This window comes from Gasterosteus aculeatus, chromosome Y (genome assembly GCF_964276395.1).
Source record: "Gasterosteus aculeatus chromosome Y, fGasAcu3.hap1.1, whole genome shotgun sequence".
Lineage (NCBI taxonomy): Eukaryota > Metazoa > Chordata > Actinopteri > Perciformes > Gasterosteidae > Gasterosteus > Gasterosteus aculeatus.
In genome coordinates, this window is record NC_135709.1 from 20,483,087 (window position 1) to 20,627,265 (window position 144,179).

The 144,179-nt window shown below is 44.2% G+C and overlaps 3 protein-coding genes and 1 long non-coding RNA gene across 19 annotated transcripts in view; 2 read left to right on the plus strand and 2 right to left on the minus strand.

The window, feature by feature from the left end:
- Positions 1 to 102, minus strand: part of LOC120812292 (uncharacterized) — a 2,181-nt gene extending 2,079 nt beyond the window's left edge. Inside the window, exon 1 of the long non-coding RNA XR_005710574.2 lies at positions 1 to 102. This exon is cut by the window's left edge and continues 37 nt beyond it. This is a non-coding gene — a long non-coding RNA (uncharacterized LOC120812292).
- A 7,044-nt stretch (positions 103 to 7,146) lies between these two features.
- Positions 7,147 to 63,363, plus strand: LOC120812282 (myocyte-specific enhancer factor 2A-like). 11 transcript variants are annotated; one of them, XM_078097896.1, is made up of 11 exons: positions 7,147 to 7,373; positions 26,874 to 27,076; positions 33,245 to 33,448; positions 50,019 to 50,150; positions 51,688 to 51,901; positions 53,276 to 53,335; positions 56,561 to 56,745; positions 57,908 to 57,931; positions 59,233 to 59,353; positions 59,512 to 59,635; positions 59,815 to 63,363. In XM_078097896.1, exons 2-11 carry the CDS (start codon positions 27,023 to 27,025, stop codon positions 60,149 to 60,151), a joined length of 1,455 nt encoding a protein of 484 aa, XP_077954022.1. In that variant the 5' UTR covers positions 7,147 to 7,373; positions 26,874 to 27,022; the 3' UTR covers positions 60,152 to 63,363. The 11 variants fall into 11 exon arrangements, with proteins under 11 accessions (XP_077954022.1, XP_040024048.1, XP_077954023.1 ...); XM_040168114.2 differs by lacking the exon at positions 50,019 to 50,150 and adding an exon at positions 50,219 to 50,353; XM_040168115.2 differs by lacking the exon at positions 7,147 to 7,373 and adding an exon at positions 10,408 to 10,611.
- On the minus strand, positions 41,419 to 47,190 carry LOC144391344 (uncharacterized). The gene is made up of 4 exons (XM_078097964.1): positions 47,172 to 47,190; positions 44,694 to 44,870; positions 43,516 to 44,540; positions 41,419 to 41,445 (listed from the first exon to the last, which is right to left on the minus strand). The coding sequence occupies exons 1-4, from the start codon at positions 47,188 to 47,190 to the stop codon at positions 41,419 to 41,421; spliced, it is 1,248 nt and encodes a 415-aa protein (XP_077954090.1).
- Positions 63,364 to 65,312: 1,949 nt separating the features above from the next.
- Positions 65,313 to 94,452, plus strand: LOC120812286 (multiple C2 and transmembrane domain-containing protein 2-like). 6 transcript variants are annotated; one of them, XR_013455197.1, is made up of 24 exons: positions 65,341 to 65,483; positions 65,939 to 66,934; positions 67,757 to 67,813; positions 67,895 to 68,003; positions 69,690 to 69,832; positions 69,917 to 69,993; positions 70,079 to 70,193; positions 70,287 to 70,310; positions 72,574 to 72,741; positions 73,401 to 73,531; positions 73,640 to 73,820; positions 73,999 to 74,092; positions 74,162 to 74,264; positions 74,350 to 74,452; positions 74,561 to 74,662; positions 74,760 to 74,834; positions 75,076 to 75,195; positions 77,792 to 77,897; positions 83,426 to 83,545; positions 84,656 to 84,697; positions 89,069 to 89,178; positions 89,280 to 89,389; positions 90,448 to 90,545; positions 93,582 to 94,452. XR_013455197.1 is itself a non-coding variant. In XM_078097903.1 (23 exons), the coding sequence occupies exons 2-23, from the start codon at positions 65,951 to 65,953 to the stop codon at positions 93,639 to 93,641; spliced, it is 3,126 nt and encodes a 1,041-aa protein (XP_077954029.1). In that variant the 5' UTR covers positions 65,313 to 65,431; positions 65,939 to 65,950; the 3' UTR covers positions 93,642 to 94,452. The 6 variants fall into 6 exon arrangements, 5 of the variants coding, with proteins under 5 accessions (XP_077954029.1, XP_077954027.1, XP_077954030.1 ...); XM_078097903.1 differs by lacking the exon at positions 77,792 to 77,897 and having other exon boundaries at positions 65,313 to 65,431; XM_078097901.1 differs by lacking the exon at positions 77,792 to 77,897 and having other exon boundaries at positions 65,324 to 65,483.
- The last annotated feature ends 49,727 nt before the right edge of the window (positions 94,453 to 144,179 follow it).

A 144,179-nucleotide genomic window follows, 5' to 3' on the forward strand; every position in this document is an offset into this window, starting at 1 on the left:
CTCAACTGGATTGAAAAGCTACCAATACAAACAGCAGTTCTGAGCCATATTCTTCATTGACTTCCTGGTTCCTGTCACCTGACAAATTACATCACATTTCCTTTTGTGACAAAACAGTTTCCTTTGAGGGACGCTGGCTACCAGTTTGGGGCGTTTTGATATGTGTGTTGAGCCGTTAATATGAATTGCTTTAATTGACTATAATATAATGTATTTGTCATGGGAAAAGAAGGCAACACTTGAGCTTTGAGTCATTTTAATGGCTGTTGACGCAATTTTTGTTTTAGGAATGTGTGGTTTTATGAAAGCCTATTTTCTCAGTGTTTTATCGAGACGTAACCCCCACCAGGTGGCTGCTGATATTTAAGTTTTATCTTTATGCTCCTGATGTTACAGGGTCAAATGTTACACGTTCTATGCCGGAAAATGTTTTTTTTTTTGTTAATCTCATTTGATTACCCTTTGCCACTAGGTAGTGGTCAATAATTCCTCCTCCTATAGAGACTGTCAATAATTCCTGCACTTCATCCCGGAGAGCGCACAGCCACCCATCACTTTGTCACCTCTTACAAGGGCCTCAATGGTGTCCATATATCCAGTGGAATAAAAACAATCTGACATGTGTCGAGAACATGTTCCATAAACCAAAGAAAAAAACTCCCCTCAGACCTGTTCAAATAGTTCAAGATAAACTATTAATTACATGTAAAATATCCATTAAATTATTGAAGAAAATGCAAAGATGCAGAAAGTGATGGTAACACTATGGCTTTGCATGGATTCGCAATTTCTTTTTAGGGGGCTTGTAACCGGCTGCTTGATATTTTTTAGCTCAAAGAGGGCTGATACTATCAGACTCCCTATCTCTTCTTCCCCCTTATCCCCCCCCCCCTCCGCCTTCCTTGCTCACATTCACTCTCTGCCACCTGCACATGCTCACATGAGCACACATCAATGACATAAAAACACTGCTTTCTGATGAATAAATTTGTATATTTTAGAACCTATCCTGTTTCGGCAAGTATTCTCCAGACGGCCCTGCTTCTTCTCTCCCGAGTTCCCCTGCAACCCAGCGGAGTCATTAGTCTGCTTGCTGTGTTGAACTCTTTAATCATCTGTGTGTTACATAAAAAGAGGAGTATTCCTTAGCGACACACAACCGGCATGCTCAGCTTGGTTGGGGCTTGCTTTGATGTACATTGTGCTGTTGTGTTGTGTCTGTGCTTTTGGCTTCTTCAGGCTCAGGATTTTTTTTTTCCATTTCTCTGTGGAGGTGAGATAAGATGTCAGTCTTCCGCTTGTTGCATTGAAGATGTGACTGCGAGAGTGTAGCTTGCTGCTAAATGGGAGGGTCGGGCCTTTTTACACATACGTCCTGCTGTACTGGAGTCCCAGGTTTGAATAAAGCCACAGTGAACCACCTGCATGGTTCTGATTGCTAAAAGCCCCTCGATGTGATTAAGTTGTTGACGTTATTTACACTTTTCTTGTGGTTATGTTTATAACCACAAGTGTTTTCTGAGTAAATCCTGAGTCGCACACACCCATGTACACTGAGCATCCCAGAGGGACGGGGGGAGTCGGGCGGCGGCGCCTGCTGCCACCATATCAGGTTGCAGGTCTGTCAGGCACAATGGTGTGGAGTTGCCACGCGGCCCGGCCTGAGAGGGCGGAACAATGGAGCCGCAGTGCAGACGGAGCAGGCGAGGGCACGGCGAGGCGATCTGTCAGCCGGGTGCAGCGCTGCGCGGGCTACTGTGGCCCCGGACCTTCTCTCTCTCTCCTCGCACATACAATGGAGAGTGGGAGGTCAAGAGCTGCGGCAGAAATGCAAGGGGGGAATTCCCAGCGTGCTATAAGAAAATGGATTCCTCTATTTTGGTGACTGAAGGAATAGGACAGGAGTTGTGGGCTACACCCAGAATAGGATTTCGCTGAAGTCATTTTAGCGGGTCAACGTGCAGCTGGAGATTATCAATTCATGGGTCATTGGTTCACTCGACCGCCGCTCGTTACTTAAGCATGAAAATAAATGCCTTGTCTGTCTGCCAGCTGTACCATATAATACATGGTTGTAAATGACATTTTTCTAGGGGGAAAAAAACTTTTTGAATACAAGTCGCTATCTGAATTGTACTGGAATAATGGGATTTTGTGGTGCACATCCAAATGGGTAGTGCAATATGTTGAAAGATAAAATCGAATCACGTCAGGGCATGACATCCAATAAAGCTGAGTGTGTCTGATCTCCTACACCAGTTCAAGGGAAAAAAACATATCACTTCAGACCGTTTCTGCCATGAGTTATTCAGCGGCGCAATAACATCTGCATTGCCGCCTTTTATCTGTCGAGCACACGCACACTGGCCCCAAACCGTTTAGAAGACTCGCCGTTTATTCGGGGCTGCGTACAAACCGAGGTCCTGAAGAAGACGGCTGCCCTCGGACTGGTGGCTGAGTTTGGGGGGGAGGTGGGGTGGGGGTGGTGAAAGCCAGATTTTGTTAAAACTCTTAATAAGGCACAGTGTGATATGTAAGCCTGCAGGCGGCAAAGCTCTGTGTGCAAACACTTCAACAACTCGTGTGATAGGGCAATCTGTGTGCGGAGCAGCGGATGCCCCATCAACTCTGTTATTTCAAACACGACCCTGTTTGGCCTCTCTGATATCCTAATTTGGCAGCTAAATTTGATTTAGTGCTGCAAATATTTGCTAAGGCACACATTAACTCTGTTTGCCCGGTGTGTTACGACAAACAAACCGCAATGGTGTACTGAATGTAATAAATGTTAAACATTGCGCGCAATTATATACTTTTCATACCGGCCCCTCCACACTGAAAGCCCGCTTTGTGGACCTGAGCGCTGTTTTGACAGATCGTTATTCCCTTTCCTGACCTCCTAGTTTTACATTTAGAAATGAACTGTTTATGAGATGACTAGTGCAGAAACGCATATTTGAGCTCATATTTCAGTGTGAGGAAAATATATTATATTTTGAAGTACAAATGTCACAGATTCAGGGAGCAGAGGATACACTGGAAGGCAGAGAAAAAAAAGGGTTCAAGATGCTTGGGATCAGAGTGTACCAGATAATTTGTAGGTTGTTCTTTGATGCTTAACTAAAGTATTTATTTTATCAGGACTTTATTGGCATCACTGTACCCAGTAACAGTTTTATCTCTTTTATGTCTTTACTTCCTGCCACATATCGCTACCACTTCCTACTAACTCCATGAAAACTAGGAATGTTTTTTTGCGTTAGACAAGGACTTGATAGACTTTTGAGTCAAGGCAACAATCTGAGTATCCCGGAGAGACAAAGACAGAGTTGACTGTTTGAAAGGGCTGCACTTCACCATTGCAGGGTTTAACAAAACACGAATAACTTATAGGATGAAATGATGAAGTGATGGCAAACAACCAGGAGTCCATCATTTTATTTTCTGGAGGTTCGCTAGGTATGAGTCCCCCTATCACAGTTGCATACTATCTAATGTAATACTACCGCTTCGGTGAATTACTTCAGACCGGAAGCAGTGTGTGGGATCAGTAGGAAGCGGGGCATCAACGGTCAGCCGTTCTTTCTGGATTATAAATCAACATGCTTTTAGCTGTGCTGCTTGCTGACTCAGCCGTTACTTAGTAAGGGTGGTGAATGATCTTGATCCTGTATATCAAGATAACCTATGAAGGAAGGGTTGGGAAGAGCAAAAGGCAAACATTGGCACTACAGTAAGACAATGTCTAGATAAAGACCAAAGCATACTTGTGCCACTTGTCCTAGTGTAGGATTAGGATCTGTTTTAGCTTTTTCTTTTTCCTCTCTTGACTGCAGACACTATGAGTGGGGCGTCCTCCTTTGTGTTGCAACTTCTCCGTGGGAATACATACACGCCCTGTAGTTTCAGAAAGCCACTAGCGGTTTCTCTTACTCCTTGATAGTTGTTCTGAAGCTTTTTTTCTCAGGATGGTGACAGTGTGTAGCGCTCGTGGGAAGAGCAGGGAGAAGACAAAGCTCTCCGCGCTCTGAGTCTGTGAGTGATTAATGACAGAGGAGTGTGTTGCAGTGGGCACCCTCGGAGCTGCTACAGATCAGTCTTCCTGTAAGTCAAACCTGACACCCACCTTCTACCCCCTCGGAGCCATCGAACCCTCAGCACCTCACAGCCAAGTGCACCTAGCGCAACATCGCACCCATAAATCATCCCACACAAAATAGCCTGTTTAAACTGTGACGAGCAGACCTGACGTGCAAATATATTACCTGTTGGAAGGGAAACTGCAGGTGCCCCACTGAGTCAAGCCTCTGTTTACCTTTTGAGAAAACCAACCACTGGAAAGACAAAGTCTGCTACAATGAAAGCTGATGATGGGCCGTGTCTGGCAGGCTGAAGTCAGGAGACAAAGCCCCACTTTCCTCCGTCCCGCTGCCTTTTCACGGCGGATGACATGCTTGCGCGACTTTCTCGACTGCACTTGCCAAAAAGATTTAGGGATTTTTCTCAAGCACATTTGTAAAACATGAATACCAAATTATCTCTTGTGGATTAGAGTGGGATAGCAGCTCTACGCGCCGCTGTGAGTCATAATGCTTAGTGAGGGAACTGGGTACCTACTACCTATCAATTGTGTGATAGGGTTGCTTGTCCGGGCAGTGACAGAGCTTTGTGAGGGAATATGCATTTTATATTGTGCTCGTCTCTAAAAGCCAGCAGCATAATAGTAATTCGGAGGATTTAATAGTTGTTTGTTTTGAAAATAATTGGAACCACTGTACTTTCTGTTCGGTTTCATCAGTGTGCCAACGATCAGTTAAAAAGGTCAACAGTGGGAAAAAAAAGAAGCATAATTTGGATTACAGTGAAGAACACCTTGCTTCTTCTAAATGCCGCCTACAGGTGAACAGTGACAGTATATTCAAATAGATTTAGCTTTATTGACCCATAGTCTGACAAACTGAATTATGGTAGCATTACCTTAATGTGGAATAGCTGAAGAACTGGCTGAGAAGCAGAAATTATAGAGTGTACTCCCACACATTTCCTTTGGCAGTCTCCCTTGATCCTGCTCGTCTTCAGCATGTCTTTACACTGTAAAGGGTGGGAATGAGAAGTGATGGCACCTGCTAACTGGCTTTGAGGGTTGTCAAAAAATCACACACACACACACACCAACACACACACTCACACACAACGAGGTTTTTGCCTATGATGCAATCATCGTCACAAAATCTGTGAAATTGGCCGACAGTGAAATGCATAATGATCCTTATGGCTCATAGAACATCAACATTTATCCCTAAAAAGCCAGAAAATGCATCATGAATGTTCTATTTGCTGTTGTTAATGAGTGAAAGACATTACCGATGCCACTGTTCCATTCGCTCACAAAAGAAATGTGTGTTTGTAAGTATATGAAAACCTTTAATATCTCCCTGGAACCTTATGACATTTTGAATTATTCGAATACTTGAAATTAGGGACAAAATGAATAATGGTAAGAGCAGTTTCATTCCTGACCTTGTTCAATTTTTAATGAGCTCAGCACGGCGGAGACTACGTTTTATAAATGGAGCTATAGGCTGGTGTGAATATTGGAGATAATTAAAGAGCAGATCTCTGTACATCTGCAGGAGAGAAAGGGTGCTCATCAAGCCATCTTGCAGATGATGAGCATTCAGCATGCGACAAACAGAAGACTACTTTAAGAAACCCAAGAGATTCGTAATCTCAAGAGAGATCATCAACTCATCATAAGGACCCTTTGTGCTGTCTCCTCTGCCTCGGGAAGAGCTCAGGCGCTCAACAAAACGTACTGCGCCGTGTCAAAGTTGTACAGAAGTGAGATATAAACAAGATGAAAGACCTCAAAGAACATTTGAGAAGTCTCGTCCGTCATTAAACCTGAATAACAAATACACCAAAACTGCATTGCCTTGGTTCATAAAGGACATTTTTATAACTGGACACTCTTCTGACCCACATTCACTGGAGATCTCATAGCTCTGTGTCATCTGCGCCACTTTCCTCAGCGAACTGACAACATGAGGGATTTAATTTCATTTCGAGTGTCATTCGCTTACATTAACAGTCGAATGCTATTCTATGCGATTGCTTTTAATTACAGTGGACAAAGGGACGCGAGATCCAAAAGGTGAGACATGGAGTATTTTTAGATGTTGATCGTGATCATCCAACTTATTGCTGTGTTCCCCTCAGACTATGATAACGCATACTTTTGTATTAATTTATTTTGACCACTACTTTGCAGATCTGTTTAATTAACTGGAGCTCTTGTAAGGAACTCACAATGCAAAGTAGTGGGTACTTTATATTTCATAGTCGTTATCTGAAAAGTCCCTGAGACGTCAGATTGGCATTTGTTGGCAGTGTTTATCTCCGGACTGAACGCGTATTGTGTGGCGGACCAGAGATTGGTGAGAAGTGTTGAGGGCTTTTCAGGAAGCCTGTTTTAATGAGCTTCAGATAATGAAATGTTATTTCAGAGCCTGGTGGTCAGACTGCTGTCTCAAGTTGTGTGACTCAGTGATCTGTTTGTGCTTTTCTCATTTACAAAATAAAAAACGATTTCTTTCCCCGCTATCGTATTGTAGATCAAACTCGACTTATATAGCCTAATAAAGCCTGCTGCATGAGACGACTGTTTTAGTTCCTTTTTTTAAATTGGAGAGAAAGAGTGTCTGGGTCTATTTGTGGTCTGGTGCAATGTTGGAAATGCCAGCTGTCAGGCATCAAAGGCCTGCTGGAACAAACCGTTAGTTGGCATGTAACTTGTTGAAATGCATCACTTTTTCTGTCATACAAACTAGATTTTCACCTATAGTTTAAAAAAAGACACTAACTCACATTGATACTTTGATAATGTTTTGAAAACGATGCAATCTACGTCAGATTACTTTGCGTTTCTGAAGGTTTACTTGACTATAAACCAAGATATAAAAATATTTTTCCTCCCACACTTTTGTGTGAGGAACAAAAAAATCTTCAAAACATTCTGGAGTTATGACTGACAGCTGTGGCTGTTCCAGAGAGCGAAGCCCAGCCCCGTCACACAACGCATGCCTGACATGTCTATGTCCATCTGGGGACCTACCTTTCACCCCCCCCCCCTTACTCTCTGCCCTCAGAGAGACCAAGGGACGACCCGAGGAACAGCGTGCAAAGACAGGCCTCTTAAGTCTTCGAAGGAAGCATTCCGAAGTCAGCTAGTCGGGTATTGAGGTAAATCAATGGACAGAGTGAAACAAAGGCCGCCGAAAGAAGAGGAAGTGTTGTAGACAGACGCAGAGGAAGAAAGGAGTGGGGGAGTCAAGATTGAAACAGCAGGTTCTGTGAACAACAAGGTGAAACAGGTGAGACACAGGTGTCAGGACGGGTCTTGACTCCTTGCACATGATGGAACTGTGATGCCAATTAACACTGTTGTTGTTTTTTCTTACATTTTCTTACATTTTCTTACATTTGTGTGATTGTGTGGATTTGATAAATTATTCCACCACATATCCTGTAAGCGTAATGTAGAGGTGAAACTTGATGATCGGATTGTGTAAATCCCCGCTTGATCTTTCTGTTGCTTGTAACTTTTGCTGTGAGCATAATTTGGGGGAAATGGGAGTCAGGGTTGTATGTCAACACAAACTTGCTGCTAAAGGAGATGCTGAGAGCAAATTGGATCCACACTGTCAGTTGGCGTCAGTGTGAACTCCGTAAGAACTACCTCACAGGAGAAACTTCACTGATTGAAAACACTCCAAAAAAACAGCTGGGAGACGGCTTGTGTCTAATTCTTGGTTGTTGTGACTATCGTCGCTCACAATGCAAAGGAGAGTGCAGAATACCACGCATGTGTATGACAATAACATCTCGTTAGAAAAAAAGTTCTTAAATAATAATTCTTAAGCAAATAAGGCCTTCACTTTTGGACCATATACTATAAGATAACGGGAGAACATTTTTAGATTTTGCTTAATTATTAGAATCACACACTCACATGGTGTTGCACCAGAATGAATGGTGTGAACATTGGTTTGAAGGGAAGGTATCAGAGGAGGCTACCAATATCCCTTTAGGCTGTTGCATTTAGTAATCAGTGCTATTTCAGACATCAGGGGAACCTATCTGTCATAATTTTATCATAGGATAATTAGGTGCCTCAATATTCTTAGTTTAAATTTGCTTAAATCTGGATTGGGCAGTTATGGAGACACTGGATAAAAACGTTTTATCTCTGTAATTCTGAGAAAAGTTTTAAAGGAAAAATGTAATGCTCTGCACATTTCTTGGCCTTGGTGGAGCCTACTGAACCCAGGAGGAAATGATTGCCAGCTTCATAGGCTCTGAAGCCAAAATGGGTAAAACAAAAAATTAAACCAGTTTGGGTTTGAGACTTTGGGAGACTCGTGTCTTTGGCTAATACGGTCTTGTTATTGGTCTGTCGACAGGCGCCTCAGAACTTTTCTGTTGTTCAGACATAAAGACCTTTGTTGTTGTTAAGTTGATACAGAATGTTTCAGGGATATAAGGCGATGGACCTGAAAAGCCTCAAAGACTCACGAAAATATATGACAATTGCCCTTCAGCTGCACTCGTGTCATTCATAGATTTATTAGTGCATAGCTACGGTTGGTAATCTTGAGAAATAGCAAGATTATATAATATTTTTTAAATGATCCACCCGGAAAACCCAACTCTTTTGTAGTGAAAGTAGATATCAGCCCTACCTCTGAAAGTAGCTAAATTAAAGAAGAAAGTCGTCAAGTCAGCAACGCTGAAACATGTCCATTCAGGCTTTAGACATCGCTCCAAAGCCACTGGCCGACAATTATCATTATGAACACAAATAACGGAGATGTCTATTGTTGGTACTGACAGCTGTTAAGCTAGCAATTTGTGTGTTTATATATAGTTGTAGGTAATGCAGGAACTTGACAGGTATTAAAATCCATAAAAGACTGTTCTGACTCCTTGTCCCAGAGCCCTGAGGAGTATGAGGAGGACTTTTCCTTTGGGACTTGAACTAACTGGTTAAAAAGCTAGCACAATACACCAGAGACCAGACTGAACCAAATGAGCTACATCCAGCAGGAGCCATGCTTTGTACCAACTCCTTCCCTACTTTAGTGAGCATGCAGCGTAATGTAAAAAGATGCCATTAGAGGAGGAATCCCCAAGTGGAAGTATTCATTTCAAAAGAATAGTTACTGCCTTGTACTTCAAAGCCCTGCTATAAACATTTAACTTGAGTAAACAAAGGAACTGTATGCAAAACGTAGGCAAACCACCAATGGGAAAAAAAGTTATTAGGAATCAGGAATCAGGAATCAGGAAACATTTATTTACCAAAATATGCCAAACATACAAGGAATTTGTCTTGGCGGTTAGTGCGTGACAGTAGACAGACAAGACAGCAGTGCACAAGTAATAAAATTAAGTAAAATGAAATGCTAATGCAATGGGTTAGTAGAATAAATTTAGCCCTTCTGTGTTTGCTATATTAGATTTTTTCTAGATTTGTACAAAAAAACACATTTCATGATCTTTGTGAAACAGGTGGTCCTGTTAACTTGCCACTGAAAGATTTATAAGATTTATAAGATTTATTTATAAAATGTCCCCATGTGCATGTAGTTACTCGATCTAAAACTGGTCACACGTGTCTGCCATTCATATTACCAAAAAAATGAAATAGAGGATGATAATTGTACTTAATTTCTGACGCACCTGCTTCCAATCGCCAGAGTAGACAGTCCCTTCCTATGATCCTTCTCATACACGTGACACGCTCATGCGCAAACCACCCTGGTCCCGCCTCACCCCTTTAATTGGCTGCTCAACAGATGCTGACGATGCTTATTGGCTACGGGAAGTTCCCTTTAAACCAAATTCCATCGCTGTTGTCTTGTGACGTCACACGTGTGTCTAACGTAACGTAACGTAATGACATAATGTAAGTCATTATGGAAAGTAGTTATCCTAATGTTAAGTCAGTCTTGAAGAAAACATATTGTTCTTGTCTATGATTTAGAAGGTTGTATATGTGTGTTTTTGTAGTTCTTCTTGCCATAGTTTAGTCTGTTTTATGCTGGAACTGACTCATCCCCAGGGCTTGTCTGGAAAAAAGTTGTTGTTATAATGATTATGACACGAGTCGAACAGCAGCAGAACAACAACGACAGCAGAACAACAGAACACGTCGCGTAAAAGCTACGAACAGTTAACTATGGCACAACTTAAGTAGCCTCAGATGTATTCTCACTTTATTTGTGTTTTTTACGTTTTTATTTACACGTGTAACACTTATTCTAACGTTCTGACGTGTGTGCGTGCGTGCGTGTGTGAGAGAGACAGAGAGAGCGCAAGAGAGCGAGAGAGAGAGAGACAGCGAGAGAGGACAGTTCGTCATAAAAGGGGAGGAGCCCGTCGCTGACAAGAGGGAGACTGCCCTTTTCTGAGTTTGTCAGCTCCCCCCCCCCCCTCCCTCCCCCTCCCTTAAAATAGCAGTCAGCGCGTAATGGTGAACTGAAATTACGTTTATCCACTGGAGCCACCGATATAGAGTGTCTATACACGGCGACCGAGTTCGGAGTAAAGGTGAGTAACGGAAATAGAAACAATGTTGCGGAGCGCGGCGGCGGCACTGTGGCCCCGGCGCGCGAGAGCAGGAGAGCGCAAAGAGGGAGACGTACAGGGGAGGTGGGTGGGGGGGGATAAGGGAGACCGGAGACGTTATCTTTATATCTCTACGTATCTCTCTTTATCCGGGCTGCGAGGTTGTTGATGAGATAGGGCTACAAATGGCATTTTTCGCGGGTACTTTAACGCCGGTCGCGTGGGACGTGAAACGGACAAGTGTCGTGGAAAAGGGGCGACATCGGTCAACTGTGAGAAACTTTTACGGGAATCGGCGTCAACGGCAACGCGCCGCGGGAGTGGGGGGGGAGTGTGTGGGGGGGATAAGCCCTAAACTGGATTCACAGAGATGGTCCATGTGGGAGTTCTGAGTCTTTAAAACTCGAGTCGTCAAACTGCAACTTTGTTAAACGAGGCGCGTCGTTTTTAGTAAAATGGCAGTTAATGTATTTAATAATAATAATAATAATAATAACAAAGTCGGCCCATCACAACGAGAGCAGGCTACAGTTCACAGGAGCAGAGGTTTACAGCAAAGCGCACGCAGGCACATGATCAAAAGCTTCTGGAAACACGTCAACCTAGCCGGTACTCTTATTCCTAAAAATACAGTAAATGTTCGGTCTTATATTCCCCATCATTTTGTTTCTCGTTGACTTTTGGTAATGGCCCTGAAATCTTAGATGGTGTTGATGCGCCTGCGCGCGCTGTCATCGCTCCGCTCCGCGAATTGCCGTCACATGTTGTTCCCGCTGGTGTCGGTGTATGAGCAACATTCTCAATCCGACCAGAAGAAGAGTTGCCTGCGACTAGTAGCTGCATGTCTCCGAGCCCACGATCATGTTATACCGGCACATGACACGCAGTGAATCAGGCCCTCGTGCTCTTAAAAAGTACACTAAAAGTTTAGTTTTCCCGATTTATAAAGTAAACCAGTCAGTCAGTTCATGGAAGGGGTTTTGACTGCTGGTTTAAAAAACTAAACGAAAAGGCTGAAATGTTTCTCCTCGGGTGAATAAAAGTGACACATGACACGTGGTGTTGTATTGAAGGACTCTGGTCAATTTCGGTCAAGCTTTATGGTCAGTTTGGTAACAGAGAGATTCCTTGCTGTCAGCTGGTTCTTTGAATCTGTGGGACTCTCGTGACCTTAACCCCCTCGCAGAGTGGGCAGTGGACATCGTAACATGACCTCTAATGGTTTCCAGTGGCTGCTTATACGTTGTGCGTATCTCATTATTATTGTACAGAAGAAGACTATATTCAGTTGCAGCAGAAAATACAACCTCCATAACCTAAAATTGCGCTCTATTCACTTCTCTTTTTGATTGCTGTGTGGCAGCCCGTGACGTGCAATTGGTCAAACCAAATCACCGTGCACACAAGCAGTGTATTTGCTGACAAGTTTTAAAAAAAAAGTATTTGCCTTTTTGCCTGTAGTGAATAATGTACTGCTTTTAAGTACATGTATATCCCTCAGTTACGATCCGACGACACATTTCCCTGTTAAGCGAATTCTTCAGGGACACGAGTTTTTACAGCAGTTTCTCTGCATGCTTGTATTTTTCACTGTTCATTGCTCTAACGGCATGTACATTACCACACCAGCTGGTTGCCTTAGATTTCTACAGCGAAGCAGTAAAACACCCTTTAATCTGCAGTCATTAGCTTCTGTGCTGCCTCTGGCCTCGCCAGTAATGGGCCTTGTTGCTCATGATCCGCGTCACGTGAGCTCTTATGTCTGATGTGTGGATGAGGGATTCTTTCTGCGCTGCGGAAAATGAATGTCGTTTCAACAATTTATGTTGTGCATTAGCAAGAAGGAATGAATATGCGGCACGAAGGTCTCTCTCATGCATGCAGTGAACTGTTGCTCTCACCTCAGACACCCCAAATGTTCTCCCTTCTCCACTATGCAAACACACACACACACCTGGAAACATCCATCCCATTCCACCCGGCATCTTTTCATCAACGATGCAGTGATGGAGTTAAATGGATGGACGCATATACACGACGACTGCCACTGTTTAGTAGGTGCTTTAGCCTTGTTACACGCTGTGTTTGCGTGTGTGTGTGTGCGTAGCGTCTCAGCACGAGTTCCCGGTGAAAGGGGAGAAATAAGAGGTGGCGACGGTGTGAGGAACGGGCAGCTGCAGCATCTTTTACTGCACTCCTCATCCCACTTCAATCTCAGTGTCTCAGCTTCTCCTTTCAGGAGAAATGTGGAGTGTGTGTGGGCGAGTCGGATCTGCAATTAACGCTGGTTGTCAGAAGGAGAATGCTGGCGTTTACACGATGTCTCTGAATCACTGAGTGAAAGTCTATCTCCTCCACTCTCCTCCTCTCAGGACATTTTTTTTCCGTGGAGGACAAAAACAGCAGAAAGCTGAAAGCCAAGGATGTATCGAGTGTAAAATAAGAGATAGCCGAACATGCTTGATCCGATGAAAGGGCTAGTGTTTTTTTTGCTGTTTGTTCAACCAAGAGGATCTTTTATACTGCACATTTTTCTCTGAAATTACAAATGACTCATACTGATTTTCTTTTTATTATTTTGAAGCCATTTTTTCAGCATTTGGGCTTTATTTAAAAAATGTGGATTGCAATCTTAATGTTAAAGCCAGCATAACGTGCTGTTAAAATGAAGAATGCAAACATTACATTTTGTTTCTTGGTTGACAATCTACATCTTTTTAAGAAACCTAAACGGTAGAATGGTTGCATAAATATAGACAAATATAAATGTATGTATATATATATATATATATATATATATATATATATATATATATATATATATATACATATATATATATATATATATATATATATATATATATATATATATATATATATGTGTAGGACGTTGGAGACCCTTTCTTTCTCTTAAATTAACAATTGTCTTCCATTTCTCATTGTGCAGTTACTTGAAAAACTGGTGTTTTCTCAAAACGAAAAGAAAAGTAAGATTGCTGAGCATCTTAGTAACATGATTCATTGTTTATTGGCGCGCTATCATCAATATGGAGATTCCATCGTTTTCCTGTTAGACCTGGAGGCTGGATGCAGAATCTTGAGCCTGGCAGATAATTCTTTTGACAGCAGTTAACTGTCGACCGCCCCCCCCGTAAAGCGAAGAGAAAAAAACTCTGTAACACATAGCTGGCGGTTGATGTACAGAAAACTATTAATCAAACCTGAACTGTATTTTGAAAGCAGAAAACTTTAGATCATTGTGGAGTCACGTTTGTATAAAACGTGTTTTTCACTCTTCTGTTTGGTTAATGTTATGTAGGTCACTGTGGGCCTCGGTCCGCACTCACTGCCAACAGGTCCCGAGTTGAGTTCCTGTGTTTGCATGTGCTGCCTGTGTTAAACAATGTCTTCATGCGCTGTAGTCATGAGGGGGGGGGGGGGGGTGTCGGGGGGGGGGGCAACAACTTGATGAATAGGACTTTTCTACCTTAACTTTATTTAAATATGATTAAGTAAATTAATGGATGTCGTTGCGGATGCGTTGTTACTTGTTACTTACAGTGTTTCCTCTAGGTTTACAACTCCGGGGGTGGGGAGAGGGGGTGGGGGAGGAGGGCGGTTTGGCCGATGGGAAGGGGTAGTAGTTGGTCCGCTGGTGCTGTCTGCCCGCCTGTGCGAGCGCCACGTGTGCCCATACATGGACATATTTGTGCACGTGTTTGTGTGGAGCTGCCGTGCGTGAGATAATTTTTTATATTTAATTCAAGACTTTTTCAGGGGTGGAGGGGTAATTTGAAGGAGGGGGCGCTCCCCTGTTATAATGGTAGGGGAAACACTGTCTCTATAAATAAACGCCCCAGATACTGCAATAAAAACCTCGACTAGCTAAATATCGGTGGCTATCAGCAACGTCAGTGATGTCGAAGCCCTCCAGCAGACGGAGGAAAGCTCGGAGGGTGAATGTGTTACTCGCTTCGACCGTGAGAGCACGCAGTGGAGAAAAGGTGCCAACTTTGTCATTCAGCGCCCTTGTTAGATGCCTCATCCTCATTGGTCGTCTCTGGAACCGCAGCATCAACCGTGCATCATCGCAGACGTGAATTGGCCACATTTACAGGGCATGCAAACCAAACGTGTGTGTGTGGCTCCTGAGGTTTGGTTTGTCATGTTTTCCTCAACGTGTTGTTGTATCGTTGGCGTTATTTGGAACATGCGCTTGCCTCCGGGGAGATGCAACGATAGCGAGTGACTATGTTGATACCATGGTGTTTTTAGGTGGAATCTTGTATAAAGCAAAACTGATAGTTGAAAAGGAGGTAAAGAAAGACATCTCTTTGCTGAGTTGCATTTTAAGTGCATTTTAATGAGACTGAAAAAAACATTAATCAAAGGAATAAAATCTAATTTACTAGATCAAAAGATCTTCCATGATTGCTAAAATACCCCACTGTATTGAATTCCTGATGTTCCACGGTAGATCTTAAAAAGCATCTCTCACTGGAGATTTGTCTCCTCTCCCTCTGTATGGAGTTGGAAGTGGCAGCATCGGGAACAAACAATTGAATTATGTGCAAAGTAAACTTTCTTCAAAGTCTGGTGAGCTCTGCGAGATTGTTGTTGTTGTTGTTGTTGTTGTTGTTGAGTGCCAGAATAAGTGATTGTAAGCATTGCACTCAGCTTCCCGCACCAAAGATTAGCGGCTGCAGCTGTGAGACCTCGGGGTCACGTCTCCGCACGGCGAGTCGGGAGTCCAGGAGCCGGTGGAAGGAACAGTCGCCCGCAGCTTGACCCGAGCCACAGGAAGGAGGTCCGGCCTGTGATGTCTTTGTTTTTCTGTCTGTCTGAGGGGCCCGAACCGGGACGCAGAGGTTCCTCCCATTATTCTGCAGCACGCCATGCAATGCGCAACAGTAAGGGGAGTGGAACCACGTCATCTTTATTTTAAGCCAGAGGACGAGATTCAAAAACTATCAAAACATGAGACCAAGGGACGCAGTTTGCTCCTTTATAACCCCGTGTCCACTTTAGGGGTGTAAGTATAAGCTCAAGTGTGCCTTTTTTAACCCATGGTGTCATCCTCAGGTTTGTGCAGTGAAGGCGGCGCCCCAAAGTGCGTGTTTTTCTTTCTAATTTGGCCAAAATGAGACTTTTAAAATGAAGGACGTCTCCTAAAGCGCTGCTTTTGCATCCCCCCTCTGTAAGCGGCAGCCGTCTGCGGTGCGACGGCAAGTGAGGTGTCGGCTCTGCCCATCTGTCCCGGCCCATCTCTCCATCTGCGCGCTGTGGCCCAGCAAATCTAGCGGAAAGCGGCGCGAGCTGTCGGCCGGTGGCGCTCTCTAACGTCGGGCCACGCTGCCCTGGAATTTCTCTTCCCCCTTCGGACGGCACTTCCAACAAACAAACAGAGGCGTTCAGGTCCAGAGGCCACCAGCAGGCCGTTTGACCGGAGAGATTCCTGGAGAGGCGAGCAGCAGCCGGCACTGTGGGGCTCTCTCTCTCTCTCTCTCTCTATCACACTGTTTGCACACAGTGTTCATGTGACAGCTAGCACACATCATTTGATTCGGGAGAAACCGTAGGCTGTAGCTGAAGAGATTTTTCTCTTTTTGTTGTTTTTGCTCAGTGAATGCCGTTTACTAATGTCAATAGAGATAAAAAAAAAAAGACTCTTCACGGTACGCCTAGTACATCAATTGTCCCGCCCGCCCTGTGAAATTAAATTGTTATAATGGCAGGAGAAACACTGGGAATGTGCTTGTTGCTTTATTGGTACATAAAATGTGTGAATACAAGGCCTGTGTGAGATCAACAGCCTAATTCTATCAATTTAAATTTTAAGAAAAAAAAAAATCAATGCTACTTCAGCTAGCGCCGCTCTCTCTCTCTCTCTCACCGTTGTTATGAGTCATGGTCATCCTCACTGCTCAGATTGCATAAACCTTTTACGTAATGGAACCCTGGAAGGAAAGAGGCATCAAGTGAAAGATACAGATGTAGAGAGAAAATCAAACATTTATTCTTCTTAAAATGTTTTAACCCCAATATAATCAGACATTCTCTCAGGGCAGATAGTAAATATAATCCCAAACATATGAACCACATCTACGTGCACCAGGCGTTCCTGCAGCGCTCACTGTTTGTTCAGTGAAATCTGCCCGTTGATTATCAAACACTGGGGGGGAGAGTTGAATATCTCGGTGTCTAATCTGGATCCGTGGTGCTTCCACAAGATGTGTTGAGATCGAGTAAATATCCCGCTGCTAAGACACATTATGCATGATGTCCCTAATACCCTTACAGTGTGGATTCCCCCTGGAGGAAGATCTCAGTTCATCTCTGCTGCTTACCATTTCAGATTTGCGGGTCTGTACAACATCAAAAGGCTGCCATGGCTCTTAACACAGCTCGCGGGGATCCTTGGAGGGAACCAAGGAGGGAACCAAGCTCCATGTGGTGTTGGCATTACTACTGTTCCCTGGTGGGAGGTCCGTCCGATGATAGACAGCCATGCAAATGGACACCTTCGCACCCCCATCGGACCCCGCAGCACCATACATTCACAAACCTCTAGGACAACGCGTGCATACATTCTATTCATCTGTGTGTGTCTGTTTCAAGATATTTGCTCCACCAGTTTACAGCAGAAAATACAGACGTGTGACACTTATGTCAGGACATAAAGAATGTTAGTGATGGAGGGCTTTAGCTCACGGATGGCGTTGATATGAAATGAGTAGGGAGGTATCAGTCAGTCATTACAGAAGGCATACTGTTGGTCAGCTGATTAAAAAGAGTTGGGTTTGTAACGTATGGAGAAAATAGGCTACTGTAGTGAATGTGACTGCATAATTCACCTTTGTTCTTGTTTCGTGGTACACGCAATTGCGACTGTTCCGGGATCACGGTCCCTTTAAATGTTTTATGTTGTGACGTAGAGACCCTTGCTTGTGAGGTTACAGGGCTGCGCCATCTTTAGAGTTTGTTGTTGTGGTAAAATAAACGAGACACACGCTGCTGTTCTCAACTCGCGGAATTGCCTTTCATTACAAACGCAACTTCCACACTGGTGACCCCGACGTTCGTTTGCTTGAAGTATTCGCAAACACGACTCGACCATGACCGCGAAAGCTGTCACCCTCAAGCTCCCCGAGTTCTGGGAATCGTCAGCGCCGGCATGGTTTGCCCAGACTGAAGCGCAGTTCGCGCTGCGGGAGATCACCGCTGATACAACGCGGTACTACTACGTCGTGTCGGCTCTCGGTAACTCAACAGCGGCCCGAGTGGTGAGCCTCCTTAAACGTCCTCCAGAGACGGAGAAATATGCAGCGCTGAAAGCGCACCTGTTAAAGACTTTTGAACTGTCCGACGCCAAGAGAGCTAGCAGGCTTTTCTCCCTCCAAGGACTGGGTGACAGCAAACCGTCTGAGCTCATGGACCGTATGCTGGATCTCCTGGGTGAGCACACACCCGATTTTCTTTTCATTCAGCTTTTCCTGCGTCAGCTGCCTTCCCAAGTCAGAGCTGCATTGGCCAACACCACAATCACTTGACTGCCGAAAACTGGCTGAAGAGGCTGATAAATTTTTCCTGGCAAGCCAAGGACACTGTGTCATGGCCGCGCTTCTTCCCACGCACGTCGCTCCTGTGACAATGGAGGATTCCACCCTTGTCACAGCAACCTCTTCTCGTCGGCAGCCATCTTCAGGTCGTCAGCAAGCTTCAGGCCCCCAGCAGTCTTCTTCAGGCTTGTGCTTCTATCACGAAAAGTTTGGATCGAAGGCCCTTAAATGCCGCTCGCCATGCAGTTTCGGCGGTCTGGGAAACGCCGGGGCCGGCGCTCATTAGTGGCCATGAGTGTCGGCCGCTTAGGCAGGCTGCTTTTTGTCCGTGACAGCATCTCCGGACGACGTTTCCTGTGCGACACGGGTGCACAGAGGAGTGTTCTGCCTGCATCCCGTTTGGACATGGTAACCGACAGCCATGGCCCCCCGATGGAAACTGCTAATGGGACCCCCATCCGCACGTATGGAACAAGGTACATTGAGTTATGCTTCGGAGGACATCGGTTCGGCTGGGATTTTATCACGGCTAAAGTCGCTGTTCCCCTCCTTGGCGCTGATTTTTTGTGTGCGCATGGACTGTTGGTGGATGTTAAGAACCGCCGTTTGATCGACGCTGTCACGTTCTGTTCTTATACGTGCACGCTCAGCGGGGCTGACTCCATACGACTGTCTAGCATGCTCTCCCCATCAGACGACTTCCACCGTCTACTGGCTGGTTTTCCAGAACTCACCCAGCCCACTTTCTCTGCATCTGCCGTGAAGCATGGTGTGGAACACCATATCGCCACTACTGGTCCGCCCATCTACGCCCACCAAGCTTGCCGTTGCTAAGGCCGAGTTTTCTAACATAGAACGCCTTGGAATAGTCCGCCGGTCCGACAGCCCATGGGCATCACCTCTTCACATCGTCCCCAAACCTGGTGGGGGCTTTAGCCGCCAGCTGCGCGCTAGCGAGCGTAAGTACAGCACTTTCGACCGGGAGCTGCTCGGTCTCTACCTCGCCATCAGGCACTTTCGTTTCCTGCTGGAAGGTCGACACTTCACCGCCTTTGTCGACCACAAGCCGCTGGTTTTCGCCATGGCCAAGGTGGCCGTGCCATGGTCCGCCCGCCAGCAACGTCACCTGTCCTACATTTCCGAGTTCACCACGGATTTACAGCACGTGGCCGGTAAGGACAACCAGGTGGCGGACTGCCTGTCACGGGCTGTGGCAGGAGCAGTCCATCTCGGTCTGGATTACGGCCGCATGGCAGCGGACCAGACCACAGAACCGGACATGCACACCCTGAGAACCTCGACTACAGGTTTGAGGCTAGAGGATGTGGTTTTCGATGAAGCCAAAACCACGCTTGTGTGCGACGTCTCCACAGGCAGTCCTCGGCCGATCGTTCCCACGGGGTGGAGACGACGCGTCTTCGATGCCATCCATGGTCTCTCCCACCCCGGTTCGAAAGCGTCACAGAGACTGGTGTCGGCAAAGTTTGTGTGGCACGGCCTCAAAAAGGACGTAAGGGATTGGGCTAACACTTGCCTTTATTGCCAACGGGCCAAAGTACACTGCCACACTAAAGCTCCGTTAGAGTTGTTCCCGGTGCCAGAGAGGCGGTTTGACCATGTTAACGTGGATCTGGTTGGCCCTTTGCCTTCCTCTCATGGTTTCACCTACCTGTTGACCATGGTTGACAGGACCACCCGTTGGCCCGAGGCTGTACCACTGACATCGGTGACCACTGTCGAGTTGACCCGGGCATTTATCGGCACCTGGGTTGCCCGTTTTGGCACCCCTTCGGACATATCCTCTGACCGGGGCACGCAGTTCACATCCGAGCTGTGGAACGCGGTGGCCCAGAGCCTCGGAACGAAACTCCACCGCACGACTGCATACCAACCGCAGGCTAACGGGCTCTGTGAGCGATTTCACAGGTCAATGAAGGCTTCTCTTCGCGCCGGCCTCAAAGACGGCAACTGGGTCGACAAGCTCCCGTGGGTGATGCTTGGCATCAGGACTGCACCGAAGGAAGACCTGCAGTCCTCGTCCGCGGAGCTTGTTTATGGCCAGCCACTGCGGGTTCCAGGGGATTTTGTCCCTACTTCCACTGTTCCCTGGTCTGCGGCCTTACAGCGGGCCGCACTACTGGACAATGCAAAGCTTTTCGCGCCTGTCCCTACTTCCCGTCACGGCCTCCCTCAGTCGCACGTCCCCGCTGGGCTTCAGACGGCTGACTATGTCTTTATTCGCCACGACGCTCAAAGGGGACCGCTACGGCCGCCCTACGAGGGCCCATTCCGGGTTTTGGAGACGGGAGACAAACATTTTGTGGTGGACATGGGTGGTAAACCGGAGCGACTCTCCATCGACCGCCTCAAACCAGCTCATTTGGACGTGGCTAGGCCCGTTGAATCGGCCCAGCCCCCACGACGCGGGCGTCCTCCAGCTCTGCGCCCACCCCCTGTGTCCCTCCCTCCCGGGACTCCCACACTCAACACCCCGCGCCCGTGTCGCGGTGGTACACCTGCCACGGTTGGGGCTCCTCAACCCCCTCTGAAACACAGCCGTTCTGGTCGGTTGATACGGCCACCTCCCAACTGATTATTTTTCTTGTATGGTGAATTCTGGGGGGACGTGTGTAGTGAATGTGACTGCATAATTCACCTTTGTTCTTGGTTTGTTGTACACGCAATTGCGACTGTTCCGGGATCGCGGTCCCTTTAAATGTTTTGTTATGTTGTGACGTAGAGATCCTTGCTTGTGAGGTTACAGGGCCGCGCCATCTTTAGAGTTTGTTGTGGTAAAATAAACAAGACACACACTGCTGTTCTCAACTCGCGGAATTGCCTTTCATTCCAGACGCAACTTCCACACTACTGGAGTTGTGCAGGTACCAGTTATCAAGCACTAATTGTTGCATTGAGGTAGTTCTCATTTTCTTTGTTCAAAAAGGTTTTACACTGGTTTGCATTGAGGGATTTACCTAGAGGAGGAGAGTGGCTTTTCAACATGAAATGGATATAACTGCGAGGAAAGGGTCATCTCTTTACTCTTGAGAAAGCGAGATCCGCTCATTGGCTGCGCTCGAGAACCTGACTGACGCAAATGGATCATTGGGAATAGAAGTGTCCCTGCAGTAATTATGTTACAACGCCGCTGCCGCACACTACCGCTGAGGTGGGATGGGACGGGCGCCGGGTGCTTCTTTTAGTCCTGTTTCCCTTATATCTTTCCACATAGTTAACACAGTCATACCGGCCATTCTCTCTCCCTCTGATCCTCACTCCCTTCCTCCCTTGTTTTCTGTCCGTCTCACACCTGCCAGCGAAGTCCAAACACACTCCCACCCAAGTGCAGCGGAAAGTTTCTGACCAGCGTTCATCCGGCTCTGTTGAGCGAGTGTCTCCTTCCTGTTAAACAAGTGTTGGAGTAAAGAAAAAAAGTCGGTAGTTGATCATGTCACCTATTTGTCTCAGTTGTCTCTCCGCCCTCAGCTTCCGGTGCCTTGAAGCTGAAAATGTCTGTTTCATTTTTCCCTGGTACCGTGGTATCCAGGGCTCTGTGGCGCTAAGTCAGTTAAAAAAGAGACATGAAATTAATGTAATGTCAATGGCGTTTCCTCATAAACCCCAAGGCACTTAGTCAAAGTCACCTTGCGTTGTCCTCCTGACAGCTCTGTGAGAGCGAGATGGAGGATGACTATCTGCTAATGCTGTCACGAGACCCTTTATTTTTCCCATCGCTATTCATATGTATGTATATATATATATATATATATATATATATATATATATACTTTTTTTTTTTTGGTGGGTTGAATAGAGGTATAGTGTTTATCTGGAGGGTGCCGTCGTTTACACCCAGCTGGCCATGTAAACGTGGCCCACAATGAAACATTTTCTCAGCGAGAGCAGGTCAGTCCTGTGGGGCTTTCTTCCGTCTCAATGTCATTTTGGAGGTGATAAATAGCTTTTCGTCTGCAAGTTCCTGTCTTACAGCGGCGTCCTGTTCCCCCAGCCTTGCCAAAGCAAGGTGCTAGCAGCCGGGGGGATTGTTTGAACTTGCATCGATCCAATGTGGGATTACAGCTGGGTCATTGGAGAGTCAGACCGAACCGCCAGTCACCAGGGCAGATTTACCACTCGCTGTCTGCTTGGCTGCCGTTTCAGTGCTGCCTTTTGTGACTGTCCCCGCTGTGCAGGTCGCTGTCTCCTTTTGAACAATTTCAAAAAACGTTTTTTACATCTGCTTCAATTGAATTTAGTTCAGACTGATTTTATATTACGAGGTAACATGTTGCCTAATGAAATAACACAAGAAAGATGTTCGGCAACCTCGTGACTTGGCCGTAAATCTGTCAGCGATTTAAAAAAGAATGTCTCTCGGTTTTAGTGTGCAAACCGGGCGTATGTGTTTGATTTTCTTTCACCACCTTCAGGGTATTCATATTATCGTAATTTTACCTTCCCCTTTAAGTGTTATTAAAATCATCAAATGTCCCCCAGTGCGATGCTTCGCGGAGGAAAGGGGAAGTGTTACGAGTCGACAGCCCCACCTCACCCTTTACATTTTTAATAGCCTCCTTCTTCACTTTCTTCTTTTGCTTGTCCTTTTGGTAGCTGTAATTAATTATATCTCAATAGTCGCAAGAAAGAAATCCTTGAGAAAACGGAAGAAAGAAAGAAAGAAAGAAAAAGAAGGAAGAGGGAGGGTTGAAAAGAGGGGACGGAGAAAGTGTTTGTAGAGGGATCAGCCATGTGTCAGATTAGCATCAGGAGACATCAACCCTAGTGATGCTGCTGGGGCCACAATCCTGATTTTGACTGCTGGAGAGGGAGATAAGCGTGCTCTCATAAAAGGGAAGAGCGAGCGAGAGAAAGCGTGAGAGGGCTGGCTCGCCTCCACTCCCCTCAGGCCTACAGCCCCATTTACAGGTACGCCACCTCCTGATGAAAGCGAGGAACAAAGGGGGGGGGGTGTTCGTTTCCTAGCGTGCCGCTGTCGAAGGCTCCACCGAAACAAATTGGTAGAACTGTGTGTTTTTAAGCCGCTTGCCGTTTTGCGTCTCCCAGTCTGCCAGAAAGCTGCTCAGAGCAGAGCCACGGCGTCGACGGTTTGAGTTGGATACACTTAAGACGGTTCCCGTGGACCATTTTCACGGAAACCCAGTAGCAACGCGTTCCCGATTACAGCGTCAGAAATGTGCTTCTCCCATCATTGTGTTGTTTCAGTGCATACTCACTTGTGTTGCGAGAGCCGTGATTCACTCTGATGTAACCGGTGGGGTGTTTGAACAACAGGGAAAAGGTCTCTGCCTGCTAATTATAAAGTGAGTGGCTTGAGAGCGGCATGTGCACGTCGTCCAGCCTGCGTAATGATCCTTCCAGTAAACATAATAAGCACCCCGAGCGAAGCCACAGGAGATGAGCCTCTGCTGTTGTTTAGTCTCAGGCCCAGTCAGGACTATAACAACGGGAAGGGATCAGAGGGGAAAGGTGTCCCAAAGGTGGGCCCTCCCCTACTTCCTCGTCATCATTTTTAACACCCCCCCACACCTAAATTCCCCCGCAAAGGGGGTCGTGAATAACAGGAAGTGGAGGGGCAGGAAGCTGAGTCTTGTCTGCCACGGCCTGTGGTAGGATACTGAGGGTAACAGTGCCTCGCTCAGGAAGTGCTGTCACGGCTGTGCACACAACGTGGGCTGCTGTCCGTCAAGCTCAAAGAAGCACAGAGCTTCTGCTTCTACTCAAGTCAGAAAGAATGAATCCTTTGATTACCTTTTTAATGTGTTTGTATGAAATGAGTCGACCGCAATACTATAGCCGTGTAGTTAATTCAGTTTTGTTGCAAAAGAAAAAACACAGAATAACACTGGCCTCATTTCTTTGTTCATTAGTAAAAACATAAATCCACTGTTGCTTTATTTTCTCAACGTTGTGTGGAACGAGTGCAGACTTAAACGCGGAGAAGGAGTCAGACGAGCCCGTTCCAGTAATTGCACTGGGAACGGAGCATGTTATATTGATTGTGAAAGGGCCGGGCCTGTCACCCGGCCTGTCTGAAGGGAGGAGCGGGAGGCAGACCGACCTCACCTGTCACTTGACCGGTCTCGCACCTCGTCAAGGAGAATCAAATCGGCTCTGGTCGGAACTGATTGTGATGCCGTGTTACTTCCATGGAAACGGCACCGAAAGTCTAACCCGAGGTACAGCGAGGCCGCGGACTTGCTCCGTTCGACATGTCACGCCGACTCTCTGTCAAGCTTACGTGGCCGTTCCTATGCCGACATGTTCTCTGCACGTTGATATATGTGCTACTTAAAAATGTTTGATAAGAACCTTTCGGGAGCTCTGGACTGGTTTATTCCAGAGCCGACCGGGTAGGAAGCCGTTATTTAGCACCATAACTAACATTGTGGCCATTCTTTTTCATTTAGTAGGATTTTTATTTTTGACACTAAGATTAAGACTAAGGGGAATGTGAAGATGCTCAAAAATGAGAGATTTATCCACATTTGTAGCAGTGCCCGTCATCATGGCTGCAACTTTGTGTTCAATTAGAATCCGCTTCATTGGTTAGTTACTAAGTTCCTTTTTTAAGATCACCGGGTTCATACTTCTCCCCCGATTTCGACCGGGACAGGCGGCCTCCTGTTCCTTTCATAGCTCCATTGGTTCTGGTGATATTGATCTTCAGGTGATTTCTTTTGCACATGTGATTTATACAGGATTCAGCGTGATTTATTCACAAAAATGAATTAGGATATTAAGTCTGTCTTCATTGGTGTATAATGACCCAAAACTACCCTAGCTCAAATCGAGCCTTTCACATCACATATGAAGCGGCTTCTGTTCCACCGCCATGTTTCTACAGTAGCCAGAACAGAGAAACCCTCTCTGGAGAAGGAGGGGCGACAGAATGTGTCCAGTAGGTCTTCGACTTCCCCACTAGATGCCTGTAAGTCTTCCACGCTGCATAAATTAGAGGATTGTGGACGGACGTGGACGTTAACTGCAACCTGACTGGTTTGGCGAGGAGGACGACAACCACGGGGCGGTTATTCTAGTTATGTTCATCTCTTTGTTTGTTTTCCTCGCGCGGAGACACACACACACACACACACACACACACACACACACACACACACACACACACACACACATACACACACACACACACATACACACACAGAGCACATGATTTAGGCCACAAACAGAAACTCTAATGTCAATGGCGTTTCCTCATAAACCCCAAGGCACTTAGTCAAAGTCACCTTGCGTTGTCCTCCTGACAGCTCTGTGAGAGCGAGATGGAGGATGACTATCTGCTAATGCTGTCATGAGACCCTTTATTTTTCCCATCGCTATTCATATGTATGTATATATATATATATATATGTATATATATATATATATATATATATACTTTTTTTTTTTTGGTAGGTTGAATAGAGGTATAGTGTTTATCTGGAGGGTGCCGTCGTTTACACAGACAAATCATTTCTACAAAGGTGAACATCGTTCTGTAAAATGCAATCAACACACAAGGCGTTAATCTGGAGGCAGTACTCATTTATTACATTTATTACCATAATATGCCAAACATACAAGGAATTTGTCTTGGCGGTTGGTGCGCGACGGTAGACAATGTGACAATAGACAAGATAGCAGTGCACAAGTAATAAAATAAATTGGAATGAAATGCTAATGCAATGGGTTAGTAGAATAAGGCTATGGTTTAGTATAAAACAAGGGAATAAAGTTAAAAATTTTAAATATTAAAAAAGTTAAAAAAGAAATATTAAGCATAAAGTGCACTAACGAACAAGTAACAGACAAGTAACAAAGTGACGACAAAGTGATGAATTGCAGTTAAAGTGGCATGTGCAGTGTGAAGGGGAGTGACCGGTGGAGTGTTATAGTCAGGCAGTGGGGGACCGGCTCTGTTGATGAGCCCGACTGCCGGCGGGAAGAAACTGTTGGTGTGGCGGGAGGTCTTAGTCCTGATGGACCTCAGCCTCCTGCCAGATGGAAGGGGCACAAACAGTTTTTGTCCAGGGTGGGAGGGGTCGGCTACCATCTTTTTAGCTGCTTCAGAGACCTGGAAGCGAACAAGTCCTGCAGGGACGGCAGATTGCAGCCGATCACCCTCTCTGCAGAGCGGAGGACACGCTGCAGCCTGCCCTTGTCCTTGGCTGTGGCTGCAGCGTACCAGACGCTGATGGAGGAGCAGAGGATGGACTCCATGATGGCCATGTAGAAGTGGACCATCATCGTCTTTGGCAGGTTGAATTTCTTCAGCTGCCTCAGGAAGAACAACCTCTGCTTACAGCGGAACGTGTCTACGGGGAGAGAGCAGTCCTTTAGCTTATTGCAGTGCAAAGACGCATTTTGTTAGTGTTGGAGAGAGGTCGGCTTTTACTGACAGTTATGAGAGTGGCAACAATCTTTTCATCTAACAGCGCAAGACCCCTTGTTCATTGAGTCTTGTGCAGCTGCTGCGCTGTCAGTGTGAAGTCGTCTTTCGTGGACTTCAGCTGTGGTTTAAGTGCAGCAGCGGAGGAGATAAGGGTACACCAGGTGCTCGAGAACAGAGCGCAGAGCCCTCCGGTTCTTTGAAGTGCATAAGGAGACATTATTGAGCGTCAAGTTAACTTCCCCTCCCTCCCCCTCTCTCTTTCTGTCCCCTTGCAGGTTGTGGTGTTGAAAAGCACATTGCGAAGAAGAAAGACTGTATACAAGAAGAGAGGCTGTTGCACAATGTGCTAGGACAGCGCGGGAACAAAATCCTGTTGTTTGTCTGATATTGTTGAGGTGTCAGAGAGACCAGAAAGGAAGCAGCCATGGGGCGGAAGAAGATACAGATCACCAGGATCATGGATGAGAGGAACAGGCAGGTGAGTGTCAGACCAATCTCCATCAATCTATACACCTATCTTATCTTCACTTTTTTAAAGCTTCAAATACACAATATTATCCATATTGTATCCTTAATAGCTTATTTCTTAGCGGACCCCAAGAGATGCTACAACATCCACCTTTGGTGTCTCCCCTCTGTACCCGTTTGAAGGTTACAGCCTTCTTCTCTTCCCCCTCCTGCCTTGGACCTGACATGGTGTGCAAGGATCTAAACAGACATACCTCCCTCCCCCAAGTCCCAGCGCAGCTGAACGGGGACCGCGACATTTCTTTGTCGGTGTGGTCATATTTACAGACACGACTCCCCTGCCACCCTGCAATTTCAGCCCTGAAAACTTGAGGCAGCAGGAGCGCTGGGCTTCAGCGAGGGCCTCGTGGCGTGGGAGTAAACCGAGAGTTGCGAGGAGCACAACGGACCGCCTGTGGCCTCCCCACACTGTGGGGCTTGTGCCCTGACCGGGCGGCATTGGCTGGGCCCCTTCGCTTTAGCACTATGTGTTTGCAGCTGTTTGGTAGTAATTAGGAGCCGCCGCTGCACCACAGCACCCTCTCATTTCCAGGGTGGGTCAGCAGGACACACAGCAACCTTCTCTGGCTCGGCTACGCTGGTCCCAGCTAGCCGCAGAGAGGGGGAGGGCTGGAATTCTGTCTTGTCTGCTCACGTTAAATATAAACTTCTAAACAGTGCAAAACAGGCTAGACCTGCTTTCATCAAAAATAACAGGCTTCGATATCCATAGCAAGAAGGCCGGGTCCATTTCTTTTCACCCGCTTTATTTAGCCACCCTCTCTAAGTTGAGGAAGTGTGAGCGCAGTTTTTGACAAATTACTCGCAATTAATGAAGATGCATATGTTCCCCATAGCCAAATAGAACAGATCCTGTTAACACCCCCTCAAAATACAATCTGCATTCTTCACAGGTGGAACAACTATTTTGCTGTGCACACAGAAATACACCAGAGCTGTGGTGGTGCTTCGTCTCCCGAGGGTGTCACAGTACCATGATATGATACAGCACTAGCCAATTGGTACCCTCACCGTGTCTGTGTTTGATAACTGTAAGACTAGCAGTGCATCCAAAGAAAAATCCACACTGTGTGGGCCAATTACCAGTGTAACACCTGGCTCCGGGCTGGATCTAAACAGGAGAGGTGGAAGGATTCACAGCTGGTATCTGGTAGCTGTATGCAATGACCTGTGATATCGGGGACTTAAATAGAGTAAAGTGCATGATGGCCTCTTTTGGTTAGTGCATGTATAGAGGGAGCAAGAGGAGACATATAGCTCCATTGTTCCACACAGAAAATGATCTTCGGGGAAAGATGTAGCCTATTATCAAAGTGTCCCCCATAGTCAAGTGTTTGCATCCGATTCTTAAACGTCTCGCTGTACAACGTGTAAGAAAGGTTTATCAGCAGAACACAGGCATTTCGGCCTGCATTTAGTTGGTTTTAGCTGGCTCAGCAGAGAAATCGCCGTGACAATGGGCCGCCCTGCACAGTACAACTTTGATATAAAGTGATGTATGAGTGCATGTCATTCTCCCCTATTCCCCCCCCCCCCCCCTCCTCCCCATGGGCCATGCAGCAGATGCCATCTCCCTGGGACTTGCCCCTAAACAAGGAGGAATTTCATACGGTCCCCATTGTCGTTAGACCATTTTGAACCTTTATCTATGCCACTCTGCTGCGAGCTGACCGCGCTCTTTGCTTTGAAATGAAAGAAGTTCCTAAGTGGGCTAATTAGATTGTGTTGCCATGCAAAGGATGTTGTGTGGGGACAACGAGGTCTCTGCTCCATTATCACTGCAAATTCTCCCAGGCGGGCAGTTAACCTTTCAGGATATATGACACGAACTGTGGCAAAGGCTGAGAAGCTCTGTAATTGCAGAATCTATCAGCAATTGTGGGTGCAGAGTTGAGACGGGCAGCGAGCTTAACTGATATTTTGCTTCAGGTCATTACCTACGGTGTATAATGACAACACATTTTCATAACTCAGAGTAATGAAGTGTATTGTGCACCAGTGACAAGTGAGATAAGATTATTACATTAAGTAAATCTGTTGCATAGGTCCCGTGCAAAGGCGACTCTTCGTGCAGCTCTTCGTGCAGTTGACACGTGGTCGTGTAGCCCTGCAGAGGTGAACAAAGTGAAACGGGAGAGCAGCATACCGTGGGACGACGCGAGACCCAAATGCTGAGGCACACATAAGTACGGGCAAGAGGCTGGTGTGAGCAGTGTCTAGTGACGTCCTATGTATGTCATTAAGCAGGCTCACTGGGGGTAATTGCCCAAGTCATTAAAAGTTTTGATGATTCTCCTGCCGGGTGGAGGTTTGCCCGCCCTTGCTGTGGCTCAGTTTGGATTGTGCTCTGGCACTTCAGATACCCATGGGCATCTCACTTTCTCTCCCAAGGGGTGCAACGCAGCGTTTACCTCCCACTTTTTACCCATTCACGTGGTTTCTGAGCGATCGTCATTATTATTTTGACAGGTAAAGAGCTATGGTTGATGGACCGTGGAAAGAACGGATGAACACTGTCAAATGTGTCAGCCGCAGCTCATATTAACGTTGTTCAAGACGATATGTAGTTTCCATAAAACTGCGCGGAAGAAGCCAAAACAGGAAGTCAGGTCAAGTCAGTCACTTTTACTCCCGAGGTTGCACCTCGCATCTCTAAATCGTTCACAGTTGACTTTAAACTGGGTCGCTCTAGTTATTGATTATGATGTTTCTTAGAAACCCTGTTCAGTTTAGATTATTAGCATGTCACCCTCTCCACTAAACGGTCACGGCTACTCTAAGTTTCAAGGTCAGTCCCGCCCGGTAGAGCAGGCCTTAGCGGGTCTCACTTGTCCACATGGGAGTCCTGGGGCTGTCCTCTCTCACAGCCGGAGCTGATCCATGCAGACAGTCGTGGCGGCTCCGGCCTGTCTGCCAGGCCCGGCACACACTGGCTCTACGTGGCCAGGGCAGCAGTCACAGGGCCCGGGTCACTCTGCCTGCTGGTGCCAGACCTCTCTGACCCCGCAAGCCCTTTCTCATTTCTGCCACGGGGGCCCGTCAGAGGTGACATGAGGCTCTCGTAAAGGCCTCTAGCTCGTCATCCCACTGAAGGTGAAGGGACTCAAGCATTTCCCGCCATGCCCCAGTCACAGCTGCCCCGGATGTCTTGATTGTCATCTTGGCACCTCTGCCCGAGGACGGACATTGATGGACCGTTAGATGGCTGATTTTGACACGTCCAGCGGGTGTAAATGTTTTTTTGATTTTATTTTTAAAATGCAAATAAAAGTAGTGAGAAAAGTAAGTCCAGAAGGCAAATTTGCTCTTGGCCATTTATCTGAATATTCTGAAGTTTCCCCTTAAGATTTGTTTTGTCAGATTTCATTCAGTAAAAGTGTTTTGTCAAATAGTGGTAGTGTCTGCTCACAGCTGCAGCCCCTCTTTGGGATTTTTACTGAAATAAGTACCTTAAAAAACCCATACAGTCTTGAATGTAAAAAAAATACAAAATAGTACCCAAAGTATAGAAAATATACTTATGAGAAATGAATTACAAGCTCAATTAAAGCTCAGTAAAACAGGTCATGGTGGTAGGACACTTGGGAAGAAGTTGGAAATGCATAAAGTGTGAATTGAGAGCAGAATTACCACCTTATCTTGACATTGTGAGAGCTTCTTAAAGTTCAGGGCTTCCGGCCTCACACGGCCTCAATTGAATGCCAGTATAGTTACTGACCCATCTGGTATTGTATCACCCTTTCTAACGGCCCTATCAAATGCAGAGATTTGAAAAACAAGACAAGATTGTGAAAGTTTGAAACACTCCAGTTTGTTAGAAGTTTAAATGTGCCTTCCGTTCTCTTTTGCATTGATATTTCATTCCTCCGAACATCAGTTCACAACACTCGCACTAATGAATTTTTATAACCACATATCGCACAGTGTCATAGTGGGTGTCTTTGACTTGGTGAACCATAGTAGCGCTCTGCCAGTGAACTTGACAACTTGACCTCCTCAAAGATGTCTGTGGCTTTCCACTGTCTCACCAGTCACCCCACAACCATGTGGGTGGATGGAGGTTATATTTGTGTACATTGGTCTCTATGTTTACAGCAGCTTTGGATCATGACTTATAAAAACTGAGCCGGCCATACTCTTAACAACAAAAAAGAGGAACAAAACGGGGTGAAACTGTATAAAATAGTCTCCTTCTTCCACTGTAGAGTAACGTGGCTGCCACCTTTTAACGGCAGTGTGAGCAGCAGCTGGCCTCTTTGTAGCAGTACCAGTTTTAGAGGCTGGGGCTAAAGCACTGAGTCTCCACGCTGCCGCTGCTGAGGTTGAAATGGAGCGGCGCCTGGGTCAGCAGCTCTGCACTCAGCACTCCGCCATGCATCCAGGTGGAACAAAGTCCTCGCTCAGCATCTCGTCCTGGGCTCCCTGCTGAAAGTGACATCTGCCTGGCTTAGCAGCCACATTCATCCACTAAAGAGCACACAATTTGTTTATCATTTTCCCGCATGGCAGTCCTTGATTTCCAGTTGGTTAGGTCGAACAAATCAAATATGCAGGCGGGCAAATGAGCTTGCGGGTCGCCCTGGTGTTCAGGCGGAGAGAAACTAGGATCAGCTGGTTAGAACTGCAGGTGCTGTGGGTGGGTGGTGCTGATTCTAGTTTCACCGTGTCCCCGTGGCCTCCAAACAGTCATCCACCTTGAGAGAACCATCAGAAAAATAAAACCCTCCAATGTTTCATATCGTCCATCACAATCCCTCATGGGCACTCACGTGTCTGCCGTTCGCAATGAAACATCATTCATTAATCAATTGTATTGAAACCTTGTCCTTTTAGAATCTGGATTGTCCCTTTGAGCTTGACTAACATCGGTGCATTGAAAAGAAAAATTAAGAGAGGACAGGCCCCTCCGTGTTTAGATCTGAAATAATAGTCCTATGTGATTACCTGTAGTGTTTGAAGATGTTAAATGAATTTATCGTAGGTGGAGTGACCCCACAGCCTGAGTGCCACATAGGCGCTGTACGACACATAGGATTTATACTGCATAATGGTAGAGCGTCAAGCTGTGTCCAATTAAAGTTGAACAAGGCCAGCTCATCTGTTCAACTCCTCTTAGTAGGTCAGTGAAACTGATGGAGAATGCAGACACATGCACACATCCTCTGGCTCCGAGCACGCCTTTTTAAATTCACAAGCCACATTGTGTGAGACACATTTGACAAGACACCTGCACTGAAGAAAAACATGCAAGACACGATTCGAAATGGACCCATTTTAAAACATTACCCAAACATGAGCGAAAACAGCTGCCTTTCCACCTCGCCAGCGCTGTTTTAAGCTGGAGGAAGGACCGTAGCATACTGTAAAGAGGTGCTGTCCCATAATGACGTGTGTGTGTGTGTGTGCGTCTGAAACGACCACAGAAACAGAGCTGCAGAGATACAGGACATAAAGTCACTTTGCAGAGAGGGGTTGCGTTACCACTGGAGTGATGTATGACCCAAAGTCCCATCCGAGGGCTCCTGTTACAGGGCTTATGCTGCACTACAGAGATAGCTCTCCGTATATGGAGTCAGGGGCTACGCTAATGTATGGACCCCTGTTGTTGCCAAAGCTCTGACTCAGCTCGCCGACAACACTGACCTCTGTTCTGATAACTAGACATTTCAGATGTCATTGCAATCGTTCCTAAAGGAGGAATGATCTTGTTACCTGTCACCTTGGTTACCTTAACATTGTTAACATGTAGTAGTGAGTGTTAATGCTGTTATTTTCCCTGCTTAGCCTGCAGTGCATTTCTTTTAAAAGAGTAAAATGTCCTTCTCAAGTTTTTTTGCTCATGTACAATTGTACAGACTTTTACTATTAATAGATTAATCTGACTCTATGGCATTGTCACTTTTAGTTTTATAAAAATGAGTACTTCTTACTCCACTGATGAGTGTGCCATAAACACCCCCCACCACCCACACCGTCTGTTATAATTAGAATCCTTTAATTGACATTTACACTTGTGAAAATAGTCTACAAATTGATTTTTGGACTTAAATTCCTTCTGTAATTTATAGAAAGAGTGCTCCTCTGTAATGGATGGTTTTGTTTTCTGTGTGCTCCTCAGGTCACTTTCACAAAGAGGAAGTTCGGCCTGATGAAAAAGGCCTATGAGCTGAGCGTTCTGTGCGACTGTGAGATAGCCCTCATCATTTTCAACAGCTCTAACAAACTGTTCCAGTATGCCAGCACAGACATGGACAAAGTGTTGCTGAAATACACAGAGTACAACGAGCCCCACGAGAGCAGAACCAACTCTGACATTGTAGAGGTGAGTGAGCGCCGCCTTCGTGCTCGGTGGGGAAAACCGTCTTTCACATCCATCCTTTTACAATTTCATACTTCTTCATTACAATTTTCTATAGAAAACGTACATCCGCATCAACGAGATTCCTGCTGAATTCATTACTCTAGAACTGGATTCAGAGTGTAGGATAAAGGCTGTAAATGCTCCACGGGGTGTAACGCTGTAGGCAAACAAGAGGGATGGAACGGGTAACAGTTTCCTTCTTGTCTCCAGTCAGATAGGGCACAGGAGGTCTGTGGCCTCTGATAAGTCCTGCTGCTCTTGTGCCCATGAACCGTCGTGGAAAACCTATCTGTGCACACGCATGCCACACTAGCTGCTGCTTCCTATAGATACAGCACCTGTAGGGCTCCGTTCTCTGGCTGCTCCTCATCACAGGCCGTCTGGCTGCAGTGAAAAGACAGCGTTTGGTACATTCCACACTGCTCTACAAAGCTCAACGAGCACTTGGGTTTCCTGGCAGCCCCTTAATGCCCGGCGACTAGCGGAAGAGTAAACCACTTGTTATGCCAGCATACAAAACTGTCAGCCAAAAGTGTGGAAGCCAACGTAAATGAGAATGATTAGAGACGCATCCTGTTCCAAACATCTTTCATCGGCAGACACTTGTGTATGTGGTTTCTCGGCTCCTCCGAGATGTGCTTTAAGAGGCTGTTGTCTTTACTCTGACTGAATGAAAGCATGTACAATGTATGTTAATGCCTATTGATAGCATCCTGATGCTTGTAATATATCATTGCCCATTTGTTTTCATGAAAAAATCATCGTTTGTATTAGACAATGTCGACGGCTGCACTTCCACCTTAAAACATACAGTATTTTTCTTTTTCGGATACTCAATTAAGACACATTAAGGGATTAAGATGGGTCAAGATTGAAACATTTTAAGAATCCTAGCTTCGGAAAAGACTTTCGCTTTGAAGAATTAGCTAAATTACATGCGGCATAAAGGAGTCAGCTGTGGCCCATTATCTTTTATTCATGCTGCTGCTCGTGAATTACCTGCTTGGCAGAGCTGCAGAAGAGTGCTCTGGCATCCAGCAGTCACTCCTCCATCAGGGGCCCTCGGAGCAGAGCAAGGGCTCACCTGCATAAAAAATACATGGATACATTCCTTCCTTACGTAACGGTGACCACACATTTCTTTTGAAAGCCGTCTTTAAAACAGCAATGTCCCATCCGTCGGTGTCCTCATAGGACGACAGCCTGTTATTTGGGTCATTCCCCTTATTTTACATACATCCGTGGTCCACCAATGCATGTTTATGTTGACAGCACGGTATAATTGTACTGTGCATTGTGCATTACGATGATCTACCAGCTAGCCCTTCGGGCTGCTCTGAAGTAAGCTTCCCCCTAGCACAATCGGCATCTTTGCACATATTCAGAAAAATGTCCTCATTGCCCCTCTGGCGACGCGGCCCAGGTTCAGAAGTGAGGAAGCAGAGCAGAAGTAACCCAGAGTCCTGCCCAGCATCAACACGCGCTACGCAGTCGCCCATACAGCAGTTGTCGGGGGTGGTTCATTACCGGTGACATTTTATCATGATATAAAATAAATTGTAATCTGAACTGTTTCCCTGGCTGCCTCGTTTGGCACAGACATTGTTTTCAGCCTCTGCGCTTCTCCTCAGCCGCACAGATCCTCGTGCACTACACGGAGGAGCCAATACCTTATTCAGGGCAAGAATCCAGCCCTCCTCCATTTATCTGGTGAAATGGGTCTCACATGAGGCCACTTATCTACGTTTTTTTAATTGTGTTAAACCCATCTTATGTCATGCAAACAATCATGTGCTCATTTGTCCGGTTTGGGAGTCCAGAAAAAAAAGAAAGAAAAAAAACTCTCCTGCTTTTCATTGCAAAGCTCGTTTGGTGCGAGGAACTGAATCAAAGGTCACATTCTTGCCCAGTAGTACCATCTGTAGATAAAGGCTGAGCTGTGCGGTGTGGGAGAACAGTCTCCATGTTTTCCACAGATGGACGCATGCCCGGGCCGCATTGTGATAACTCAGTGGAGGTCTATGGACTCTCTCTCTCACAAACTTGGCTCGTGGTCCAAAGCGGAGCAGTAGGCTCGTTTTTTCTCCTACGTGTGTGTTGGTGTGTGCCTTTTGTGTGCGTCCGTATGTGTTGACGGTGTTAACCTTACCAACGCTCCAGGCGACAGGTGCACTGTTGTATGAAGTCCCTCCCTTTGTGTCCTTTTTAGTGTGACGGCAAAATGTTATTGTTTTACTTTTTGTGACTGTATTCGTTGTCCTTTTTGTCACATTGTACTGTACACAGCACACACACACACACATAGAAAAACTTGAAGGTAAAAGCACCTGGCTGTATGCTTATTCTTTTGCACCGAGAAATTAGTCTTGTATTAAATATGATTTGTGTTATTGTGAACCAAGCACGAGTACGATATTCATGACAGCAGCTTTGATGGTTTTGTTCCTATTGTGTTGCTTATTGAATTTTCGTGAATGCCACAAATCCAAATGCTGCCGTTGGTCATTAGATTAATCTAATAATATTTACTCTTCCTCCACTCTCTGCTCGTGGAGCTAATGAGATTTTGCTCTCATGCTCCGTAATAACCTCACACTGTTTCCCAGCGCACAAAACCACCACTGTGTCTGCAGAAGTAACCGTGGACTCAGATACCTTCACAGGCATCGCTTACCAAGTATCTGTCCTCCCTTTGAGCAAGTCAACACAATTAGGGTACATGGCATATATTATCAGGTTTGCGAGCCTTAAGTCAACCTTTAATTGTAATCTTATAACACCGGGGCTGTGGATAAGCTTTAACCCGATTTGGGAATGGAATTTTTAGTGAAATACCCATGCCTCGTAATGGTGAATAACCAGGCAGCACCGTATGAAAGGCATTGACTTTTCCCTGCTCTTTTTATGTTTTTCTCCCTGAGGATTCATGAGAGTAAACAACATTCATAGGGAAATTCAGTTTATCTTCTACATAATAAAGAGGGGCAGCCATTGTCAATGTCACTTGGGAAAAATGGACAATTCCCTCTGTATTTATGAAGGAACGGCCTCTCACAAGACTAATACAGTAAGAGGAAATGAGACTGAAATGATCAGGTAATTTCCATTAGATTTTATCTCATGATCTATATCACCTGCTGTTATGAATGGAGCTGTATTAATCGTTCAATCAGGTTTGTAAATTTTGACCATTACTGAATGTCAAACCCTGTTTATTCCTTTGAATCTGTTTTCCTTGTGAATTTCACGACTGCCCTTTGCCAGTTTTACATTGACCAAAGCGACACAATCATTGCTGCTAAGGTTCCAGGTTGTTACCAGGATTCACTTTCCCAATCAATGGTTTATTACAGTCTGCTTCAAAAGTGCATTTTCAGCAACGTAAAGCGTTAACAACCCCCCCCCCCCCCCCAAAAAAAAAAAAAAACCTTTACATTTCCAGTTATGGACACCTTATAGAGCTTTGGGGTAAATGTGCACCATGAGTTTAAGACAGGCGGTGTTTATGTTGTCAATCAAAGTCTGAGCAGTGATTAAGACTCATTTCGATCTTAATGAATGCAAATTGGCACATCTGCTGTGGCAGGCTAGCTGTCCAGACTCCTCAATTAGCATGATTGATCAATTATCCTCCTGCTGGTGGCTCGCTGGAAATGGCGCTGGGGAACTAGAGAGGTGGGGGTTGGGAAGAGAGATAAAATAGCATGGGAGGAAAAAATGAGCAGGAAAAAAAAGAATAAATCAGATGCTTTATTTTGAGTCAAGAATAATTTAATTTAATTTTACCCAGAGGCCTCACTCTTGAACACACAGTTCTTGAAACTAGACAGAGATGAAGAATAAAATCGAAATCTCTATCTGTGTTTTTTTGACGACACGCAGGCACGCAGGTTGGCACATAGGGTAGAAATCAGGTGATGTTACTCATTAAATACTTATATAATAGCTCATGTGCCTTTGAATGTGAAATGATGACGTTGTTCTACTTTTTGCTGTATTGTATTTCCATTGTGATACATCCACTTTACATGAACAAAAACCCCATTTGCATTTCAAATAAAGCGTCTGATTTTCCATCAGGAGATTTTCTGATCAAATATTCCTGTGAGAAATGAGCTTTCAGCCATCCAGTAGTGCAGCACTCTTTCAACTCTGAAATCTGTCGGGGGTAGTGTGGTGCGAAGCTTGTTTGTGTTTGTTTTAACAGTAAGCGTAAATCCTTGAATATCAAAGCACACTGGTGAGACTTATCTGAGTAGCAGCGGCAGATTGTCCTCCGTGTGTATTTATAATTGTGGCACAGAAACATAACCGGGCGGTCAAACGAGGCTCTTGCTGGCAGGCAGAGAAAATGTCACTACCGCCATTCTTGCTTAGAAGCAATATAGAGTATTACAGTAGTAATGTGCTAGCATAGCTGTGGAAGCAGTAGAGCGTTTTCTACATTATATGACAATCTAAGATAGACTATTTTTGTATATATATATAATATATACTGTAAGCGATATTTTTACGTATTCTTCATGAAACTGAAATTCTACAGCATACTTTGGCAAATGGCTAGTAACTATACACACGCTAATATGGAGTTAATGGAATAAAACGTAAATGTTTTATTTCAAAGAGATATCACCAAAAGATAGTTAAACGAGTTTGAAGATGGTTTGAATAATATTAGATTGAATGAGGTAACATTGTACATATTTTCACGATTTGAAGTCCTAACCCTGACCTTTGGAGTTGATGTCCACAAAGTGGGTGTATAAAGGTATTAAACTCAGGCTATTGTTGTTGGGTTTGAGCCGTTTTGCACGGTAAACGCTAAAAGTGTTAATGCAGTTTCATGTATATCAGAATCTCTGATCTCTGATATACTTTGTGTCTTGTTTCCACTTGTTTTTTTTGTTGTTGTTTAGTTTGTTTTTTATCTCTTTTTTTATATCTGCTTCCTTCTTGTGCTCCTGATGCTATTTTTTGACACCTTTTGTCTGTTTATCTTAAACGTTGCTGCTGTTGACCTAAGTGAACGACATCACTTCCTCTGCAACGGTACACATCTCTCTTTGTGTCAATGTTCCTGAGTAGAATCTTCATAATGCTGCTGCTCAATCTACTTGTCCGAGGTATTAAAAGTATTAAAAGGTTGAGAGAAATACGGCACCTGATTTGGTCTTTTTCACATAACAATAAGATATGGACATTAAAATGTTTAACATATTTATTTCTCTCCACTTCACTCCACCTGGAATGAATGTTAAGTAAATGTCTGTTCATCCAGCTTTTACCATACAATACTTGCAGGACTTTTACTGCTTCGGCATTAATAGTTTATCTATTAATATCTACTAGTTTAACATCAGCAAGTCTTTGTGTTGCCTTCTTCTTCTACCACTGCCAGTACCCTCATTCCAGTTGGAAAAAGCATGAAAAGTACAGAAAGACATTGTTTGCATGCGCCCCACTGACCCTGAAACTCACCCCGGTTTTGGTTTCCCACCATCAGAAAGCATCACTAAACCGCAGCGAGCGGCCCGGCCTCGAGTCGGAAAATGGACATTAAGCAGAGTTTGGCTGGTAGGTGAACCACAGTCGATGTGCAATGGTCTGCGACATGCTTACGTCCAGAGGCGCTCCCTTTGGTTTCCAGCAGTACCCACCCACCCCAAAGTGTGAAGAACATCAGATGAGAGGTTCATAACAAGCAAAGAACAAGCAGGCAGACAGAGAGAAGCTACATCAATTAAAAGCATTGTTCAATGATTTATGTCTTGATTACAATCAACATCCAGCCGTCTGCCCGTATTTGTCTACTCTAGTGCTTTGTCAGCATTATGCCTTCATCGTATTGCTTTATTGCTCTTTTTCATATTCCACCGTCAGTTCCACCGAGTTCAGAGCAGCACTGATGAGAAATCCTTTTTAAGCTAAATCAAATGTCATTTCTGTTGACATAGACTTATTGGGTTGATGTTGATTTTTCAGGGCTTTTGAATATATGTGAAATATTCTTCCTGCCAGCCGATTTTTAATATTACAGCACTTTTTTTTGGTCCCTGGTGATTTATTGGAGTGATATTAAAATTATTTTCTATATTTTTATTTTGACTGTAAGTCAAAATACACAGTATTGCAGATTATATCAAGTATGAAGGTATTACTGTAGCTTAAGTGTGAGTATTTTATTTCAATAAAGGGACATGTACGGTCTCTGTGATGCTGCTATATAGGAAAAGAGTTTTTTTTCCTCAAGCACCATCTGTACGTCGCCACATAAATGCTGAACCTGTCAGTAAATCTGCTCTCTCTGGAGAGGACGCTAAAGTAACAGCAGGAGCAGTCATTAATGAGTGATTCTCAAATTCTATTACCTCTTCATTTGGGTCTCCTGCAGACACACGAGCGACTTCCTATTTCCCTGTGCGCGCAGACGGATTTGTATACCTGAGAGCAGTGATTTCACCTCCGAGCCGGAGTTAACTAGTGTTGTTAGTCAAAACAAACGCACTGGTTTTCCACACGGCATCAGCATCTATTTTCAGACGAGTGCAGTGGGACAACTTAAAAATAAATGCCTCCCAAATAATATCAAGAAAACAGAGGGATACGTGGTACAACTTATCCAGCTGATTTCATGTATCATCTCTAATATATAAAGCATTGATGTCTCTTATGGACTAATGTGACTCTGGTGAGACGTCTGGTGAAAGTCTTCTCCTTCCGCGGCGAGTGGAGCAGTATTAATGGTTCTGTTTTGAGCAACACGCCGGGTTTCAAAGTGCCCCTTTTTGTAGGACAAGGACTCCTTTTCCTCTGGGCTTTCAGGGAAAAGGGTCACCAGTCCTCTTTTGTAGTTTTCTGAGTGTAATGAAACAGTTGTGATAATGTTCACGCGAGCATATCACATGGTGTTCTGTAATAGGTGTCCTCTGCTGGAACAGAAATACACAATAATTGCCACCGAATGGCAAAGTAATGGCCTCTGATTTTTTGAAAATGTAGCTTGATTATTGAAAATAAACCTGTCATACTCAGCACTATCCCCCTTTTTCATATGGAATCAGTTATTGTTTGACTTGCTGGATGGTTTCCTCTGCGTTTTAAACCCATTATGGATTATAGCTCACTTTTTATATTGTACCCAGTGTGTGATGCTTGTTACCAGGTTACAGCGGAGAGATTTGAGCTTTTAGCACGTGTTGTACTTCACTCACGTCAGAGCCTTTTTCCCCCCCTCAGCAGGTCTGTTTCAGAGCACATAATAAAAGGAGACAGAACAACACAAGACCACATGCCACGCTGTCTTCTTATATATTAGTTTCCATTGACGCAAACGAGTTAATACTTCAAGGTCAAACAATTGCTATACAAAATCTGAAGTTTATTCACTAAAGAGAAACATGTTTCAGTGTTTCATACTTGTGTTTCCTCTCTGCAGTAACACCGTGTTGGACGGCATGCAACAATGCATTCAATTCTCAAAGTGAGCTCCAACCGCCTACCTGTGGCAAACTGCGATACGTGCATGAAATAGGTAAATGTTCAGACATTAAGCTTGCCTAATTTGGTCTGATCTAGTTACACAGCAACAGTGATGCCAGCCATGTCTTTAGACCCCCCCCCCCCCCCCCCCCCGGCCTTGAGTCCACCCTCTTCGCTCAGCCCGCAACGACCTTGCGGGCTGAGCGTCTGAAATGAGACCTTCATGCACAGCGCCGTCTGTAGGTTAGCCCGCGCAACAATCCGCTTGCCCTTGTGCCCCCTCCCCCTCCCCCCCCACACACACTGTGCGTGCTGTGCGGCCGACCCCTCCTGCCCAGGAGCGAGGACAGAGCCAGGCCTGCTGGGGATTGGGTGTGGGGGTGGAGGAGGGGAGCGAGCTGGCACCGTGCCACCTTCCTCTGGCTGGGGGCAAAGAGGGTGGTCGCTGTGTCTCAGATGGACGAGGACAGGTCTGTGGTCTGGGTATAGAGTGTTGCAGAACAGACGTCATGCTGGCACATCCTGCCGTCTCTGCCGCTTGCTCCCCTGGCCCTCCGTACTCGCCTTATCGGAACTCCTAATTGTCCTTATGAATATTTTAGAGGCAAGCAGGAATGGGAGTTCAGGGTTGGGGGGTATGGTTTCAAGGGCCCTGACAGCTAATGATCCACTCAATGACCAGAGAGAGAGAGAGAGAGAGACAGAGACACGGGAATGGAAACGGTTATAAAGATTTTCAGAAATCTCCATATCAATGTATTTGACTGGAGTGTAATTCAGTCTGATCAGTTATTAATGTGTGCCACCTATTCTCTTTGTGAAGTGGGAACAGAGAGTGTGTTCTCATTCTTTTTAATCTGTAGATAAAGATGACATTGGTTTGCCTTTATCCTCAAGTTGTAGCTGAATTCCCTCTTGTCTATACTGAAAATATGCAGTCTGCTGATTGAGACTGTTCCCTCTGACTATGGCGGCTAATAGCTTTGTCACATCAGTCATTCACCACAGTCTCAGAGCAGAACGCTCCAAAGGGACAGCTCACTGCACAGCAATTTCCTCTTACTCACTAAGATGGATGGGCTATTTTTAATTGCCAATTTAGTTGGTTGAACGCAGGGAATCCTTTGCGGGATATACACTATAGAATATAATTACATTACATTACATTACATGTCATTTAGCGGACGCTTTTATCCAAAGCGACGTACAATAAGTGCATTCAACCATAGGGTACAAACTCAGGAGAACAAGAAACAAGAAAGTGCAATTTCCTCAAATAAGCCAATTTACAATTTGCTATAGATGAGTGACGTTACAAGTACAATTTAAGTGCTACAATTTGTTAGTCTTTAGTCGAGGTAGAGTCTGAAGAGGTTTGTCTTTAGTTTGCGGCGGAAGATGTGAAGGCTCTCTGTGGTCCTGGTGTCTTCAGAGAGCTCGTTCCACCATTTCGGCGCAAGGACAGCGAAGAGTCGAGACCTAGTCGAGTGTTTTGCTCTCAGTGAGGGAGGGACGAGTAGTTTTGCAGATGCAGAGCGGAGAGTGCGGGTTGGGATGTAGGGTTTGACCATGTCCTGGATGTAAGCTGGACCCAATCCATTCACAGCATGGTACGTGAGCACCAATGTTTAGAACTGGATGCGGGCGGCCACCGGTAGCCAGTGAAGAGAGCGGAGGAGTGGAGTAGTGTGGGAGAATTTCGGAAAGTTGAAGACCAGTCGAGCTGCTGCATTCTGAATGAGCTGCAGAGGTCGAATGGCGGTGGCAGGGAGACCAGCCAGGAGGGAGTTGCAGTAGTCCAGGCGGGAGATGACAAGAGCCTGAATCAGTACCTGCGCTGCCTTCTGAGTGAGAAGGGGACGTATTCTCCTGATGTTGTAGAGCGTGTATCTACAGGATCGCGTTGTCGCGGCGATGTTGGGAGTCAGGGAGAGTTGGCTGTCGAGTGTGACGCCGAGGTTCTCAGCGGTCAAAGTGGGCGTTAGTACGGAGTTCCCAAAGTTGACTCTCAGGTCCTGGGTAAGGGAATCTTTTCCGGGAAAGAGAAGTAGTTCAGTCTTGTCGGGGTTGATTTTCAAATGGTGGGCGGACATCCACTGAGAGATGTCAGTTAGACAGGCAGAGATCCGAGCCGCCACCTGGGTGTCCGAGTGAGGGAAGGAGAGAATTAGTTGGGTGTCATCGGCATAGCTGTGGTAAGAGAAGCCATGCGAGCGAATGACAGCGCCAAGAGAGTTGGTGTAAAGCGAAAACAGGAGGGGACCCAGCACGGAACCCTGAGGAACTCCAGTAGTAAGAGGACAAGGTTCCGACACAGATCCTCGCCAGGTTACCCGGTAGGTGCGGCCATCGAGGCAGGACGAGAGAAGGGAGAGAGCAGAGCCTGTGACACCAAGTTCCTGAAGGCAGGAAATAAGGATCTGGTGGTTGACCGTGTCAAATGCAGCAGAGAGGTCCAGAAGGATGAGGACAGAGGAGAGAGAGGCGGCTCTAGCAGTGTGGAGTTGCTCAGAGACAGCAAGGAGAGCAGTCTCTGTAGAGTGGCCTGCCTTGAAACCTGACTGGTGGGGGTCAAGGAGGTTGTTACAGTGTGATGGAATGGGGTCAAGAGGGCAGGTGGTCGGACGGGCAGAGGTTACTAGGGTAAGAATTTGGTTAGGAGAGAGGGCGGTGAAAGAGGAAAGTGAGGGCGAAGGAGGTGAGGTCGGTGGGACGCGAGAAGTAGGAGGTGGGTTTGAGAAGGAGGAGCGTATGTCAGCTATTTTCTTGGTGAAGTAGTTGACAAAGTCTCCCGGAAGAAGGGTGGAGGGGGGAGGAGGGGTAGGGGGTTCGAGGAGATTGGAGAAGATCGAGAAGAGTTTTTTGGGGTTAGAGAATGAGGATTCGATTCTGGATTGGTAGAAAGAGCTTTTGGCAGCAGAGATAGAAGCAGAAAACGAGGAGAGGAGAGATTGAAATTCAAGCAGGTCGTCAGGTCGTTTACATTTACGCCATCTCCTTTCCGGCGCTCGCATGGTGGCTCTCATGGCACGGACCGGTTGAGACAGCCACAGAGCCGGAGGGGATTTGCCAGTCCGTCGTGTCGTAAGAGGGCAGAGAGAGTCTAGAGAGGAGGAAAGAGTTGAGAGGAGAGTCTCTGCAGCAGCGTTCGGATGCAAGAGTGAGAAGGATTCAGTTGAAGGGAGAGCTGATAGAACAGAGGATGCCAGCGAGGAGGGAGAGAGGGAGCGAATATTGCGACGAGCCGGTATAGAGTTAGTCAATGAGGGAGGTTTGTTAGTTATAGAGAGTGGAAGGGAGTAAGAGATGAAGAAGTGATCAGACACATGAAGTGGAGTTACAGAGAGGTTGGTGGTAGAGCAGTTTCTAGTAAAGATGTAGTCAAGGTGATTGCCGGCTTTGTGAGTAGGAGGAGAGGGACTGAGTGACAGAGCGAAGGAAGAAAGTAGGTGTAAGAGGTCAGATGACTTCTCTGTCTGGATGTTGAAGTCACCCAGGAGGATGAGCGGAGGTCCATTTTCGGGGAAATTAGACAGGAGAATGTCCAGTTCTTCCAAGAAATGACCTAAGGAGCCTGGCGGACGGTAGAGGACAATGATGGTTAATTGTACCGGGTGAGTGATTGTTACAGCATGGAATTCAAAGGACAATGGGGTGGATGGTGGTAGAGGGTAGAGAGAAAAGCTCCATTTGGGTGAAATGAGTAGACCTGTGCCACCACCCCTACCAGTGGGCCTGGGAGTGTGGCTGAAGGAGAAGGCGGAGGAGAGAGCGGCTGGGGTGGATGTGTTCTCAGGTGTGATCCAGGTCTCGGTGAGAGCGAGGAAGTCGAGTGACTGCTCGATAGCGAAGCCGGAGATGAAGTCTGCCTTGCGAGTCGCTGACTGGCAGTTCCAGAGACCTCCTGTGACGAGGTGCTGGACATGTGTGGAGCGGGTGGGATAGGTGAGAGAGGAGAGGTTACGATAGAGAGCAGATCGAGCCCGAGGCCTGTAGTATCTGCGGGAAGAGATTCGAACAGGTACGGGTAAAGGGGTCAAACACATTATTAAAAATAGCAGAAGAATGCGCCGCATTCAGCCGCCCCGAAGACTGCCACGAAAACTCCTTTGTCTTTGTTCTGCTCGTCTTCGTGCTGCGAGGATACGCAAACGCTGAAGCTAACGCTTCCCACGATTTCTAGTTAAATACTCCCTCGTTAGTGGAAGTCGGCTGCGGCTGCGCTGGCCGCTCCCCCGTCGGTTAGGAGACAAAAGGTCGATTGGCCTCGACAGAAACTCCTCAATATGCAAAACACCAATAGCTTGACACCCTAATCAGTGAACAATCACCATGTGGTGTTTTGACAAAATGAGAGTTTAAGGATACAAGTCTTATTTGCTTCAGAAAACAAGGCAAAACAGACTTAGATCAGGTCAAAACCTAGCAGAGTTAGGAGGGCACACTGGCAGTTAACTTAATAGTAGAATCTAGAACACAAACTGGCACTAAAAGACTGAAAGAGCTTGAGCAAACTAGCAACCAAGATAACTTCAAACAAAAAGAACTGGCCGTGAGACGACAAAAACTAAAGCAAATCAGCAATCAAATTAACTTAAGACACTAGAATCAACAGCAAATTTAGCAGACTAGCTTGGTTTAAAGAAAGAGATACTTAGTCCGATTTCAGGTCGCCTGGATGTCTGGTGGCCTTGGTGGCCTTGTAGAAGAGATGCACACAGTTTGTTCATGTATTTATCCATCGTTGCTTCCGATTTTGTGAGCATTCCTGTCTTTGGATTAATGTCTCACTGCAGTTCGAGCTCATGGTATGTTGTGCGGTCCTTTCAGGTGGGATTGAATGTCGCCATGTATGTACAGCTACAAAAAAATGATATCAAAATTAAATGCAGACAATTGAGTGGCCCCATCCCGCTGCTCTTCCTGTCCGATGTGTAACAAGACAATGGAGTAAGCCACAGGAAGCACATGAATCCCTCCCCGTATCCTCATATCCGTCAGCATAGGGTAATGTTCCTGAGATTAAACAAGATATGTTTGGGAATTACAGTGGTCGCCTTATCTAATTGCCTCCCCCTCACTTTCAACTCACAATATTGAGGAAGGCACCCTACGGTGACTTAGAGCGGCAGACGGTGCCCCACCGAAGGAGGCTTTTATTCCCCTCAAGTGAAGACTACGGCACCACAGGGAAAAGAGAGCATGGCTGTAGTGAAAGTCTCTTTAAGTTATAAAAAAGCAGGAATATTCCTTTTGCAGATAAAAGCTTTCCTATCAGCCGCCTCCCCGCGCTGATTTGCCAGTGCGCTCACACTCAAAGAAGCCCTTTGATAAGCACATTAGGTGGAACGGCCTGGACACAATGGTGATGTCATGAGGATTAGCATGCTACCTCGCTCCGTGTAGCGGCGGGCGCAAAGGCTAATTCACAGCAACTGACGTGCGAGGAGAGCCGGCTGAAATGAGGGAAGGCGGCGGCACAACAGCCGGGTTAAAAAGTAGCTTCTATTGACTTCAAAGAAGGATTGAATGATGCATTAAACATTGTGGTTGCTTTTGCACCCACGGAACATTCGGTGTCATTTCCGCCCGTTCTGCCATCCCGCCGGTGAGGCGCCTGTTATCAGAGTAGTGGTGCGCCAGTTACAGGTCAGGTGGTGCTCCGCCAACTGTGAAAGCTACTGTGAGTGTGATTCAGGCAGCCATGGAAGAAACAGCCTCCCAACGCCTTCCTTTCAACCATCTCCCCCCCCCACCATTTTCAAGTTCGGCTTTTATACTAAACCACTATCTGTCTCCTTTCACCCTGCTTGTACAGTACATGAATAAGTTAAATGTAGAAAGCTCTCTTGACTCAAGCGAGGGAGAACATTAGAGGGAAATTGTTTTCCAAGACTCACAGCAGCACTGCACGTTGTACTGAAGAAACAGGGGATGTAGGTGGCTTATGCAATGGTTTCAGTCTTATTTTTAATACATGGGATAGTGTTTGCTTCAATTTCGCCATAGGAAAATGTGAGTACGAGCCTTAGAAGTAATTCTAAGGTCTTGAATTGAGCTGTCTTAGATATATACATGTATTCATAGCAGTTATTAAGGTACCGATGGGGCAGATTGTGGTCCTGGTGTCTGGTGATATATCTGTAAAAAGGAAAGTGGTACGCTGATCACATTCAGTACATTTCAAATGTAGAGAGGCATTTACTTTGCTGAGTGTTCCCCATGGTTACAGCCAGTGTAGGTTATTATTCAGGGCTCAGGCGGAGATATGGCGAATGGATGTTTTCTTCAGCATAAGGAAGCCTCAAGGCCTCCAACGACGGAACATGTTTTTTTTAAGAGACATTCAGGTATCACAGGAGGTAAAGTGACGGACACACATACGTGCATGCGCAGACAATGGTGCCCAGTTGGTTTGACGTCAGCCACTCGGAGTCTCATTTTTATTTGAAGAGCAACATTTCTATCAATACAGGTTTGGACTGCTGTGAGAAAATAGCAGCTGGCCTTGTTCCCACTCATCTTTGTGAATCTCTCAGGACGTTGTGAATAGATTACACAAGTTCCCTTGTCCATACTCTCTCCAGCCCCCTTTCCCGCAACAAACGGCCCATATTGTTCATTAGAAAGGCATCTGAAAATCCCAACCTAAGTTGCATTCACATCCAGCCAACTCTGCATACTAAAGCTGAACCCCACAACTTGATTTGGCAATCGAGGGGAGCTTTTGAAAACTGCTTTGCGTCTTAACTATTCATAAAGCAAAACTAAGTTACATATTTAATTGTCCTATGAATTTTTATGGATAGAAGTTTTTGAAATGAGCAGGAATTTTTTTCTTTTCTGTGTAGCGTCTGGAGCAGACTGACATACGAGAGCAATGTCAACGTGGTCCCTTCTACGGCCATACCTCTGCACCACTGCCTCTGATTGGCCAGCGTGGGGAGCCAGGTCCCGACAGGTGTTTGGAAAAGGGACACCTGTTTGGACAGTGCTGATCCAGTGATCCATTTACTGCGAGCTGTGGCCGGGGTCAGCAGGGCATCGGAAACATGCCAAGTCATTTAACAGAATACGAATTACGGCCGTCAAAAGCTGTCCATATACAGTGCATCTTTGTGAAGATAACACACATTTTGTGATGGTCACGTATAGTTTTGTGGAGTCGGATCTGCTATCTGGTTATGCTCACCCCCTCTGCTGCTGCAACCCCTTCATCGTGGTGTGCGTGGGTGCTGGCCAGGCTTGTTGTGAAAGTAGAGCAGCCCGGCCCATCTCACACAGCCATGCGCAGTCCTGACCAAAGTATTCCCATAATGAGTAGGTTGGAAACCTAAATTTGCGGGTTTGAGATTAGATCTTTGGCTCACTGGGGGAGAAAGCGGATCGTTTAACCACAGTAAACACAGGCCTTTCAGGACCAGCAAGGGCGTTTTCTTAGAATGAGAAGAATGCCGCTGCTCTATACCGCACAAACAGTAATGCTTCTGTGTTACAATGCTGGCCATTCATTATCTAGAGTCTCTCTCTCTGTCTGCATTGTCAACACTTCATATCGTTGAAGAGATGTGGGTTTTTCCTCTACATTATTCCTCCACGTTGTCGTTCTTGTTCCCCATAACGTACACTGCTTGGAAAAGGTCTGCACCTGAACGCTTGGAGACGGAGTGAGCAGGCCAGGGATTAAGAGTCGGTTTAAACGAATGACGATATTATCGACTCTCGTAAAGCCATGCTGCAGGTTTTAGGAAATGTAACTGAGGTTGTGGTGAGCATTGCTGGGTTAGCCACATCGTCTGCACAGACCTACACGTACTGTTACGTTGGTGTCAGAGGATGTAGCAGCTGTAGAAATACACCCCTAGCCCCCCTGTCCGTTCCTGCCGCATACACACACACCCCCACACACACCCCCCCCCCCCCACACACACACACACACACACTCACACACACACACACACACACACACACACACACACACACACACTGCACATATGTGCCGCAGACACGCCTGCTCATATATATTGTCTTTATCCTTTTGCACATACACACACACACACACACACACATTCTCCACTTTCTTGGGTTATAGAACAGAGAGTGCGGTCTCATTAGTGCGTGTAGGTTCCTCTCGCCCGGTTCACACCGCCCCCCCCCGCATCCACCAGGGTTGGTGACCTTCCTGTAGCGGCGCGGCCTCCGAGGCAGCCCGCAGACGGGCAGGGTGCTGCTGTGGACCTGCACTAGTCTGATAGAGGGACCTTGGAAGCCACACATAAATCATGTTTTGATGTACACTGCCTTGATATCACTTGCTGTCACATGCTGTCAGCAGGTCTTGTTAACAACCGCTATTCAGAGCTGTAATGAGGAGCAGAGAACAGCCTGTAAGGAAGTGAGCAAAAGAGCACCGCGTTGCATTTAAGTTGTGTGACATATTTTCTTTCTTTTTTTCTTGAATTTTGAAATAGTGCTATTCTTTACACCCTGCTGTATGTACTTATGAGTGCTTTTCTTTTGCAATAACTGTTTAATTTCCTGCTCAAATAATCTTTTATTTATTTATTTTTTGACCACATTTGATTAGCATTTTTATCTTCCTTGTGCAATAACATCGATGATCTGACTATGTACTGGTTTCAAACTGGGACTGTCTTGTAGGATCTTCATATGCAGGGGGTTCTTCCAGCTGGTTGACTTATGATAACTGAAACATAATGAAAAATGCATAAGAAAAAACACCAACGGATGGAGTTCAGAAGGGTGGGGGTGGGGGGTGGAAGGAGGCGGACAATATTTTGTTTCTCTGAACACTTCTGAAGGGTGAAAGGATGTAGAGTCACATTTCGGTTGGTGCAGAGCCTTGTATCGAACTATAACGCAGCCTTGCATCGGTGCAGCAGCTGTTCATACTGTGCTGTAAACAAATATAGAAATTGGAGGACAAATATTGATTCCCCTACATGTTTGATATATGTTTTATACATTGGGTAACAAGCAACAAAACGCAACTGCTACATTGTTTCTCTTCAATTGTGCAATTTCCTTTCAGAAATTGAGAAACAAAGGCCATAATGACTGTGCTAGCCCTGATCCTGAAGACTGTTTTGGGCACAGCCCCCTCATGGACGACCATTACGGCAAACTAAACGAAGAGAGTGATTTAATGTACAAGCGCTGTGGTGTAAGTACTTCCTTTTGTCTCCTGCTGTTTTGTGTTGATTCCTGTCTTTATGTTGATGTTCACTACAGGCGCTAAACAAGAAAGAACACAGAGGTTGTGATAGCCCGGACCCCGATGCCTCATATGTCCTCACTCCTCACACAGAAGAAAAGTATAAAAAAATTAATGAGGAGTTTGATAATATGATGAGAAATCATAAAATCGTAAGTACTGTCAATGCAACGTTTTTGCTTGGCTTTGTGGCACAAAGGATTTTCACTCTTTTTTTTTCATTCAACTTTTTCCTCTTTTTGTTACACCCCAGAACCTCTGTCAACTCCTTTCAGAGCTACTCTAGCTTACGATTAATGCCCCCCTTCACTGGGTCTGCGTTTGTTTCTCATGTTGATTTGTTCTGCGACTGATATTTTGGCACAGCCTGATAAGATCACATTTCATGTGAACAGGTGAGACGTTCCATGCTTCTGCTGGAAAGATTACACCCTAGTATTATGGTCATGTTATCAAAGATCAAACAGCTGTCACTATTTAAACACATCAGGAATGTACAAATATTTGCTCCCGTATCTTAATAGTTTATCCCTAAAGATCTGCGGCGGTCTGTTTATTTTCTGCATCTCAAACCGTGTTTTTATCTCCTTGCATAAAAAATAACAGTCCCTTGGTAAAATTTACAATTTCTCCTTTTAAATCTTTCTATTGCTTCTCTCTCAAAGCATTCCACCGTAAAATATCTGTTACTCCTGAACAGCTCCGGCATCAAAGTGTTCCCAGAGCACACTAACATTACACTGTCATTTAGCATCTTCTCTCTCCTGCACCAAATAATACAATGGCTCACCCTCTAAAATACCACAAATCCTTTGTGATCTTATCATGCGTGACAATATTAGAATTTTGCCAGAACATTTGCTTACTAAGCAGTCGTTTTCTCTGAAGAGAAATGAAGAGCATCACTTTGCCATTAACAAACTAATGATAACACCTGACTGGCTCACTAGATAATGCTATGAATAAACGTTCCCACTGCCACCTGTCATCCTCACTTACGCTTTGCACAGTCAGTGCCTGGTAGGTGAATGCAAAGTGAGTCACGATTCTTGCAGTTGTGAATCCCCTCCACCCGTCTCTGCTGGTCCCAGAAACACAATGTACAACAAGTACACATGTAGTGCTGACTGCTGCAATGCCGAAGTGATCACCTGAATGCATGTCTTTTTGTTTGGCGTGTGTTGCGGTAGCACTGGAGATGTGTGTGCATTCCTTGTGTGTGATGTTAATGAGAATCAACATTTTTTGAAGGTTATATGCCGTCACTCACCACCCCTCGTCTCAGACAGAAATGTCTCATAAAATGTTTTGTTTTTGAAGCAACAGCCAAGTTTAAAATGTCCTTGTTTATTAAAGCGAACCCTCGAGGGATGCTCTCTGTTAATGATGCCATGACAACCACTGACCCATCAGATTCCTCATTAGACCTTGGGTTTTGAGTGTGTTTGTGTGTAAACCTCTGTGTGTGTTTGTCTCCTTCTTCTAGCCCTCAGCATTGCCTCAGCAGAACTTCTCCATGCATGTGGCAGTGCCTGTGTCCAATCCCAATGCCATGTACCAGCCAGGAGGGAGTCTGGGCAGCCAGGCCCTGGCAGCAGCCGCTGCCTCCCTGAGTGACAGTGGGATGCTGTCCCCTCCACAGGCCTCCCTGCACAGAAACGTGAGCTCAAGTGGAGGACCGCAGAGGCCCACCAGTGCAGGTTAGTAGAAAACATCACCTGGTAATTGGTCAAAGTGGTGTACAGAGGATGATCCACTCTGCAGAATTTATGCATTTGATTAGTGTCCTTTTGTGTGTATTTGTATGTGGTAGTATCATCTTTCTAACAATTCTGATAGCATAAATGTTCTTTTTTTTATTGTCGAACAACTTCACAACTGGTGAGAACGGATGCTTAGCGTAGAAGCAGGGGGGCAAGATATAACCTGTTCTCTCCAAAACTTCAAGCCACGTAGTGATCTGACCCCCATTAACACTTTGTTAAATGACAGAACTGAATAATGTGTTGCTTTTAAGGAGTTACAAGCTGTACTACTCTGAATAATATTTCTATATGAAACAATGTTTACCAAAGCATTTCTTTCAGATTCTACTTCACATTGATAATAAAACCGGTTCCTTCATGCAGCCATGTTATAGTTATGGCACATATCCGCACTAATGCCACAGTGCTTTAGCCAAGTTGTTCAGTAGATGTTCAGCCGGGCGCCAGGCTAGCTGTTTCCTTAAACTCTCTGTTTTTATGCTAAGCTAGGCTAATAGCTTTTTGGCTCCAGTTTCATACCTGACCATAGACATGGGATTATTGTCAATCCCATCACCTGACTCTCCGCAAGAAAGTAATCAAGCTGATGTTTTGAGCTATTGCTAAAGTAACTTCAAGGTTTTTTTGGTTGTTTCTGATGCGTGTAGATTCTCATAGAATGTTTGTTCTAGCTGGCTGTGGATGTACACAACCTAAGGACAAGCATGCCACATCACACTTGTTAACACACATATCTCATTGTGAGACTACGTTAGTATTTGTATGACTGTTCTTACTGTCAGTCCAGATGGCTTTTGAAGACTTGAAGATTCAGTTACACTACTAGCAACAAGTAGCGAAATGCTTCATTCAAAATCAACCACATGTAAAAAAAAAAAACTAACACCTCCCAAAGCGCAGGGAGGTCCACTTCATGTCTATTTCTCACACAACAAACTGTCATTGTGCTGTCATTTCAGTGTATTTCTTGAAGAAGTAGCTACTTTCACTGTAGATGATTTCTAAAAAAAGACTAATTTCTTCTTGGAAGTGAGTCCTCATACTGGAGTCCTGCAGTCACCGTCTCTGACTTTATACAGCTAACAAAACACCCTTCTGAACGTGGCTTGATCTAGCTCTCTTTAGTCTCTTTAGTCATACAGTAGAGTACAAATGTTCCCATCATGAGAACAGATGCCTGCCTTACGTGCGCGCTGAACTAAGATCTACATGGCATTTTCATGTCTTGTCTGGCATCTCCACCACATGCTCCGCTAGCTTGCAGGAGCATGCAGATGGTTAATCATATCACTCTGTGCATCTCGTTAGGTGGCATGCTGGATAACACAGACCTTTCACTGCCAAGTGGTGTGGGCTCCAGCCCAGCGGGTAAGTCCTCCCGGAGAGATATATTAGCTCTGTCCCTCTGCCCAATCGGCCTCCTGCTGAGCACGCAAGCCGGATCGTTGCGTATCCATCTGTGATTGGGGGTCGTCGTGGCGCAGGGGTTAGAGAAGGTGTGTTGGGAAGCACAAGGTTGGTGGTTCGATTCCAGGCTGCCCCATGTTCCATGTCGAAGTGTCCCTGAGCAAGACACCTGACCCCTAATTGCTCCCCAGGCCAAAAAAAAAGTCTGTGAAAAGACTTTCCGCTGCATGCAAAGGGAACTCCTGTGTTCCCTGTTCCCAATTGCTCGTCTCCGTTGAACGGATTATGTGATCGTGTGTAGCAGATGGAAAATGGCTCCGCGGCATTCACAAAGTGTGGTGTTTGTGCTTGAAACTGAACCGAGGTGTAACCGGGCAATTGGCTGCCCAACCGACTGATGAATAAACGCAGCGTTTCCTTGCTTCATCCTGTTGCCTTGCCTCTATCGACAGGTGCATCTGTTTCGCCCTCTCACCCCTCACCCCTCCCCTCTGTAGACCAACATAACCCTTTTGGTATTCGGGGCCATGACATCCCCTAAGTCCTCAGCACACACCGTACACATGACCGGACAGTCTGTCATGGCTGCAACGTGCTGTGTGAGAGGTGGAGGCAGGTGGAGTTTAACTCTTTCTGTGTCCCTTGGCCCGCTGCACTACATATAGTGAGGTGTTGTCAAACGCTACGGTATCTAATGCTTGTATCTTGTTTGGTGACCATAAGAATGTAGGCTTATAGTGAGATATCTGGCCAGGTATTAGAGAGTATGAAGAGCACCTCGGCTCGGTTTACAACAATTAAAGAGCGCTGGGTACGTTTTAAGTTGAGGGTGTGGTACCGAGTCGGGATCCTCTGCCAGGGGCCGTCAGCATTTGGCACCGTGTGAGCATGCTGCAGCTGTTGTTTGTACCAAGTGTGTAGAACAGCAGAAAGGGTGGAGGGACCTTTCCAGCCCTGCAGTCACATGACCATTCCTGACATAGTATGTTTCACCAGTGGCAGCTTTGACCGCAGCAGAAGTCTTTGAAAGTGGCTAGATGCAAGACGTGCTGTGTGACATCTTTACTCCTGTTTAATGGTGTCAGCAAGTTCTATATTATATATTATTTATTGAATGGCAAATAGAAGATTATTTTCCACACAGCTGTTGGGTCCTTGTCGATATGGGCAGCTGTTTAAATTGTGGGATCTGGATAAGTTATTATTTGCTAATTAGGTCATTTATAACTAATTATTAATTTTTTTAATTTTCCAGCACATGTTCTGTGTGATCATGGCGTAGTGAACATTACCGGCACGATTTGCCAGGCAAACACATTTCAGACAGTCCTTTTTTAAAATAAGCCATCTGTTATTGTTCTTGTCTAGTCGACTAATTTGATGCTGCTACTGTGGTCTGCATTTCTATAATAGATATTTTCTTCCAACAGCCCATACAATTAAACCTAATTACATGCTGGTCCATGACTGGTGAACATTTGGAATTTCAGTTGGAGAAGATTTATTGGCAACTACCGAGCCGTTGGTGAAGTCTGAATATGGAACGAGGGCAGATATCCGAAAACGTTCCCGCTGAAAGGCTGGGTCTTAACTTGTGGCTCTTACCGTGGCTCAAAATTAACTTTGTGGTCCGAGTATTTGTGCAGACATGTGTTCCCATCTTGGCAAGTGTTTGAAAGAAGTGGGATTTATGTATCATCAGACATCTGAGGACATAATCAGAGGCAGATTCCAAAGATATGCGAGTCAGGTGGGTTAATCCACCGCTAAATGAGCTAGCGAACAGAGCGGTGCTTTCTGTCTGTCCTCAGACCGCAGCCAAGGCCCCTTCAGAATAAAACAACAGCGCTGACCGACTTTTATCGAAACTGCCAAGCTTTAACCAATTCCTTTACATGCACCAACGTCGCATTCCCACTGAATGACATCTTCGCTGCTTTTAATCAGTTTTTCTATTTTTAGGGACTCAGACATTTTACTCTGCCAATTGTGTAAACAGTCTTTTTCTTCTCGCAGCAGCCGGGTCTCGTATGATCAAAGCGTCAAGCGAAGGCCATCGCTGCTTGTATATACTGTTTATTCATCTGCAAGATACTTTTGTCAGCTCCATAACTGTTTATTTGACCGTGAATTGTTGCTGTCCTTATCAGTAGTCTGAGGGGCTATTGTTCCATTATGTTCCTATGCACGAGGCTGCTCATTGTGCAAACTGGGATACACCAAACAAAATGGAGAAGACCGCAACTTGTCGAAGTGTTAGTGATTTGTTGATGCAGGGCTAGGCGCCGGTCATTCTTTCTTCACTTTGTTTTAAGGGTTTCGTAATGTATGTGTTGGTAAGGTGTAGTTTTACGTAGGCTTACACAACTTGAATTCAATTTTAAATTCATGCAGATTTGAAATATTGCTGTTTTTTTAGATAACAAATTCACAGCTCTGTTTTCATAACAGTGGATTTGTTTGGAATTTGCGGCATCTCGCCTTGAATATCTTGCAGGTCTGTTTGTTGAAAACGAAACTACTGTGGGCCAACAAAAACACAAAGAATTAATTTCTTCGTTTCGGTAAAGAAATACTAAGTGAAGACAGTTTCTAGTGACAATTTGCGTTTTTTGGTACTGGTATGATTTATTATTTTTATTATGGACAAGTTGTGTGCGAGGGAGGTGGATGTGACTCCTAAAATGAATTGGACGCGGCTCAGGAAATGACTAAAGACTAGTAATGATGACGATTAACTATAAGCATCAAGGTGTGAATTTGTAGTGTCTTGCACTTTGCTATTGTTCGTGGGAACGGTGTTAAAACAGCACCAAGACCATCAACAACACCATCTGTCAGTGTTTTTTATCCAACTGTAATGGCAGCTTTTTTTCTTTTTAAGCAGTCACGGTACATTTGTCGGTGAACTGCTGCTCATCTCAAGATGCAGAGAATTGACTGATGTAATCATTCACAATAAAAAATAAAAGGCTCATCAATTTTGAAATGGACATTTATTTTTGTAAATGTGCAGGATAATTATCCAAGTCTATTAAAAACTTCCCAGAGGGTTGTAAACACTTAACACTGGAGCAAGCTGGAAAAAAACAACGCTGTGTGAGGTGGTTTGCATGGTGACTGCGAGTGTTGTTAGTCACGGTACGTGGTTTGATGATGTGTTGCTGTCGCTGTGTACCTCTGCAGGGAACGGTTTTGTTAACCCCAGGGGCTCCCCGGGCGTCCTCAGCACCCCCAGTGGCAACGGCCTGGGTAAAGTCATGCCCACCAAGTCTCCACCACCACCTGGAGGGAACATGGGGATGGGAGGCCGCAAGCCAGACCTGAGGGTCGTTATCCCTGCATCTAGCAAAGGGATGATGCCCCCGCTGGTGAGTACGGAGCACACCAGCCAAAGGACCTTTTAAGTACTGCTGCAGGGCTGACCACAGCTCTGTTTAGGTTCATCCAGACTCCCACAGCGGAATGTTTCGATACGCTGAACATTTGTTCTTCTTGTGCTGTGTTCTTCTTCCACGTGGGCAGAGACAAGAATTTGCAGCCCAGGTATCACAAGTCGCACTAAATAGTTCACATTTAAATGAGGGGATTTCTCACACTGCGACAATGAAAGTGCGGAGCGCTCCGACCACAACGAACACCTGAGGCTAAACTATGCTCTTCATCATCATAAATTGACATTCGGGCCAAAAAAAACTATTCGCCTGGGATTTCTTTAGCCAGCAAAAACATACTGTTGCGTGTTCCTGATGTTGTCGGGAACAGGAGCCACTCCAGGAAAACGATTGTGTTTGGTAAATAAACCCGGGGTTACTGTGGCCGCTCCTCCTTCGCAGAGCTTCGAGTAGCCCGGGGCCCTTTGCAGGCATTGTGTGGGAACAGTTGGGCATGTGGAAACGGTAGACCTGAAACAGGTTCTTCAGAGAGGTACAGGAGTACTCTGATAGAGGCCGCAGAGGGGCGCTGGCTGTGGCAGGTTTGCAGACAGCCAGTCATTAGGCCATAATGGTATTAAATTAATCACATCTCAGTGTGACAGAGTGTAGATGAAGACTTAATCAGGGGCCCAGGGTGTGAGCCAGATAATATCTTGTCGCCCTTGTCATGTCTTCCTGCCGCTATTGATTGAGTGTGGGTATTAAGAAAGCCCTGGCCTGGTCGCCGTATGTCCCACAGCACCGAAAAGATGGAAGATGGGCTGTGGTTCCTCTTTCAGCACAGAGAGGATTTGAAATCCTCTCCTCTACTTAGTACTCTGCGGCCATTGTTGGTACCAGGGAAGAAATCTATCCGATACCCACAACTAATCTATACACTCGGATCCCTTTTCCCTGGCATTGGTCCAGGATTTGGATCTTTTACATGATAGGGACAAGGTAACGCAGTGCCTGTGCTTTGGAAAAGTTGTTGATTAATACAAGCGGGCTATAAAATGTGTGTGTAGATAGCTGGCACGACTTTCCAGAGCGATTTGCAGTCGCAGTCGTTCTTTTCTGTAACCCTGCCTTTCTTCTTCTTTTCCTTTGGGGGCAGTCGGAGGAGGAGGAAATGGATTTGGTGAGTTTTGATAAATGCCTTCGGCAAATGGCCACCATGTGAACATACTTCCGGTAATCACATATGCTAGATTAAAGGCAGTGCTCAAATCGGAGCGTGGCTAAGAAATGCCAATGATAATACTTTTTTTTGTCACTGCGTGTTTTGGGTTTGGCCTGTGAAAAGATTGGGTTGCGTTTCCGACACGTCCATGTTAGTTTTATACCAACAGGAGTGTGCGTGTGTGTGTGTGTGTGAAAACCTCATGTGAAAAGTTTGAGAATTAAAAAACAGTTGGGTAATATTCCAAATGATTTACAGCTTTTCCTTAGGAAATGGAGATGACTTCATCCTAAATGACATCATGCTGTGAGATACTTGGGGTTTGGTGAAGTCATCTGGCTGGAGAACAAAGCAAGGAAGCTATCCACTAGATTATGATGCAATGCTGCTTCAAATGTACCCGTTGGCAGCTGCACATAGGTTTATTACATTGTATTCCGAGGATTTGTCACAGCATTGTTGTAAACTATGACTGCATTTAATTAGTGGGGTTGGAGTTAACCACACCGTGCCGTGTATGTGTGCGTTTGTGTGGACTGCATGCCGGCCACTGCACTGAAAACTGGGGGATTATCCTCCTGCTACGCTAAGTTAAGAGTTGTTGATTTGATTCGTAAAACTGATCACTAGACTGGCTGTTATCTTCGAATGAGATGGAGATTGATGCTGTGGCATGAGGCTTGCCCATCATGTGCGTTCCTCTCCCTCACTATCTCTAGCGTTCTTTTTTATGTATTGCTAAGCAAAACCTGATTAACTGTGTGTCCCTGTTGTTGCATGTCGGTTTTTCTGATGACCACATCTGCCTGTTGTCTACTTACAATGTATATTTCTAATGATTACTGAAATAAATTAGTTACTTTAAAGGCTTGTGGAAGTTATTTGGGGGATTTACAAGTATGTATGCAGGTTGATTTTTACAAACACATTAATTTAGTGAAAAATATCTGGTTGACATCCCAATAAAAAGCACATAATGAATATCTCTTCCTGTGTTGTTATCCTTGTTTTAATATATCTGTAAACACACAAACACCGTCATTAGAATATTGACTTCCATGAAGCTACACTACCACCTAGTGGCTGCCTTTGTTATTACATCAATAACCTCCACTACCAGAATATGTCCTGCATAGTATATGCCAAATGTTGTCTCTAAATTCGACGATCTGTATATTGCTTATTATTAGAGTGAAGTAGTTTTTCAAGTTGTATTTTGGCCTTATGCCTTTTCGTTATGGTTTCTTTGTGATTTGCAGAACACCCAGAGGATAAGCGGCTCCCAGCCACTGGCTACTCCGGTGGTGTCTGTCACCACCCCGAGCCTGCCCCCACAGGGCCTGCTCTACTCCGGCATGCCCACCTCCTACAACCCAGCTGGTGAGCCTGCCCCCCCCCCCCCCCCCCCCCCCCCCTCAGACTGATAACAAGCGCCTTGACCGCACTACACACTGTTGTTTCTCGCTCTTTTCTCAGTGGCACGTGGTGTTGTAGCCAAAACAAGTTCTCACTGCGTTTGACTGTTTTTGTTTTTACAGAGTTCTCCCTGAGCAGCGCCGAGATCTCTTCCCTACAGGGCTTCGGCTCTCCTGGGCTCTCATTGGGCTCCATGGCGGCATGGCAACAGCATCAACTGGGCCAGGCAGCTCTTAATTCTTTGGTGTGAGTAACACACTTTCAAACAAAGGCACACTCTCCAGACGCCCTCACATCAACGCAACACCCACCGTGCTCTGTGATATCATGCTGAATCGAGATAATCCAGGGATCTCACGTTGTCGCGCTTCACATTTGATGTTTTACGGACTTAGCACAAAATGTCCTGCTTATGTTGTCTTCAGTGGTGGAGGTCACCTACCTCAGGGCTCCAACCTCTCCATCAACACCAGCCAGAGCATCAACATCAAGTCCGAGCCCATTTCGCCGCCACGGGAGTTCGTCGCCGCCTCTGGCTTCCCGCCCCAGCAGCCGCAGCAAGGCTCCAGCCGGCAGGAAGTCCTGGGACGTTCGCCCGCTGACAGCCTCAGCTCCTCCTGTAGCTCTTACGACGGCAGCGATCGCGAGGACCACCGGCCGGACTTCCACTCCCCGCACGGGCTGGGCAGGCCCCCCGCTGGCTCCGAGGACCGGGAGAGCCCCTCGGTCAAGCGCTTGCGCATTGACACCTGGGTGACATAAAGAGCCCCGCCGAAGCCTCCAGTCACCAGCCAGTCGGAGAGGGGGGGGAGGGGTTAGACGTGGAGATAAAATAAAGAGCGAGGGTCCTTAAAGCTATTAGTATGATACTATTATTCAAGTCTATTTCAATTTGTAAGATGGCCGAGTGGCAAATATTATGAGACGTGTCAGGACATATCTAAAGTAAATCCTCAAACTGATACAGAGAGAATAAAGGAATCTCAGTTCGCTGGACTGAAGAATATGCACAAGCAGGTGGTGTCAGGTACTTGGTGCAATTCAGATGAGAGATGTTCAAAGCAAAATGGTTAAACAATAAGGCGGTAGATTATTGTAGTCACTGGTCTAGTCAGACACTTACATGTAGTTGCTGTATTGCTGTTGTGCTCGCAAGTTGCAATCAATCAGAGAAAGTTGTGTTGCTTTCCGGCTGAGGACCCGTACATATGACGTTCACTGCAGAACTATCTTCTAAATCCTGCTGTAACCACACAAGAGCTTTATCTCAAGTGGCCTCTTGTAAAGTTAGTGATTCAGGAGACGCAGAACACCAAGTTAATTAAGTCTATAAAAAATTTGGATGGCAGTAAGACTACTTTAGTGGACAAATAAGGAAATACACTTTTTTACTGCAGGTAAAAAACTAAATAGCAGCAATTATTATTATTATTAATTATTGCAATAATGACATACTATTCATTTTATGATTGAAAAGAGTAGGATATATAAATGTGTAATTGAGATAATGCGAACCTGTCCAGTTGAGCTGGTGAGAAAATCAACAGTTCATCAGTAATATAAGCCAAAGCTGTTCTTTTGTGTTGTTTTGTACAGTTGCTACGGTTTCCTAAAAAGTCACTCAAAGCACCATTTCTGTCATCGGTTTTATTTTTTATTGTGCTTTATTGCAAACCGTGTAGTTGTATGAACCAGATCTTGAATCAATATCTACAGCCATGAACATTTGCTGTTCTGTCTGTATAATTAATAATTTGAGCCAAACATTTTTTGTTGTTGTGTATATAGCGACTTAAATATATATCACCGGGGTGTGAGTACTTGTGAGTACTGAATGTACTGTACCAACACCGTTTTCAAGAAAAGTATATTTTTGTGGATTTCAGCCAAGTTTACAAGAGTAGACCCTTAAAAAGTAGATCATTCACTGGTCAATATTTGCTATTTCGTTCATTTTACTGTAATCTCCTCTAAATTGAATTATCAACATAATTTCCCATGTGGTCAATTATTTTTTTCCTCTCTTTATTAGTGATGACTGTTTGTCCTGAATACATTGTACCAGCAGTGCTTTTAGGTTGAAGTTACACTATTTTCTAACGGGTGATCACGAGGCCGGAGGGGGAGAAAGAGGGTTTCCTCCCTCTTATTGTAGTTGAATACTAGCAGCTGCTGAAGAATGCACTGCCAACATTCAAACCCACGGGTCCCCGCCCCACACTGAAGAATAATCCATTGTTATTGCATGCAGCTCAACTGAAAGACATTTCATCTCTCAAGCCCCTTTCTACTGTCCTGTTGTTGGTTCGCTGAATTAAGGCAGAAGACAAACGGTGGCAGCGGTGGCCGCTGACCTGCGCTCCAAACCGATCATGCCCGTGCTAACACGCGTACGTGGTTGTAAATATTGCAGTCAGTCATTATGTGCAAAATTACTTGTGTGTTTCCTTAATTGGCCCCACCCGGAAATTGTATCTCATATCAATGCCCTACCAATAAGACGACTCTAGGCCTTCGGAGCTGGAAAAGTGACAACTGGGTGGCGCCGAAGTCACGTGCGCAAGTGTTGCAACGTTTTTTGGCACACCGTGCAGAGACTCTTCTTCTTCACCGTCACAGGAGCAGATAATCCAGCGGCTAAATCGAAAAAAACTCCCAATGTCATTGACCCCAATCTCACTGCTCGATTGCACACATTTGTATGTGAAGTTTGCTGTACGCGAAAGGTATCGCTCTGCATTCACCGTGACGTCTCTTGGGCGTGTGTTTCTGAGGTTTCTCCGCCTCATCGTCAGCTCCACGGTAGTCCTCGATATACAACCACAAGGATCTATGCAGTTTTAGCCCCAATTCATAACAGATATGCATACGCTATGATGTCATTACAGGCCATATTTAGGCCACAACATCGTCAGGAAGAAGAGCATTTTAGGATTGACTGTTATCTGCCTCTTATCCTGAAGTGCCACAGGTGGCTGGACTACAAGTTACATCTAAAACATTAGATTAAATGATTTATTTGGATACCCCGGGGCAATATCTTCATGTTCATATACATCGGTAGACATACTTTACATAATATGTAGTGATCCATAATGTAAACCCAGTTTAACAAAGCAGGTGAAAATAGCAATAATAAATGACTACAACAAAATGAGTCTGCCCGTCTTGGCAGCACCACCTCGTAGTTGAGCACACACTTTAGCACTTGATGACATATCAGGGAGTTTTGTAGTTTGTTGATCTATATGCACAGTTAGGAAATGCCTTATCCCAAAGAAAAACTATTCACCATTTTTATTTCATTTTTTAGACAATACAAATATCCCGCAAACTTAACCGGGCCTGCCTCTCCTCAGAACCGACCCGCCTAAGAAAACGCACGGTGATTGTACGGCGATACATTTCCCATTGCACTTTTGGTCCACGTCCAAACTGTGCACAACTGATGAATGTGAAAGGAAAGGGTAATCAATGAGGACTTTCTTCACTTTGCTGTGTAAAAGTACACTGCTTTGCTTCATGGCTTTTATAAACAGAACTATGTGTTTGGTAAGTGTTTGTAGTTGATCACTTAAGTTCACTTAATTAAAGAAGCTGTTTTCGGTTTGATTGCTCAGACCGTTTGGCAGCACAAGCTGGACTTTGTTGCCAATATTGAAATAATTTGTTTCAAAATTGAAAGAAATTTAAAAGTTCTAAACATTTTCTTTCCCTTGAATGTGTTTTATTTTCATCATACAATAAATATTCAAGTGAACTTTTTATTAAACAAAAAAAATGATGCTAGATATTGTTGTACAAAAGTTGTATTCTTCACAAAAGTACAAATATTGTCTTTTAATGTGTAATTTAGGTTGTCTCTCATTCTGTATAAAATTAAGTAAACAACTCTTGCATAGAATTTGTTCTTCTGTAAAGTCCCAAACAGTAGAAAACTGTCAACTTTATTAAACACCTCAGTGTATGCTCAATCTGAACTCCGTGCCTATCTTTTAATTTCGCCTCGCAATTGAGTTTCTGTTCATCGCTTGTTTCAAATAGAGCACTGTAGCCGCTGCCAGTGTGACGGTAAAGATCTCCATCTCACTGACTTCATGCATCAACATTCTTTGACATACTCTTTTAACGAAATTCAATGAAACAGCAGCACTTGCCTCAACCTAGTAATAATAAAAACTTACTGTGACGGGTGTCAAGGGGTCGGGCTGACGCCATCAATGAGCGCCCTATTTCACGAGCCGTCTCCCGTTCTCTAGCAGTCCGCTGAGAGGAGAGTAACAGGTAGGTTGCTAACGGGTAGGTTGTTTGTGTTTACTGCTGTGCTAATAAATAATTGTTTTGTACCACAATATGATCTCTGTTCCTTGAGTAAACCGAACCTGTATTGTTCAGTCCGCCTCAAGGACTTCCCCCTCTTATGATAAAGAAAAGACCCCGGTGTTATTCCAGTAGTAGGAAGTAAAACAAACCTCCCCCCCGTGTATCGTGTATGATTTGACACGAGTTCTGCAGGACAAGCTGGTGTAATGCCGCAGTGCAGCCAGCAGTAGCACAATACATCACACACGGCTGCAGCACGTTGGCCTGCCGGTCCGTCACATGAGCTGATCTCATCATGCGTAGTTCAAGTTATCTGAATCAGTTAAGTCTAAAGCACTTTTACTTTTGGTGTAAACGTACATATGCTTGACTTAATTAACATTATGTCCAGTTCTGTCATTGCTACTCATAATCAGCCTGAAAATAACCACTTTCAATTAACCGGAAAAACAGGGGGTCATCTGTGTAATTGACAACCTCGCTCATACACGGTACTTTTCCGCGTGAAGGCTGTGTGTGTGTGTGTGTGTGTGTGCATCATTCACTGAACGTGTCCCCAAGTGCATGTACTTGGCTCCCTGTCAATCAAACCAGCTGCGCTGCAGTCTGGAGCAGCTCCCGTGCGCACGCGCAGAGGGTTTGCGGCTGTTTGAGTAGTGTGAGGAGGAGGGTGACAGGCCACCTGCCACAGGGGGCTTGCCCCGTTCAGAGCCACAGCCCTGCCTTTCAACTGGGAGCCAAGTGCGGGTTCTCTCACGCGGGCCTGATCTCCTTAAGACGTCGGCAAATATTGAACAAGACTCAGTCCAGACTCCCAACACATCTGTTGTCATATAGCCTACGCCGATAGGCACAGACAAGGAGAGCGAGGGATGAACACCAGTGGCTCTGTTGCTTTAGCTTCGATGTGTGGACTGAAAGCTATAGTTTATACTCTGCAAACACCAATGCTCACTTCTGACGAGCTTAGGCAAAACCACGTTCCTCTGAACAAATACGGGGCTGTGCGAAAGAATTCGGTGTGACAAGTCAACCTCTGACTGCCAGATCCGTGCTGGAGATCAGAGATGCGATCAGACGAACAGATAGCCAACATTTCACTTGCCTCAGTCATGTTGTAGAATCCATCAGCAGTATTTTGGGACCGTTTTGGACAGATAAGAAGGACAGTTGTATTGTAGAATTAGGGTAGATTATGGAATTAGTATTTTTCTGAAATACTTTGAGCTATAAGAGAACACGTATTGGAGGACGTGTAATGCATGCAGATCTTAAAACAGACAAATAGCCTCATAAATGCAAACACGTGATAAAGTCAACAGTAAACAGGCAGACAATGAGCAGATTGTGAGCTGAATGATTTCATCATGGTGTTGGTGCTTCGCTGTGCCTTTTCCAGCCACCGTCTTTTTATATATTTAACGTTTGTTGTCGGATTCACAACTGGATTCACAAGTCGGCTGGTATGCAACTCAATCCATCACACAAAAAAACAAACTCTGCACATAACTGAGCCGTTCCTGTTGAAACTCACCTTGTGTGACTGGTACGACCAGTTTGGCCTCGCCACCAATCACGGGCCTTCATAGTCATCATGAAGCAGGAAAGAGCACAGACGGCATGCGATGCTGCCTGGAACACCTTCATTCAACCCGATAGTCAAGATGCTTGAGCTGCCTCTCAGGAGGGGTTCTGTCGCTCTGGTTGGCGGCTGATTCGGTGTGTGTGCCTTTTGTCGGGATTTTTGTATTGGAAAAGGTTGACTCGACAGGTATTGTATCGTGCTTTCGTCGTCTGATTCATTCTGGAATAGTTTGGGGGATGGGGAGGTTTACTTAGACTGGTTTTGTGGATTGAGATATCCTGCCGATGGTAAAAGTGTTCCATGATTATTTTATGAAAATGTAGCCTCCCGCTCACTTTTTGGTTATGCTAAGTTTGTATTTAAGGGCAGAAAATGTGGTGCCGATTCAAATTGCAGAAAAAAACCCAGTTGTCTTTACCATTGTCTGCGTATGGTGACAAATCCTAGGAAGTGCTTAGAATATTTATTGAGCTACGTACAATAGTAGCGTGCCTTTTATGAAATTATCTTAAATGAGTCAGGCAGGAAAACATGCTGTTGAAGATGCTGTTGTGTTTATAATTAGTGGTCACCTCTCGTACATCTGATGTGTGGCGTGTTTGTTTGACTCATAGGACACCGATTTCTTTCCCATCTGACAGTTAACGGTCAAGATGGATGTCAAGAAAAAGAACTTCTTGGAGAACTTTCGTCTGCCTAAGCTCATCAACCTGAAGAAGCCAAGGAAGAAGGACCCTGCCAAGCAGGGCAGGAAGCCGGCCAGGAAGCTGGCCTATCGGCGCAGCATTTCTGTACCCGACCTCAGGCTGGTGCCTGTTGACGCGCTCCCCTCAGACGGCACCGCGTGGCCCTCTCGTTCCGAAGGCGTCTCCCTCGGCCCCTCTGCCGGTCAGAGCGATTCTGACTCCGTGGCGAGCGGCTCGATCGCCGATGGAAAGCTTTACACAGACAGACTGAACGATTCCTTCTCGGACAGTCGACTCAAAGTCCCCTCCGGTCACAGGGATGCTGCTTTGAACCGAGTCAGTGCACCGGTGGGATCGCACTGTTACGAGGAAATCGATGGTATGATGGGTCCACGCCCGCAGAGGACTGAGACTGAAGATCTGTTTGCACAATTAGATCCCCCCAAAAAACTGCAGAGGTTTGTTTTTGACCCAATTCCTGCTCCGAGATCTGCTTGTCCCAAAGCGATGTCCCCAAGATCAGACATCGCAGACAGACGCAGCGTCTCCGGCGAAGACGCCCCAGGGGACAGAGTGGGTCCAGGTGCCGTTGCTGCATTACTGGCGAGAGCGAGCTCAATGGGGGAACAAATTAAACCGTACACGGAAAAGAGGGGCACGCCGTTTGAGTATAAAACGTCCTCCTCTGAGAAGGGAACCCCGCCGGCCATCAGGCTGAACACGCCTTCCAGGTCTGTGGCGCCGGAGGCCTTTGGTCCTCCTGCGGAGAATGCAGACGGCAACTCTTGGGACTCTGACTGTGGCAGCGCCACCGAGGAGCGGGTCAACCTGTCCTGGAACACGGACTCGGAGGGCCGGGAGATCTCCTGGCGCTCTGCGATGCAAGACTTTACGAGCGAAGCGGCTCTGCTGAATCAGGCCGAGGCCGAGGCCCAGGAGGAAACGGCGGAGGTCAGTTTTTACTACAAGTGTATTTACAGCACACAGGTAATAAGATGATCCTAATCTCAAAAGACATCTGCATGTAACGTAGACTGTGCTATTTCAAATTTGTGATTTCCTTCTACAGTGACAAATCATATCCCTTTTAGAGCCCCTACTGTTACAGAAACAGGATCTCATAAGCGCATTTAATGTATGCTGACACGGGTCGTATAGGCACACTTTAATTTCACTTTCAAATGGGTGGGGTTTGCTTTGTCACACACTCCAGCTGTCAGCCCAAGCGTTGGCCTCGGCCTCTTAATACGGCGAATGGCGTGAAATCCACATTCCTCTTCTGAACCTAAGCTCGGGCTTGTGGGTTTATTACACTTTATCCCTGTAGCACCGACATAGAGACCGTTTATAAACCTGCTGTGACCGTCACCATTCAGCTTGCAGAAGCAACGTATGCAGACGCTTGGTGTTAAATGTGAAGTGACCACGTGGGATTTGATTTTATGCAGAGCGCCGGGTACAGCTGGAACTGCGACGTCTCTGTCCTCTGTTGTGTAGATGCCTATTACATAACAGTTACGAACCTGAATTACTTGTTCGAGACACAATGGGCAGGGAGTGCTCTACAAAATATACTGAAAGAGTTTGAGAATCTTTACGTTTTGTACATTTGCATTGGTCGTCTCCCTAAAATACATTTTCCATAATAATGACACATACTTTTTAAGAGTGAAGCTGTACACATAGCTACTTTAGGCTCTTATCTCAGCTGGACGAGTTTATTAGATGTTTGCAGTCTGATAAAAATGTCATTACATTCTTTTTTCCATTTAGATGTCCAGTGAAACGTGTGATGTCTTTGATGAAAACCAAGATCTTCTGGAAAACCCTGTTAGTACGCACTGCACACCAAAGTGAAGACCAGCACCTGATTTAGCACAAGTACATAACTGAATTGTTCTTAAAAAACAGGCTTTCACAACCGGGCTTGACGTCCAGACCCCCGACCCGTGGCAGAGATACCTCCTGAACATCAACCTGAATCAGGGAAAGAACCTGGTCATCCGAGGCAAGCGCTCCGGTAGGTCACGAGGTCCGTAGGTGCTCGTCTGTCACAGCCTCTAAAGAGTGAGACGCTGCCGTATCCAGTAAGACCGGTATGACAGACTGGGCTGAGGCATTTCACCTGCGTCATGATCTGAACAAGGAACTACTGCAAATGATCTAAACCGGTGGGAAAGTGAATGGTATTTGCTGCCTATTACTGTATTCTTTGCTTGATTTAATTGGCAGTAAAACGGCCATAGTTCCTCCTTTATGGCTTAAGGGCTTTCTCAAAAAAGAACATCTGACTCATAGATTTGAAAAAGAAAAAGTTGTCCTACAAGTAAAAAATGTAAAGTGTATTTGAGAGACGGAGTGTCAGTGTGAAATTCAAAATGCAAACCTTTCTGAGGCTCACAGCGTCCTCCGGTGGTGAAAAGTTGCGACAACAGAAGATAATTAACTGATGGATAGATGTATTTTAACAATCCCAAAATAGGAAATGATTGTGTTACAGTAGCAGTTAATAGACAATGAGTATATAAAGCAGCACTAGAGATTATTACTATTTTGTAATTCTACCTCACTACACCAAATATTCTAAATATTATTCTTTGGTCTATCTCCTGTAGCTTTGGCATACCACCGCACAGCCAAACTCTGAAGAGACCTTCCTTGGAATGCCCCTTAATTTGATTTTTATTTATTTTTTTAGACCCTCCATGCGCGGCGCCCTACTCCCCGCTAGTTGAGACCTTACTTTACCTGACAAGATGGCACCACGATGATGCAATCCCCACACTCCCCCTGTCTCTGCACTGTTTGCCCAACAATCCACACCGTGCCAAAGGCTCACCAGTGGCACTCATTGTCATTACATATTCTGAAAAGACCCACGGCACCGCCCCCCCCCCCACCTCCTCCCCTCCACCCCACTCCTTGGTTTTTGTTTCCCCCCTTTTTTCCCATTAATTTCCATCGTCACCGTTCTCAGTCATGCCAGAGCTTTTCTCCTTGCTAGCTGCCACATTCTCCTCCCGTCAAGTTGCCTGGAGGTTTTCCCGTCAGGCTGGCAGGGTGGAGCTGCTGTGGGTCCTGCCTGCCTTTGCGAGATGTTCATTTGGAGTGGGGAGCTGACAGGCCTGACAGCCCATCCCCACAGGGCCTTTGTCATGTGATTCAAGCCTCCCTGCAGGCTCTCTCAAGCACCCCCTTTATTCCCCTACACAAATGAAGGCATGGGACCGGATTTCCCTTTTTTTTTCGGCCAATGTGCATGCAATTGCAGAAACAAAGAAGTCCCCACCCCCCTCCGCCCCCCCCCACCACCCACCACCCCGCTCGCAGACAGACTTTCTTAACAGGCTTGAGAGATTAACACTGGTTGCTTCTAGATTTTAGTTTCTGGTCGCCTCATGCTGGCGAGTGTTTCTACTCCTTCAAAATTAAACAGTTACATCCCTATGCTTTTGCCATGTGCGGGGTGCACCTTCTCCACACACATTTCAGTCTCTCACACAGTCATCATAGGGGAAGGGTGTGTTTTTGTATAGAGTGTACATTTTTAAAGTGGCAATGTCTTCTACACAGTAGATTGAGTAGATATGTTTTTATTAATCCACTATATATTTCTATGTAAATCAGTTATACACTGTGGTTATGGTAATGACCACCTGTCCCACACAACATCATCTAATTTATCGTTCTTATTTCTAATTTGAAGGTAACAGTGATCCTTACGTGAAGTTCAAACTTGAAGGAAAACAGTTCTATAAAAGCAAAGTGATTTATAAAACCCTGAATCCACGATGGAACGAGTCCTTCTCCCATCCTCTTCGAGACAGAGAGCATGCTGTGGACGTTCGGGTAGGCGTCATCTTACAATCCCAGCGTGTTCTTCTGCAGAAGCATACAATTTCTGTTGCTCACTAAATGTGAATATTGTTGCAGGTCTACAATAAAAACCGGACCGCTGATGAGTTCATGGGTTCCAGCAGTATCATTCTGAACAATCTTGAATTATACAAGTTAGGAAGATATCCTGATTATTATATTTTTAAGTAATGGATCATTGTGAGGATGTCCATAAGTGTCCTTTCGGCCTCTCCACAGGACCTATGAAATGGAGCTGCAGCTCGACAATCCGAAAAGTAAAGAGGATGACATGGGAGTTATCGTGGTTGACATCTGCCTAATGTTCAGAGATGCCACCATCAAGAGAAGCCCTGTGAGACCGGTTCCAATCTGTTGATGCAGTTCTGTGACCCCAGTCTTACCTGAATTGTTTGTACTGATATTTTGTATTTTGCCCCCCCCATAGAGATGGCCACCAAAGAAGAACAAGGTATGGCTTTGTTTATCATTACTTTTTTTTTTCTTCTAAAACTACTTTCATAATTTCCAAAATGTGGACGGAATGTCTCTGTTATCCTGATCTGAAGCACTAGGGGGCAGTAGCTCACTGTACTATGGTGCAACAAAGAACGAGGTGTATGCTCAGGACACGGGCTTTTGTGTGTAACCTTGGTTTCACGCAAAGCCTATTTCTTTTGTGGTTTCATAGTGAACCTTTTTTTTTTTTTGCTGTGCATATTATTTTCAGGGTTATCATTTGCTGTGACAAAAAGCGTTACAATATTACATTCTGATCAAAACCGAAATAATAATATTGACTGAATACGTACATGCAAGGGCCTCAGATGAATATCACAGCACAGTATTTGGTTTTGTAGTAAACAAAGTTCCATATCCTCTCAAGTGGTTTTCAATATCTGGCAGCTGTAATTAGATTCAGAGCGAAACAGGAGGGTTGCTGTTTGGGAGTCGCTCTGCAGCGAGGGTTTGTATTCACACCTATGCAGTCAATACATCTGCCACTGTTCAGTCTCTTGATGGTCCAGTAGACATTCTCAATTTGAAATTAGATGACAAAGGAACGAAGCCATTTTCGTACACGTTGCGAGTTATCCACTGCAGATGCTTAAAGATACTCAAAGGAGACGGAAATGTGTGATGGGACTCTTCACAATGTTCGGCTGCCTAAATCGCAGTGCTAATTTAACAATGTAACAATGCCATTTTTTTCTCCCATTTCATTTTTGACAAACGTACAATATCTCATTGCATTTAACACCTATCCTGCAAGTGCTGAACACCCAGCTCTTACAGCTCCACGCCCCCTCTCTCATCGTTTTCTCATTCTGTGTTACCACCACCACAGGGACAGTGATAGTGTTTCAAACAGGAGGGGGGGTGGTGGGGTGGCAGGCGGGGAGGCTCTGCTGTTCGAGGCACGATGCCAGTGTGGGATGCCCAAGATCGGCTCTGCTGATAATTCCCAGGCATAGCGGGGCAATAACCCAGATGTTGGGATGTAATATCACAGCTGTGGATGGACAGTGCCGAGGTACTAGCCAAATGGACCTGGGTCTGAGCTCATCGTGCTGGTCCCCATGCTGTCCCACCATATGGAAGCAATCGCACAGCCCTTTTAGGACCAGGAATAGATTCTCTTTAAGGGCCACTTACAGTTGAGTGGAATTGTTTTATTGGCCGCTGAGATAGAAATGCGTCCAAGATAAACACTTGGGATGACTTGGCTGAGGCCTGTTTTATATCGCCGCTCCACCCCTTGTGTTCCTCTTCTTTTGAAGGGGCCGATATTTATAGGGCCGTGCCTGTGGCATTCCATGTGAATTCAGGTCCCTGAGACGTGCTTTGATCCCCCTCCGGATTGCAATGTGGGTTGTGACCCCGCCGCGAGGAGGAGGGGCCGGAGTGGCAGGAGAGTTGTTGGCGGGGGCCGTTTGAAGCGGCGTCGCCAGGGCAGTCGGAGGAGCCGGGGGGCAATCAAAGAGGCGAGAGCAGATTACGGTCCTGCTTTTTAATTACAGTCGGCCTCTCTGCTGTTTGTTTTTACATCCCTGGCCTATCACCGCATGGCCTCATGGGAACTCTAACAGGGAAACATATCAAGGCCTCGCTTTCTCACTCCCCCTGTGACACACGGCGGGAGAAGTGGAGGATTTGCCGGGCTTGTCCATGATTACCAAAGAGTCCTCAACACCTTTTTTTTCCTTCGGAGATTCACGACAGATTTAGTTGCAACTGTTTTGTTATTTTGCTGGTTAGATAAATATTGGAAGAATTTGTCAACACGCAGTAAACTCTGATGCCGGCCATACATACGGCATGTATGCATAATTTTCTGACGGGAGAGATGTGCGGTTTGCATCATTACTCACTGCTGCCTGCTGTCTCTTGTGCAGTATGCCAAGTGTCCTGCCTCCCCACACTCAGTCTGGGAGCCAGTGATGAGTGGGACTGTCACAGCCAGGAACATCTGGCTGCTTGCTGACGTTCCTCTCTGCCTCGCTCTCCAGGAGCCTCCGTGGTGTGGCTTACCTGTCAGTAGAGATGTGCTAATGCGCTCCAACACAGACGCGCTGCACGGTGTGGACCTTTTGTCCTACTTTCACGCACTCTGTGAACATTACGAGGTGACAGGCCGGGGGAGAGCCCGGAGCGTCCGCAAACATTGAGCTTTTTAACCCACCCCATCCCCCAAAAATAAAACTGTTTCTCCTGTGTGCACCTTAATGGACCAGGCCTTATCATCCTCGCGATCGGCTGAGATGCAGAAAAACTCGCCGAAGAACCAGATGTGGACTGGGGTGCTCGGAATTACCTTGGTAGAGGGACAGGACCTGCCCCAGTACGGCCAAGGGGACATTTACGTCCGCTTCCGCCTCGGCGATCAGAAGTACAAGAGCAAGGTTGGACCCCGTTTCTTTTTCTTCCCCTACTTCTCCCACGCTCCCGTTTCTTCACACTTCAAGTCTTTTACTACGTCGTACTTCTCCGCTCTTCTCGCTCAGCAGGTGCCTGTCAGTGGCTCACCTCCACCTTGGCTCACTGGGCCATGGCAGAGGCAGCTCATTAGACTGGGCGAGGCTGCCACTCACGTCTCTCTGCGCCACCGGTTCCTGGGCTTCATTGCCTTCATTTGCATACCCAGCATGCCCTGTTCATCTATCTGTACTTGTTGGCCTTCCTCCCGACGGTCCTACAGCGCACGTGTCTTGTGTTGTCGCGTAATTTCTGTGTAAACCTCTCTGCTTTCTTCTCTGCTTGTTGTTTGTTGGACAAAGCTGATTCTAATTGGAAGCTGTCAGTGTTTTACAGTCCCAGAGTGGCCACTGAGGTGTACACATACAAGCGCGCACATGCACATAGAGACACACACACACAACACACCTCTCTTTCTCCTCTCCTACCTTGTTCTGGTTGGACTGAATGAGGACTTAATTCAGCTGTCATGCAGGAGCCGCCCAGTCAGATAATGCATTGAACCTGATGTTGCGTCAAAGTGTGCGTGTGTGTGTGTGTTCCTTGTTAGTGCGTGTGCTGAATCTGTGTCTTAACTGCCTTTCAGAACATGTGCATTCAGGACAATCCACAGTGGAGGGAGCAGTTTCACTTCAACCATTTTGGAGATAACCAGGAACCTCTGCAGGTGGAGGTATACTCCAAGAGGGGGAGGAAGTGTGAGGAATCATGGGGGATGTGAGTGGTTCCTGGTGGGACGTTCACATTTTGTCTCCCATTTGCTCCTCCACAGACCCAGTTTTTCTCACGTGTTTGAATGGAACTATTTTCTTTTTTGTGTCTCAGGGTTGAGGTCGACCTTATGAGACTTAATGAGATGCAGCTCTTCACTAAAGTGCTGGACCCTGGAAAGGGCAAGCTGGTGTTTCTGGTCACCCGGAGACCCTGCTGGGGAGTCTCCATCTCTGACATTGAAACAGGTGCCTTGGAAAAACCTGATGAGAAACAAGCCATATTGGAGAGATTTGTAAGCCCTTTTTTTGTTTTATTTTCATATATTGTCAAATATTGGTATCACAACCCAGTCCCGTTGGGGGGAGGTGGGGTCAATGTCAACGTTTTAAATTAAGAAATACAACAGATTTCATAAAATATACATTCACAAAGAGACCAATAATGTTTTTATTGATTTTCTTTTTTTTCAGAGCTTAAAGAACTCACACAAGTGTGTGGGAGAGGTTGGCTTCCTTCAGGTCAAAGTTGTAAAGGCAAATGATATTCCTGCCACAGACCTCAATGGTAATCATCAGAACTACTCACTTTGGTCTTCTATCATAATGGTTATTTTAAAAAACATGTCATTTGCAGGAAAAAGCAACCCTTTCTGTGTCGTGGAGCTCGGTAACAGCAAACTTCAATCTCACACGATCTACAAGACCCTCAATCCGGAGTGGAACAAAGCCTTCACATTGTAAGTAGAACATCTGGAAAAAGGCATCCTTCTCATTTCGTGTGGTTTATGTTAACAATAATGTTTATTAACTCTTATGTTACAGCCCGATAAAGGACATTCATGATGTGATAGAGTTGACTCTTCTTGATGAAAACGGAGACAAAGCCCCAAACTTTTTAGGAAAAGTGGCAATTCCGTTACTGGCTGTAAGTTTACTTCTTTACATCAGCCACGACATTACTATTGTGACATGATTTATTTGGCAGTGCATATTAATATCTGATTTAAAAATATGTATTTGTTTATTGTAAAAGGTAAAGAATGGGAAGCAGGTATGCTTATCCTTGAAGAAAGAAAACTTGGGGGCTTTCTCAAAAGGAACCATCACACTGGTGCTGGACGTGATCTTTAACAAAGTAAGGATCAAACTAAATAAGCTTGTTAAAAAGGTGATAGTATAGGTTAATTTTTTCGAGGGGTGAAAAGTGTTATTATTTCCTTTTTTTGTCCCAGGTCAGAGCTGGTATCAGAACCTTCCAACCAAAGGAGTCCAAATTAGTGGAGGAAAACCAGAAGTTCTCCAAAAAGGTCACTTCTATTGATGATTTTAGCATTATTTAGCAGAACAAAACAAATAACAAAACTACACACGGTCACAGTTTGGATCGGCCACCGTCCAGCTAATTTCTTTAATGTGCTTTGAACATCTAATTTCACAAGTAGCCAATACGAGATTGTAAAGCTCATTGAACCTCATTGCAAAGTGAGAATCAATATGTCCAGTATCAAATGATACTAACCGGTGTTTTTTCCGATTATTTCCCCTTAGGTTCTTGCCAGGAATATATACCGGGTTCGAAATATCAGCACGGCAGTTCTGTACACGTTACAGTACATTAAAAGCTGTTTCCAATGGGAGAGCAGGCAACGGAGTCTAATAGCCTTTCTGGTAAGTCATTGTCTCACGTTAATGAACTCCCTTTCAAGCCTCGGGGCAAACAAGTTTTGTCCCATCGCACCGAAGTCCAGTTTATAACTCTTTCATTTCACGTGACTTAGATTTTGGGGGAAAATCTTTGGTTTAGTCATTTTCTCTCTCACGTCTTTTTCCCATCAATCACCATGTCTGCCGTCTGTTTTCATCCCGTCCGCGTGTGATGGATGTGCTCTATCCTTTAAATCAAACCCCACTTAGCTTTGCTTCACTTCAGATGACATTAGAGCGTATTTGAAGGGATGGGGTTTGCACGTTTGTACATCTGACTTCTTAGCAAAGCCTCCCAGCCTTGCAGGATGGTGTAAGGAGGATCACAGTCTCAGCTTCCTTGGGTGGAAAAGTGACAGTCTGCCTCTGAGATTTGAACCTTGTTTAAATGTCTCTGTTTAGCTGTTTTTAATGAGTGTATATGATCTAAGGTCCTAAGCTTAAATAATCTTAAATTACCCCTGTGAATCCCCCTCAGTACAGCATATGTAATGTCACGATTAAGAGCGTACACTTTGCCATGAAAGCCCTGCCAGCGCCGCGTCAGGGTGAGGAAGCGGTCACAGACAGGGTGTGTGAAGAGCTCTCCTTTCACCGCCTTTCTTCTGTCTGCTCCATCTCAGAGTGACATGCAATTCATACCTGCCGTATTCTGTGAGCTCTCCTCACTGATCCTGAGGTGCAAATCCCCCCCCTCCGCCCCCCAGGCAATGGCCAGGCTCAATGTATCACAGCCTTTAGAACAGCAAAGGAACACAGACGGCCAGGCGGACACACGAAGACAGGAAGGCCGAGAACAATGCAGGCGATTGTATGAGGACACAGTGGCAGGCAGGCTGCTTCTTTCGGAGAAAGAAAGTTGGAGAAGAGAAAGCGGAAGACAGTCAGGCGAGGGCGCGGCCTACAGAGGCAGACAGCGAGAGGCTCGGGGGCGGGGCTACGGGCGGGCTGACGGGCGACAAGTTCAGCGGGACGGGGCCATCTTCTCCCACCTATAATTAGATCCTCCGCAGGCGACGGGAGTCTGTGGTGGCACACTCTAATCTTTCATTTCCACCTCGACTCCACCTGCTGTTTAGGAGTGCAGCACACAAATAGAGGTCTTAGAATGAAGGGAAAAGACTCGCACGCCCACTGTTTTCATCAGGATCATTGTTGGATCATCGTTAAGATCATTGAGTGGAAAAAGTAGCCACGTGTTTTGTCAGTGTCTCGCACACGGAGACACGTCGCATGTAAATATTGCATATTCCCGAACCTCAGTCTGTGAGAGCAACATCGAGGTCTTGATTGACTGTTATTGGACGCCTTGTGCCGCGCCGCGATCCGCACAAGAGCCCCGGCCCGTTCCGATGGTAGCCAGTGTACAGCCACTCCTCCTCCTCCTCCAAGTCATCACTCGCAATTAAGTTAGTGTTGGGAGCTGTCTAAAGCAGCATGGCACCATGTGCCTTAATGATAGCAGCTCCCACTCCTATCTTTATATCTTTAGGCCGTGGTAATAAGATAACTGATTCAGACAATGACAGATGGCCTCTGCTTGCCTCTCTGATATGCATAATTATGCCACTAGTGTCTGCTCTCTTCCACAGTGGCAGGCAGTGCAGGGTATGCAGGTAGGAAACGCCGCAGCGGTGTGGGGTCTAGCTTTAATATACATTACAATACATTATTTATAAAGAAAGCAGACCAGTCCCACCCTTTTACACCATGCACATCCTATAATGCATTACCGCTGCTGTGGTGTCTACTGGGACTGCGGGATGCTCGCGTAGTGCTTTACCAGGAATACTCAGCCATTATTTCACTCAGTCCCACAGGCACATTTTTTCTGACCTCCACACAGCATGCAGTCCACATTTGTATCCTGTTTATGTAGATTTGTGTCTGCATTACAAGGTGGTTGTTGGTGGTATTCAAATTTTGCATGAGGGATCACTTCTCTGTTACATGTTAACTACGTTAATGGGAAGTTGTTTTTTTGGGGGGAAGGGGGGCCCGTGGGGGAGAAGTCTTCTTTGTCAGAACAACTTTTTTTTTTTCCATGAGTGAAAGAAAGCCGTCTGTTCAGGAAGATATACTTTACAGATTGATGGTTTATTTAGTTTTCTGCTGCAGATGTAAATTATTGTGTGAGGGGATACTTGCAGTATCGTCACTGTTTGCGAGTGCAGGAGGTCACTCATCAGCGCTGTACATGCCGTTAGAAGTCCCCTTCGATTTCCCACCAAAGTGCAGCAGTTTTAAAATAGATCTCCCTAATTAGGTAATGGAACAAAACAACAAAAAAATCTCTCAGGCATTTAAACAAAGTTCTGGCAAATCCTCATAAACATTTTCATCAGTGAAGGGAAATACAAACAAGAAATTTGTATTTTTTTCTCCTCCTCTTGTTTATGCTACAGTAATGAGCCTGGGATCCGCGCTTTTCAAGAGTTTGATGACAGTATGTTCCTTTCTGCGAGAGGGAGGAAATGTGACAGCTAAAATCTTCATAAAATAACAGCCTTTAGATGTGCTTTTCGCCAAGACTGAGCGAGATGAATGTGCTATACATCAGCAGTGACTGCAGAAGGGTCACCCAGAGTTCTTGGCTGCACACAAGGACGGGACCTGTAGATGGAGCTACAGCACTGCTGGAAACACCAGCGGAGGCGCTAAGGAAGGTGAGCGGTTACCCTTCTCCACATTGGTGGGAACGGACGTGGAGTGAAGTCCTCTACTGTGTGCGTTACACCAAGAGACGCCAGTTCCTTCCACCAAAAAAAGAAAGAGGCTAAATGAGTGTGTATTAGACAACCAAACTAATCTGTTTCAGAAGTCGAACGCTGAGAACAATTTAGATTAAATGGATGAAAGTAAAAGAAAATAAGGGATCATTTACATCTGAAAGCTGGTTTTGAGCATCGCTGTCATCAGATCGTTTTAAGTATTTAAGTAGAATTAATATTTTAATATATGAGGTACCTCATCTGTCAGGAGTTGGACTAGAAAGAAACCTGTATACTTTATGTGAGTATTTGAACTGCTTTTTCTTTTTGTCATTGCCAGGTAGTAACCACTTTAGACATCATTTGACAGCCTGTGAAATGCTGATTGCTTCACATCACACACTGTAAAGATGGCATTTGATGAATGTTTGATGCGATGCAGCTGTAAACACACTTGGCAGCTGCGACGGGCACTTTTTGGGGGCCGATAGAATCACCGTCTCCCCAGATGAGGGTAGGACGGGGTCAGATCTGTCTCCAGAGGTCTCTGGAGACAGATCTGTGCCGAGCCGCCGCGGCCCGGGGGCCATTACAGCGCACCAGCCTGGCTAAGCCACAATCAGGCTTTCCATAATTGTTCTGGTCGACGCTGTCCCTGAGTCTCGCATCTGCGGCTTTGCGGTTTTACTGCATTGCGGTGTGGCCGAGCTCTTGTGAGAACGGCGAGACTGTGCGCGCCTATGAATCGTCTCCCCGTTTCTGCTCTGCATCTGTTTCCTCTCCGTTTTTGAAAAAAACACACTTGGCAGCTGCGACGGGCACTTTTTGGGGGCCGATAGAATCACCGTCTCCCCAGATGAGGGTAGGACGGGGTCAGATCTGTCTCCAGAGGTCTCTGGAGACAGATCTGTGCCGAGCCGCCGCGGCCCGGGGGCCATTACAGCGCACCAGCCTGGCTAAGCCACAATCAGGCTTTCCATAATTGTTCTGGTCGACGCTGTCCCTGAGTCTCGCATCTGCGGCTTTGCGGTTTTACTGCATTGCGGTGTGGCCGAGCTCTTGTGAGAACGGCGAGACTGTGCGCGCCTATGAATCGTCTCCCCGTTTCTGCTCTGCATCTGTTTCCTCTCCGTTTTTGAAAAAAATGTTCCAGGAGTGTGTTTCTTCAGTCATGAGGGTTGTGAGGGGCCGTATCATAATGACTGCCTTTAGCATACTCGCCACCTTCCTGGTCACAGAGGACACCTCTCCCCAGGCAGCTGAGGCGGCGACCTGTCCGCCCCGCAGCGCCGGTGTTTGGGGGCCCGGTCTTGGCCCCCGACGCGTTAACGCGCACGTGAGCTGAGCCGACACACACAGAGAGGGGTGGCTCGCATGGCAGATCTGTCACCCAGGAGGTCGCTCAGTGTTAACGCTCCCGACACGGATTAAATACTGGTGGCCAGTGCTGAAGTGCAGGGTCAGTGTAGCCAGCACTGACAGGCACCACGCCCCCCCACCATGGCTGCCCACACGCTACCTGCCCCGGAGAGTAATCTTAATCTTATCTGTGCTTCCTGTGCCTCCGACACCCCCCTCCACCCTGAAAGCCCGTCCCCCGCACTGGCCCGAGCTCAACACATATTACATGTCTCATTGCTCTGCGTTTACTGCTACTTTAAAGCCTGCCGCTCTGGTCCTCAACATAAGCCCTCAGCCAGACTCTGTTTCAGCCGGGCGACCTGCATGAGCTGATCTGCTACTTTGATCCATTATTAATCTCCTTTTTTTGTATTTCAATTGAGGAAGTAATGCAGATGAATTATTGCTGCCCTCGATTTCACCCCAAAACAACGTCCAAGACAATTCATGATTTTTTAGAGGTTTCCATTTGTTCTTAATTTTAACCAAACTATTTATTATAAAGTGCATATATAGCCCATATTAACACATTGTCATGTCCACAGATCCTGCTTCTTTTTTTGTCCCTTACACTAACCAAAAAAGGCAGAGACAACCGCATACAGACACAAATCCTGCAGCTTCTTGTTGAATTCTTTCAGTATATGTTCATGCAATCTGGCATCAGTCCACAGCCCCATGACTGACCCTCATGATGCTGGCTGGCGCTCTCCTCGCTTTGTTTAGCTCTCCAAATGGAGGGAAACCAGCAGACAGCGATGAAGATACAGCCAAGATTACACCTTCCCTGTTCTCGGATAGTACACTGTGTTAAGAACAAGGGCGTTTTGAAATGTACAGACATTTTTGTAGTGATATTGCATGTCCTCATGCTAACAGCAACGTGCGTCACACTGATGCCAGTTACCTGCTGCGGCATATAAGGAGAGCATTTGGCATCCTGATGGCATACTTCTGCCAGTCAGTAGTTTAGGTTGGTGGACTGAGCAAACCCCCTCCGCTGTTAATCAATTTGCAGGATGGTAGAAACTCTTATGGAGGATGTCTTTGTCCCTTTTGTTCCTGCTACGATCTCTTCTCCCGCTCTCCCCCCCGGGAGAGTGTGGGTGGCAGGAGCTGTCATGCTTGCTCAGCTTTAAGTTATTTTATTCGCACTTTTAATAGCTGAGTGCTTTATTATTAGGTGCTGGATTCTGCTGGTCAGGGGATCTGCATGAGAGGGCGCGGAATGCATTTAGAGGAGTCGTATTAATGGCACTATAAAACAAAACTGTCAGGCTGTTCTTAACCCTACTGGCAGAATCTCACTGCCCAGGGTTGCCCCCTTCTCGAAGCGCTTACAGGTGGCTAAGGAGAGTGCATCTCCATCATCTACTCCCCCGTGTGCTAATAGTATTATTAATTCGTTCTTTTATTTTTCTTTCTTTTTTTCCTTGTCCCCGGGAACCTTGTGAATAATCATAGAGACATTTTTCAGCTAAATGGTGTTTGTCAAGGGAGTTTTCCTACATTAGAGAAACTTCTCCCAGACATGCACGCTAACACACTTGTTCAATTACAAGTCATTTGTTATCCACTTCTGCTGTGTGTGTGAACCTAAATGCTCAGGTGGATCAGTAATTAATTCATCCCTCGCTTTTGCTTGTCGCTTTATGCTCTTCTTGGTTAAATAAATTACTTCTACCCCGCTCTTGCTGCGACATATTAGCATTACCGTGTTTAAAAAGTACACGGTTTTACTTGTCACGTGTAATTTTTTGACGGATGAAAAAATATGCAGTTGGGCCCTTAAGACTGAAACGGAGAGCCTCTTTGGTGGCAATTAAAATGTGGATTCTTTTTTTATACGAATTTACACTTACGCCTGAGAGGTTGCACTTTGTCCAACGTGTCCTTTAATCACTCAAGCTGCTCGCTAATAAAACATAAACCACTTAGTGGGGAATTAGCTCCGTCTCCATTTCACAGAAACTCAGGAGAATGTGGGGAGACGGGGGATAGGTTTAGTCCTGCCTCTGCTCATTACTGTGGGATGTCTCACGGCAAAGTCTCAGTCTGTGCACCTGAGTGAAGGAATCCGAGAGGATTTTCCCAGATGTTTCTCTCCATCTTTTTTTATTAGTGTTAAAAAAAAGCATGTAAATCCTGAACACATGGGCTGACATACCATGAGGGAGGAATTCAGAAGATATTTCTGACAGTCTTGGTTTATACCCTCATTTAAGCACTCAGTTTAGACACAAGGCATTGTATTTCTGTAGGCTTTTATCTTGTCCACTGAGCCGGAACGCGGAGAGTAGAAATTTGCATTAGTGGGCGATTATGAATACCTGTGACAGATTCTCCCTGCCGGCTCCCTGGGCGGAAATGAATTGGCTCTCTCTGTTGACTTGCACAGGAAGACAGAGACCAAGCAATTAGACTTTAGTGGTTAATGTAGCAGCTTTTGCAGGGAGGGCAAGGAGGTTCAACATTCCTGCTGGGCTCGTGTCAGTTTCCAGGCAAATCCCCCCCCCTCCCCCTATTTCTTTTTCCTTTTTTTACGAGGATACTGTGAATATGACAGGCTACCTGTCTACCAGCCAGCTGAATTCCTCTGGGGTGAGGGCAGCGTCGCTTTCGCGTCGCCTCATGGGAACCGAGGTAACAACACATGACGTAGGTTATTCATAACAGAGATGAGATGTGCTGCAGCCACCTCTGCACATCATGCATATTCATTGTTTACCTTTTCTCTTCTCATCTACAACCAGCTAGTTTGTTGCCGCATGCGTAATTCAAATGAGCTCTTTAAAAAAAAACAACAACATATTGTTCCTAATGGTACCGGCGTCCTGCTGCGTTGTGCCTCACCAACTATCTCCCAGGTTGCATTAAGAGACAATAGGCAGTACAGCAGTGAGGCCTTGGGCAGTCGGACCACAGTGTTGTCTGCATTAGTCACGGTTCACGTTTCCCTGGTGGCTGTTTGAACCGAGGCCCCGTGTGGCGGTAGGTAGACCGGCCCCCAGAGCGGTGTACGGTTGCTTTGACAGGAGCAGTCTGCTGTTTACAGACCTGCTATTGAGGCCTGAAGGCCCCAGTGGTTCACATCCTGTCCTGGGCTTAACTCGAACATATTGTTCATAGTCTAAGTGGCCTCAAGCACTTGAGCCCAGACTGCACAGTGCAATCATCGTGTGGGTTCAGCGTAGCAGTGTTAACTAATTATTTAAAATAAACTTATAGAAAAAACAAAGTAGAAGTGCAAAATTATCCATTCATTAGAGAGCATTTTATATAAGGCATCAGGGAAAATATGTATGCTGTAAATGGAACTGGACCATATGTTGGCTGTATTGGTACACAATCACACTTATAATAGATTTTAAGACTCAACTTGCTGTGGGGGGGCTTTTTATTTCATCCCTGTCAACCAGCTGGTGTGATCCCCCCCCCCCCCTCACACATTCCCGATCGCTTCAGTTAGAGACGGACTAATTAGGCTGTCACTAAATGGGTTTAAATGCAGGCGTCCAATTAGTCCTCTGCTGTGAAATGCAGTGGGTGTTGTGCAACGTGTTTAGCACCACTCCTTTACAGAATTATGAGGGATTACTCATTCAGTGTGATCCATCTTATTTCTACCAGGGGTCTTGGCTTTTCTCAGTATCATCGCCATGGAGGGGGTAAATGTTGCAAATGCTTCTCCAGTTGCCATATGCGCCTCGTCAGAGAGCCTTGCTGCTTCCGCATCTAAGAGGATTTGATGTGCTAGTTAAAAGACAGCATAGCATGCCTATCCATGTCAAACTTTCTGTTTCGCCGCAAGGCACTCTGCCAGCACACTGATATTGGTGCATATAAGTAGGATTTCACGATATTAAAAGTTGGCACTGAATGTCTGTTACTTTTAAACCACTAAGAGTCAAATCTGTCATCACTGGCTGTAAATCTCAGCGGCTTTATAATCTGCAGTGCTCAGTGCAGATTCAGGACGTGGTTAAATTTGTTTTGGGAACAGGCTTGCTGAGATTTGAAAGCAAGGTCCCTGCTATAGCGTGATGGGATTTGCGTCACACTGTCATGTCCTGTCTCCTCAGATCTTCCTTGTGACGGTGTGGCACTGGGAGCTCTTCATGCTGCCTCTGTTCCTGCTTCTGCTCATTGGTTGGCACTACTTCCAGCTCACCGGGGGGAAGATCAGTTCCAACCAGGACCTGGTGAGAGACGACGACTCCGGACTCTGGCAGCATTTATCCGCACACATCTTTTGATGCATTTCAACTCTGGTCGAACCCTGTTGGAGTGATGGAATACTTTTTGCACACATTGGAAAAATAATGTCAATCAACAACTCTGTTGGCTGTAGAAAACCAGACACGGTCTATAAAATGCTCCTCACACTACAGCCGTTTTTTAGCAGCATTCCACGTTTTATAGCCGGTTAAATGTTTCTATGTTTTCCAGAGGTCCAGTCCAACGCCAAGAACAAAGAAGCGACTAAAGTCAAATCCCCTGTAAATGTGCATATAAGTTATAGTCTGTTGATTTTAGTATTGTCACCTCTGTGAATGCAGGGCTGTAGTTCTCTCCACAACATGCCACCATCTCCCCTCTTTCTACTGTTATGAAAATGATGTTTGCCCTGCCCGTGTCTGTGAAGGTTAACAGACACAGCGTTCATTTCACTGCATTGTGAAGCCTTCTCACCGGCCAGCCGAGGGCCGGGCCTTCTCGCACGCCCTCCCCGAAGCAACATCCCTGGCCCCGGTGCTTGTGTTTTAACGGCTGCTGGCAAAGATGCCGTCCCTGGGCAATGTTAAGTCCCGGGCTCGCCCTCGTATCCAGTGTTGAGACACTGCCACCCCTCTGTGACCCGCTGGCTGGCAGTGACACCGCTCTGTTCCCAGGGAATGTCATAGTGTGCAACACATTGGGGTCAGGAATGACTTGATATAAAGTGATCTAGGCAACAGCATCCAAATTAAATGTGTTTTTTCTCTCTCTCTCTCTCTCTCTCTCTCTCTCTCTCTCTCTCTCTCTCTCTCTCTCTCTCTCTCTCTCTCTCTCTTTCTGTTTTTCTGTGTGCTTATGTTGTGGAGAAATGAGATTGCTTTGGTGTGACAGTGCTGTTGTGAGGAAGGCCCTCTTTCACCTCTCCCTTTTGTGTGAGGTCACCCCTGTGATGCAGTCTCTATGGAAACAAGCCTCTCCCAATAGGGGTGAATGTACTCAAAGAAAATTTCATTACTAGGTGTTTGTTAAAAATGCTCCAGTGCCCACATGTCCCGTTCGTTTGAAATTACCCTCTACCCTTTATTTTCTCTCAGGTGAACATTAGCATGGGTGACGACGAAGACGAAGACGAGAAGGTATTTTATCTTGTCTCTTTCTAACATTTTATCTGATAATATGTTTTGGTGGAATGTTATTGCTCCTCTGTTTTCACAGTACACATGAAAACATCTTTTTGGATGAACCATAAAAACAAACACTTTTAGCATTTCACAGGGACACAAAACAACTTATCAGAAGCTTGAACCCTGCTAATATTTCTTACTGAATTAAATCATTCACACAACAATTTCTGCATTGCCTTGGATAGTTACAAATTGTCTTCTTATACGAACGAATACTTGCTTTTTGTAAAATAGATTATATTTTTGAAAATGTATAAATCACATTTAAACAGCCAGAGGTAAGCCGTTAGATTTCTTTTATGTTCCATAATTTTCTTAATGGGTTAGTTGTGTAGAGAATGACCCTTTGCTATCAGAACAAAAGAAAAAAGTAGCACAACACAGCAGTAAACTTTACTTTGCCCTAAAGGTTATCAGTCATTTTCACTTGTTCGTCTATGAGAAATCATAAATGATCATTTTTATTAATGCGCCCCTCTCGTGTCTCTTGACAAACAAAACCAAAGGAAATGTTTAAGTAGCCTGAAAATTATACTTCGCCACAGCACACAATATTCAATTATGCTCATCTCACTGTTTTCTGTAAAGAAGGAAGAGCTAACAGGGAAGTGTATTATTGCTTTATGGCAATGAAGTGTGGAGCTAACGCAAAGCCTCCAAGCGATGACCCTTGTGCTGCGCGTCTAGGCCCAGGATTCATATCCATAATGCGCTCAATATATTCTGCTGTGATGACCCGGGGCTATAAAAAAAAAAAAAGCCAGCTTCTCTTAAAAAAAAACACAGGCACATCCACCAAATCCTGTCTGGAAGGATGGGCTAATTCCCAGATGAAACTCGCATGATACGTCCGCACACACAAAGTGGGAAAGCCGCACTTGCTTTCATTGCTCGGAACAGGCGAACTGGTGCTTGAACAAACAGCAGTGACACCGACATTTCTGTGTGTTTATGAATATTGAATACAGACAGGATTACCACTGAATTGGAGATCACAGCGATATAGAATGATTATTGCGTTTGTCTTTACCTTGAAACCTCCGTATACGGTATAGTAGAAGAACGTTTACCATTTACTTTAGGAGAAAAGCTGTGTCTTTAGAAAGGTTCGAGATCCTCTCAATAAGCTGCATGCGTTTCCATAAGCCCTATGGCCCATAAGCCCTTTTACACTCGCAGGAAATGAAATATCTCCTTTCATTTACTAATTAAGCAGTCACCCATGTTTGTTTTAAGCTGTCAGCTTTAATTTAAAGTGGCTTTTTTGAAAGTCTTGTTGTGGTCTTGCTGTCGCTTGAGTGTGATATCACGCAGCTTGATCAAGCAGTGCAGCTTTACCCCTCCTATCAAAGTCTTCTTTAAAAATGTTTGGGGTTAAAGAGTGATCAGTGTTAAATTTGATGACTTCAAAGTCTTCCTCCCCCCACCCCCCACCCTAACATGTTAATAAAGGCTTTTCCCTCTGAGAAGGTTATGATTACCACTCAAATATGTTTTTTTCCCCCCCATGAGGAAGGAAATATTCAGACCTCAGACAGCAGCAAGAAGGCCTGACGTTAAGAAGAGACGAAAGGCAGGGCGGTGTTACAGTAGGATAATACAGAACAGATTCTCTGACTGTGAACAAATCTGTCCTCAGGGAAGGAGACGGCTTACAAATTATCTGTGGGCAAAGTGACTTCCCTCTGGCCTCAGGTATCAATTGTGCAGATAGGCGGTATTTAATTATAACATAAAGATACAGAGAGGCAAAACAAGAGCATAGATCTCCAATAGAAACGCAAAGGAAAGATGAAACGGCCCTTTCATTGGCCCCCCAGCTGGTTTGACTTGCTCCCAGTGCCTCGCCAAGGGGACTTCGAGGGGGGTGGAGGGGAGCAGGTGATTGTGGGGGGGCCCTAGACACTGGGCCAGGGGGGTTACTCCATCTCTCACCCGATAGTCCAGCAGCCAGCGCTGGGTCTCGTCGGGCGCAGCGGCCTGACAGGCTGCTTGTGTCGTGATCACGAGCGCTACCTCACTCACACCCGCCGCACATTAAAGCCTTCTTTCCGTTTTATCACAGCAAATTGTTGTTGGCTTTCTTCATCTCCATGTTATATCATTTCCCTGAAACACAGGTGTTTTTCATTTAGATGCACTTCTTATCTTTCTCGAAAAAAGAAATTCCGTCTTAGAAATTAAATTTGGCATAGTTTGTTCTAATTAGAATAATGCAAAATGAGCCTTTTTAATCCTTTGAAAGTAGACTCCTCATCTGTGAGAGTATGTTTTTCCTTTGTGCAAAAGATCAAATTGGTTCTCCATTACTGCACCTTATAAGCAAGCTTTTTACAATTTTATCTGAAATGAGAATATGATTTCACACAGGTTCTCTAATCAGCAGACATTTAGGATTGATTTAGTCCATCCCCACTTTACCCATTCTTTCCATTTCAGAAGGAGATTTTTTTTCTTCTAATTTTTGTTTTCTCTGCACTCATGTGCATGCTGAAAGAAACATGAACAAAGAATAAAGAATATTATCAAATGATTAATGTAGGACTACACATTCGGTCGCTACGGAGATGGCGGACTTCAAGAATCTTAAAACACATGAATAATGATAATCACGAGAGCATTCTTTGCCGGTCGATGCATACTTCAGAGAACATCTATTTGTATCTTCTTCCTTAAGAAATGAAAGCCAATATGGTGCCTCTTTTTTTTCTCTAGCTGGAGCTGTATTTCTGACTAAAAGTACTTTGCTGGTGTCTCCAGTGGAGTTAAATAATGCTTCATATCTCTCATTAAGTAGGAATTCTAAATTACATAATTTGTTCGCTTAGACAACTTTAAAAGGAAAAAATAGAAAGGAATGTGAGCCCAACTGATGAGGCTTAATATCTAGAGAGATATCATCTGTCAATGCGAGGCTCTCTGCATCCATCAAGTGCTCACTGCCCACATTGTTATGGCTTTTAGCAGACTCCACCACTGCTCCACGCTTTTAAAATAAACCGTTAATAGACAGCCCAATTAACACCTGATGTGGAGTAAAGGACACGCATGATGGTTTGCTCGCCCCCCCCCCCACCACCACCACCACCACCACCTCCCAGTGGAGGGGAGGAGGATAATGCATGAACATGAACACAGATATCCTCTTTCCCCACGACGAGACTGTGAGATGTTAATCTCAAAGAAAGCATATTTGTGTATAGTTTTTCCTTTTATGGACAGTGGCGAGCCCCCAGTGTCTCACCAGACCCGGGCCTAGTGTGTGTGTGTGGGGGGGGTGGGGGTGGGGGGGAACTATGCTAGTGTGGGAATTGCTCTTTTCCTGCGCCTTTCGTGCAGAAGAGCAAGCCCGACAGTGGGAAGTCCCTACGTGCTGGCAGACCGCATGCTCCCGGGGGCTCGCTCATGAAGCTCTGATGGAGGCATCTTGTCTGTCAGTGCACACGGGCCGTGGCTTGTAACGTAAACATATAGACATCCTGCTATGGTCCATCGGAGCGCCCACCCGCACCCCCACCCACTACAACACTCTCATCCCTTCTTCCTCTCCCGCCCTCTGTCATCATTCCTGTCATTATTTCCTTCTTTTGATGTGAGGCTTCTCCGCTCTCTTTAGCTTGTGTTATCTCCAGTTGCTTCACACCAGTTCTTATTTCTATCCCCGATGGGATGACATTTCATTTTTTTTTTAATTTTGAGACCACTCCAACCCCCTCACATGTTGATTCCTCTGCTAGAACCAGTCAATATTATATCAGTGCATTAAAAAGCAAATCGTACTTTATGTGCAGTGTTAGTTGACGCGTAGACAATAGATAAGAATTGCGCTAGTGAAAGGAGTGAAACGAGTGCTTTTCTCAAGCGGAGAACGTGTTGGAGTGGGTCACCAAGCCGAACCTGACAGATTTGCAAAAACATATTCAAACTTGTCCCTTTCCTAAGTCACGAAGCCCCTGCACTTGTGGTTGTTCACTCCGGCTGATTGCGGAAGGCCATTTTGTGCATTTTGTGTACTTTTCATCTACCGGCATCTTGATTGTAGCGCACTTGTGCAACAGCTCTATTGTGTGTGTGTGTGTGGCGGACAAAAGCTGAAATCTCTCAGCCATCCACACAACCGTTTCAGAGCAGCGAGTCTGTCTCATCTCCTAAAGCATATTCTGAAGCTGTGCAGTGTTTGCTCATTATGGGTCATTCAATAGATAAATAACACATAATCGCACGGTAGAGATAAACTGCTCTTTGTCTACACTGGGCAACAATTGACATGCAGCGTACCTCATCAGTGTCTGTGCATTTCTTTGTTGTTTTTTCTTTTTTTAGGAACCCGGGAAAAAGGGTTTGATGGATAAGATACATATGGTGCAGGAAGTAGTGCTGGTTGTCCAGAACGTTTTGGAGGAAATTGCAAACATCGGAGAGCGGATCAAGAAGTAATTTGACCATTTTACGTTCATCCCCACAGAATATATTAACTATCATCATTTTTTTTTATAGCGCTTCAAATTAATCTGACACAATATTTCTTTTATAGCATCTTTAACTGGTCCGTCCCTTTTTTGTCGTGCCTCTGCTGCTTGGTGCTGTTTGTGACAACTGCACTGCTGTATTTCATCCCACTGCGATACATTGTGCTGATATGGGGTAAGTTCTCCATCTAACAAACACACAACAATGCCATTGTTGTGTAAAACACAATGGTTCTATCCACAGCGGAATATCCACGATTTAAACGTGCACAGTAGTTTAAGAGCCCTGCCGTGCCTGCACCTCTGCAGAAGCATAGAGCTCAGACAGCGGCCAAGGTTTTGCTCCGCTCAGTGTGGGCTGCTGCAGAGGCGAGGCCCAAGGTTTGTGTGAAAACAAAGCAGAGATAGAGTAGCAAGCCGTATATAATACATGATGTCCTTGGGCAGTCTGTGGGCTTCTGGTCTAGCCTCTCATTATCCGCTGTAGTCGTACAGAACAGACAGTCATCTCAGTGGTCAGGGAGATGTGCTGCCCTTAATAGGCTCTCCTCCTCCAGCTGGAAGCCCACAACCACTGTACTTCCACGCTGCCTTCAACACAATCAATACCCAAAAAACATCATATCAAACAAAAAACACACAGTCTTAGACATTCCTCTGCCTCCCCAGTTAACCCCCATCTCTGTGGTTGCAAGGCAAGCCTTTCAAGTTGCACGCACATATTTAAGTCCTTAGGTCCTTTGTCTGCATGTTGAGGTACAGGCAGTACCAAGCTGAGAATATAATGGTCCCATTACAGGCCCCCAGATGTATTGTTGTTTTTTTCTTTTGTTTTTTCCCCCCGTGGTATGCAGCCATGTGCAAAGTAAATATAGATATGCTGGAAAGGATCAAGTTTAAGCAAGTTAGAACAAAAGTGAGGAAAAGTTTTTTTTCAATAGATGACCGGGACTTATTTTCAATTCATTCACCTATCGTTATTCATCTGCTTTAATTGATTATGTATTGCTTCAGCTTCTTCATCTCCTCGGCCTGGCTTGAATTCATTCCGGCTAAAGGGAATCAATTGAAACCGCATCATATAATGAAGTTACCGATATACCGGTGGGCACTCTATACTGTAGAGCCCCCAGATGGGGTTAGACAACTCTTTCTATTATTTCACATTGTGCCCTGTAAAGTATGCTGGTTGGTATGACACCTTTATTTATTAATGTCTTCTTGTTTTCACAGGCTTTAACAAATTTACCAAGAAGCTGCGCAACCCATACACTATCGACAATAATGAAATCCTGGATTTCCTCAAGAGGGTGCCTTCTGATGTTCAAAAGGTAAGGGTCCAATTTTACATACAGATAGGAAAAGAATTCCCCGAAGACGTCTGCATTATTTGCTGTACCAGAATTCCCAAGTGTTGCAGAAATGTATCCTCTGGCTTTGTTTGATTATTAATGAACTCTCACCTTTAAAGAAGCCCCGGCCCAATTATTCCTCAGTACGGTGCCATAGTTGCCATATTGCCCTCGTGAGGAGATGCTCAGATCCGTCCTCAGCAATATCGCAGCAGCCTCATCCGTTATTAGCAATTTTGTCCGACCGATTGAAGCGGCGTGACATTAAAGTTGGTGACTGGCCGAGGGCTGGCAGACGACTCCTGACGAGTCAGCCCCCGAAACTCTGACGCGGCCTCTGTCACTTCAGGGTGGCGGAGTCAATTAATGTAGTCGCGAGCCCCAGTCGTCTTGCTGGGTGCCATATGTGATTACATATTAGCCGTGGCTGATGTGCCGTTTTGCATTTTACATCACAGAGCTGAGCAGAGCTGTCAGGCTGTCAGGGCAAGTGGCGGCGGGCGAGAGCTCGGCGCTCTGACTCGGAGTTCTGCTCAGCCAGGAAATGAAGTGCCACAACGGTACCTTCATCTCCCAGGTACCTCGCCAGACTGAGTTTAGCAAGAAATCCTGACAGTCTGGATCTGGAAAGACACTCTCACCCCGGTCTGTTCCTCTGCTGCATCCTTGATGTCGTCCCGCAGCAAGCCGTTGCACACGCGGGCGTCCCTGTGATGTTGGAGGGAGCCTGTGTTGTTTGAGATTTGGCTGACTGAGTTGGCAAAACAAGGTGCTGAATACATTTTGATTCACGATCCTTTGTATGTCTTCTTTCCCATTGGGATACAATGTTTGAGCTTTGAAAATGACTCACTTTTAAATCTCACGAAAACAATACTTTTTAGCCTCGTTTAAAGGAGAAACTACATCTCAAAAATAGCTCCAAATCATAAAAAACAAAACACCCGTAAGATTCATCATAAGCATGTTTCATTATGTCCTGTGAAAAATAACCTTAACATCATATACACAGGAGAACCACACATTTTGTTTTTGTTGACTTCAATCCTCAGATAGGTGTGGCAACAAAAACACCACAAAAGGCTGAAAATTTACTCCTGTCTTTCTTGCAAATGTGACTTGGCAATTAGTGCCTGTGCACATCTACAAAGTCGGCCTCAAACGGGGACTTCTGACAACAATGTGTCTGTCCCGAAATAAGAAGCATCTGTCAGTTCTGAGGACAGTTTCATGTTCTGATGCATGAGGCAGTCACTTTGTTCCCACATTCCATCTCCCTTTCTAATAATGGAGACCAACTAATTAGCATATACTTCTTACCTGTATTTAACAGATTCACCGTATTGTTGCAGCTCAGCTAGCATGCTTCAAAAGCAACTTTTCAAACTCCAGTTCTTCTCATTTTCAGTTTTAACCCGTAATGAGTGCTGTTTGGATTATGGGGGGTGGAAATGGACAATGAATAAAAAAAGTTTCATGTCAAAGAGAATCTGTTTTTTGTTAAGGTTTCGGAAGCTCTCGAGGGAGGCCTCACTCCTGGTTCTCGTCCCGGCCGGAAACGAGGACACGAATGAGTCAATTCGTTTAAATTCAAAAATCAAAAAGTATTTAATGACTGAACAACGTAAAAGGGATTACAATTACAAAGTGAAATACTAAGCGAACAGTGGAATATTTCGCGAAATAGAGAATCCTCTGAGCAAGTCTAAAGGGACTTATCAACGCGGCTGCAGGAGAAGTTCTAACAGTCTTTCCCCCGCCATGGTCCTTTGAAACCTCTTGAGGTGTGTCTTCCTTGGTGCATTTGAATGTCATTGGCCTCTTCTCCAAAGGGTCACCTCCTCCATTGTCCCCTTCACGTCGAGGTGTGAAGCTGCAGCTGTAACCTGAAACCTCTCTGTCCATCTGTCCCTCACACTCCAATGCATTCAATGTAGATACATTCGGCTTTATGCCCCAATGAGTGAATTTAACAAAGCATACATCGTTTAAGTCTTCATCTTATAACTAGTATACTTTCATTACAACAACCCATCATTAATGATCCCCGTTCATCACACTTCATCATAAGATTTAAGACAGTTCATGTGGTTCAATTCTCAAGACATTTGCCTCAGTCGGCTGCCTCGCATTAAGTTGTTCATTTATTACCTGACAGGAGAAAAAACTCCCAAAAAACCCTCTTTGGGGATAAAATTGGGAGAAATCCATAAAGAACGGCAATTGGCATCCGTCCCCAGGTTTTAACATCACATTGTGACAGAATGTTAATGTGTACAGTGTTTATATGATTTAAATGACTATGAATTGTGTTTGATTGAAATTGCATTCACTTAATCTAACATGTTAATGTAATAACTAATATCTAATAACACACAAACTATAATTCTAACACTAAACATTATTACACATACTATAATGTCCTGACTAGGGGTGCACTTCTGGCTTAAATCCCTAACAATTTACAACATACATTCATTTTGTTTGTCCATTTAAACATCAAGGCATTCCCAGGAAAATACACATTTATAGATTAGCAAAGTTCAGATGTCATATTTCAAGGTCAAGAAAATCCAAGTCATACCAAGGGGCTGAAGAGCCGCGGAGAAATTTACACGTCAACTGATGTTGGTTTTCTTAAACAGCAGTGGCTTTACGCAGCACTGTTCTCAGGCATTAAAGTTTTCTTTCACTCGAAGTGAATGATTATGCAGTTTGCAACTCTCTCACTGGCCTGGCAGGTCATGCCAGCAGTTGATTTCTGTTTCTAATATTGTGACTGTGGTGCAGAATGGGGGGAGGGAGGGGGGGGGGTACACTGGTACGGAACCCTTGACTCTTCAAATCCCTCCCTGTGATTAATCCCCCTCTGCTCCTGTGTTTAAAAAATGATTCATTACAGCCGAGCCCGCCTGGCTTTCCCCTTGCACCGGCCCTCCTCCAGGGAGCCATTACCGTGCGCTCCGCTGAGCTCGGATTACCTGCCTCCGACCAAACTCCTGTTTGTTTTTACAGGTGCAGCGCAGCGCTCTCAGGGCACCCGCCAGCCAGACCCAGCCGCGGAGGAGAAAGTAAGCGTCGGTGGATGAAAGGCTGGTCTCCTTTTTTTTTTTTTTTTTGAATACTCCACCACGCAGTCCACCTGACAACAATGCTCCGCTGCCAGCATGGCCCCATGACCCGCCCCATCCTCGCTCTCGGCCCCCCTGCTGCTGAGGGGCGGCCAGCCGCTCTGTGGCCTGTGTGTTTGCGCTCCACTCCCTCCTGACAGAGGCTGTGAACTGCAGCAGCAAGGAGGGCAGCACATGGCGCTGTCAATCAAAAGCCTGGAGGTAAAGAAAAGACAGCGCTCGCCGCAAGACTCAGCCTTCATCTTTGGATATCACTGAGAAAAGGAATGGAAATTGTCGGGTCTGACTTACCTTAAACTTCCAGTTTTGATTCTTTCACATTTTTCTTTTTTTACTTTCAGATGTCCAGTTAAGTTAATACAGGCTCAGGCATTTATGGAAATCAAATCACGGAAATAGTTTTATCTTCAGTCAAGTATTGTTATTATTGAAGATCAAAAGTTCATATTTATCGCAATAGATTCTTAAGTTATAACCAAAAAAATTGGTTGGTTGGTTTTCTTGGACATTTAATATAATAGGACAGAGTACTGAATGCTATTCCTTTTGTGCTATGGATTTAAAGTGTATATAATATAATTCGGACAGCATTGCTATTTTTATGTTCTAAACAAATATATATTTATGTACTGCATTTGTTTGGGTTTTTTTCCACCTGACTCATGTTACTGTATTAATTCAGACTCAGTATCTTGTCTGCTTCATCAAATGGAGAATTTGCAGGAATCCTGAATAAAGAATCTGGATCAGTTTGAGCCCTTGTTTTTTGCCCGTATTTTTTCAATCTGCACTCTAGCGAGGATGGAATACACCACTTCTTTACTTGAATACACAGTAAACACATCTGATTACACAACACAGCCATTGGAACAGAGCTCACACACCAGCCACCGCTGTGCCTTGAGCTCACATCAACGCTGTGGAGCTCCAGTGTGCTTCCTAATGCATTGCTTTGTTGCCTTCTCACAATAACAGGGTCCAGATGAGAGAGAAAGAGTTGATCTCACAGAGTACTGTGAGATCCATCCTCGGCACTAAGTGCTTTACATTTCCACTAAAATCACCTGGCCCATCCAATGGTTACAAACACACACATACTCACTTTTTCTTTTTTTTCCATCTGTCTCCCAACGATAGGTTTTCCAAGAAGAACGTGTAGTAAATGTAGTAAAATCATTTTTATTTTCCATATTTAGTTTACATGAAAAAAAAATATTCTAGACACTTGGATTTTTGTTTTACAAAACAGTTGATTTTTTTATACTCCCATGAATGCTTTTCTGAGAGAGAAGATAAATTAGCTGCAGTATTCTACATAAGAGGAAGTTAAACATGCTAAAAAATGTTTTCTCCTTTACCGTCTTTTTATCTCTCTGATAGCAGACGAATGGAAACCGCTCTCTGTTTTTTTAAGTATTCAAATTAGCAACCAAAGTTGGGCTGAACGGAGTCTTGGACCCCAGTTTGTTCTGATTGGGGGACTGAGCATTGGGGGACTGAGCATCGTGGCTGCCCCCCCCTCATCTCTGGTGAAAAGAGCTTCCATCTGTGCTTTGTGAGGAGTTTGATTGGCTCAGGGGGACCTGGTGAAGCCCCGGGCTATCTCTTTTGACAGCATGATAGAGACATCACTGGACTCTCCCAGGATCTGCCACCAGGGGTCCATTTCAAAGTGAGAGGGTGTGGAGGTGACCCTGAGCTTCTGACGAGCTAAATCCCACACACTGGCTGAAACCCCTCGTAAATTCTGGCTCACCGGGGCTCGGGGACTGGTTTTGACTGTGCTGGGGGGGGGCAAAGCCAGGCAGGGGAGCGGTGGTTTGTGCAAGGAGGAGATCGCTGGGAAGAGCCGATGAAGTGTCCCCAAGAGTTGAAAGCAATTAAGCAATATTCCAAGGGAACTTATAACCGACATTTTACCAAACATTGAAATTGCAGCATCGGGACATCTAATGTCAGACATGTCATTGAGGGAAACGCCGCAAGGGTTATCGCGAGAGGTCGTACGGGAGAGTACGGTTGCCTGCCTTCAAGCTGTCACGTCGTTGGTTGTGTGGACCTGAGGGTCACGGGCTTGGATGTTCATTCATATTCAGCGGATCATACAGGAGAGTTTTACAGGGTTACAAAAATTGTTGATTCGGCTCTGCATGCACCTAAGCACACTTCTGCTACCTACTCAAACACACACACACACACACACACACACACACACACACACACACACACACATATGTTGCGCGCACACATATGTTTTTTAGAGACGGGTGTAATGATATTTAAGGAATCATTCATCAACGTCTTTTTCTCCTGGGAGGGGTACAAATCTCAGCAGAGAAAGTCACTGTGCATTATGGTCCCCGAATGCAGTGGGGAAAATCCCTTGATGTTCTACAAGCTTGCTAATGAACATTTGAGCCTGAGTCTGCTAACATTTTTTTTCATTTTTTTAGACTAGTTGTTGTTGTTGTGCATGCTATGGCAGTGATGTCTTCATCAGGCTGTCAAAAAGGAAGTGCCTGCAGCTGTGGCGGATCCCCCCCAGAGCCTGTCACACTCCTTGTTTCCATGGCAGTCCTTCAGGCAGCACCACAGGCTGGCTGTGTGCAAGGACCCATACAACCTGTTTTTCCAGCAGCCGCTCCTCTGATGTTCAGCCCCGGAGCGGGCGTCAAACTACCAAGTGCAGAGAGAGAGAGAGAGAGAGATACAACACTGCAGCCTTTCTCTTTGTTGCCGTTCTGTGCTGCTTTACAAGGAGATGCGTAGAAACCCATTTGAATAAGCCACTATTCTTACCACCTCTTTAGTGATTGTTACATGTGCAGTGCTGACCTCCTCTCCGAGAGACATTATTTGCACAGTAGGACAACGTCAGAAAAGCAGGCCTTATGCTTGACTGACATATGTTGAAGCTCTTATGCATGCGTTTTGGCTTATGCTTGGTCTGCTTGCACCACACAAGAAGCGGGTCACGTGAGCGAGATCAGTGGCTGTGCTCCCAAGTCCCAACTGGCCTAAATTAAAGGGCGCACAGGTTACGGTCCGCCTCCAGACAGGACCTCGACATCAATAAAGACTGAGTCCGCCAGGGCATCGACTCCATGGAAACACAGTCCGAATGACGGAACAGACGGAAGTTTGCTGTAGTGAGATTGTTGTTCCTTTGTGAGCACATCTACCTGAGGAGGCTGCATGGGGAGCTTTTAAAACGATGCGCCTGCCTGCATTTGGCTGCTCGTTCCAGATTGTGACTTAACCATTCGGCATATTGCTTTAGTCTCTTCCGATGATAGGATGTATAAATCATGGTAACCACGATTGATGTTGTCTCTGGGAATAAGGGAGGAAATTTGACTGAGATAACAACAGAGGGAAAACCCCTCGCTAATAGCCGCTGTTTTCAGTAGCTCTGGTTTAATAATGATTCATTTTGCGGCCCACTGTACTCAGTGGTGTTAAGACACGGCAAAAGTCATAATTCTTTATAGCATCAAGAATGGAAGCTGGCCTTTAAAGAGCTGAAATGAAATCATTGGCCTTTAAATGCATCTCTCTGAGGGCCACGCTGCATTAATACATTCAACTGATTCTGCTTTAATATTATTCAGAGTGCATTAAAACGAAGACAACAGCTGGGATCATGCCCGGTCTTGTGAGTACTGCTTGGGCCAATGAGGCCATGCGAGATGCAAAGCATGTCTGAGCGCAACCCTGCGTTGTGGGGGGGGGGGGGGGGGGGGTCAGAAGATCCCAGTGTTACAGGTGCAGACCTGACAGTTGCTGTTCCCAGATCAGAGGCTGTCAGGATTCACACTGCCCACAAGACACCTACACCCTGCCTGAAAAACAGTGTCACGCGGGAAAAAACCTGGCCAATCAGGCCAGCTACTGCCACGATCATGAGAACTACGACAACCTTCACAGCGCTAAATGCTCTTTTGTTTGTTGGCTCTGTGTGGTAGGAGCGTACTTTGTTATGGTAAAGGTAAACACTTGCTGGAGAAAATAACTGAGGAGGCGCTGAAAAAAAGAGAGGAAATACAGTGTTGAACGTCTGGTGTTACTATAGTTAGCCTGGTGCTAACTATAGAGCGCTGATGTAACACCAGACGTGTCACATGACACATGTGTGTCAGGACACAATACAAAGAATAATTGGACTGCATATTTCATTCTAATTAACAGAGATATAAGGCAATGTGACTCTCAGCCCCCTGAGGAAAGAGCAACGTATATTGTTTGATGAATCTGCTAAAGCCACAGCCAGTCTCACAACCTGCCCCTGGGGAATCAGGTATCATTAGAGATATGAAGTGATCCGTTTTTTCTCTCACTGAAAGAAGTGGAAAACACATTTCCTCCACGCTGGCACGTGGTGAATGTGAAAGTGTTCAATATTAATAGCCTTTCATCAAGGACACAATTAGGACACCTCTATTTGACACTTTCTCTAGGTTCTGAATGAATATGGATATCTTTTCCCAAGGAAGGAGCCGCTGGCTGAATAACATTTAAACAAACCCAGCAGAATGAAGAATGCACAGCACGACAATCTAGGTATTTTGATCCAATGTGACTTTAAAAGAAGCAAGAGACTCTTACGTGTTTTATTATTATTATTAGAATTTACAGCCAAGGTCAAGTCTTGTATTTATCCAAATGAGCACACATCCCTGCTTTACAAACAGGCACATAAAGAGGCTACATTTGTTTCATTTAGCACACATGAAGTATAACTCCTCATACGTGGAAACTACATTGACACTACTTGTGTGTTCCGGCATCTCTGTTCCATTCAAGAGAATGAGGAAAGACGCATCACATCAGAGGTTCACACAGAGCTGATCTGATTAGTCAGCGTGGTTTAGGGATATGTCATTTACTACACCAGAGGTTTGTGGTGCCGGCTGCGAAGCTCGGGTGTGAAGAGGGCTGTGGTGAAGTGAGGAGACTAATCACATGTGTTTCACCCCTGAGCACAATCTCCTCCAAGCTCTGCCACATTATGACACCGGAGAGTCGTGTAGCCCATTAACCAGAGCGGCTAATTATCGGCTCATACAAGGTCTTCGGGCTGCCAGGCAATGCATGCTCTTATTTCTGATTAAAAACATAAATGCATGCAGGAGGAAAAAAAGAGGATCAATTACAGCGAGGCAGGATAGATAACAGCCCCGTACCAGAGTAATTAGGTTGACTGTTCCATCGGAACCGCTTGCTCTATGATGAAGGTTTAAAGAGTCCAGTGGCAGAAACACCACAACTGTGTTTGTTTTATTCATGCTGCTGCAGTGTCACCCACCGGGGCCCAATTAGCCGACGACTGATGCTTTAGAAAACCATCTTAGACCAGACTGGCCAACAGCGGTGGCTCCAACATGTCGCCGCCTCCATCCTTCTTTCGGTGCATTATATTTCATACCGTTTAACTGTGTCAACAGAGGACGCCGGGGGGACAACGCGCCAGCGTCGGAGGTATTTAGGCTACAGATTCTCTTCCACGCCGCTCTCTCCTGGCTGATTTGATAGCGCTGCTCTGTAATGTATGTAACAGCCTATTCAGCGTTCCTCACCCACATAAGGCAGCACCACCATAAGGCCTGATTGCCAAGTTGGCTCGGGCTATTACACCAGCTTCAAACCGTTTGTCAAAGTAATTTCCTTAATTAACTTTGATGTGCTATGACTAAAATAGTATTTACCAATCCACATCATATACAGGCAGCACGCTGCGGTTGCATTTGCTTCCATGGAGGAGATGCATGTGTTTTACCACGAGAGGAAAGTAAAGCAGTAAATGATACAAACACTCTGTGTTAGAGGACATGCTCGTTTCAGCAAGTGGCTTCTTTTTCTGTCATGATAACAATAACAACTGTTCTCAAACCCACCGTCATAGCGCTTCTTCACCTTCTGCTTTTCTCCAGAACAAGCTCACAGTGCTTCATGTGTTCCTTGAACACACACACACACACACACGCACAGTCACACACACAGACAGACAGTTTATTAGTTTCAATGGGCAAATAAAAAAGAATGTCCACGGTCCTTTAAGCAAGCAGCAAGACCAATTAGCAAGTATGTCTATTCAATTTCTCCATATCTGTACTTAGTGAGTGTGAGGGAGAGTGAGGTCTGTGAGGGGGTTTGGGGGGAGGAGTTTGAGCGGTACAGACAGGAAGAGAGAAAACAAAGCCATCATCTCCCAGTGCCCTCTTCTCCCCTCTCCTCTGCAGCTCCAATTACTGGCTCCTCTCCCTGCCATCAGTATGCAGCAGGGCCGCTCTCCTCCTCCACCCGCCCCAGGCCATTGAATACGTTACCTTCCGCTATGGGGCTCGGGGCTCAGGGGCACTGCGCCCCCTAACCCCCTGGATAATTTGGGATTCCTGCTCCTGCCTTGGAGAGCTGAAAACAAAGAAAAAAAGAAAAAAGAGGTAAATAAAGAAATAAGGTTGCCTCACAAATATCTACTGATTTATTGATTTCTTCATTCCTCTACTTATGGTTTGTAAATCATTGCTCATCTGCAGCCTCCCATCCCGGACTCGGCGAGGGGAGGAGACTGCGCTTCACTCACGCCAAAGTTTTGGGCGGATGAAACAGATTTAGTTTCAAAGTTTATTTGTACTTCTTTAGAAAATTACCCCCCCCCCCAAAAAAAATAAAAAAAATAATGTTAGGTCAATATAAACGTCTCCATTAATTTGCAATTTTAAAATGTATTATTTTAGTGTACAAATACCATTTGCTTTTTTCATCTTTATAAATTATGTAACATTCAAAAGGTGATTCTGTCAAATTCTTTCCTCAGAATGAGAACATCCATCCAAAATGTCTTTCACTCCAAGCATTCAACAAAAATACAACCCTGTTTTGCTGTAAGTAATAACCATTTTTCAGGGGAGAATAACCACTTTTCTTCTTTTGCACCCAAAATCTGCACAACGCACTTGAGGCAAGTCTATAAAGCTGTTCAAACTAGACTGCCTTTGGCTCAGATTTCTTTTCCATCTCCTTGTCTTTGTCCAAGGTTTAAGGTTTAAGACAGCTCACAGCTACAGACCTTACAATTCGTATCAAAGCACTTCAGCCTTTACAGACAACACAGAAATGTGTGTTTGCAGAACCTTTTGTTTTAAATTAACAAAATAAAATTCCCCCTACATCACTACTGCAGGTATGAATAGATGAAGTGGAAACGCATACAATCATGATGTGGAATAAATAACGAAAGAGTTCTGCGCTGCGGAACTAACATTGTAAAAGAGCATCACCTTTATGTCTGCAGCCTTTTATGTTGACAAACACCTACACTGTAGTTCTCATGCAGCTGCTCTTCCCACTCGCCTGCCAGCAGATACGTTCTTCGCTCTTTTGGGTTCTCATAACTAACTGAATTGTTTTACAGATAGGGATAACAATGAAATCCAAAGAAATGGGGCGGAAATGGTGACGTGAAAAAAAGGGAGATCTTCCACTTCATTGTGCCGCTCGAAGAGGTAACTTGAGAGGGAAACAACCAACGCGGTGCCGTCCAAGCCGGGTAGCACCCAAACCCGCTCCCCGTCTCCTCATAGTGACATTAATGCCTGTTTAATATGCTAACAGTTCTTAAAGTTGTAAATGATTACTAGATTACTTAATGTAGCGCTGAATCAATTCTCAAATGTGTCTGTCCCTGCTATGCAGAGCAGCGGAGAGAGACAGTGAGTGTGATGGAACCTCGGGGGGAAGTACCAGAGTATTGAGAAGACGCTGTTGTTTCTCTCGGCTTCGTAAAGGATTTTGTCAGCGGACGTGTCTTCAGTTTCATGTAGTTGGCAGCAACCGGTCGGGCGATGAACTGAACTCGCTGGCCAAGCTACTTTATTTTTGGGGTGTCGTCAAATAACGTGTTCACAAATTCTGCCAGGGCGTAATCTAACGGTGAGGTAATCCACTTGCAATGATAAAGAGGCCCCGTTTTCCTCCATCAAATTTCAAGTTTAAACTTCAACGCATGTTGACCGCAACGAAGCGCTGCTTCATCATGGCCCGTGTGCAGAAAATTCTCCATTTGAAACCAACCGCATACAAGGTGGAATTTGACAAGCTCATAAAGCATCGTCTGTTTAAACGCCTTATGACAATGTAAGATTAATGACGGCCCATTCGGTGCTATCAGCATCAGAGGCAGAAGAGGCACCTGCTCCTCAAAGGCCACCTCTAATCATTCACATCTGGACCCCCTGCTGACATACTAACCTGCTGTTCCTGAGGAAAGGAGATCTGCCTCCCAGATCCTCAAACACTTTTCTGGGCCCGCCCGTACTACTTTCCTCTTCTTGTTGTCTCGGTGAGAATCCCCTTGTTCCATCGCACAATGCACAGACCAATAATTGGTTTTGGACTCCGGCTCTTTAGGCTGCATCACTGATCTTGCATGTTGCACGGTGTTACCCTTAAAAGACTGAACAGCACTTGAAAGAAACAATATTATTGGATGTTGCACGCTACCGGTTTGCACTGACCGCCTGCTACTTAAAACTGGATCGCTTGGCTTCCCCAAGCTGATGGACATGCGTGTCTCTGAGGACCACTGAGCGTCTGCCTCCACTGGATGGGCCCCAGTAAATAATCTCTCTCCCCTAAACGCTTACCGTTAATTATGTTTTTTTTCCCTCCACCTCCTCTTCCTCTTGAGATGAGGTTGGAGGGGAGGGGGTGGGTGGTGGGGTGGGGGGGGTGGTAGGTTGGGGAGGGGAATATTTAAGACAATGCCTTTGCACTTCACTTTAGAGCAGGGATCCCACTAGGGCCGAGGCAGGTGCCTCTTACTGGAAGAGACGTACTGACAAGACCTGCCAATCAAGCCGGCAGAGCTCTCCACTTAGGTGCTCTATTCCCTTCAGCCCGTTTATTCCAAACACAGTTTTAAAATGCTGGGGATTAAGCAGGTAGCAAACAGGCCCAGTCTGGTTGAGGGAATCAGAATCAATCAAACAAGTGCATCGTCTGTCTCAAATTGTCTGCAGCGGCATCCACGGTGGAAGGTTTTTATCTTTACAATTAAGATAATCGATTAGAGAGCTCAAGTTTTGAGGCTCAATTATTTCACTGAAATAAAAACAGTGCAAATATCTCAGACTTTTGATAAAAGCTATTGGGAATATGGAGGTCATTTAGGAGTACAATGTGTATCTTCTTTAACAATGATTGTTAAGTTAGGTTTGTTGGTAACTGATAAAAAATGACTTGGTTTTAATGCAAAATATCCACATAAATGTTCTCTGTATTTTTTTAATTCCTGCTGAGCATTTGCATGGAGAGTAGAGGAGCTGTACATATCCTTTGAGGAACACAGAAGAGGACTCCGTTTTTGTTATTTGGATGCCTTACCTTTAGGGGTATTGTCAAACTGTGCAGAACCGTTCAGACATAGCATGTAGTTTAATAACATTATCAAGGCAAAAATACGCTGTATCTCTTTAAACTTACCCCTCATCTAGTAGACAGACTAGAGAGAGTTGCCATTAGCTATTCACTACGAAGCAGGAAAGCAGGTCACGGAGTCACGGCCACTAAGAGCCGCTGTGCTATAGAGTCCCACTGACAGGCTTGTACAAGGCCAGGGCCTCATCTGGCTGCAATGGCAGAATTTAGGCACTGAGATACGCTCCACTGTTGAGAAATAGAAAAGATAACCTTGCAGAAATCAAACAGAGTCTTAATCCCTTCCAAATATTTACGTACTGTAAAAAATAATTACATTTTTTTGATAAAAGAAAGAAAACCAGGATATGTTTAACTCATGCATTTTTAGATTTTCATGTAATGTTTTTTTTTATGTTGTTGAAAGATGGGCAACCTTGCTTTGCGCTAAATGTGATTTGGAAGTTAAGTGAATGGGAGAGTGTTTCTGAATTCCCCAGCAACCATAGCCACTGGTCACACACAGACAGGAAATGGACAGCCGCTTTGGGGAAATTCAATTCAGTCGACGTCCACTGTGAAAAAGATTGAATCATGTAGACATTTGAGGTGATTTAATGGTGTTAACATACGCACAGTGGAGCTCCATGACGTACGCTGCACAGGCTTTGGATTATTGAGTTCAGTGTAAAATCAGTCACTTCTCCAGAGTCCATTTGACTGGGAGAAATGGATGGACATTAGCAACTGGGAAAGCGATCCAGTTTTTGGGAGGATAAACTAGTGAGGGATTTTGCCCCAGGTGCTGTTTTAACAGTCCCTTAAAATTCACTGGATCTCACTCCTACTATATCTATCTTCAAATGCACTGTGATAACTTCATGTAACTTCTCTAGTGTTAAGTCCCTTTATGTCGAAAAAGAGTGCAGCACGAAGCCGAGCTCGATGGCTGGAAGCCACCTTTGTCTTTGCTTGACGCGAAGGGCCAGAAGGTCTCGTGCATTGATGAGCCTCGGAATGAAAAATTAGAACTCTTTTCATTTGAAATGTTGGTAAATTGTAAGCTTTGTGAGAGAGGGTTTGTTTATTCAGAACTCAAAGACGGACAGTATAGTCTGACACCCAGAATTGATAGCAGAAAGAAATATATACAATAAAAAGTCATGATATGTGCTTGTGATGTGCTATTCTTTAGTTATTGCTACAGATAGACCAAAAGCAGTCAATGATGTCATCTTCTGACATTCTTTATGAAGATAATACATTCTCCTCCCAAACCTTCTTCATCAACTGTTATGTATGTATCTTTTTTAGTAATATTCTGGCCAAAGGGTCCTTGGTCCTTTACGAGATGATTAATTATCCTGTGATGAGTTGAATGAAGAACAGGTTTGCAGTAGTTGCAACCTACGGATGGAAATATATTCACTCTGGTCCAGCTGGTCAGATCAAGTATGTCAAAGAATTGAAACGTTCGTTGGTTGGTTTTTAAACATTTTGGTCACGTAGTGTGTAAAGAGGACGTTCTCTGTGGAGTGCTAGCAGGGATTTTCCCTCTCATGCTGCTTGTTTAGTATTCCACTATTAACTATATAGTGTGTGGATTGTAAAAATTATGAAAAACAAAAACAAAACATTGTATTTATATACGACCCAATCAAAAATAACAAATTGTCAATCATTCCAACAGAAGAAAAACTAAAATAAATACTTAGGACATTGTCTGTGGGTCCACTCTATATATATATATATATATAGATTTTAATATAACTATTAGAAAATGTGCAGTAAACAATTTAAAATACCATCATGGTCTCTTATGTAGTTAGAGTGGCCGGCAGACTAGACCTCAAGTTTTTTCCTTTTTACACTGGCAACAAATACATCTTTTTAAAACAGGAATGAACTTGTTCTCTCCCAACTCTTCTTGTTATCGTCAGTTTAAGTTTGTTGAGTGTTGAGCATTCACAGTTTTTGTCCCCCTCACCAGCAGATACACGAACAATGTCCGTTTCTAAAAGACCTCCTCATCAGCTGCAGAGAGCGTGGGAGTGCTAGTATCTGGAAACAAGCCGTGGCTGACTTCTTTTTTTTTCTTCTTCTTCTTCTGTCTAAAACAACATCCTCCTCCCGATGCTCTGTGCACATGTCCTCTCACTACATGCATTATAACCCTGATGAGCTGACCACATCCTTGGAACACTTCACAAGATAAATAATTGAACCCTCAATAGCCCTTGATGGACAAAAATTGCTCCTCCAGCTGCCACTTCTTCTTTTGCTTTGTTCTCAAGAGCAACAACAACAAATGGGCCTTTGCAGAATCCCGCACTAAGAAAACACATTTCGCAATGATAACACATAAGAGCCCGGGTTACATTACTCTCCTGCTCAGATGATTTATGCCATTAGAGGTAGCCTATGTGTTGTACAAATAGTAATAAAGAAGCCTTCAAAAGAGATATGTGATCTTAAAAGAGTGTTTTATCCCAGCATATGACTGACGTCACAATCATCAGTTATCTGCTACCAAGTAACTTGTCTTTTCAGCAATCAAGGAAGAAGGGAGACAAAGGCTTTCAGGGGGAGACGGGAGGAGCTTGAACAATAGGTGGCAGTGTGCTACCACAGACGTCGGCCACAGTATCTGCAAGTTGTCTGAATCCAGTCTTGGCAGAGGGAGGCTGGAGGCTGTTCTGCGGATTTAATTAGACAGAAACAGATACTCACATGTTCATTTCTCAGCTGCCTCCCATCCATTTCTTTGCAGTCTGTTGGGGAAAAAACGCTTTATGGTCCAATTGTAACTTTAACTGTGAGCACAAAAAGAACCACACATTCATAGTGGAAAGCCAAGTGTTAAGGCCTTGTTTCACACCTCCTGGAGGCAACCATTAAAGCAGGTAGAGCTGTCAGAATCACAGGCAAACTGTTAAGATACACAAAAGAGAGGAAAGAGACTTTTTTTTATCCCTTGATGAAAAAAGTATTTTTGGAAAAAACTTTGAAGGTTTGAAGACAATCAAACAAATAACTATAGAAGTAATATTTATTCACAATGATAAACTCGTACTCAAAATTATAATGACACCAAGACACAAAGCCATCATGTTTCACCAATATATGTATATATAAGTAAAACATGATTTCCTTGTGTATATATGATCTGTATTTATAGCTTTTCAAAGACGCATTTAAATGATTGGGTTGTATGACTGTTATATCCAGGAGCTGTTTATGGTTCTGTATAAGGTTCTGGTTAACCTATTTCTCACAATCAAAGAGATCTCCATTCATGTGAATCAAAGTTTTATTCCCTGTGACAACGAGGCATGCTAGCATCATGTACGCAAACATACTTGACAAATGCCAGCAGAGGGACAAAGCATGAAAATAGATAGGTGGTGTAATTGAATCAAGGGAAAGTGAGGCGGTGTTAGTGACAGTGGGGGGGGGGCATGGTGCTAGAAGAACAACATTTAGAGCAAGGGTTGTTGAGAAAGTGGCTTGGCCTACCGCTAACCTTCACATCCATATTCAAAGCACGGTGTCCCTGCATGCAAATTAGAGGTAGCCCGGTAAAGCGCTGTTAATGAACCCGGCCATTGAACTGCGTGCAGCGGGCTTGTAGTCAGATAGGTGCACCGTAAATAGTCCACTTGGCCGAAAGAAAGGCTGAGGCAGAGTTGGAGTTGGAGTTTCTCAGACTGTACTCTGAGAAACTCCAACAACAGTTCTCAGCAAGTGACTGCTTCGGTTTGGAGAGGCCTCAAACACCTCACTAACTACAAGCCAAAAACCCCCCACTCCATGAATGACCTCCGCCTGGCAGACGAGCCAAATGAGTTCTACTGCAGATTCGAAAGACAATGTCCTGATCCCATCCCCCACAGCTCCACCAACCTGCTGCAGTCCCCCTCCTCTCCCTCCCCCAGCCCATCAGGTGCTTACGCCTCTTCATCTATATCACAAAGACGATGATGGTCCACTTCTACACGGCCATCATGGAGTCCATCCTCTGCTCCTCCATCACCGTCTGGTACGCTGCAGCCACAGCCAAGGACAAGGGCAGGCTGCAGCGTGTCCTCCGCTCTGCAGAGAGGGTGATCGGCTGCAATCTGCCGTCCCTGCAGGACTTGTTCGCTTCCAGGTCTCTGAAGCAGCTAAAAACATCGTGGCCGACCCCTCTCACCCCGACAAAACCTGTTTGTGCCCCTTCCATCTGGCAGGAGGCTGAGGTCCATCAGGACTAAGACCTCCCGCCACACCAACAGTTTCTTCCCGTCGGCAGTCGGGCTCATCAACAGAGCCGGTCCCCCACTGCCTGACTATAACACTCCACCGGTCACTCCCCCTCATACTGCACATGCCACTTTACTGTTATTTATCACTTTGTCGTCACTCGTCACTTTGTTACTTGTTCGCTAGTGCACTTTACGCTTAATATTTTATTTAACTTTTTTAATATTTTAAATTTTTAACTTTAACTTTATTCCCTTGTTTTATACTAACCCATAGCCGTATTCTACTAACCCATTGCATCAGCATTTCATTTGACTTCATTTTATTACTACAACCCCCAAGACAAATTCCTTGTATGTTTGACAAATTTTGGTAATAAATGTTTCCTGATTCCTGATCCTGATTCCGGATTCCTGAGTTACCAGCAGTAGGATAGGGCCTTTATTGTGTTATGACAGACAGAGGGGACGATCAGACAGGATAGAGATATGGGCTTTCCTTTCCAGATTAATTAGAAAGGATCAATTAACAGTGATGAAAACCATGGCTGCACACTGACTAGCTGATAGGCCAATCAAGCCTTGAAATGCAGAGTAGTTGGCATGTTTTATCTCTCCAAACTTAATTGCAATTTTCCAGAGGGAATGACGTGATCAAAATGGCCGGGTGAAATTAGCTCCACGTAGTATTTATTTGATGCATTTGTTCTGTGATTTCTCTACTAAGTATTGTATTTATGTGGTGACTATTTTTTTTTTTGCCACGCGCACAGAAGTTCCCAATTTCCCAATTTATTCCTCCCCTGCTCACCTTTATCATGGTAATTGTGAACACGGTTCCACTCCTGAACATTAGCTTTTGCTGAGTAGCAAAATGGCTTGGCTAAGGACAATTTGTCCCACATTGCCCAATCATGCCAGATGCATGCGGTTATACAATATGGAACATTCATGAATTAATTTGCATATTTGGAAAGGAATTTTATTTCCACTCACCGCCGCTGCTCCACGGCAGATTTGAGGCAATAGCGAATTTACAAAAGATGAAAAGAACAAAGATTTGATGGCTCACTTGTGCGGGTGGAATAAATGCACTATTTGCAAAAATTACAGGATGCGATGAGGACGTTTACTACAGGAGCAGGAGTTTGTGTAAGAAACAACCTTTTATCCAAAAAAACATAGGTTGAAACGAGGCTCAGAGTAAAGAAACCTCCGCTGCCAAAAGTAAAATAATGCAACAAATTCAAGTTGCACTGGTGGTCTTTACAATGTTACCATTTTGCTTGTTTTTAATAATTTATCTAGTTATTATGATAATATTAGCTAAGAATAAACACACACACATACACACAGACACACACACATTGCTCATTACCTTGGGAACACAGCCCACCAAAAGCTCATTTCCTGTTGAGCAAGAATGCCTAACCCCGATTGACCCTCAGATATTCCCATTACCATGGGCCAATGTTTAAGGGAAGGCTTATTGAGCTACCTCAGCTGGAACACCCACCACTGATTTATGAGCAGGAGACTACACTGCTTTTAATGATTATCTGTTTATTTTCCTTCTCACAAATCATATCAGAAATGAGGAAATATTATTCAAATGTGTCAAAAAAAAAGGAACAACAGTGCTGGAGTCTTTTGCTTTTTGAGAAAATTCGGAAGGTTAAAAATAAGATGGAAGAAAAGATGGGTTAAGATTTTTTAAATGCCCTCTGGGAGGGGGATATTTCAAAAAGTTTATTTTAAAGTTAACTCCCCTTTTGGTTTGATTTCTATTCTTAAATTATTGCTTTTCTGTGTACAGGAAGTCAGTCAAAAAGACATTTCAATGTTCTTGTCTCCCTTTGACTAATTCATTAAATCTCTGGCAATCTTTAAACGGCGTCCCGGTGGAATATATTCAGTCCATCCACGTTGCTCGGACACCTTTCATAACGAGAACACGGTATGAACTGCAGACGCCGTAACCTCTCCACTTTTTTCGGCAGTGCACGACCATTATGCACAACATGAATCCAGAGATCTATCCATGTCAGTAATGCTGCTAGATGGAGGAGAAGCTTAAGTGAGTCTGTCATGGTAATTATGGTGGATAGTTGCGGACTATCAGGTCCTCCGCTCGCTCACTGCTAGTCCTGAGCATAAAGAGTCTCCTGTGAGCTGGAGAGAAATTGAAAAGATGCACTTATCTACCTAATGGCAATAGCTGAGGCAAATCACATGCATTTTATGGCAAGGGATAACTGTGTTAGATGTGTGGTGTCAGCGTGCGCGCTGTGGCACGTGTACAGCTGCTATATTTGATTATCTACCAGGCTGTGGCAGAATGTGAGTGAGTAACCAACCAACTGGTTAAGGCAAATGTAATATCACAGAAGACTCATTCGTTTTAAAATTCTCCTGTATTTGACAGGGATAGCATGTGAAAGCAGGAGACGACGTTGAAAATTTACTTCTCTGTGGTAGGGAAGGGATTAATGAACTCTGCATTGTCTGCTGCCATGCGGTCGCTGTATATAGTGAAGAGCTGTTTTTTTTTTTTACATCCACAGCGATGGTACTGTGGCACATTATCTCAAGTATACGAGTCACTGAAATGACAAAGTATGACAGTCATTTATCTGAAAATGACAACATAATGCAATAACATTTGGGAAGTGACTATTTTGATTGGTATGGGATAGTCTGCCGAGCTGCAGCTACATGCTGAAAACACAATATTAGTGTCCATCATTTGAGGTAACTAACAGGGTTTCAGTTTCAAGGTCTTTGGGAAATCAAATTAGTCTGCCAGACATCCAATTTGCGTTTTGGTTTAGTCAAATGTAGTTGCTGCTTGATATGCTGGAGGCCACAAGACGAGAGGAAAGCGCCTCATTAATGTTACATAACACAATGCAACGCGCTTGATGTGAAACTTTTATTTTGCAAAACAAAACAATTACCTGGCCTTGTGATCAATCGAAATCAAATGTTCCTCCTTGGTTAGATGCTCCGCCGATCCAATGTGAATAATATGTTTCCATTAAAAAAGGCTCATTAAAATAATTGTCGGTCAATAATGAACGCAGGAGTAGAAGCTAGCCATCGAATGGTCAGCAGCATTGTAAAGCTACTGCGGTGAGCCCGTAGTTCTTCCACAGCTAAATCATATCAAATGGACCATTGACAGCATCCTGTCAATAACCGAGCCCCCGGAGGGTGAGCTATTTGCACGTTGACTGATTGACTGTTTCTTAATAGACACATAATTGGTGACAAAAACCTTCCAATGAAGTGTCATTTGCCAGAGCATTTGTGAAAATTCACAGCCTGTTCCATTTTCCGTTGGACACAGTCCCAAAGTAGAAGCTGTGATGAGAAATATGATCCACGAGAGACAATGTACAGTATTGGTGGCTCAGCAGTCGTCCCAATGAGTACAAGACAAACAAACCAGAGCGCTGGTATGGAATGTATAGGTGGAAAGATGGGGGATGCAATATGGAGAACCTTAAACCTTGACCTGATATAACATTATTCATTGGCAGTAATATTACAAGCTATTTCCTCTCATTCCAGAATGTGGATATCGCTGATGCAATTTTCACATGTCACTTTTGTTTACCATATTTATCTGCCATGGTGTCTGACATAACCATTATTGCCTTCATCAGGGAGACAGAGCATTTACAGCCGGCTGCTGTAATTGCAATGCAGTGCCTTTAAAGAACAAGACAGTGAAGGAGAAGACAGAGAGTAATATAAAAGAAAAGAAAAACGCCCCTGTGATCCTGTTGCATTTCACAAAAGCACTACTTTTACAAACCAGCTGCTTGGAGTATTTTTAACATCTATTAATGCTGAATTACTCCAATTACAAGCCTTCTTCGCACCGAGGCCCCCTTCCGCTGCTTGCGTTAGATGCGGCACACCTCTGGGAGCCAATCACAGCCTTCACAGCCACTGGCAGCAGATGTAAGCAATTTACTTCTTATTTCTTCATATTCAGTGTGAGACAAGCTCCTGGTGACCCGCGACCCCGGAGCCTGCAGGATTCTAACCCTATCAAATTAAAGCTCTCTGCTCACTTATTCCCTAGCGCTCCTCCGGTCTAAGCAGCCATCTCGCTGCATAGCAACGCCGGCCGGGCGTGCTCGCTCATACGTCCTGCCTCATCAGCTGCTATTAGGGGAAATATACAGTGCTCTAATTGGATGAGATTCAGCTAAGGAAGTGCAGTTAAAGGTCATTTTCCACCGTGTGCCTCCTGCTCTTCAGAATTATTTCTCTGTCCTCCGTCTTTGGGAGCTGTTAAACAAAAGGGCCAAAGTTACAATCCGTCCTCTCTTTTCCTAACAGAGAACTACAGGCCGTGATGAGAAGCGCGTCCTGTGAATCATGTAAACAACAAAGCCAGGCCCCGACTGAGGTGTCCTGTGTCAACTGCACATCTCTCCCAATGTCTTCCTTGAAAGTGTCCCGGTGCCCATGTCTCAACCTTGTGGTTACCCTCTTTAGTAAAATGTTGGAAGTTTACACAAGACAATGTAGTGTTATAATTAGTAGTCTACTGGCTGTGTTTTCTCTTCACTGTGTCATTTTTCTCCAACATGGATATAGAAGTAGTAAAAAAGATGGACTATCACAGCGTTGTCTTTCAGAGCAAATATGATGTTTTGAGTTGGTCAATTGTCGCAAAAGGCCATTTTGGCCTTTAATATTCAGCTTTTAGGGTAGAATAAAAAATAAATTCCCAGCTAAAACAGTTATAACAAAAATTCAACCGTCAAACACTGCTTGAACACAGAACATACTGTACTCCACATTACATGCCACTCTACATTTTTTGTCTTTGTACAGAAAGTGCTCGTCATTGTGGGTGGGAATATGAGGATCACATGGTCAAGTTCCAGTTTCATTTACTTTACGAATGGAAAATCTGTCTCCATGCCTGATTGTATTCATGTTGTGCTCCCATCTCTAAAGCACCATGGGGGTCTGATGTTAAAGTCAATGTTACTTTGTACCACATGGGTTCATGGGACCTTGAGGAATCTCTAGTTAAACAGTGTTGTAATGATGAACTGTTACCTTGTTTATATGCACATTGGCTGTTGTATGGTACAGTGTGTATTGCTAATCCCTGGTAAGATCCATGATCCTCTCAAGTCACGGGCCACGTCATAAATAAATGATATTCTCCACTGAGGGTCTTGTGGCTTGAGTTTAGTTCAGTTCACTGGCTGGTGACAGAATAATGATGAATGCAGACCCTCAGCCCAGTCACTTAGGGATTTAATGTACAGAGACGTACAACGCATCGCTATTCGAACCAATGTTTAAGCAGCAAACGGTATTTCAACACAATCTGTAACAACAGAAAAGGCTTTTTTTCAAACTCATTGGGACGTCCAATACCATTTTTTTTCTTACTAAAAATGAGTGATATAATGTAGCGTATGGCGCTGGAATATTTGTATATTAGGGTGATTTAATCAGAACCATCACTGGAAAATACTATAACATCAACTGTTGTTTCTTTCTAACTCATTAACTCAAACAAGAGTATTGATCCAACAAATCCCTTAATAAAGCAGAGCAAAAGACAATCCATTGCACAAACCATTGCGTGTATATACAAGTATTGCTACTCTTAATGTTACTAAAGGTAAAGAAAATATGTTGTTTTCAGTCCCTGCCACTTTCTGAAATGGGCTATGCTAAAACCCCGACCGCTCCCTCACAGTAAATGCTGCAGATTTGTGTGGACTCACAGAAGAAGGGGATTTCAGAGGCTCCCCGTCTGCCAATTTTACAGCTGGAAGGGCAAAGGCCTTTTGAGCTCCCCTGGAAAACCGAGAAACATTCACAGAAGGAAAGGGCCCGGGCCCTGAGTCCCACAGCCTCTCCCACCTTTTGTCCCGCCTGAAAGGCCCCACTGCCTGAAACGCATCACTTGATGCCCAGTGTTTGCTGTTGGGAAACCTGATTAAAGGAGGCGAGACGTACGCATACACAGCCTAAGCCTATCAATGACTCACAACCCCCCCAAGATACTGTATTTGTCCTTGCAGCCTGGGTTTCTCAGAGTGAACGCTGCCGTCCATTGATCTCTGTCTGATAAAGCCGCTGGCGTGGCGTGCATGGTGCCTTATGGGTTTCATTCCACTCAGATGAGTCCATTTCAGTGAGCTGTGGTTGAGCTAATGTGGGACACGCTGCGCCAGTCACAGCCTTTGGGATTTGGCCTAAGTGCTGTGCGTTGTGATGCTTTGCTCTGAAATTCTCCAGCACAGGCAGCCATGAAAGTCTTTTACAATTTTTTAACATTCCCTTCCACCTTCTCACAAACACGAGCGAAAACAAGGCAACCAAGATGGTTTGGACAATATATAGTGTATATTACATTAACAATTTACATGATATAATTTTGTATTATGTTATTGTACTTTTAACAGCTATTGAAACAGCTACTTTATGAATTGGCATTATTGTTAGCTTTAAGGTATTTATTTCTATTCAAAAAGTACTTGTGTGTCTTTAAAAGAATGCGGTCTGATTGCTGAGCAAACACTTCTGTCAAAGACATCTGACAGATGCTCTTTGATTTCTATTGGCTTAGATCCTGCTGCCTGTCACCTTCCACATCTCAACGGGCCCAGGCGTGACCTCTGTGCTGCCTCGAAGCTCCATACCTCATTGGCCTTAACACAATCAAATGCACGTTCAGCATTTTGGGGTCGAAGCAGTGGCAGCCACTGAGGTGCCCTCTTGCACAAGGGGGGCCAACTCCTGTGATCTCTAACACCTGAACCATGACCCTTATTTACAAGCAGGTCACCTTTGCAACAACTGCATTTACACATGGTCAGCTAAGATCTCTGCAAACCAAAAAGCTCTAAAAAGCAGACGGATCTTAATCTTATAGTGTAGATTGGACACACGAATGTGATCAGCAACATAAGGGAGATAAGTGAAATGTGATCCTGGCATCAAAACAAATACGACAATGCAACTAGAGAGACAATAAACATGGATTGCACCAAGCTATCAATCGATCATCATGACATACCATGAACAAGCATGTATGTCTCTTTATTTCAATTTCTCTCTCACTCCGTCACACCGTCACTACTCAAACAATTTCTCAAACACAGGTTAAGTCCAGTTCTTCATACAAACATGTGTAGAATTACACAGTAAATTGAAAAAAATGGAAAAACTGACACAAACTGATGCTAACTGACACTAAATCAAATCTAAACACTGATCCATATCTATTTTGTCAGTAGCATGAACTAACCACACTTCAGCCAGGAACGAAATCCCCTTTTTCTCTGGACAAAAGAGCGTCTGAAACGTGACGGCACAGAGACATTCATTGTTGCTGATTGGCCACTCTTGATGTGCATCTGTGCTGAAACAGTGCCCTTATTGCTGAGACATCTCAATAAAAGTAAAACGAGGTCCTTTAGCTCTGACCTTCTGTCAGCTCTAAATCACATAAAAAGGAATGACATAATCTATTGTTTTATGGTTAATCAAATTCCCACAGAGCGGAAAATCAGTAGAGCAGCTTTACAGTTGACAGATACAGTTGTGCATTGTTCATCTGCCTTATATTTAAAATGAATATTATTGTAACAAGACTGTTGTTCTAAAGTTACACCTTATGGTTCTCAAACAACAAATAAGTGTGAATAAAGGAAGAACTGAATCATGTCCTGCTTAATGCTACACATACAGACATTCACCTGTCGTCTGCTGCTCTCTCTTAACACATTAATAGAGAGACGGACAAAAGAGAGTGGAAGAAAAGAGGAGGATATGGAGGGAGAGAAAAGAAATAAATTGAGAGAGGGAGAGAGAGAGAGAGGGAGAGGGAGGTCACGGCAACCGTGTGATGGTCGCTGACACGGGAGTTCAGCCTGCGGTCAAGGGAAGCAGTTGAAGATGAAGCAGACACACAGGCAAGGCTCTGTGTGCAGGTGCCCCCTCGCTGCCCCGCTCGCTTTCATCCTCCATCCACTCCCACATCGCCCCCGCCAGCCCCCTTCCATCCACCAATCATGGCACAGGGGGGCGGCGGCACAGTGGGGACACATCAAAGCGTTCTCTCGTGAGAGGCTCAGGGCTGATGCTGGCACAACACAGAGGAGCACAGAAGAAAGCGGGGACGGCCAGTTTAAAAAAAAAAAGGGAGTCCAAATGGAATGGAAAAAAGGAGTCCAACCAGAACAAAACATTTCATTCTCCTCACAAACCAGCATTATGCCAGCCGTGCATCCAAAAAACCCCAGACACATTTTTCTCACTGCCTTGAGCCAATGGCCCCCTTGAGTATGTGAACAAGGGGGATAATTTAATTAAGAAAATCCAATCTTCCAGTTTGAGGGAACAAAGTTAGATTTGAATGAGTGCAATATGTTCCCTCCTTTCTTTTTTCAAATGAAAATTTCATAGCTGAAATCAAAGCGTTCCTGAGGTACCCCCCATCTCTGTGCAATTTTTTTTTTTTGGTAACCTCAAATCTAATTAAAAATATGTATCCTTCTTCGAAAAGTGCTATTGTCTGTTGGTGAATAAATATCAAAAGTACCAAATATTAAAACGTGTATAAAAAAGTCGGAACACAAGGTTATTCCTCACATTTTTTTAACTACATTTTTTTTTATAAACGCTGTATATTTGTGTGAATCATATCCAGTCTCCAAAAATTCTCATTCAACAAGCCATTAATGTCTTCTCTTTGATGTACGACCCATTCATGTTCAATCACAACTTACAATGACTTTCTTTGTAAAAGCCCTCAGAAGGAGGAGAGCTTTCTAAATGAGAAGCACCCCTACAATAACGCTGAGCAGCTCCCACACAAGTACGGGCCTCGTAGTACGAGTGCGTCAAGTCCCCCAGTGAGTATGATGCACAATCCGGCAAACTAGCTTTTGCATATGTTAAGAAGGATAATAGGTTCCTATGGGAGAGGAGGCTCAGGCCTAAAGGTGAGCATGTAAAAGTGCTGTGGAGGAAATGCACACTACACGGAAAAGTGTAGGAGGCTTTCTGAGCGATCAGCATTTTTGAATCATGAAGTACATGGAGGGAAATAAAGAAGCACTATGTAAAACAGTCAAAAAGGTTCAGCATCGCCTTCCCTAAGGCACTGTCACTAATTTGAACAAAATGTCACTCAAAATACAAAGAAAGGAAAAGAAGAGATGAGAGCATTCAGAACCCTTGCTTAAAAGAAGATCTTTTTTGATTCACTAAATGCTCTCTTTACTCCCCAACGGAGGCCGAACATGAAGTGCAACACTGAGATCAATACACAACGAAAACAACAGCAACAAAACAACACCCCGGTGACTTTATTGGATCGAGCTGTAAGGGAGCGCTACTGCTGCTTACTATCCCCATGTCGCCTGTGTTCTCATGTCCGTCAATGAAACACGCAGCGCCTCAAATTCCAGATGTCTTAACTCAACCTTCTACTGGTTAAAAAAAAAACCACCCCAACACATCACAGTAAAAACATCAGGTCATTGGACACGTCACAGCACCTCGACGACTAGAGGCGCGTGATGAAGACAATGCTTTCATCATCTACTGCCCGGGGAAAAAACCATCCTACTGTATTGACCGAGAGCAACCCCTTGTTGGCCATTACAGGAGTGAGGACATACAGGTGTGGAAACATGAAGTCTTATTGATGGAAATATCAAAGCCACAGACGGGCGCCGTTGACCCTGTCATGATGTCAAGGCTCAACCCTTGTTGCTGGGCACTGTTTAAGTGATAATATAGACATGGCATCTCAACATAATGAAAACGTATTGATGCCCCGTGCAGCAGTAATGATGAAATTTACTGAATGCACCATGCTATTATTTGTATTATTCAGAGCGTTTGACATGTGTCGATGCCCCCCAACGAAAGGGAAGGTTTCATCTGACTAATCGCTTAGACTTTGAAGCCCGTTATATATACCGTTTGAAGACAGCCGTGGCATACATGTCTGAACAATGACACATGTGGCTGTTGAGATAAATCTCGGGATTTATCACTGAACAATAAAACAAAGCTGCTCAGCAGGAAATGGGACAGGTTGAACACATGTTCCGTGGTGTGCGCAATCTCACGTAAAGACCCAGCTGACATTCTGGCAGCATCCTCCTTTCTGTTTTCACTTGGCGTTCTGTGCTCTCGTGCCAGCTCATCCCGTGTGTGGTCTTGTGACTTGGCGCTGTACCTCTGCAGCTCAGATTACTGAATCCACATACGTTTTCGTCCATAGAGCTCCGCAGTAGTTTGTTTTTGTTTTTGTGCGGGTGGGGGCGAGGGGCAAACGGCGGCGACACGGACGACATGGGCAAGGTTGGATCCAAAAGGGGCAGATTGTTAGTGCAGTGAGAGTTTTTTCAGCGTGGTGCCGTGGTCACGTGGCCTCGCCAGCATGTATTTGGGATGACCTTCCCATTGTCGGTGAGCAGCGGTTGCCCCGCCCCTGGTCTAGGCCGGGTCCGTGCCCGCGGCCAACCTCATCAGACACTCAGCTACCGCCTATCCATCTTCCCTCATTGTGCACAGAGGTGACAGCTGGCATTCAGCGGTTCGTAAAAGGCCTTTAAAAAACAAGCAGGGCCTCCGTACTCTGCTACATTAAAGTAATTAGCTGCCGAGCCAGTGGAAAGCAGCCCCCCACCAAGTGCCAGCAAGACTGCGGATTGAAGTCGGCATCCTGTTTGACACATCTGGGCAAGGGAGAGTAATGAAAACAGCTGCTTTTGCCCATATGGCATCCAAAGGCTGGCAGCGTGGCGGTGCGCTGTGTCCCAACCTTAGGCAAATTACCCATCATTAATCCCGGGATCTGACCAGCATACGAGTTACTGCTAATCAAAACATCTGGGGATGGTGGCAGAAGAGAGGGGGAGGTGTCACTTGAAAGGGACATATTTTGTGAGTGGGAATCAATGCGAGCAAACCGTTCAACAAAGAGCCCTGGGAAGATTACACGTGTGATATCTGCAAACAAATAGTGCTCCGATGAAGCAGCACGGTTCTAAATAATTTTAGAAACCTTAAGAAAAGATGTAGCATTGTAGGTCCTTGTTTCTGCCACACTTTCTTTAAAAAGTGCAACCGTCAACGTTTGGGATTTAACAAGACATGATTAATAAATAAATTATGTTGTTTTATGGAATCTTTGCGCCACAAAAACAAAACAAAAATCGATTCATTGCTATTCTTTGATTAGGTGCAAATTGCCCTCACATTTGTTTCTGCGTTTGTCTATTGTGTGTCCTTTCCGTTCATAGGCTGGCCTGTTCAAAACCAGGCTTCAAATTCCCTCAGTAAGTCGGTGACATTAAAATGTCCTTTGATGTTCCTTCCCCAATCAGGGAGCAGAAACAGTAATAGGGATTCTGTCACTTAATGCTTTTCCGTGGATCAATAGCTCTTAAATGCTAAAGTGGGACAATTAAAAATAAATAGGAGCTCTATCAAGCTCTATCTCTTGCTCTAGTCTAAATCAGATTATACATTGCTGCCCCTAGCAGGTCCTCAAAAGCACAGTAGGCCTCCTCAGTGAGTCATCTGCACAGCACCCTGGTTTTTGACTGATGCATATGTAAGTGAGGATGAATTGGAAACACACAGTTCGGCCCACGGCTCAGTCAATGCAATGCTTCAAGAGAAATCTGAAATAGCAAGTGTTAAAAAGAGCACACTCATGCTGCAAATGATATTTAACCAGTATCTAGTGAAGATAAATGAAATGCAATCCATTTTCAGAGAAAACCCCTAAATGGCGACAAATAGTGACATGCCTGAGATTTCTATTGGCTTTTGAGGATCCATCAGCCTGATCCATGCAGCGAGGTCGCAGGTTGCCTCCAACTCCCCTGTGGCTGCTGCTGTAATGTCAACTCCTGCAGTAATATAGCTGTAACTAGAGGCAGAGTGCGATGGGAACCCGTTCCTGACAGACATGACCAAACCCAACACAAATAGCCAGTGACAGCAGGTGCTGCCTAACTCCGTTGCGTTAACACGTCTCAGGTTTCCTTGTAATGGCCACAAAGTGATCCTAACTTTCAATTAACATGTCCCCTGCCTCCATCGCCCTGGCCAGACACTCATTTCCACATCCCCGCCATTAGCTGCGTGGGAAGCGCTGCTTTGGCAAAGGCAAGCTCAGTGCATGCTGACTGTGAAAGGCAACAGTTTTCACAAACAACGACGCTAATGTATCACTGTTTCTTCCTTCTCTCCGCTCTCTCTCTGTCTCACACAAATGCACATACAAGGCAAACATACAAACACCACTCCATTCTTTAGAGATTCAAACAAACACCGTTCTTCAGAGTCTTACACCACAGATTTGCAGTAAAAGGCAGAACGGCCGCAAGGGGTTGAATATAAGTCTGCACAAAGAAGAAGTACTGATGTTACCACTCCAGACTAAATCAGGATAAATGGCTGTACTCTCCGAGAGCAGACAAGGAGGAGGCAACACTGCTGAGTGCACAAACACACATAGTGCAGACACCTTCTCACGCACAGGAAGAGGTTCATCTTCATTGAATGGTGCACTATCCATCACTTCATGTGACTCGACAACAAAGGCTCCGGAAAACCCCACGGCTGTCTTGGAAATATCTCTGTGACACAGTGCCAGGGGAATTACATGGCACAAATGATTGCTCAGGTAGGAGAGCGGGTGGCTGTCGAACAACAGCCTGGTCTTTAACTTGCTCTCCGCTCTCCGTCAGAGCAGAAGGAAGAAGTGCTCAGTTCTGTCATTTCAGTCTATTGACCCGTGTGGCGATTTTACCGGCAGTCTGTACGCAAAACAACAGACAAGAGGTGAAGGGTTCGGGCCTAACCTACGAACTGGCATACATCACGCAGCCTGATGAGGGACACGGCTCTATAAACTGTCAATTACCTCATCCACCGGGCAGGTAAGCCATCCATATGGATGGACATGCATCCTCTCTAGGTCACACATGCTCTGCCTGCAGACGACCGCTGGGGCCGCAAGTTCACCCGGCGGGATGGATTTCCCTTGTTTGTCGTCACGGCAACCCATTTAACGCGGCCGAAGGAGTCAATGCAGAAATCATGCAGAGTTTACTTTAAACCGACTTTACCTTGTTATGGGCTTGTGTTAAAATCACGTAGAGTGACGCGGGTGAGATTAGCCCCTGTGCTCGTATTAGAGAAATCATTTCAACTTTAATTGATACGCGTTGCTGCCGTAGCCAAGCCTGGTCTCAGAGGTACTGTACCCAGAAGCCTAGCATTTGTCATGCCAGCTCTATCACAGTTTTGACCTTGTTTGAGGGGCAATGAGAGTCGTCAGGAGCTCCCTTAACTTCCCAGGGACAGATCCCTGTGGAATCTGAACAAACATGTGCTTTAGTGAAAGTTGTGTGTAATTTGCTCTTTGCCATCTTAACTGTAGCTATTACTATTTTAAATGGATAATCTGTCTATGTGAAGTCTTTCATTACCTCCAGTCATTACCATCACATCACAGTGCTCCCCATGGACACGCCTTTTACGTGCTCATCCGCTGAAATCCACTTTAACGTTCTGAATTTGACGCTTGTCTCAAAACAAATTTGTCTGAAGCAATTAAAAAGTATCACCTCGCTAACAGCCCCTCCTAAATGGTATGTTTTACCATTCTCTTAGTGTCTGGTAAACATGTTCAGCACTACATGCTTGATCTCACTTTACACCGCATATCTGACACGATAGATTAAAAGTAAAGGCTTATTGATTTCATATAGAAAGCGTGTGGAGCTCAAAACTGTTTTCCGACACAATAATTTTGTGTACAGCGCCGCCATTTACGGTAGTGCTGAGTGGCTCTGTTGGTTTCAACTCTTCATGGAACAAATGTATTTTCCCATATACAGTAGAACTAGATCTGTTAATAAATCTTGCAATTGGAAAAGTTAAAGAGGTTAAAGGGGTGACAAACAAGGATTTTGCCAATGAAACCTTATTAGTAGACCATGATAATTTGGGACAAGCCAATTGCATTTGGAAACAACAACTGTTGGAAAAACCCATCTTTTAAGTCCTTGTGTCTTCAGCTGATAGTCACTTTTAAATACAATTTTTAAACATAAAATAATTAATTATTGTATTGTTTGTAGAATCTTGAGCCTCAGATTTAGTCTTTTCTTTGCATTTCTTAATGCTGTAAAGCCTTAAACTGAATTCAAGTAATGTTTTAGAGTCACAAAAAGCAGACACTTCAATACATGTATTATGTAGATTTTCATTTTATTTCTATATTACTTTCCTGAACCAAATTACAACTGGTGCCGGATGACCACACTTACGAACACCATCTTAAAGTGCCGCGATGCTTCATTGCTGAGGAAGATCAAAGGATTTGGAGAAAACAGACCCATGAGAACCAAATCTATGAATGTCAATAGGCAAATTTATTGGTGACATTCACAGACACCGTGTAGGTCAGATCCTTTGTGGAGATATCCATACATTTTGCAATCACAGCTGAAAGTCTTCTGAACCCGAACGCTCTCACCGTGACATCTGATGTCGTAACAGCGCGCCTCGGACGCACTGTCAGGCTCAATAAAATCCAGGTCAATATAACACCGGTTAAAACTGAAAGTAGAGAGAAAGGTCTCGACTGGTGCTAGTGGACAGAAATATGAGCCTCTGAGGAATGTGAGCATTTAAGAAGTCATGAAAAAGTGCAGCTGTTGCTGATGAAATCAGTTGGTTCAAGACTTTATTCAAAGGTCAGAGTTGACCAAAATAACAATGCGTAGCATAAGCCTGTGATTCAACACATGTGTGCACTTGACATAATTACATTTTCAATATGGCTTTAAGTTTATATTTACTTTTGAAAGCGTTACTTGAGTACAGTACAAAGTACCAAATGGCCGAGTTTGGCATTATGAGAGCATGTTGGAAACTATTTAGGTCACAGGCTGGAGGTTCAGTCGCAAGCAATTCCCTCCAAACAATTGTTTCATCCCAGCCTTGCCCTTGATTTCAGGGTGATTTACTGGCTTCCTTTTCAAAATATTTCCCCACTTAGTTTAATAATGTTTATACAGCTGTAATACTTAGCTGCAAGATAGCCACTAGCAAAGCGGTTTCCCCTTCTCCTCTAATTCAGAATCTCATTGAAGTCATTGGCTCTGGCACACCTTTGATCCAAAAAACAGGCTGCTTGTGCACTATTGTGAGGGTGCAACGGGGTTTGTGTGTTGGATACATACAAAGAGTACACAGATCCGTCTGCAATGTGGTCTGTCTGGACACCACATCCGCGCTGCCTGTGTGACGTGAAGGTGGAAAGAAATTTAAAAAAAAATTCCAGTCCTGGTTGGCTGTTCAAATGTATGAACATGCTGTGGTACATTATTTCCTTTAGCTCTAGGTCTTTTTTCACTTTCTCACCTGCTGGAGATGATGCTTTGTCATCTATTATTCCATTAATTTCGACAGTGGTATTATAGTTTTTAGATACTTTGGAAAGGTATTGTATCAAAGTTAGAATATAGCTATGGTGAACGTAGTTCTCCGACCACATCACCACTTACATTTTTTAAGAATACAAATGTCACTAAAAACATATTCATGCGAATGGGCCGGTGGGTGTCACGACATCTCCATCAATAACCTCAAAACGTCAGGCGATTCCCCCTTGATGGAAAAAGCCATATTAAATAAAAGCTGGCTGCTGACTCCTGCAATTTTACGGCACTCCTCATCGTCACCCCGAGAGCCTTTCCCAGATTGAGATATTTGCAAACTGTCTACTCCCATAAATAGCTGTCTGGTCTTATCCTGCCCGTGCTCTTGCGACTGTGATTCTGAGAAGCTTTGGTGCATCGTTTTCCACGTTCTCGACGTTTACTCTATTAGAAGTCACAACGGCTTCAGAAACAACAAAAAAATTGCGACAGCGGCTGACGAGTGTTGGAGCAAAAACTCTTTTAAACAACACACAAGCGCTCACATAGCCGTGGACATACGCTTCTCTACTTCCTACCTGGTGCTGTCACTCACTTCCCCTGACTCCTTGTCTGGCGTGCTGCAATCTTTGAACTCCATTAGTGGAAGCAAATCCCTCTCCCTGCCTTTGGGATAAAGTGGGCGTTGACATAGTTCCATGCTGAGATTAAAAGTTGTCTTGTCTTGTGTGGCCGCAGAGGTTTTTTTTAGGATGTTATCTGGCAGCTCATTATTTCATGCACATTCCCATTGTTATCAGATATAAAAAAGAATATAAAATAAGAATTAGGTAATTTGATATTTTCTTTCTGGATTACGACGTCATAGAATGATACATTCTGGAATAGAATTTTTCCAATCTTTCATTCCTCATTGTTTTTTTGGTTCCACTCGATAAATGATATTTTTGATAGGACCTATCCTAGGATTCCATTGTTGTGAGAAACAGAGACAGCTGCCACGACTAAGCTTAGTTATATATAGCATGTAAGGCGGAAGGGGCTGCAAGGGGTTGATGCTCTTGGCCAGTCCAGCCCTGGATTTCTGTAATTTGTGCTAAAAGATAATGGCGTTAGACGCTCCAGAAACTCATGGTTTTAAAAATCTTAATTTCAACATACATGTTGCATCCAAAACTAATTGTTTACTTAGTATTGGATATCCTTTGTTACAATGCATGTACTGCTGGATGTGTTCCCGTACGAAGACCATAAAAAAAGTAAGTGAATATAAAATACGGAAATACAGATTTGTGAAAGTTGGCTTGTGGCTTTTTACCAGTTACATTGTTATACACTTGTTGTCTTTTTGATTCTCAATAATTTTATTTGTATGCCCTCTGCCAATTCAAGGAATAATGTAACGAACAACGTATAGAGCCCAAATGCCCCCGTTCGTGCTTAGAGCTCGCACGCCATCTGTGTAGACAAGCAAGAGCATAAATAAGGCTTCAGTCGGCATAACCGCTGACATTGACAATAAAAATCCATACAAAAAAGTATTTTAATATTTTTCTCTCTCAAATTGTTTTCCCTTGAAGCTGTTAAATTTACTTAGAATACAATCAAGTACCTAATATTATGAATTACATATAAACTGTGTTTGAAGGGCATCTTTACTGACAATATGCATACAGCAAATGCTTTTGGGGGGATTGGTGCAGAACCTAGAAGTAGCGTAGCATAACGTTTTGCACTTTAACATGCAAACTTTTATCTCTATTTTTTTAGTTGAACTTAATTGTTTTTTGACCTTTAGGAGGATATATTTGAGATTGATAGTGGAAGTCCTGTGTAGACCACATAAGTTTAACAGCATGGTTTGTTATCATGTGCGCTGAGTAAATCATATATTATATGCTTTTGTATTTTTGCACGCCAGTTTTCAACAACTGTTCCTGAACATGAAGTCCAAACATGGGCCTCATTAGTGATGGCACCATTGAAGCTGAGCAGAAACACAATGCTGTTTCGAATATGGCAGAGGAAGTTAAAACAAGTTTAATGAGAGGTTTAACAAAGCACTATAGAGCCATGAAAAAAAACCTGTTGTGATGTCCTGCTTTTCCAGCCAGTGTCTCACTGTTACAACAGGAAATGCAGACAGGCTGTTAGGCAACAACACAGTCCTTTATAAGCTTACTTATTAGCACTGCTGGCCCACTTTTAATAGCCATACGATCCCCCCAGCACACAATGGTCTGTGCCTGATAATATCATAACCAAGTATTTACCATGGAGTCGTTTAAGATTTCCCAGATAAAGCTGAAACACTAGAGCTGCAAATTTGTTAATATCATTAAAAGATGTTACCAGTAACTGAAGCTGAGAGAATATGATCCCTCAATGTCTCAGACTGTTGAAATAATTTATAATGTAACAGCTATAAAACATGTACAAGTTATCAGGTTCAAGACCTGTCCCGGTATCTAAAGACTCCTATTACACATGGCACTGCCTTTAATACAAGTGGTAAAACAATTGAGGGAAATGTATTTTCCACCGTCTGCATTTCAAATGGAAGCCTAGCAAGTCTTTAATGAAAGCTTTGAGTTCCACTTTCAGAAATACAGTGATCCCCCTGGCATCATGGAAAATCTTAATTAATCTAGTTGTACCAACAGTGTAATAAAAGGTTGTGGTGAAAAACGCTAAACAACCCGCTGGAGTTATTTTAACATGAATGCTGGCCCAACATTTGATTTGACCCAAAGCACGAGATGCTTGAGTAAAAATTTGTGTGTGACGATGTGTGTCCTCATTGCAGTCATTTCACTTAGTAAGACCTTTTTTTAATTTTTTTTTTTACTTCACCTGAATATGTGAGTTGTTGTGACCTTTGGCTAATTGGAGCATCATAGAACTTTACAATCCCAATCAACAGTTTAAAGGGGTTTCATAGCACTTCCCATAACAGATGCGCTTGCCAACTTTTTACCGAAAAATGTGTTTGTTGCAGTCATTAAAATGTATAAAGAAGTTGATACTCAAGTACAGCACGGCTTTTTCTGTGGTTTTCCTCAGTGTCTTTGTGACCTAATGTCTTATTCTGGAGGGATTACCGATGCTAGTTTATCAATTCTCAAGGCGTGAAAAATGCTTCAATTTGACAAATGGTATCACACCAAAAACTGAGATATAGGTGATTATGTTCTGAAATCCTGATTTTTGTATCACTGTAAGTTTGATAATTTATTTCAACCGATTAAGGGATTGAATTTCTTTCTGAAATAAATGTAATGAATCTAATTCACGATAAGCTTACCACCTATATATGGCATCTATTGGTGATCTGCTCTCTCCCCTAAATATCGCCGCCGCCCCTAAGAAAAAATGGTCTATGGTAAAAAGCGGTGTGGGAAAAGATCAAACCCTGCCATCATTTAACTGCATATCTACACTATCAGGATACTGCATCATAGCCAGCTACTTTGTCTACGCTGTCAATCGAGTGGAACAAATTATGAGGCGTAATGGCACGGTGGAAGAAAGAAGAAATGGATGGTCATTGAAGCTGCCATGGGGTTTAGTATCGCCTTTATTGTATTCACAGTGGTAATGTGATATGTCACACTGCTGCTAATACACTTCTGTATGCTGTCATCTGGCTGTAATGCTTATCAGGCCTGAGTTGATGATTTGCCCCCTTGTCAGGGCCAATTATGCTTGGATGTGTCATGGTGGCAGGCTGTGTGACTGGTATTACTGGTCCATTGGTATGAGGCAGTCACAAGCCCCCACCCCTCACTCTCCCTCACCCACCCTCCACCTCCCAACAAACCCCAGGCTATCAGGTGCTGCACTTAGTCTTCCTCACCATGGGTTGCTGCAGGAAGAGAACCCATCTTCAGGTTTCACTTTGCACAGTTTGGTGAATGAGTAAAAAATTGCACCTATTTTCCACGCGATTGGTTGACTTCTTGTGTTTGATCCGCCTACCTATGTCTGTTTATTATTCTTTCATGTCCTCATATTTGCAGGCAAGGTGATGGTGATCAATAAAAGGCATTCTTGACAAGGTGAATATGCCTATTGGTTATTTAAAGCTGATGAATACTTGTTTGTAAAAGCATACATTTCCATTAGGCTCTGAAAACAATTACATGCACATTCTCAGTGGAAAGGCTGACCATGTTTCAGATCTGGTAAAGCTCAATAATAACATCAATTAAACCTATTAAATCTATTACACGGCTGAAATGTTTTGATTTAAGTTACCCGTATGCGTTTGCTTTGGCTTTGATTTGTCAGTTACTGGGAAATACCGTAATACATCCAGCACAACGCACAAATTAAAACTGAGAATTCTGCTGCTGAATTCTATGGCTGGCTCTAACACATCTTGCCATCAGGACGATAATATGGGGCATAAGCTGTCAAGTCGTAGGAACTTTCGAAGGTGTTGAATTGATGCCTTTAGACTCTGATAGTCAATCCTTGCACTAGGACTTTGTAGTGTTTTCCTTTGAGCTTTGTTTGGTTCGGAAACAAGACAGTTTCCCAAAATAAAACTCCTCTCAGTGACCTTCCCTTTCCACTGAGAAGTGCAAATCCCCATTCTCTCTGCCAACAAGGACTCATTACTCCCTGTTTTAAAAAAGAGCTTTCTGGTCCAGGAGGCCTCATTACAGCTGAGAAAGACACCCATGGGACATGAAGACCCCCCCCCCCTCGAGTAATAAGCCTGCAAACTTCTCCACAAGACTCAGTGAAGAACTTACAAACTGTACAGCGAGCAGCACCCCTGCTGTTCCATAGGAAAGGCGTCTGAGCTGTGGGCTCGGTAGTCATGAGGAGTTCCAAATGCTCAGAAACTGATTAACGCTGCACGACGGTTCAAGAAGGCGAAACGGATGCTTTGACTCAACTGATCTTTCCACCGTCAAACTCCGCTCAGGAGAACACGCTTTGAAGCCTCGCCTTTAGCCCAATGTCGCAAGTAATACGCTGCTTCTGTCCTATCCTGCCTGTAAATTAGATTGATAAAGTGAAAACAAAGACTGATTTCTTTGACAATAAATAAGTATACGTTATCCGAGCAAAGTCTCTGCCTCTGAATCAATTGTTGAAAGCAGTTCTTTTTAGCTGGTGTCTATCGAGTGACCTTGTGGGCCGGGATCGAAAACACAGCTGTTCGTGTAGCTGTACGTCTTTGGACAAAAATGTTATCTGAACTAATAAACTTTGGACGGCAGTTTACTTTAAGAGAAACATTAACGGACAGAAAAACTCACGATTGGATTGTCCCACAAAGTCTCGCAGTCGACGCTTTGGTTTCAATATTGCTGCAAGCTGTGATTCCCACGTGAAAGGCATCAGCGAGCTGCCTTCTCCTGTCACTCACTGCAAAGGACCGGGAGCCCGGTACCCCGCGCTTCAGGCAAGTGTATCCACCCACAACCGACTCCCTAGTGTCAGTTACACCGTCTGGATTTGATCACCGCGCTCGATCCAACTCCTCTGCTTTGCGCCACTGAACTAAATAAACATGTAAATGCAGCGTGAGGAAGGAAGTTGATCATTTTCCCCACGTTTCTTTTTTACAGGGAACTTCATGCGTACACAGAGAAACGCTGTCTGCAGAGGTCAGCATTTCCCAACAGTTAGCACAACTGCAGATGGCATCGCCATAAGATTTAGTAACACGTGTCAACTGAGGCTCCCTGGAGGGAGAGTTGCCCGGCCCATTTCTAACATCGACTTCAATCTCATCTGCAGCAGCAGAGAGGTGACTACGTGACTCCTCGTGCACATGCAAGGTTTTTTCTCTTAACTCTATTTGCGTCTGATATTTCTCTACTTTTCACAGTAAAATCTCTTGATTTTAGTGATGAGTCTTTTGTTCAATCAATATATATATATGGAAATAATTGTTTTCCTACCAATAGACATTTTGTCTTCTTTGCTTTATGAAATAGGACACATTTGGACTTGAGGATTGATAGTGTTGTAAAAGGGTAAGTAAAATAACAGCAACTGAAATTGCAGTTCTTTATATTGTCACCATTATTGGAGCAATGAACATATTCCAATGGAAGCTAAATGGCGACCATTAAAAAGAAATGCAATTATTCTTGGTTGCTACTTTTTTAATTATTCAAATCATGATCTTTTTTTTCATTTAAACTTCAACTGATCTGAGATCAGTGCAAATGTGGTTTATTTAAGCCAGCTAATAATTAGCTTTGTTATGACATTGAGGCGCAATGACCGGAAAAAGTAACTCCGCACATGAACAAAATCCCCACTTCGGGTGGTGTTGAGTCATAGGGGACTGTTTATCGACAGGCCTCTCAGTGTTAAAGTAGTTTTAATTGATCAGCCGGGGAGCTTGCAGGCTGATAGTCCGCGGGTGCAGAGAAGTTGTATGGCGGGGGGGGGGTGGTGGGGGCAGCTTAAGAACCATTAGGCACAAGTGAGTGCACAATCGTTGATGTGAACAGATTATTGTGGCTGGTCAAGCCTTAAAGAACACTGATCACAGTGATTATCTTTTCACCGGGAGCACTCCGAGTGCACTGAAACTAGCAAAACATTCAAGAGATGTCCAGGATGAAGTGCGACGGGAGAGGGTTCCTTTCAACACCAGATCAATGTACCGTGGCCTACTGGGGTGAGTGGCCATCTTCATTTACTAAGCATATTCCCCGTAGGACGAGGTCCCTACTGTTGGCATAACAAAACATGTGGAGAACAACGACTACCTGCTTTTATTCCTGAAAGAAGGTGAACTGCGGGTGTTGAATAATCCATCTTGTATAAAAAGGTTCATGCAGCATATGGAACTTCTAATCTTTAATAAGACTTCTGATTCGTTGTATACTTTATTAAGATGCCAAAATCCTATCTACTCTCTCACTGTCAAGGCACTAAAAATAAGAATGTTACTTGATGACGAAAAGTAAAGTGTGGATTTCTTCAGTCGCCGTCCTTAGAGAGAGATTTATTTTTACTGCGTAAAGGTATTAACTCGGTCAAATGCACAGTATTGCAAGGTGAATCCAAGATACTATATGTTGGTTCATGTAAGGCATGGCTTTCTACTGCACCTATCAAATTTAAGTCCAGATGCTCTGATGGAAGGCGCTGTGAGTTATTTCTGTAATAAAAAAACAGCTCTTTGTTTGCTGTCAGACTTTTTGTTTATCGATACCCATAGCAAATTCTGTTTGAGTGACAGAACATCGCAAAATGCCAAAGTTGGAGAGAGCTTTCAAGTGGAGGGAAATTGAGTATGCAAGACTGACACTGACTGATTTAGAAAATGTCAAGCAGTTATCTTGAGCAACAAGAGCCACAATCATAATCGGAGAGGCTCGCTTTCAAGTAGCTGTTGAAAGAGGAGATATTTAAGAAAAAAAGAAAAATAGAAAATGGAAAAAAAGATGTTTCATCTACTTTCCTGTTCTGCTTGAGTCCACAATTTTTAAGATTTCTGCACTTCTGTTTTTTTCTATAATGATAGATATAACCTTGATATTCCAGATTTCTTGAATCAAATGACTGGGAAAAAATATCTGCACTAACTTTGGATGCCGCTGAGGAAAATGTGCACAACACAACTCTCAGTGCATTCCAGCTGTCACGGAGTTGTCAGAGTACAGTGACAATTGATTCATGTGCAAATGTCTCTGCTCCCCGGATGGCAGTCAGAGTATATAAAACTCACTTTTCCCTCTCCGAGAATGACAGGATGCAGTGAGTCAAGACAACAAAGCTGTCACAAACAGCTGTCTGCACTGACAATTATCAGATTTATCTATTGACAACGATCGGGCAGAACCACTTCATGAAAAGCGTCACCTGAAGACAGGGACATCCTCTCCTGTCAGACGGGATGGACAACTATGGTTATGGAAGCCCATTTCCGCCACGAAAAAAAAAAAAGAAGGGTTAGAAAGTCGAAATTATGACTTAAGAAAGTCGAAATTATGACTTAAAAAGTCAAAATTATGAGTAAAAAAATCGAAATAATGATTTAAAAAGTCGAAATTATGACTTAAGATATGCGCATGCGCAGCTTCCGTGACGCGGTCACAACGTCGCTGGTTTTGCAATGTATACGCTATCCAACTCTCAATGAGGTAACTATTACGGAAGACTTTTTTTTAAATGTAAGATGTTATACATGACCATACGTTATCTTAATCAGTTCACTGTTAACGCTAAGCACGTTACAAGATAGAAGTTAATGTAGTTTTGGCTAGAATATATTTTCACCGTTGATGAACCATGTTCTCCTGAGGTAACGTAACGTTAAATGTTCGGAAACGGAAATGAAAACTGTCAGTAATCAGCAATGTGTTCTGTGTGTTTCTCAAAGGAGGATAACATCAACGTAGCGCTTTAAACAATATTTGGTACGTGTTGAAATATCCCATGAACGTCATTACAACGCAATGCGTTGACCCGGCACGCGAAAGATAATGTTAGCGCACATGACCAGGACACTCGTCATTGTACGCTTTTTCCGGTCCTTTTGTTGTCTATGGCCCGGAAACGTCAGTGATGTTGATTCATACACGGAAATTAAAACTGTTAGTAATCAGCGATGTGTTTTCTGTATTTCTCAAAGGGGGATGACTTTGCAGCAACATCAACATAGCTGACAGGTTACCGGCAGAGAAATTGAGTTTCAGTATATTGAAGACTATTTTAAATGTTTCTTTACAACAGATGAAATCCTTCAATTGCTTTCTTCTTCACATGGGATTGTGCTAAGCAAACGCACCCTTGAAAGAATTTTAAACAAAAAGCAGCTCTGGCGTAGGAAGAATAAAACCGATGTGGCTGAGGTGGCAACCTTCATTGAACAACAACTGGAAACTTCTGGTCAATGTCATGGTTACAGATGGATGCACCAAAAGTGTTGGTTACATGGAATTATAACTGACAGAGAAACCGTTCGAATTTTGCTTCAGTTATTGGATTGTGAAGGTGTTGATCTGAGGTCAAGAAACAGACTGCGAAGGCGTGTTTACCACAGCTGTCCAAACTGTCTGGCACATTGATGGCTATGACAAACTTAAGCCATTTGGAATTGCTATAAGTGGATGCATTGACGGTTTTTCAAGAAAGTTGATTTGGCTTGAAGCCTACAAAACAAACAATGACCCAAAGTTCATTGCCGGCTACTTCATGGATGCTGTGATCAATGCTGATGGATGCCCTGCCAGACTAAGACTCGATTTAGGAACTGAAAATGGACATATGGCTGAAATGCAGCGGCTTTTGCATTTGTCCAGGGACCAAGCTGAAACAGACTGTGTAACCTTTGGTCCAAGCACAGGAAACCAGCGGATTGAGCGTTGGTGGCTGACCCTGCGCAGTGAGTGTGTCCAGTTTTGGATGGACCTTTTTTGACAAATTGAGAGAAGATGGCTACTTCTCAGACGACTTTTTGGATAAGTCCTTGATCCAGTTTTGCTTTCTTCAAACAATACAGGTAATTGACCTACACACACGCACACACACACACACACACACACACACACACACACACAGAGGGTTGTCAAATAATATGTTAAGGAGCCATGTAAAAGACAGTCATTTCCTATGTTCTTTGTAGATAATTGTGTGCCATTGAATAATGATGTAAAAGACCCTTCTCATTTTTAGGTTCACTGATTGCTGTGAAATATTATTGCAACACATTTTTAGCATTTTAAATTTTGCAGGTGTTAATATTGTATTGTGCCATCCCACCATATAACCACGAGAAAGATCACACTAATAAATACCATAATTATTATATTATTATTGATGATTGCTGAGCTATTTGATCATTTGACAAAAACATGGGATAGTGTGTGTATTCTTCATAACTAGTTACTAGTGTGTACAAAGGCCCCTTACTCCAATGCATCAACCAGGAATACGTTTTTAAAATGCTGTACCTTTTTGTGACTTAAAATTATCTGTCTCTTAGGAGGAACTTAATGAGGTAATATTGACTTGGAACAGCCACAGAGTCCGTCGAGTCCACAACTCCCAATCACCTCATGGACGTCCCTCCACACTGCATGCAGTCCCTCAACTATTCGGAGGCAGAGATTGTTTGCACCATGTGGACCTGGAGAATGTTCAAGTCTGCCTTGAAGAGTGTGTATTCAAGGACTTCCCCTGCGATGAAGACGTGTTTCATATCTGTGTGGACCTAATGTCAGAGTACAACCTGAAATTAAACAATGACGTGTTTGAAACAGTGAACCTGTATATTGAACTCAGGCATCTGATAAAGAATGAACTAAATCCTTAAACTTTTTTTCCCAGTGTCAAATTTCAAAAATTGTCTATTTAGATTCCGTTTCATTCCAGGACTAAAATTGCAAACTTATGATTGCAACTGTGAAAATAATAGTTCATGTTATGGATGTTAATATAATTGTAGATATGTATATATGTATATGTATATATGTACACACAAACTCTGTTATCCTTACACTATTTGTAAAAACATTTACAACACACTTAATTATTCATTTTTTTCAAGTTTAATCACAAATTGTAAATGTATCAAATAGAACTCTGACAGAAACGTTTTGTTTGTTTTTTGTCACTTCGGTCAATTTACCCTACACATTTTCACATGTGATTTATTTAACAACCATAACAGTTTGTCTGAAATTTCGTTAAAGGAGATTTCCTCTAATCCCGGTGTATTAAAACATACCACCAAGGAACATGTTCGTAAACTGAAAACAATGTTAAATGAAGAAAAGATTAGAAATTGGCTGAAGAAGCTGAAAAATATGGGCAACATGTTAAAACTGTGACACTCAGTAGATGATGTGTGTCTTTTATAAGCCAACAATCTGTAAACTTAGAAATCCTAACTTAAACCTCTGATGGCAGTCCACTTCCTGTTGGCTACCATCTGTGTAGCTCAGACAATGTCCATTACCCACACTTTGCTTTCTAAAACGTTGTTCGTTTCATGTCGAAAATCCGGGTAGTTGTCATAGCTGACTGGCAACTCCAAGTAACAGCCACATGTGTGGGCAACAGGTCTTCTCTGAAATCCCTGGAGTTGTGTGAAGCTGACTGTGATTTTCTTTCCTGTGAACAAGTCGGACCCAGTGCAAAATCTAAGGAAACGGGAGAGATGCTGGGTGTCTGACTCTCTAAGGTATGCGCTTACATACTTAACTACTTGTTTTTCCTGGGCATTCTGGGTGATGGGGTAAGTGATTGATCTGGTGATCTTTCGTGATGTTGTGTGTAGCTCTTCATAGACTGCTGCAATCCCTTTCAGCTCTGTACTAAAAGGTACAAGGATGTTGCTCCACTGTTCAATCACAAAAGCAGGCTCTTGAACCAGTTTTTGGTGAGCAAGCTCCTTCAAGATTTGCTCCATGCTCTGTGCTGTTGGAACCCTCCGGCAGTTGTGCATATCCAGGATTTCCAACAATTCTTCAAAGTCGACACCTTCAAAATCAGAACGACAAGATTCAAAGATTGCCTGCTCAGACTCTGACACGTACTTGAAAAAGCATTCCACAAGATCACTCTCCACAAAGCCGAAAACAGCTTTCTCCAGAAGAACAGGTGCGAGTTTCACAGGGAGGTACTTCTCTCTTTGCCAGCCAAATGCGATTATTCGTCCAACACTTTCCCATTCTTGTGTACCAAAATCATGGCGCAGGTATGGCACTTTGAAGCCATTTCCCATGATGCACTGCTCATAAAAGTCATTCCAAAATTCTGACAGTACATCCCTCAAAACACCACCATCATCAAAAGCCTTTTCAAGCTTTCCATCAGGAAGAATAACTTGAAAGCAAATGTTATCTTCCATGATACTTTCCTCAGAAAACACTAGAATAAGTTCTCTGAGAATCTGTCCACGATGAAGAACAATAACTTTCTTCACTCTTTCTTCCTGACTGGCTTGGTCCTGCAAAACATCCATGGGAGGAAGCAAAGCTGATGCAAATGATATGTCCTGAGAGAGAGCCACGGTGTCATCAAGAGAAGAGTACTCCATCCCAGACATGGTTTCTGTGTGGAAAGTTACTATGCCACTATCCTCTAAAGCATCCACATGATGTAATGTGCTATGCTCTGGCAAGGTAGGTGCATCGGTATGGTTGACTGTGGTGTAAAGCAGGGACATACTTTCATCACTTGCGTTTGCAAATCCTGTGCTGCTTCCAACATAAATTACATCAGAAACATTTATCTCCACATTGTCTGTTCCAGGAGTATTTGGAGAAGGACGGTAGAGATCAGATCTGTCATTTGTCTCTTCCCCTTTTTGCTCAGTGACATCACCGTTCTCTTCATCAAGATGGATGTTATTGACAATGTCTTTCTTCTTCGTTGTTAAATAGAAACGCAGGAGAGGTAACTTTGTCTTTTCGTAGAGTTCCCCGACAGTGATACTATCATCCAATGAATGCTGTTAAATCTATGTCAAAATCTGAACAGCTCCCCTCTGCATTTACTCCATCTGGAAAAAACAACAGGGTAGCCTTTTCAATCAAGTTCTGTTTTTTACTGTTCTTTGGGACACTCTCTTTTCTGGTTCCCCCTCCCTGTTTGGCGCGCATCTGTAAAAATCCCCCTACGCGGAAATTCATCCATCCTATCTCAATTTTTCTCTGAGTTTTTTGAGCATTCTTTGGAGTGGTTTGATGCTTTCTCTGAAATACATGATCATCTTTGTTTTGTGAGAGCTTTCCTCTCAGTCGCTCAACGATCTTTGACTTGCGACTGCTCGGTTCTTTTTCTCTTCGTCTGCAGAAGCCAAACACAGCCAGACGATCACCATAGGATGGCAGGTACTCTCTCAGCTGGTCATCTGTCATGAGGTGTATGACACTGGGATCAATCTACAACGAAGGAATACTTTATTAATTCTATGCTCTGTGAAATAAATTGTAACAATGAATAACCTGCATTTGCGATACCAGATATTTATAAAGCTCTTCTTAACTTTTTTTAATGTTTAATCAAAATTGAAGCATTTCCTAGATCAGCTACCTTCTCGTGTTCCATTGGCTGTATGTCTTCCTCAGGAACATGCCGTGACCTTAAGTAGTCACTTGGGTCCTCCATCTTGTGAAGGTTCAAACACCTCTGTTGAATAAAAGTTTACCTCAAATGTGATCTTAAATCAAACGTCTAAATACCACACTGTCACTTTTCCCTCTCCACAACACCTTTGTTCTTTGACTTTAATAGAAATGTTCAGTTACCAGCATAATCACGTCATCCCCCTTTGAGAAATACAGAAAACACATCGCTGATTACTAACAGTTTTAATTTCCGTGTATGAATCAACATCACTGACGTTTCCCGGGCCATAGACAAAAAAAGGACCGGAAAAAGCGTACAATGACGAGTGTCCTGGTCATGCTAACATTATCTTTCGCGTGCCGGGTCAACGCGTTGCGTTGTAATGACGTTCATGGGATATTTCAACGCGTAGCAAATATTGTTTAAAGCGCTACGTTGATGTTATCCTCCTTTGAGAAACACACAGAACACATTGCTGATTACTGACAGTTTTCATTTCCGTTTCCGAACATTTAACGTTACGTTACCTCAGGAGAATATGGTTCATCAACGGTGAAAATATATTCTAGCCAAAACTACATTAACTTCTATCTTGTAACGTGCTTAGCGTTAACAGTGAACTGATTAAGATAACGTATGGTCATGTATAACATCTTACATTTAAAAAAAAGTCTTCCGTAATAGTTACCTCATTGAGAGTTGGATAGCGTATACATTGCAAAACCAGCGACGTTGTGACCGCGTCACGGAAGCTGCGCATGCGCATATCTTAAGTCATAATTTCGACTTTTTAAATCATTATTTCGATTTTTTTTACTCATAATTTTGACTTTTTAAGTCATAATTTCGACTTTCTTAAGTCATAATTTCGACTTTCTAACCCTTATTTTTATTTTGTTTGTGGCGGAAATGGGCTTCCATAAGATCTACTGTGTTAAGCACATAATGATCGTTGATGATTATGATATATGATATATGATGTTTGGCAGGGAGCAGGGCGGGCATGTGACTTGACCGCGGGGGGGATGCGTATTAATCCTTGCGGCCCCCGATGGCACCGGAGGCAATGGCCCTTCACGTCTCATCTTTTCTTTGCTTTGCCCCATTGCTACCCATTACGTAAAGAGGCGTCGCTGTTTGTTTGCTGCCGTAAGTGTCAGAGACGTCTGAAGAAGTTCATTTGTATTTGTGGACGCACCCGGCGTGCTCTGGCACTCACCCCTTATTGGGAGGATGTATACCGAGGGCCTCCAGCTGATTTGGGTAACAAGGTTTTCCAAAGAGCAAATATTTGGATGGAGGTAGTGGTGCTGAATAAAATGTGGAAAAGAGCAGTGTGGTATTGGATTTTATGCTTTGTGTCGTGACACTGCTGGTGGCAAATCCTACTTATCCAAGTGTCAAATATATCCAATAATGTCTTCAATATACGAAGTGCAAGACAGAATATACCATTGCTCATTATTCTTTCTTATGCGATCGCTTTAATCATGTTTTTGCTGATCAAATTATCACTCCCTTTATAATCCACTGTCATTTGTTCAATTTTTCATGGGTAATCTAGTACAAATACTTTCTGAAATTACAGGTCAAATTATTGAAATGGTTTTCATCATATCCCGGTCCGGACTAGTCAAACAAAAGAGGGAAAGAGATTTTATTATTCAAACCAGAAGACGTGTGGTCGACTTGCCCGTTCTTCCTCTGGAAGGCTCTTCTTTTACTTGAATACTAGAATTTTCTTTTAAGCAATATGTCTGAGACAATTAAGGCATTGATGGATAGCCAAATAATGTTGTACCGTACTCTCCGTCACACGGAGGGAAGAGAGAAGTGTGCAACAATTTAGAATCAGCCACAGATAAGACGTCTGCCCCCTGGGTGTCGTTTGTCCACGGCAAATATATTTGGTTACACTTTCACTTGTGTCTTGGGGCTATTATTTTCACATGTAGTGGCAAATAACTTCCCAGCCAGCTAATTCCACTTGCCGGCAAACTTTTGAATATTATGCAGTATCTTCGGCTCGGCTGAAGTGCACCAGGGAGGTCTAAATGGTCAGTGAGGTGAGGGAACATTAATGCGCAGGCATTATGCCGGTGGTCTATACGGTATATGGACCATTTAGTCCGAAAGCTAATTCAGTGTTGAAAATGTAGGACATTCTTAATGCATATTTGCAACAGCAACTCATCTCTCCTTACGGCCAACCACATATTGATCTCAATCTAACTGTGTTGCAGCTTTTCTGCAAGCAGAATTGATTGTTATTCTTTAGATTTTTCTAAAAACTAAAAGCTAATGTGAACCATTGTAATAAAAAAAGACATGAATTTCCCTTTTTTTCAATCACTTGATTTGATAATCGTATGCCAGTTTTGACTTTCACTTTTGTACAAGAAATGTTTTTCTTCTTTCAGTAAGGTCAAAAAGTGTTTACTGTCATGCATGATCTTTATTAAGTTTAGCAGAAATCTAACAGCCACAAGAATTTGATTGACATAACTTTAATTATGTAATACCAAACATATGCATTCAAGCTGTTAGAGTATTGTAACAACAATCGGCAAGGCAAGGGAAAGCAAGAGGACAAGGAGAAAATAAGAGACGGTAATTGTTCAAATTTTTGTAGAGTGTTGAATGAGTATCTCGTACTGTTTCCTCCGCTAAACTAGCACATCGAAAATACCAACATCCTGAAACCAGAGAAGATAAATCAAATGTAGTCATAATCAATTGTATTATTATTTTCTGTGAGAAATGCATTTTTTTAAGGGTAGTCACATATTATTTGTTTCTTATTGCCTTATCATTTTCAGTGTTCTCTGACAGGTTCGAATTTGAGGGTGACACAGTCAGGATTACAGGATGTTTGCCGCTCTCTCCCGTGGTTGTTCACTTTCACATGATACAGATAGAAAGTACTAAAGAGATACGCTTTCAAGACTCTTCGCTGTCCTTGCGCCGAAATGGTGGAACGCGCTCTCTGAAGACATCAGGACCGCAGAGAGCCTTCACATCTTCCGCCGCAAACTAAAGACACACCTCTTCAGACTCTACCTCGACTAAAGACTAACAAATTGCAGCACTTAAATTGTACTTGTGACGTCACTCATCTATAGCAAATTGTAAATTCGCTTATTTGAGGAAATTGCACTTTCTTGTTTCTTGTTCTCCTGAGTTTGTACCCTATGGTTGAATGCACTTATTGTACGTCGCTTTGGATAAAAGCGTCAGCTAAATGACATGTAATGTAATGTAATGTAAAGACATACAGGACATAAAAGTGTTCAACTTTACACTTGTCCATACTTAAGAAAGTTTGTCATGGCTACGAAAGGACTTACACATAACACACTGCACTTCAGTGACTTTCGTCTGCAGCTATATGGATCGGTAAACAAATCATTCTCAAATTATCCTGGGATGGCTCATTTTCTTATTGAGTCCCAGGTGCCGCTATTTTAATCATTACCTAATTGTCTGGCCGCTCAATCGACAGCATAGAGACCTCCCACTCTGATTCTGCTGACTCTGGCAGGGCCTCCAGGATCAGGGTTAACCTTTCGATGGCAATTGACGCTCCACAGGCTGATGATGATTGATCGAGGTGGCCCTTTCTGTTAGATAATACCTAATCAGCGTTCGGAGTAATTTGTGTAAATGAGACCTCATTATTGATAGTAGGGAACTTTAGGAGCCTTCGTGCGCTTTGAATCTAGACAGGGATTGGATCAGCAATAAAACTTTGTCTGGTTCCTCCTGCATCTCCTGCCTGAGATTAAGGGCAGGCGGGCGGCTTGAACTGTTGGATGGAAAATAAGTGGGAGAAGATGAGTTGACAGTGCATATAGAGAATGAGAATTCCTGCATACAATACTAATAGGTTATTAGCCCAAAATGTTGAGAGGCTTGACTTTTCGCACTATTTCATTTTGTCAATAAGATTATAGCGCAAAACAATACTAGCAATTAATGCTCCTCTTGTGGTACCTCAAGTTCTCTCACCATTTACAAATCCCTCATAATGTGACTTAAATGTGTTCCTTCTTATCGTAAGCGAGCTATCTGTGATGAACCAAGCAAAATTTCTCTCTATGAGAGGACTTACTCTCAAACCATTCTGTCAGCACCCTGGTGAAATACGTCCAGGGTAGTATTTAAATGATATTAGAGGGAGTGGGCGCTTGATAAGCCGTCCACGGCGGGGATTATGAAAAGTAACGATTATATTCAGCCTTTTGCCAATTTCCAAGTGTAAATTACTGCCAAAAGACGGACAAAAGTTAGCATCTGGATTACGGTGCCCAATGGGTCATAAGGCCTCGCCTCTGACACGACCACACCGCGCCTTGACGATGATCGATAATGTTGTTTTCTTCATTACTTTAAACCCAATCAGTGCTTGCTGTAATTCGAGTGATGATGGCTCATTATTTTGCCCCACCACTGAACCCTTTGGGGCAGCATTAAAGGATCAATGATTTTTCTCTTTTTTTAGCATGCACAATGCTGTTTCAATCGTGAAGTTCAAATCGTTGGCCTGTAATGTGTACTAAGGATGGTTTGTCGTTGCAAAACACTTGTTGAACACAGTTGTGTTATTTTGACGCTTGAAAATCCTGTGATTCTTCGAGGATAAAACATAATTTGTATTAGTTGAATAATATAGCAGAGGACCATCACACTGACTTTGATAATCTTCTACTTGGTTTGATGAACATGAATATGCATATTTTTAATCTTATTTAAATATAATCAAGGTAAATGGACACTAACTAAATATAAAAATACAAAATTGGAAAGGGTGTGAGGGCACTTTATTTCAGAACCCTAAATGTGCAACTCATTAAACTTACAACACTTCAATTATACCAATTACTGCAGGAGATTTACTTACTTTTGATAATTTAATTAATTACAGACTTGTGTACGATCGTGGTTGATAGCTAATTTCATCATTTTTCTGAGGCAGGTGTTTTACCTTTGCTGCATATTTGAATATGAATGACAACATTAAACTGAACTAAACGTGTACTTATTTAATGTGGATTTATGTTTTGTATGCACAGTTTCATTTGCTGCTGATCATAACTTCTTCTGGCGGGATACTTTAAGACTTTAAATAAAAACCTTTTTTTAAACTGTTTTAAGCTGGATAAAAGCTGATAATCAGCTATTGATCTTCTCTATGCAGATCTGGCTCAAATTGTGCAGTTATTAAAAAGAATATGCTAAATATGAGAGCGTAATTAAAACAAGTGTGCTGATCAAAAACTTAAAAGATGTTCAGCTATTGAGACAGACATCTGAACATTAATAATGCAACAATATCTGCAGAAACTAAAAAATGATTTCTAAAGCTGAATGCTGGAGTTGAACACTCGTACATCTAAATGGAACTGTTTTGTGAGGTAGATTGTGATCATATATTCTTCGATCAGGGAACCGACGCGATCTGACGTTTATAATAAACGCTGTGCTGTTGTTTAACAAAAACAATCGCAGCAAGGGGCATTTCCAATTTCCCTCGATGCCAACAATCAATCATAGGTCCAAAGATGGGACATGGTAATAAAGGCACCTGCGAAACCATTAATGAGCCTTTCTAGAGACACAGATGCTAAGAGAGACGCAAGCAGGGGAATTGTAAAGAATGGTCATCTGAATCAATACAACCTTCGGAGATAGAATATCAGCAGTCCTCCAAGATGTAGTGGCAAGTGGGGTGATTAATCATCCTAGCACTTTGTTATTAGTCGTATTATTTGTAATTTCAAAGGATTTGTTCACAGGACACACTGTCAGCTTTTTGAAAAGAAATATCAAAATAGAGTGCAGAACTATTTTCTTGTTGTGTTCCTTTAAAGCAGGGGTCTCAAACTCAAGTCAGTACGGGCCAGATGCAGCCCACCTCGACCGAACGCGGGCCAGACCATTATGGCCGACGGGGGGGATGACACTGACGGTCCGACCGGCGAACGGAACGGTCGGCGCTGGGGTGGAGGTTGTAAGTGGCTGCTAACAGCTAGGTTGCTACAATATAGAACTCGCGGGCCGCACTAACATTACACTTTCATATGAAGGCGGGGGCCACAAAATATCGTCCCGAGGGCCGCAATTGGCCCGCGGGCCGCGAGTTTGAGACCCCTGCTTTAAAGTGTTGCACTTTATGTCGATGCCGTCGTAATGACCATACCACAACACACTTATAAAATTGACTGCATAAAAGAATGCCTCGAGACACATGAAAGAATCTACAGCAGTCTTGTTTGTAGCCTTGACGATGTTGATCCCCGGCGGCACTAATGCTCTGAAATAGAGCAGATGAATGGGCCACTCTGCTGGTCGTGACGGGGCTTCAGTAGCCATCTAGTCTTTCCCTTTTCATCTTATTCCCTTTGGTGAATCCCTGGTCCAAATGTTGTCTCAATTTCAGTTCATCAAAAGAAACGTGAACATATGTTGCAATCCTGTGGCCTCGGCCACAACATACTGTGCTATTGGAGCTGAAATGGGAGAGATTTGATGCTAAAGTACAAACACGTATAGCCATTTGAAACATAATAGCGGACAAAACACAAAAATGTACAGGACGTATATAGAGATACAAGCATGTTCAGACATACGTACACACACAGTGGAAACTAGCACACACACGCACAGGCAAACACACACACACACACACAAAGGTATTTGATGTTCCCCCTGTTTGAAGCCAAATTCTTGTTATCACTGCTAGCTATATACTATATACTCCATTTCCAAGGGTTTTGAGGAGAGTGCGGACCTTTCATCTGAGAGCCATTGTCTGTAGAGAAGCCAACCGTCTTAGAACCATTGACGTCCCGACTGACGGGTTAACATTCCAAAACCCTTCTCCTATATTAATACAGGAAGACACACGCACACTCACAGACATGTGATCTGACCTCCCTGTCTTCCATCATTAGATATATTTAACTTTTTGATATCATTTGACATCCCTTTATTAAGTCTCTATGCCCCCTGCAGTGCACCGCGACCAACGGCACCCCTCTCAACTCTGCACCAATAGTCGGTCTTTACCACTTTACAGACAGACTACATGGACATTAGCCATGAAGCCAGGTTGCAGCCATTTCCTGTCTCACTTCATCAGCAGCTTGGACTTTCAGCAGCGCAGACTTCAGCAGGGCGACAGTTCCACTTGTGTAAAAACATCTGGAACGTGGGAGTGGGCATCAAGTATGTTCCAGCTGCTGCGTTTTTGCACTTCAGTGAAAGGCCATTTTCAAAGTCCTGCATTTACACAACCAGAATAAGGCACTGTGAAAATGACTAACAGTACTGATGGTCAGGATATGAATGAGAGAATCGATATATATTTAGCTTACAACTAAATTTTAGAACCGACACAGCTTCAATATGTTTGTAATGGTTGAATTAAGTAAATGTCGTCTGGTAAACGGTGAATACTATTTGGAATGCTTGATAACATCCACCCTTGTGTAGCAATTTCAAACCATGGCATTTCTCTTTGCTCTTGCAGAGGACAGTTGTGTAAAAGAAAATGGATGATGACAAACAGCTATTTTACTCCATTTTGGAATTTGTCAATGAAAACTGATTCTCTGATTCTATTGTAATTATCGTCAAGAATGGTGGTGCGAAATGATGCAGGGTTCTAAAGCTAAATCCAGAATATTACACATCTACACAAGTTATTTTAAAATCTCCACAAGATGACAGCCATTTTTTCCTAACTGTATTTAGAGAGGCTTGTATCTCCCTTGAAAACAAAACCTTCTAAGCCCGATAAATATAGATTCCAATGCAGTTTGCACCCACAAAGGACAGTAAGCTCAGCATCAGATTTATGCATCCAATTCATGAAAGGAAAAAGGTTGCTGTGAAAACCGATGCTGATTCCTAAAAATCACGTGAAGAATGTTGTTAAATAAGAAGAGCTGGCAAGACCCCAACATGTTTTCTGAACATTCCCGAAGACACCAGCCAAAATAGTGCAAAACCAGCTATTAATATGGTTTGTATCTTGTCCTCAACACACAAATGACTCATAACTTGCTTTCTATAATCAGCCTATTAATGTGTGATTGATTAAAGGAGAAAACGCTAGAGACTGAAAATGCAGCGCTAAAAGCAAAAAGGGAGAGGTAGAGAGAGGGAAGGCAGGGTGAGGGTTGAGGGTGTACTTAACTCTGTTGTTCTAAAAATGTTCACTTCTTTTTGAACACATACTTGATTTACTATTTGGCAGGATTTCAATGCACTTTTACCCTCCATTTTCAG

Bases quoted from the DNA above. Each gene is read 5' to 3' on its own strand.
- LOC120812282 (XM_040168114.2), top strand. From the start codon at position 27,023: ATGGGGCGGAAGAAGATACAGATCACCAGGATCATGGATGAGAGGAAC. The intron at 27,077-33,244 runs GTGAGTGTCAGA...TGTGCTCCTCAG, and splicing joins TGGATGAGAGGAACAGGCAG to GTCACTTTCACAAAGAGGAA. The intron at 57,932-59,232 runs GTGAGTTTTGAT...TGTGATTTGCAG, and splicing joins AGGAGGAGGAAATGGATTTG to AACACCCAGAGGATAAGCGG.
- LOC144391344 (XM_078097964.1), bottom strand. The intron at 44,541-44,693 runs GTAGGGGTGGTG...ACCGTCCGCCAG, and splicing joins CCACACTCCCAGGCCCACTG to GCTCCTTAGGTCATTTCTTG. The intron at 41,446-43,515 runs GCAGGCCACTCT...CTCTATACCCAG, and splicing joins CCCACCAGTCAGGTTTCAAG to ACCACAGACCTGTCCTCGTC.
- LOC120812286 (XM_078097903.1), top strand. From the start codon at position 65,951: ATGGATGTCAAGAAAAAGAACTTCTTGGAGAACTTTCGTCTGCCTAAG. The intron at 67,814-67,894 runs GTTAGTACGCAC...CTTAAAAAACAG, and splicing joins AAGATCTTCTGGAAAACCCT to GCTTTCACAACCGGGCTTGA. The intron at 69,833-69,916 runs GTAGGCGTCATC...ATATTGTTGCAG, and splicing joins AGCATGCTGTGGACGTTCGG to GTCTACAATAAAAACCGGAC.